Source organism: Ciconia boyciana, chromosome 10, assembly GCF_034638445.1.
Source record: "Ciconia boyciana chromosome 10, ASM3463844v1, whole genome shotgun sequence".
In the NCBI taxonomy this organism is placed as follows: domain Eukaryota; kingdom Metazoa; phylum Chordata; class Aves; order Ciconiiformes; family Ciconiidae; genus Ciconia; species Ciconia boyciana.
In genome coordinates, this window is record NC_132943.1 from 32,765,335 (window position 1) to 32,892,908 (window position 127,574).

Genomic DNA, 127,574 nt, shown 5'->3' on the forward strand with positions numbered 1-127,574 from the left:
CACTCAGTGATTTTTAAATTCTTCCAAAGTTAAGTAACTTTAAACTATAATGTGGATTTCAAAGAAGATATTGTCTGCAGACTTACCATTCCTGGTAAGCTACTTAAATAAAAGTTAGATCACTTTGCTTGTAGTAGAACAGGAAGAAATCCACAAATGGTTAATGCCTAACTTGCAGTGATTGATTGTAGAAAATGTGGGCATTTTTAAATAAGATTAATGTTTTTCAGTGAAAAAAAGTAAAAAGCTTTTGAAATCCAAATGTGCGGTTCCTTTAATCCAAAACGGTATTATGACTCCCTGATTTTTTTTCTAGATGACTCTTAATTTCTCTAGATGCAGTCTAAAAATAGAAGGGTAAATTTTTTAACTGCCCACCCTGGCAGTAACAGAGTCTTAGAAAATCAGTCACTGTTCTTTTGTTTTCCCATGCATTATCATGGTCTGCATCAGGTGTAATACAGTTACAAGTGACTTGCAGTAGTAAATGTAAGAGTAATGAGAGCCCTTAAAATTATACTAAATTTTCAGGACTTAAAGGAAAATATACTTAGGAAACAGTGTTGAAAGTCTGTGGCTGTAGTGAGGTCAGCCTGACAGAGGAGAAGAGGATTTCAGTTGTTCAATACCCATTAAAAATGGGGAACAAAGTCTTGTAACTATATTCATATATAACACTGGAAAAGTCTTTCTGATTTGAAATGAGGAATATTTCAGTGTAATTTTTAAGTGTTTATCAAAACTAATTAAGTAAATTGATTCTAGCGATGTAGATTCTTACTGATTTTCTTGAAAAATTTCTCTACTACATATTTTTACATTATTACAATATATTACACTATGTTCATGGGTTTTTTTCCTCTGGAAGAAAGTTCCTGTGGAAAGGAAATAGGAACCAAACTTTGAAACCTAAAATAAGGACTAAACTGCTTTTAATTTACTTTTCTACCCTTTGAGATGCCAGAAGCAATTTCCTCTTGAAGCTGACTTCCTTTCTGGAAATGATTTTTGTCTCCAACCATGTTGAGGCTCTTTTCTCATTCTTTCATTCTGACTAACTTGCTTGTTTCCCTCTGACTTGCTACTGCAGTTGAGTAGAACTTCTGGACGTAAGTAATTACAGACAAGTTTCTCTCTAACTTTCTTTTTCAGTTCTTCTCCCCCCTGCTGCCCCCCCTTACCCAGTCAGTCTAGAAGGACAAACAAAGCACTCTTGGTGTCCTCTGCAAGAGAGCACTGATAGGGGGCTGGCTGTAAATTGACGTGGCATGGAAAATCTCTGCTAGTTTGTAGCAGCTCTAACATTGCTGCGAAATCAAGCCCACTCTTACCAAGTTTGTAGCTTGAAATTATCACGGGCTTACTGTTTCTATATAGAAGATGAATGGAAAGTACCTTCGCTTTTTGATTTGGGAACCGTACTTTTTCTGTATTTGGATTTACGGCTAATAGAAAACAAAATCTAAGGGAATTATTTGGTGTGTCCCGTCCCGTCCCCCCCCCCCCCGTAGTGAGAGCGACAGATCTTGCTGCTCCCCCCCACCTCTTCCTGCGATTTAATCATTTGCAGATCTTGCCATGGGGTGCGGACTGAGAAAGCTGGAAGACCCAGATGATAGCAGCCCTGGAAAAATCTTTTCTACATTGAAGAGACCACAAGTTGAAACAAAGACGGATTCTGCTTATGAATATGTATTGCTGGATTTTACTTTAGAAGGTATCTTTTTATATTATATCTTTACTATTCTGAGAAAGCAAGGAATAGGATTTAACTTAGTTCTGTGTTGTTTGACTTACAGTAAATCTTAGATACTTTTATCAAACCTAGCCAAAATGTAAGACTTTTATTTTGAAACACAAATCATGACGAAGGTCCTCACTTAGATAAAATTACAATGGAAACTACTGAAGTATTTTTAACAACCAAACCCTCCAAATTACACAACTGTCCTTGTTAAGGAAGCTGGCTAAAAACTGTTAGAGATTTTCCTAGTTTCCTGTGAGTCAGATACTGCCATCCGTACTCACTTTGAATACTGGTTGTCTGCATTCAGTGTGACGGTTCCGAAAATACACTGTGCCTGGGCATTAATTGAATAACAATTTTTTAAAATGTGCTCAGCTTCTGAAAACAGGCTGTCATTGTCCTTGTTACTTTATGCAGAAGTAAGTCTGTTTCTTAGTTGTATACCAGCAGTAGTTTCCCCTCTTATGCCCACCCCAGTCTCTTGGTAGATATTTTAGTAAACATCTTAGTTTCATCTTACTGTTTTTTTCCAAAGGCTTTACACGTAGTTGTTGAATAGCCTTTTGAAATCGTGACCGAAATGAAACAAAATTTGTATGCGTAGCTAGAGGCAGACAGTGCTCTGTGGGATACTTCCTTCCCGAGGGTGTCCCGTCTCTAACAGAGCAACTCCCTGTTCCACAAAGTTGAAAACATAAACAAGCCCAGATGGCTGCCCTCTGAGAACACACAGCTCAGTTTTGCAGTCACTTTGTAGTAACTTGCATTTTGTAACAACCCAGTCTACTGGAAATTCTTAATAACTAGGATTTGAAGTAAATGCAATTACTAGAAGGGTTTGATAAAGGGAGAAAGTGTAAGTGCATGTCTTGTTACATTTTCAGGAACTTTTTCATAAAAACTTGGCCTCTGCTTAGCTTTAACTCTAAATTAAAGGGCTGTAGTAATAGTTTTATTTAAAATGTATCTGTCCATTGAAAAACTGCAAGATACTAATAGAAGCCACATTCTATTAAGTTACAGTACTCGACATCCAGCTGTATTTGTTGTTCTGTTTATTTACACATATAGAGTTTCTCACTGGCTTGTTCACTTTGAAGAAATTAAACTTTGTGTTGAGTAAGTAGTAGCGGTGATGTACTGGAAATAAAGCTATTTATTTAGGCTGCGTAATGCATACATGAGTTACCTACCAATCTACTGATAATAGGAAGGATACTAAAACTTAATTTTTTTCTTTTTTTTGAGACTGAAGAGCATTTAATGTTCTTAAATAGTCTGTGTTCTGAATAGTTTTGCTATATTTTAAAATAACAAGTTTCTGGAAGTGCTGTGTAAAGGATTTGTTGTAAAGGTGGTTGTGACTTTTAAGAAAAAGCACATCAAATAAGTGCAAATAAAGGTGCATCTCTTATTTTAATGCCCTATCACTACAGCAGTAAAGATTCATATTCTCCTGTTTAGTCTGATATTCAACAGTGTTTAGCTTCAGTGATTTACTGTGGAATTATGAATGTTAAATAAGTGAGATCAGTTTTAGATAGTTACTTAACTTTTTTGGTTTCAAACTGTAAGCAAGTGGATTTGTAAACACAGATATCTTTCTGTTGAATCGTTCTAGCTGTGTGTGTGTTTGACCTTAAAATATTTTTTTGTTTGAGGTCTCTAATCTTTAGAGCTAAGATCATGAATACAGAAAAAAAACGGTGTATATACTGTCTTGGAGGCATTTCTGAATTCTGTTGTTTATGAAACATGGGATTGGCTAAAGTACTGTGGGGAACTGGGGAATATGTTGGGCTTTTTTTTAATTATTATTATTCACACACACACACCCCCGCCCCAGTCAACTCACTCATATACTTGTTGCTACTTGAATATCCTTTGGCTAAATAAAACCGAAGTGAGAGCCTTTTATCACTTTAGACCAAAGTTAGTTTTCACTCTGCTGTCAAGTTGTGTGTTAGGTCTTCATGGCACTCTGTATCTGCTGGTTTCCCAAGCAAGATCTTGCCCAACATCTGAGATTTCTGTTTGCCTGAGTGACTTGTTGCCACTGGATCTGGCACCAAGTAAAACAGAAAATCTACACTTAGTATCCTTTACAGTAAGCTATGTCCTGCGTTAAGATAAAAGCATAGCAAGCATAAATGCATTAGTGTAATATGCCTTATTCTCTGCTTCATCAGATGTATGCTATGTGAAGTTGAAATGAGCCTGCTGGGGAGACTTTCAGGAGTCCTGATCTTCTCCCAAGCCATGATGCATATCAGGTCAACCATGCTGTAGTCTAAATTCGCTGGCTGGAGTCCCTGCGCATCTTAACTAGTTATCAGCAGTGTATTGTACCTTGGCTTCTCCCCTCCTGGTCCCCAAAATACTCCCATCCCTACTGTAAAAATAAGCTTTGAGTTCCATGGAGGTGGTTCTGCATCAAGAGGATCCCAAACAAGAAATTACAGCCAGTCTTTTATTTTGGTGGGATTGAATAGTACAAAGGAAAGGGAGCAGTGGACTCTGAAGTGTAACTTTAAATGCCTGTCAAGGATTGTAAATTCTACAGTCTCAATCATGAGGCATATCTAAGTTACAAAAACAGCTTTTAATTTTTGAGGTCAGTTTAACCATAAAGTAGGGAGAGTTTAAATACTCCTACTCAAGCAGAATGCTTATGCCTTTTCCACAACTCTCCTATTAGGGAAAAGAAGGAATATTGATGCAAGGGTATTTCACGTCGGCTCACTAAGATGACATGCTGTGAAGTTCTTGTTACTCTGAATAACAGTATGAATATATACGAAGTAGCTGTTTTGTCATTATCTTCAACATCGTGCATCTGAAGTTTACTATAAAGCTAGCAAGTTAGCTGTAGTTCTGTTATTTGTAAAAGTATTTTGGCTACCTGTTGACAGCTCATCAGGAAGGAAATTTTCTTAATGAAAAATGGTTAAGACATTTGCAAAATCAGTAAAGTGATGATCACGTTGCGTACATTCCTGCTTTTTTGGCTTGTGGGCTGTAGAGCAGTTATTGCTTCAATATATTATTTAATGTGTCCTGGATTTACTATGAGTGGAATCATGGGATAGAGGCATTACTAAGGGCAAAATATCACCTGTCTATGAAAGGGAGGGCTGTGATGTACTGTCTGCTTAAAAAAAAAAAAAAAAGGCAAGGTAGCACAAGAAGGTGCAACAGCCCTGTGCCTATGACTGAGAATGGCAGAGTTTACATTAATAGGTTGAGTTTGCTAGTTATCAGCAATAAACTGTCAATATATATATTGGTGATACTTTTTGGTAGTGTGCATTTCCCATGGTACACATTATTCTGGTTTCTCTTGATAGGTTTTCTGAGCTGTTAAGGCTCTTACACTGACAAGCAAAGGAGGCCTCCATTCCTGTTTCCCTTTAGTAAAAGTTGGTATTTAAAAGCATTTGAGTGTTGTAGAACATTAGTTTCTGGTTGGGTTTTGGGGGGGGGGGGTTTGTTTGTTTTAAAAAGCCCTCTGTAATGTATATATATCAGTATTACTCCCATTTTATAGTGGGAAAGCAGTATAGAGATTCATGTTTTACAGAACACATCACCAATAAACTGAATTAGAATTCTGCTGGTTCATTAGAATAAAAGATTTAGGCAAACTAAAGATTCATGTATCTGGTTTATGATACTTTAAACCAGTAGGATAGGTAGACTTTGTGACTTGCTGTGTTTTTTATAAAGTCCTTAAATTCCTTGCTGTTGACCACCTACAATATAGGGCAGGTAGATAAGAGGATGTAAGAACATGAAATTAACTCTAAAGAATATATTTACAAAGTGGCAAGTGAGATTTATGTAATTGCATTTATCTGTTCTTTTTTCTATTATTTTTTTTAAATTACAGAATCAAAGGAGAAGTAGTGTATTTAATTGTTTTCATTTTACTGTATGGTTTGAAAGGGAATGTTTAAAGCAGCATGTCAAAATGTTTGTACCTCAAAGTGTCGTGAGGTCACTTAATTCCAATTGAGGCATCCTTTAATACAGTTGAACACTGGTCTTAATGCACTGAAAGTCTTGCAAAGAGAGGGACCCATCGGAACACAAAAAAGTATGTCACTTGCAGCAAGGGTCACTGATAAAGACCATCAAATTCGAAGCCAAGCTGTCTTGTCTTAAGAGTTCGTGCCTGCAAAGGATGAAAATTTTGATGACGGCAAATATATGCTGGCAAAATTACTCTCCAGTTACTGTCTGTATATGAGTATTGATTTCCTGCTTTGTGGAGGCTCTGAGAACATCTACAGTTCCAGTTGAGGTTGAGGGGAACAGGAAATAACTGACCATCCGACTTACTGTGGCAGAATATATAATCTGTTACCAGTGTGGAATCTTCCTTTTCTCTATGCAAAAGCTGTGGATAAGACCATTCAAAAAAGGTTCTCCAAAAAGTTTTCCATTTATCTATGTTTCCCCCAATAGCTATGTAGTACCTAGCTGTCGTCTATTGATTGGAAATGCTTGTACCCACTCAGAGAGATCCTCCTTAGAAATCAGTGACACCACATAGCTTACATTAGGTGGCATGTACTTAAGTCTACTGGAAAAAGGAATTGGGACTATGTTAAAATTTCAACCTACAATCCACAGATCACTTCTAAGGGATCCAAAAAAAGTATTTAAGACAAACAAACCAATTGTTCTAGGCTTAAATTCATTGTACAGGAATTTACCTCACAACTAGGGTTGAAGGATACTGCTTCAGTATGTTTAAGGCTTTGGCTAGACATAATAGTTGCTTTGTTAAGTTCAGACCTATTGTGTGTTTAGATGTTGACGCAGCTCTTAAATTAGCTTGGCAAAGCTAGATCCAACAAAGTGTTGCCAAATAGATTAAAAATAGATCATATTAACTTGTAAAAATATGTACTTCAACTAGTTGAATACTGTTGAATCAGCTGTGAATCTGCTTTTTCTTGTATAAATAGAACTGTAGTTTTTTAGTAAATGCCTTGGGATAGATTTTGTGCGGTTTATATAAATGGAACTTACCCCAAAAATATATGGACATACACAGTATAATGTGCTTCTCTTCTGCTTTCAATGCTTTTAGCTTCCTCAAATCCAGAAGTTATCAAGATCAGTTCTGTGTTGGATATAGCATCTAAGGTGGAAGAATATTACAGCAAAGGATATGTTGTGGGAGCTGTTCATCCTATTATACTGCCAATTGGACGTAGAAGGAATTTCCCTGCAAGTCACATGTATCGAGTGGTACTTTCACGATTAAAATTAAGGTAACAGTGAAATAATTTTAATATATTGGTCCATTACTTAAGCCGTTTGTACTTGGATTGCTCAACATGCATAATTTGTTATCAACTTGAAATGAGCGCCTCAGAGAATCAAATAACTGTTCCTTATCTAGAAAGGTGAACAAATTAGTAACATTTTTTTTTAATTAACACGAAGCACACAATAGGCTAATGTTTACTTTGCCTTAATAAATGTCCAAACAAAAATCCAAAGTTTCTTATCATAATTTGTGGGAAGATAAATTGTTAGTTTACCCCTTTATTTTTAATACATCTTCATAATAAAGTATCATCTGTCTTAGAACCTGCAGCAAATCCAAGAGTAAACAAAACAGTAGGAGAGTAATAAGCTGCTTTAAATTCTTTCATGTCTGGTTTTTCTTCTTCATTTTCAAAACTTCTGTGTTTTCACTTTTCCCGTAAGATCATTACTCAGGGAAAATTACCTGTAAAGTGTGAATTACTTAGTTTGTCAGATAAATAGTTTATTTTTCCTTCTTAAGAAGGAAATAATCATTCTGTGATTGGGGGACATACAAAAGCTTGGTTGTGACACTGAGGGACAGTCAAGAGTTTGTGTTTATGTTCCAGCTCCACAGTCTTGTTTATTACTCTTGTTTTCATGGCATTGTATCCACCATGTGATCATAAAGAAAATATACAAAGAAATTTTACCATTAGTTCCTTTGAATGCAAAGAAGATAACCTTTTGTTCTTATTATGAATAACTAGAGAAGTGGATTTCTTATTGCATAAAGAGCTGTCATGCTTCCCCTTCTCTCCTGAGTCCTAGTGTGGTGCACAAAGGTTCTTTCATTTTCTTTTGGAAGACTGGAAGGGTGTGAGTTGGAAGATACCCCCTGCCACTCCAGTAATGCTTCTATAGAACATGGTTCATTTGAGGGAGCTTCTCAAACACTTTGCTTAAACAAGCATTGTCCATGGTATTTGCTGCTCATACAACTTACCTTTATAAATTCATCTGCAAACAAGGTAAATGTTGTCCATGTGGGCAAATGCTTGAGTAAGAAAAGCAGGATACTTGCTCTCTGGAGTTGAGGCTTCTAAGAGGTGACACTGCCAGCGCACAGCTCGCACAATTCACCTTATCCCTGTAGGTGTGGGATCCTTATGAAGTTGTGGTTTGAACTCTTAGGCTCTTGCCAAGGTGAAGGATGAGACCCTGCAGCCTACATTTGAAACTGTTGGGTGTAGGTTCCCAATTTCCTGTGCAGGTGCCATATGTACCTGTGTTGGTTTTCCTATAGGCAAATACACCTTCTCCAACTACTGTCTGGAAAGTTACCTTTTATATTTGAGTGTGTCTCGCTGATGTTTCATTCTAAAGCAAAAGATGGTGTGAAGGAAATGTCAAATAAAATCCCATTATATTATTGGTACACACCAAATATTGTTGTCTGAGTAATAATAACCTAATAACCTAGCTCACTTCAGATAAAACATGATGAATACTGTTCTTTAAATGGAAGTTAAAGCTTGTCGGATTCTCAAATCTGAGTGATTTAAACATTACCTAACCCAAAGTAATTGTTACTGCATTGTATTTTTAGTATTTGCCTACGCTGTATTTCATACAATAGCTGCAACTCTGCTTTAGTTACAGAAACGGAACAGCAGCATGTTAACAGTGGAAAAGTACCATTTCTATTCATAGTGTGTTTTCTACAAAACTGAATCTGTTTTGTGCTTGCTAAATGTATAGCTTAAATTTGTATTTTTTGCATTATCAGAGATTTTGGGGTTTATTTATTACAAAAGCAGGGCTGTTTGTCAATAAAGCTCAGTTTCCAAAAGATGCCTGTTAAGTCTTTAGATGAAATTCCTGTTAAATATTTATCTTCTTACCCTGACATTATAATACACAGTACCTGCCACTTTGTGTAAGAAACAGAACAAAATACCAAAACCCGCTGAGTTCTAAATAGAAGTATGAAGAAGCATTGCCAGGATTTCCTTCATAACTATTCCAAAAGAAAAGAATTCTATATGCAAGCATTTGCCCAAGTTAGCAGCAGACTACTGACAAAGACTGCTTTCTTTCTGTGTTCTAGCCAGAGGCATGCAGCACCCAGAGGACAAAGGCACCCCAGGCTGGTGATTGAGGAATGTCCTTTAATGTATGAAACACTGACAAATGAGGTAGTGAAAGAACTGTTAGAAAAGGTAATGGAGGGTTTTTTCAAACTTCTCTTGAGATTTTTATTTCTACTATACATGTAAGTTATTAGTGATTGATTTTTTTTTTCTAGTTTTGAGTTTTAACCTTAGTTTATTTTATAGAAGCTACAAAGTCTTTTCTTGATGCGAAAGGAGTTATTTTTCTTCACTAGTTGCTTTTTCTAATTTAGGACTTAGTACTGAGCCCTGTAAAGCTTTGGGAGACTGGCAATTTACACCACTGAAAGCAGAATCAAGTCCAAACTCTCAGCCAGTCTTTATAAAGTGTTTGTATGATAGCTTTTTCTGGAATTAATATTAAAAAAAAAATCTGTAGTTTTATGTTGTTCTGGGTTAAGTAAGGTATTCCTAATGAACATTAATATATCCAGTTTCTAAGAAAGATTTTTTTTTTTCCCATTCTTTAACTGAAATACAAAATGCACAGTAATTGTATTAAATCTTTACTTGGCACAGCTTTTGAAAATATTGTATAGTTAGAGAAAACTGAACTTCCACTGGAATGCAAGCTCTAGTTCTAGTTCTTTTTGTCTTTCACTTCCTCTGCAAAATTGAAGACTTACCGAAACAGGAAACCATTGTTATTACAAGAGTTAGAGGGATATCTTTTACATTAGTTGCCAAGGAAAGAAGTAGAGGAAAAAGCCTACTGGAGATCTTTAATGATCTTTGAAATTATCACAGAGTTGTTTTTAAAATTTCTAAATGGCTTGTTTTGAAATTTTCAGGTGTTTCAAATTTAAAATGGAATTCCATTACACATTTATACTGTATGTGTATTGCCAGGTTGGTTGTATAGCGTACCAGACAAACATTTAAAGGAAAAATACACTTGAAATTAGCAGTGCTTCAGTCTTGAAAGCAAATCTGGAACAGAAGTAGTAAGTGAAAATAATTTGATTTTTAAATGCTCCCAGTGTTTTAAAAAGACTGAGCCAGTACTACACTATAAAATTACCTTAAAAAAAAAAAAAAAAGATCTGAACCCATAAGAGTTTGTGGCATTTCAGAAAAAAGATTGTCCTATCACCTCTTTTCGTGCATGTTGCTTGTCACATTTGAAATTGTTTTGGTTGTCTTAGAAGCAGCAGCTCTGTATAATCACAGTGATTGGCATATCATATAATTGCTGTACATACATAATAGTGGTATAGATAGTAACACTTCAGTCTATCATGGTACATAAAAAGGGATTGTAGTACCGTCAGCTATGTGAATGTTATTCACTCTCTTGATTAATAGTTTATGAGAGTTAACTGGGTAGAGATCCCTCTCTCTGTGCCCTTGCTAATCCAGTACTTCCCAGGTGATTTCTTCTTTCTGGGCTGGGATTTCTGTATTTTCCTGGAAGGACAGGAGAGCTGGCACAAGGGAGCTTTTTAGCACAAGATGGCAGTGGAATCACCTTCCTAAATGGCAGCACTCCTTATCCCAGCAAACCTCCCCCCCAAGAACAGACACATCCCACAGGTGGCACATATTCTACAGTTGTATTTTGAGACTTCAGTGCAGCGAAAAAGACCCACCACTGGCTGAAAGCAGAGTTAAGAGGATTTTAATTTGCTTTGAGCTCCCTCCTTTCTCTCCGTCTTTACTATTCTCGGTAATAGTGAAGCTGAGTAGCCTCTAAGGGAACCAGGGGATAATGAATCATGTCACATGACAAATAGATATTTCTATAGTATTAATGGTCAGTAATTTTAGTATGACTGATATCACATGTTTAGAGAAGCAGTACTATTTATTGCAGCAGTATACTGCTTATCATTCAACACAGCAGGTAAAATACTTTGGATTTGTTCTAAATGAAGGATTTTGTGTACACTCAAGGCAGTACCAGTGTTGGCCACCTTATTTGGCCTGAGTCCAAAGACATGCTGGAAGACTTCCATTTACTTTGAAACATGGGCAGCGTACAAAGACAAGCCACCCCTACATATAGTACACTGTTGTGTCTTTATGTCCTTGAAAATCAGCAGTTTAGTTAAACAGAACATATATATAGAAGTTTTCAAAAAGTTACAAGCAAAATCACTTTGCAGATAAATTTCTGTTGTAAATACAGGTTAACGAAGCTGCTAAAAGAGGAAAGAAGTTTGTGGGATTTGTAATGCAACATTTTCCTCAAACTAAAGCCTGTAATGGAACAAGCACCGATGGAAGTGCAGAGCTGGAATCAACGCTGGGCAGAAGAAATAGGGAACACAGAAGAAAAAATTCTGATGAAACCTATAAAAACTGGAATGAAGGGACATTGAGTGGTCACTCATCTGAGAGTGGGATAGAGGAGGAAATGCAAGGAGAAAGCGGTCTGTTACAGGATACAGATTTCCAGTTTGGAAAAGAAGACAGCCCTGTTAAATCACAAAAAGGAGATGGTAATAAATGCTACTTGTTTATTGCAGAAATAAGGTATTTTATTGAGCTGTTGTTTTAAAAAGGTGTTGGAAAAAAGTAACACAACAGCATGTTCTATTGTATCAAATACTGGGTTTGGAAGATGCATCTTCCTTAAATGCATACGTATTTCTAAAAAAGTTGCCAGTTGAGGAAACAGAGGAAATATTTACTTTCTGCTCTATGTATGTGTGAACTGTGGTAATATATTAAAATGATATTTCAGTTCTCATATAGAATATTGTAAATGTACTGTCAAAATTCTAGTTTGTAGTTTAGAGAAAAAGGAAGAAACCCCTAAAAAAACCCCCAAAATTGCCCATAGTGTAATTCTCATTTTAAATGTGGTGCAAACAGGTAGCTTTTTTGCTTGATATGTGTGTAACAAATATGTGGCAGTAAAAATCTTTTATTTTAGAAGGATGCAATTGTTTTAAAACCTTTTCGTGAATGCGTATAGTTTTCACTTACTCTTAACATTAAATCATAAACATGTAATGGATTTCCAATAATATGTTATGTTTCCAGTTCTCCTGCCTGACTCAAAACTGACAACAAAGAGATGCCCTTCCAGCTAGAGCTGTAATTTGACGTGCTTCTGGCCAACTCACATAATGTACAGCAAACAAATCCGTTCATAATGGATTATTTCTGGTTAACATGCCTTCAAGAAGCGTCCTGAAAGAGATCACTTAAATTAATGCATTGACCATGAAATGAAAGAGGATAATTGTTACAAAATGAATTTACACTAGAGAAAAGTAAGCATTAAGAAGTTGTATAGGAAGGAAAAGTATCACTGAAAACTGTTGGTGCTGTGGTAGAAAATTTAGTTGTAGAAGAATCAGAGGTACTTAGTGTAGTCTGTGTGAGAGATTGCCTGAAACAGTGACTTCTGATACTGAAGCACTAATGCCTCCTGCTTTGCTAGGAAGAAAAGGTGAAAAGCAAGAAGTAATCTAAAGCATGAGAACTAATGCAAGATAGTACTGTGTAGAAAGCAGGCAGCGTGAAGCTTTCATGTCAAGATTGCATTTTGACATAATAGGTTCTTCCCTGATGGGCCAGACATGTTTTAATTGCTCTCAAAAGCAACTTTTTCACTTTCCTGTTAAGAGTTAGTCTACAAACTGGAGAGGGTGCTTGTCAGGATAATGACTCTAAGCACTGAGATAATCAATGTCCCTCTTATTTTTAACACTGGAATTAAAGTAGTTCTTGTACAACATGCTGAGCCCTTTATACCATGATCTATTAAAGCTTAACTCTTTCCTTACAGCTTGACATAGTGGGTTTGCTATATATAGCAGAATAGAAATCCTGTAAGCAAAAAGCGGAAAACTCTTGGTTCTGTTAAGGAGCTTTGTTTGTGGTGTGACTGGTGTGACCAGGTAGATTAGCAACCAGTGCATCCCCAGCATGCTGTGTTCTCAGGAAATTCTTCAAGAAGCTTTGGGCAAGAATATGCCAGGCTTCTCTACTACTAGTCAAATACTCAGTAAAGCTTTTGGAGTTCCTAAGACAAAGTTTATGAGAACTTAACCACCTTTCTTTGTAACTGTTGTATGTAGCCATAATTTTAAAAAATACCGATATGTATTTTCCAAGAAAGTCGTGCATGCATGTAGGTATGTACTGCCACTTCAGTATGCCATTTCTATTTAGGTCTGCTCAAAAGGTGCAAAACTGTGTCTGAGTTCTAGATGTGGGGGTCATAACTTAACAAATTTTGACTATTTATGCATATACCACTTGCAGAAGCAAATTTCTGATACACATGAGCAATTGAATAGTTGTATTGGGAAACTTGGTTCTTTTTTTCTGAAGAACAAATATATAAGTGATCTCACTTTAGTATATGGGAAAGGAAATGAAGGTTTGTCAGGTAAACACATTTATGCTAATACAACCACCTGTGGAGGTGGTAAAATAAAACTGTCTAGAAAGGAGAGTCATCTCTTACTGATAGAGTTCAAAATTTTGTCCTGAATTTACTCTACCTTACTCCAGGCACCTGATGTCACTTGCAGTGGGTGTGGTAACACTTCTCAAAACAAAGCAGGGTTCTACCAGTGATTGATTCAGACTGCTTTCAGTCCAAATCCTACTTTAGACATCTCCCTCTATTTCTGGAGCCCAGACACACTAGCATATTAAGTGGGGTCATCTAAACCAAATTCCTTTGTTTTGGCAATGTGAATACTTCCGCTTTCTAGAGGTTTGTTCGCATTGATTTAGGCTGCTCAAATGTCAAAGTATTAGACAATCTGAGAGCATTTTTTGGCAACTGCTTTGTGTTATTTCTGTGACATACATGTGGATCTATTTGTAGAATACATTTATATATCTAGGACTTCATAACTTGTCACCAGTGGTTTCCTAAGATGGTATGGATTTGTGAATTTTAATTTTTGATGAATGCTTGTTTATGACTCTGGTTTTGTAACAGCACTGTATTAATGCCTAGATATAAAAAGCATTTGAGGATATGCAGGTTTTGTGTGCTTAACTTGCACAGTCATCAGTTATTATGTGGGAAACCCCAGTAGGCAACTAATTATACCGGTACTTCAGTAATCTTCAGAAAATAATGGGTAAAAATCAATACTGTACAAGGCATTCCTAATATTTAAAAGTTTAGAAAATTGTCTTTAATCTTCAGTTATAGTAATTTCAAATACTTGTAGTCAGAAGTTCCATGAGTAGCAGAAATGAAGCCTGTTTGCACTGGGTTTTTCTTAGCTCTGTAGTATATTTTCTCTATGCAAAACCCACCTGCCTAAAAGGTCCAGTGACAACCCAACTGTAATGTGCAAATTTTTTCTCATATCCCAGAGTGTACCCACTGTCACACCTTGTCCTGAGTGTGTTTAGGGCTCAAGCGGAGTACAGTCACATCAGGAAACAATTCTTAGAACTGTTGCTTAGAATTAGAAAACCACATTGAAATAAGAGATTAATAATATTTTTATTTTGGAGCACTGTCTTGCAGAGGTTCATTCTTCTTCCGTTTTCTTCTCTTAGACAAGCTATATACAGTCTTCAATGTTTTTGATGATGATTCTACCTGTTGGACCTATCATGAAGGTGTTTTGTCTATGAAAGTAACAAGAAAGGGACCAGTTATTAGTACACTGGAAGCAGACTGGCTAGAATTAACCACATTTTATTATAAACAAGGATTGTCATTAATTGATTCTTTTGTACACTGGGAAACTTCTAAAGGTGAGTACTGTCCCAGAATATCATGAAGCTTTTACTTGTTTATGTAGAACTACATAATTTGCAAAAAGTAGATCATATTTTGCTTCTTGGTGTGGAGGGAAATATGTAAACATGTTCAGATAGTCATTGTAAATTTATAGAATCTGATACCTGAAAAGGGAATAACTTGTTTTCTGGGCGGTTATAGCTCTGAATAATTGAAATTTCTGCTTTGTTTTATCAAATTGAGGCTATCCAAAGCAGGAAAGTAGTGTAGTGTTATAATGACATAAATCCTTTGTGCTAGTTCTTTTGTCTTTGGGTTTTTTTGGTTGTTTTTTTTTTTTTTTAAGGAAAAGATAATGGGGAAAAAAATCATTAGATACATGTGTCACTGGTGTTCATATTCTGCTGCTCACTGTAGATACTGTGCTGCACTCTGTTTAATATTTCTAATGAGTCAAAAGAGCACCTTGAGTTCTCATTGTGCTTACTGTGCTGTTAGATCGAAGTCAGACTTTTGGTGCTTCCTGCTTTCTCCAGCTCTTTGCTGGGCTTAAAAATTCTTTCCAAAACACCAAACTGCATTAAAATTCGACTGTTGATCCTGAAGTTTCAGGATGTTGCTGCAGGTTGTTTTGGTCAGATGCAGACATATGCAGAGAGTAGAGAAATCTGGTTTTGTCCTTGCCCTCAACTGTAGGCAGATCCTCCAGGACTTTTTCACACAGCTGGGAGAGAGGTCTTCCCTGGTCCCTCCTGCTTCTTGCGCTCTTCTGCAGGAATCTACCAGCTCAGTTAACACTCAAATTGTTACGATGATAGAGTTTCAGGCCACAGGATTTTCAAATTTTCATCTTTATTCTGCCAGTTTCAGTTCAATCTCAGTTTTTATTCTGGAGGGATCCTCCTAGCTCTTTCAGAGTTCCTAGCCTTCATCCTCCTGATGAACAGACACAAGCCCAATGTCAGCAGTGCTGCTGCTGGCCCAGGCCCATCGCTGCACACCCTGCTGAGCCCAAAATCCTGGGCTTTGGCAGATCTGTGAGACAGTGCTGTACCACTGCTGACAACAGGAGAAGTTCTTTATTGGCTGAAGTATTTTGAACTCTAAAACTGTTGTTGGTAAAATATGTAATTAAGAGATTCATTTCCATTTGAACTGAATTTGTCTGAAAGCCAGAAATTAGAAGTGTTGCAAAAAATAGTATGTAGCTACTGTTGTGCAATTACTTGAAAATAATGTGAAGAAAATGGTAGTACCCTAGAGTTAGGGGAACAGTCCAAGAGAGTCTGACATAGTTAATCGTTTCAGAATTTGTTCATTATTGTGATAAGTGTTGTTTGATAGCAAACTTGGAATTTTTACTTCGCTAGTGTGATACTTTATCTTTGGTTGGATTTGTTCATGTCTTCCTTGTACAAAGTTCGAAGTTGTTGGTGTTCCTTTAGAATTGCTTATGGCAGTTCAGTGTAAGCAACCAAAACGCAGGGCTGCAGTGGAGAAAAGTCTTGTAAAAAGTTTGTTGAAAAGGTTTCAGAGACCTTAAACAATTTTTGCAATACTCAGGCTGATTATCAAGTGCAGTAGTTTACTTAATAGTGTATTAAAGTGGCTTTCGTAAGTCATTTTACATCTGCTTCTTACATGAATTATACAAGGAGGGTAGAATTACTGGGGTTTTGAGTAGTTTTTATATTTACTATATGTCTTATTTCATGGTGTTTTTCTGATATTCTGATTTAAAATAATATGTTTTGAGCATCCCTTTTGTAAGGCTTGGATTAGTGAAGGGCTTAAATTAAAAGTTTAAAACATAAAAGCTTTGGAAGTTAGATGATGTGGGTTTGTCAAAAATCAAACCCTGAAAATAATGAGAACTCTTCAGTTTTTGTTGTTCTCAGTAGTTTAGTTTTGAGTGTGAATCATTGCATTTCTGTAGCTCTGCAATAATGTAAATTTAGTGATTGTCAGAGGAACGCAAGCGCATCAACATCGCTATACTTACCTCAGATTGAATTTGGCAGTTAGTCCCTCTCAAACTCCATATTTTGTGCATATAAACAGTCTAATGGTGCAGTTTGTATTGGTCATCTTTTTTTCCTATTTAAATTATAATTCCCATCTATTGAAGTCAGTGGAAGAACAAAGTTTCCTTTGGGGAGGAGAGGTGAGAAATCAGACTCCTAGTTTTCAATACAAATTTTTTAGAGCTGGAAAATAACTCTCTGGAGATATGTTACAATTCACTGAGGGGTGTTTTTGGCAGCTGTTGAAATTAATCTTTGCAGCTGTTGTCCAACAACAGTTTTACAGTCTTCCCATTCCCCTATAGCTGTCTGCTCTTCTCTATGTGAATAACTATCCCATCTTTAATACCCAGGTTATGACTTATTTAGGGATTTCATGCTGCCTCTTTGCAGCAGTTGGTGCTTCTTCAGCCCCACTTGACTGGTATGTGTTTCAGTTAGACTCACGAGTGGGACGCTGCTGAATTAAACTGGATGTATTCAAAGGCACAGCTCACTATGGGGATGGAATTCTGCAGCTGACCAAGTGTCTGTAACCACAGTAAGAAATTAATTTAGCTACTGAGTTCTTAAGCTAAAATGTTTGTTCTTGAGGTGAACATCAAAGAGTTTTATAACCAGATGAAAGTTTGGCATCCACAGAGGGAAACCTAAAATGCTTTTTAGGGGAGAAAAAGTATTCAAGCACTTGCACTTACTACTAGAATTACTTCTTGTATTTCTGCATGTGCATCTAATTGTCATCTTCATCTCACTTCTGTTTGTTTGCTTTTAGACTGTGAGGTGTCTTTAGCCATAGTTGTCCTTTTATACAACTTCAGTGAAATGAGCAAATTTTAGCTATTGTTTTAATAAAAGTAAAAACACTGGATACAAGTCAGGCAGCTGCAGAAATCCTCCTCTGGTTTGGACTCTACAGATGTTCTGCAGAGTCAGCAGAATTCTGTTGCTACCAGGATCAAAATGCAATACCCAATTTAAGTTAGGAGGAAGTTTTAACATAAAAATAATTTTTTTTAAAAAAAGGTCAGTTCTTAATAATTACCAACTTCTGTGTTCTGCTGCTAAAAGAGGATGCAGTCATAAAAACAATCCAGGTAAGTTCTCTTTTAGGCAGCCATTTGGATCATTGTAGCATTTCCTCCATTGGTAGCTGCCTTTGAGGCTCTCATTGTCATAGAAGTACCTAAGATTAGTAGAAGTGCTGTGGCAGTATTTTTGCTTTTTCTGGTTTGTGTTATCTCTCATGCAGCACTTTTTTTTTTTTAACTTTTTTTTTTTCGTACTGATACTAACAGAGATAAACTATTATAATTGACAGAATGGGGAGGTGAACCAGTTAGCCACACATGCAGCTTTTTCAACAGAGGTGATTTTTGACATGGTACATTTAATGAATTATCGGTTTGTCTCAAAATACCACTGAGTGGAGGTTTCTTGTGTCAATAACTGTTTAAAATTGAGTTATTCTGTCGTGTTTGAAAAGTGATAGAAAAAGAAACATTCTAACATGCTGTAGGTGGACTGCCCATTTTAAGTATCTCCCTGAACACTGAAGAAAGGTCGAAGTCCATGAATTTATAAGATTCAGTATTTATGAATTATTAGGAGCTGTGCAGATATTCACGTGTTTCTGCCTGAAGCCATATATTAAGTTCCATGTACAATCACATTCATAGAATCATGGAATGGTTTGAGTTGGAAGGGTTCTTAAAGATCATCTAGTTCCAATGCTGCTGCTGTGGGTAGGGACACCTTCCACTAGACCAGGTTGCTCAAAGCCCCATCCAACCTGGCCTTGAACATTTCCAGGGGTGGGGCATCCACAAATTCTCTGGGCAATCTGTTCCAGTGCCTCACCACCCTCATATTTATGTATAATCTAAAAATAAAATAACATGTCCAATATCTCTACAAATGCGTGGAAGAGATATATATGCATGCAAGTATCTAAATAATCATAACTCAAACTACATAAATTTGCTACATGCAATCTAGTAAAAAATAGTATGAATAAATAGTTGGTATTTTATGGTACATTAACAAGCATGCTCAAAAAAACGGGAATTCCTGGTTTACGTAGCACAACTTCTGTGCCAGTCTGGTCAATTTTTAAAACCAGACCAGTTGTGTTCCGTAAGTTTTCTTTGTTTGCTAGGTGTTTTTTTTTTCTTCAAGTTTATCTGCCTTCCCTGAAGCTGTGGCAAAAACAATCATCTCTTTCCAATATCACACAAAGAGATGCAGAGGATTTAAATCTGATATTCTGAGGATTACTTAATTTTACTGTTCGAATTTAGTTTAAGTTTAAGATAGTCAGCTGTTAAGGTACATCTGCACAAAAGGCTTCCCGATGGCTCTTAGGAGAAGCAAAACCAGAAAATGAACCAATATTAGATGCACAGCCAACCGGATACTGTCAGGCTTCAACAAGTGAGTCAGGGAGTTGTGCTCTGAAACTTCCTTCCCATCAGGAATCTTCCTACAATTACTTCTGTTTCAGGCTCTTCCTGTGGCCATTTATGTATTTATTTCAGTAACAGTAGCTAGGCTTTACACTTCATGCTTCATTTATCTCTATGCTCTCTTCCACCACACCAAAAGCCACATTTATTGTCAGGCATACAATATTGAAGTTGAATAAAGAGTTTGTGCCCATCTGCTGCGGGGTATACGTTGAATACAGGAAACTGGAATTCAGATTCGAGCATGGAAGTGGCTAATGCTTTTGAGAAAATGAAATGGTTCATAGTTCAATTTGTGTAGAAAAAGGGTTTTGAATAATAAGTTGACTGGCATACTTCATCAAGTTGTAACTAGATGCAGAAATAACCACAAATTTGAGTTATTTGCTGTCTCAGTTCATTTTATTTTAGAGGACTGCTCAATGAGAAAAAACAAGCCTATGTGTACATCTCAGTAAGGGATCACCCTAAAACTTTGTAGTTCAGTTTATATTTGTTTTTATGTTCACAGGGGACTATTTGCCCAAATCTTTAGAAGGATTATTTATCTACGAAGAAGAAGGTGCTGGGGTTCCAGGTTCTAACAGGAAAGGAAATGATGCAATAGTTGTTGAACAATGGACAGTCATTGAGGTAAATTGGTGATTATTTAGCAACGCGATTTCCTACTTCTAGTTTTCTTTGTTTTTTCCTTAGAATGCTGTACCAGTGTTTGATAAACTTTCAGGATGGTTTCTTGAAGCCACCTGCATAAGCTAAACTAAAGCTTTGAGTCATAAAAATGAAGTCAGGCCTGTGGTTATTGGTCAATGTGCATAAAAGAAATATGCCGCAGGGATTCTGGCCTGACATTTACAAATGTTCATACCAACAAACATGACTACCAAATAAAGTGTTGTTTCAAAATGTATGTATTTCAGACTAATTTAGACATAATTTCAGCAAGTGCAGTTCTACTGACAATGTGCTGAAGTATTTTTAAATAAAAAGGGTAAGAAAATAGCAAAAACTAGAAACAGAACGGGGAAAAAATTGGTAGAGAATGAATTGAGTATGGTTTTCAGATATATATTCTTAGTAAAATTTTACTGCTAAATATGAAATACTTCAATTTTTTTCTAATAAATTTACATGTACTACTGTAGCATGGTTACACAATAAAATTATTTGGTTTTTAATATTATAAGATTATAAGATTATTGGTATGAATTAATGACATCTGAAAGTAATCGTTGTTGGAGGATACTAAGGGCTTACTTTTGAAATATTCAATGATAAATACATTTACTGATGTGAAAAGAAACAGCATAAAACTAAGACCTTGTATATTTAAAAAAACAAACAACAACAAACAAACAAAAAAAACCAACCACCAAACCCCAAAAACCAAAGTATATAGCTAGGTGAGATGCTTGTTATTCAGATATGAAGTAAAAACCTAAATATATCAAGACACCTATTCTGGTGTTTAAGAAGTTTTAGGCATTAATTTAGCAACATGACAAGTTTAACAAGCGAGATGTGCTTTGAATGTCTTGCTGAATCAGGGCTCATACCTAAAGTTAATACGCTCTGTTTTCCTAGTCTTCTGTAGTCTTGAACTTTTCAAGTTGTTTTCAGTTTGACATAGTGAATCTCCACCAAACAACACAGTTCAATATCGTCTCAAAGGATTATCTCATTATAAATAAGAGAGTCATTGTAATTTGTGTAGAAATGCCAATAAAACCTGTACAGAGTCTCTTTACCACTTTTTATAATTATTAATGTAGGGGTGTGAAATTAAAACAGATTATGGACCTTTATTGCACACGCTGGCTGAGTTTGGATGGCTCCTGACCTGTGTCCTGCCTACGCCTATTGTACGACATGACAGGTACCCAAACAATAGATTACAGCCCTTTGGCGTATAAGTCTCTGAGAATTATCAAGTGATTATTGTGTACTTAAATGTAATAGGAAGAAAAATGGTAATAATGTTAACAGCATATAAAACTTGAGATGTAAGTAGCATTATGGTGGAATCTTTTTTACCACTCTCCTTTAGGACTGCTAACTTCAGTGAGTTTCAAACTAGACCAATAATCCTAAATTTAAAATACATTGTTTATATCTAAACAGTAAAGATTTTATTTAAGAAACTTCTTATCACATACCTAGTCGGCAGCAATGGGCTTACTTATATGCTTCTAGTTTAAACAAGTGTTGAGTGTTTCACTAATTTAGAACCTTGGTGAATGACTGGTTTAGACTATGTAAGAAGTCATGTTGTCACAAGACAGTCAGGCAGTATTTATTGCAAATTAGGGAGGAGAATGTGCTAATCCAGCAAGTTATTGGGCTGTTTCTGTTCTTCTTTAATGTAGACATTATGTTTCATTTCAAATATAGTACCAAACTACTGGATTTCAGTTCTCTTATTGTATATTTATTTAGATGACTGAGGGGGATCTATATACTTAGAAGGAGCTAAATAGCAGACCTGGATCTCCCCTATAAGGTTCCAGGGGTTTTTTTCTTTCTTTTTTTTTTTTTCCCCTTAACCCAAAAAAAGTCCTGTGCTTTTCTTCACAGTATCAAGCTAAAAAATGGCAAATGAAACACTGGATTAAGCATACAACTCTTTTTTTTTTTTCTTTTTCTTTTTTTTTCCCCTTTTGGTTTTGTTTTGTTTAATTCTCCTCTCATTAGATTAAGATTGCCAGGGTTTGAAAACAAACAAATATACTGAGGCATGGCTTAGGGCTTATTAAGGACAATGGAAAGAGTGGGTGACTTTAGTAATCTTTGGATCCAGACCTCACTGTATTAAATCAAGACAGCATGAAAAAGGATGTGAATGAAAGGTTCTAAGAGAACTGGTCCAGGAAAGGGGAATTTTGTTCAAGCGATTTGACATAATTAAATCAACTCACCTATGTGAGAAGGTTTTTCTGGTCAGGAAATAGTTTGGAAATTTTTTTGTTTTGGCTGTGTTTTTTGTTCGTTTTTTTGTTTTGTTGTTTTGGTTTTTAATCGTTTATTTTAACCAACTGGTTAAAAGCAAAGACAGGATAAATTGTGGTAAAACATGTTCTGCTGTTTTTTTAAGGGTCTCTATATCTTGTGTTTTCTTCTGAAATTTACGGAATTCTGAACTTGTAAAGCTCCTGCTCCAGAGAGAAGCAGTTTTCACAACATGAAACAAAATGCTTATCCTTCAATTTCTTCAAACAAAATTTTGTAGTCTGAGTGTATTAGCTTTGAACATGGTGACGTGTTACGGGTATGTGAACCGCTGAGCCTTGTTTTCATAAGCAGCTGAAATTTTTGGCCAAATCTTAGAGCTTAAGAGTAAGCCTTCAGGATCCGGATCTACTTCTTGAAGGATGTGAGTGGACAATAGGAGAGAAGCATCTTAGTAGTCATGGTGCGCTGTGGGTCATGGAATGAAAGAGAGGTTTTAAGCTCAAACCTCTTCTATCCAAGCAGCGTAACTGTACCCATCCCTGTAGGGTTTGGACAGCAGGGACAAGATTGTCCTGTGCAGCTGCTGGTCAGCCACTCTGTGAGTATCAGTCTGTGCTTGCAGCAGGCAAAATGATGCTATTTTGTGCATCGTAAATTGCAGAGCAAGGGCAGGGCCATTTAAAAGAAGTTAAGTGCTATAAGAAAAAAAATAGGAAAAAGTGCTGTAGGAAGTGCTAAGAGATTCATTAGACTGAACCTGTTCCTTGAATTACTAAGAAGGTAATATACCAGCAAGATATTTAAGTTGCAGTAGATGTCTGAAGTGGCATTGCTTCCCAGATGTGAAACAACCGGTCCGTTAATAGCTGTGATCACGCACGAGGGGGTTGTAACCTGGCCAAATCTGAAGTTGGATTCATTTTATATCAACTGTAGAATAATTCAGACTAATAAAAAGCATTTGTTTTCTGGCCTAAAGGGTTGGGTAGGTGTCTGCATGAATTGTCTAATACCTGTTGTCCTGGTGTGGCTTGTGAGATACTTTTGGAGGAAATAGGATGGATGATGTTTTGTGTGCCTGTCATATCTAGTATACAGCTATTCAATTTTCAGTTTTAAAATAAATAAAGAAAGAAAAGAAAAAAAGCCCATGAACAAGAATTCCTAATTAGGAATTAAGAATTCTTAAGAGTCAAAAAAAGAATGTGTTTCTATCCTGATAGGCTAAGTAGTGACTGATAAATACTATTTTTAGGCATTGATGTTGGTATTGAAAGAGGAGAAGAAATTCCTGGATGGTTACTATGTGTCTGATATGAAAGACACCATTACTGTGGTGGTGGATTATCCTAGGAATGCAAGTTATATGTCTCGGTAAAGAAGGACACTTTATGCTGCCTAACAGCTGTTCTTTTCCCAGACTTGGAACTCTGACCTCAAAACCCAGCCTGAATATTAACAGGCTTCAGAAACACTGAACAAACAAAATGAGCAACATTTTGGGACTGTCTGGCAAACTACTGTTTTCATATTTATTTAAAAAAAGAATTTGGACAAAGTGTATGAAGAAAATTCTATTTAAGAATAAAATATGTTAGCAGGGCAGTCTGCTCCCCGTTTCTATTCACCTTTATATTTTGCTCTAGTCTCCGTTTTCCTCTTCTAATTTATTGCAAAACTTTCCCTCATCTCAGATCTTCTGTGATCTGTTCCTAGCCATTATGCCCACTGCTTGTCTGCAGACGACGCGTGTGACCAACAGGCCGACAGGTTCTGGGGTATGACAGGATTGTCACGCACTGATGTGTTCCTTTTTTGGTTTTTACATGGTTAGGATTTGAAACAGTTTAAAAACCACCAGCTGTAATGTCTGTTCCTGAGTGGTTTTGTTGTTGTTTGAAGTTTTTCTTTTTTACAGATGTTCCTCTCCATAAAATAAAATGTCCTGTTGCATGGAGTGTCATGCCACATGGTAGCTGAATGTCATGGACCACTGTCCTGTTTCAGGCAGGGGCAGCAGTCTGTAGGCCTATTTAGTCCTTTAACTCCTACCACAAGGGCTAAATTATGTTGGATACAGGAAACATTTCCTTGAGAAATGTTATCTTTGCTGTTACAGATAAAGCAATGGTAGATGTCATATTCTTGAAACATACAGAGTTGCTTTGTTGCGCAATGTTGTTTGAAAAACAAGCACTGTGGGGTTTTGGGGGTTTTTTTTGGTCAGCACACTATAAAACCCACAGAAGTTCCCCTCTTCTGTCACTGATTCTCTTTTTTCAGAGATATGAGAAAACAGAGCATGAAAAAAAAGTGCATATGATGCAATGTTTGTTGTATCCATCCATATCTTTGGTATTTAAATTTTGTCAGCAGTCATTAAAGATTTTTTTTTTGACCAAAAAAGCAGACCAAAAGAGAATATAAGAAAGACCTACAAATAATATTAGTGACCCAAAGAGCCTCCTGCATTATATACAACTCTTACTTACTGGGTGAATGTTTGCAGGACAAGAATTTGACAGTAATTATGCCAAGTTCAGAAAGTATATAGCAAGGATAAAATTAGTAGTACTTTTAGGAGTTAAATCTAGTGATTGGGGGGGGAAGTTAGAAAATCTTTGCTGGTAACTTAGTGCTACTGCAGTTACTAATATGATATTATCATGAGTTTATAGAATTTCATACATGTTTGTGGTCTAAAATTAAAATTATGTCTAAGGGGGTTTTTTAATTTTTTCATTAAACGGATCCTTTAAGCCAGGCGACTTATCCCAAGCTGGTGTGTGTGTCATAACTGAAAGTCTAGATCCTGTGCAATTCCAAAGGAGGGCAAAACTTTATTTTGGGAAATGCAAAAAAAAGGGGGGGGGGGTTTAAAAGAATTTATTATCTTGCTCCTTTTGTTCATTTTTCAGGAAACTTCGTCTAACCTTAAGTGCTTTGTATACAAGATGTTCATGCATAAAAAATAGTCCTGTAAAAATCAGAGCCATTGGCAGTACTATTTAGCTTCTAGCTTGATGATTGTTTTGTGGGACTTATTAAATATATACATACAATAAGAGGACAAATTTATTGCCCATACAGCATAAGCAGACAAGCAAATTGCTGGTGTTTTAACAAAAGAGTCTCTGTTGCTCTTCATCCCTCTTAAAAGAAGAGACAGGAAAAAGGCTTCAGCAGCCTTACTCTGCAGTGACCTTTATTTCCCCTCACTGATTACTGCAGTCCCTGAAAATGGGCAAGGCAGACTGTGTACAAGTGCCAGAAAGCAAGCAGGCAAATACAGTGCAAAAACACTGACTTTGTGGTTATTAATTTATCATGACAAACTACTTAATCTAAGTTTTCAAAATGCCCTGACTTATGAGGCAAAGATGGAATGTGGAAATGTGAGGGAAGCTCTGGAGTGGCTTGCTCTAAGCACTTTTTCTCATTTAAATTCTGTGGAAATCCCACTGTCATTGAGTTCTTTGTGAATTAAGCTCATAGCCACTTTGTCGTGTGTGGCATTTTAATAAGGTCAGACTTAGAAAATTGTTAATTTACTTATTGTCTACTCACCATCGTGTCCTTTCTCTGTTCTAGTAGAACTTGTACAAGTTGTAGCTTAATGTTTGGGTTTTTTCTTTTCTCTGGAGGAATGCAGACACTGTTACAAAATAAGCCATAGACTCTTCCCCATGCCAGGGACTGTGCTCAGCCTTCTTGCTTGAGAGATATCCTAATTGATGTTATCAAAACAGACATAACTGAGGCAGGGAGAGATACCTAGCCAAGTGGAATAAGGTTGCAGGATTGCTGATTTCCTTGTCATAACATAAAATTGTAACATGTTTTCATGTAATGAATGCAAATAGTGAGGTAAGGACTCTTAGAGCAGGAAACTGTGTTAACTTAAGGAAACTAATCAGTTTGTTCTCCTGCCTCCTTGTTCTCCCCACAAGCTGGAGTTTAAGATAGTTCTCTATTCTTGTCCAAGGAAGACATGCAAAGATATGCCATGACCTGAGTTCAGCTGGACTGAAAGGAAGATTGTGAGGGGCCAAACACCATCCCAAAACCATCATCACTGACTGTTGATCAGATGTAGCTGAGTGGCTGGGAATAGTGCTGTTTTGTGTATTTTCTCAGAGCTTACTTCCAGGAACTCTACTGGGGCAGGCTGTTAACAAGCTCTTCCTGATCTCATAGGAATGGTTTTAATCCCTGATTTTTCTTGGAGCAAGTCCCTAATGTTAAATATAAAATAATTCTATCTGTCGTAGCCCTGACATAAAAGTTGAATCCATTATCTCAACTTTGTGTGTGGTTAAGATTGTGACGTACCCATACTGAAATACAAACTTACATTATTTTAGTAGTTCTTTCCTTAATGTTGTGCATCATAATATTGTTTTATGATTGATAGAATAGATGGAATCATGGATACTTCAAGTGAACTTGCTACGTCTCTTGTGTTTCTATTTTGCTACTTTTCTTTAGTGCACTTGTAAATCTGTAGTCACTTTTCTGCCAAAGTATTTCAGTGTCTTTCCTTTATATGCATACGGATCTCATTGAATACTGCCCAGAAGTAAGAGTTGGGGGGAAACAAAGAGTTTATTAATATTTAGTATCTGATATTTAGAAGAGCACAGGAATTTTTTAAACCCTCCCATCCTAGAGCTCTGGTCTTGCAATTCTTGCACTCTTTCAGTGCCACAGAGTCAGGCTTTGTAGTACATATGCAATCAATGTGCTGACCTGTATTTCTGATGCAACAGTGATGAAAATGAATACATAAAAACTTCAAGAGGCTATATCACCAGTACTACAAGAGTTTAACACTTTTGAAACATTGTATCAGTAACATCTGATTTGGTTTTGAAGAAGAACTTCGCCTTTTCACTTTCACAAAGTATTTCCTTTTGAAAAAAAAAATTAATAGTACTTTAAATTATATCTACCACAACAGCATCAACATTTGTAAAAGTTCCAGGACTAAAACCTGAAGTTCCTCCCTTTTTTTTTCTCCTTTATTTATCTTACTACTTTATTCTCTTGTCCTTCCTATGCATGTACCTCCCATGTACAAAACAGCCGGTGTCATTTATCTCATTGTGGATGTAGAGCTTATAAAAACTGAGCTGAGTCCTTTTATCCATAGGTGGTGAGACAGCACTTATCCCGCTGTGCCAGTTAGATGTCATGTTACAACAAGAAAACACCTTTTAGTTAGCAGTAAAGAATGTTACTTCCCAAGTTTCATACCACAAAGTATCGACATATTTGTTGAAGCTGTGGACCTATTGAGATTGGGCCTATTTGTTGTGGTGTTAGTAGGTAGTAATATGTTGCTGTATATTTGGCAGTGAAGATTAGATGAAAGAAAGACTTTGAGGTTCATTTCAAACATAAAGGTACAGACTTTGACTAAAAGTAGGAGCTCTGGTACTTAAACTTTCAAGAGAAGACATGTTTTTGTTCTTCTCCAGGCTTCTGCTTATTTCCAGCCTAACTTCCTTCTCAATGTGTCCCCTGATAATTACTACTTCCATGCCTGGAAGAATCTATCTAATCATAGTAATGCAAATTTTTGTTCTATTTTGTTTCATGTGCAACACCTTAACCCAGCTCTGTGCTTCTACTTTTTTTTTAAATGTGATTACAGAACTGTTTAGGAATTAATAAACCAGTTAATGCTTGGTAGTCTATCCTCTTCTCACTCATGGACTTACGTACACACAATTTACAGTTGACTCTGAAGGTATGAATGTGTTACAGTGACTATTATTGCCTTTAAAATACTGAAACAATTTTCTTTAAATTTTAGTGAAGGAAATCTGGCCACAAAGCAAGTTGTTTTTCTTCAGAGACCTGTTATGTGGAATTCTGCTGTCCAGACACCAGAGGTGAGTTAACATGTTTATGGTATTAATATAAACAAATTAGTACTTCACATAATGGTTAGGTACAGAAACAAACTAGACTTCAAAGTCATTGGGGAAAATGTGGCAGAAGAGGGTTTCACTTGAAACAAGTTCAAGTTTGTGGAGGGCTTTTGCAGCTGAACTCCTATGTTACTTTTTTCTCAGATGTACACCTCTAAAATTAAGCCATAGAGAAAAATATAAGCATGCTAAAAACCTGTTTTGCACGAAGAAATTACTGTGTCTCAGGTGGATGAGGTTGGCTATGCTGTAAGTATTTCTTTAGAAGTCTTCAGGAAGTCTTAAATGTTCTGATTCAAATCCTGGATCTGTTGCATATGAAAAATAAAACATTTTATTTTGACCTCCAAAATGTCTGCTTTCACACTTGTAGAAGAATACAAGTGTCAAGCTGTGCAAGGGATACTGTAATCTGGAGGTTAACAGGGTGGGGGGCTGTTAGCTGTTGCTTCATGAAAATGTGTGACAGAAATAGAGGATTTAAAATTTCTGCAGCTGGACCTCAACAGCTCCTTGGCCTTGTTGAGTGAGGCTCCCATAATAGTGGTTGTATAAAAGAGCTTTGAGGATTAAGTAACTGGCAGTCACCACATTCTGCCCAGAGTCAAGGTCACAGCAGTTACTGCACCTGTATAGTGCTATAGTAAATCCTGCTGCGGACAGAGAAGGATGAACCGGTGGGCTCTTCTTTACCAAGTCTTTCAACATCCTGTGATGGATTTTTAATTTTTGTTATTTTTGTGTTTCAATGGCCATTCAACCTTTTTCTAATCAACACCGCTTTCCTCTGATAGTCTTAAACAGCTATGAAAACTATGGATGTTTTCACTCGTGTCCAGCACCAAAGTAGTAACTTTACAAACTCTGTCATTCGTGGTATTATATACTACTATAAGGCGATGACACCTAGTCTCTTCTTTCTCCATCTGTATAAATAGTTCCATGAGTCTCTAAATTTCTTGCATTCATATTTGATCTTTCTCAGTCCTTTTTACGTTATATCGAGACTGTCACCATCATCTGTATTTTCCTCTGCCTAGTGTTTCTAAAATATACTCTTCCTTTTTTTTGTTCTTCTCCAGGCTTCTGCTTATCTCCAGCCTAACTTCCTTCTCACTGTGTCCCCTGGTAATTGCTACTTCCATGCCTGGAAGAACTGCATTCAACATGCACAATTAAAATCGTGTTTTATTTTTCATCTTTACTGCCATCTCAATTCCCAGCTAGTTCTTGCACACTATATAATTTATTTCTTCATTTACAAAATTTGAGCTCCTTCTTTTTTTCTCTTCAGTGTTCTCTGTAGTCTCCCTTGCCAGTGTCCTAATCTCCTCTTCCATTCATGCCCTCTTCTAAATTCTTCCAGTTCCTCATACAATTTTTCCTTTGATTTCCTGCTGTGTACCAAGCATCTTCAGCTTTTAGCTTCCAAAGCTTCTGACCCCATGGCTGACTTTGTAGTCTTTACATTTTTTCCTAATGCATATCCTAATATATTTCTGAAAGTACGTTTTGGAACATAATTTTGATATCAGTATTGTAAATATATAAAACCTTATTATGTCAGTCATTATCAAATAAAGTCATACTTTTCCTGGTGCTTCCCTGCTTTTAATACTCTGTGTAATAAGGGCAGGGACTCCTGATACAAATACTCTTTCCTTGGTGAGGCATGTTATTTCTAACTATAAGCATCTCCTAAAAGGCAGCATAACTACATGACACAAGTTAGAACAGTTAAGACTGGATTCTGCCAAGAGATGTAATACAAACCAGTTCTGTAAAAACATTCAGTCTGAGGAACTAATGAATTTTGAGATGTGGTTTAAATTAACAATAGGAAGCATTATGCTCACAGTTTAAATTCTGTCACCCAGTTGTGAGGTGATCAGCAGCTGAATGACCTTTACATTCTTTGGTTTATACAAATAAAATGCGTGTTTTGCAGTCGTTGTTTTACTTTGTTGTAATAGGAAACCTTTGACTTAAGCATTAACATACTGGAAGTAAACAAGAAATAGCTGATTTGTAGCTGTTTACACCAGGATTACCATGTTTAAAATCTGAACAAACGTAGTATCTAAATGTGCTCCTTCAGTACCAGTGAATGTTTTACTTCTCCACCAGGAAATGTCAGTATGCTGAGGTCATTTTAGCATGGGATAAATAGGTAGTTCAGGCTGAAGCTGAAACGTTTAGCAGAAGTAACATTTCCCTTCTGTTTTTCCAATTAGGTTGTTTTTTTCCCTAAACTTTAATCTTTTTACTTCATTGCTTTTTTACCAAAATGTCTGAATTGGCAAACAGCATATTACCTTAATTACAATTTAAATTCATAGATTTGTTAGTAATACCTAACTGCTACAGAATGTCATGCTAGCTTTGCATTGAGTAGCTAGATTTCAGGTGCAAGACAAGCTACTGAAATTTGAAAGCATTAACTTTTGCTCTAGAAACTTTAACAAATATGTTTATTTAAAATGTCCCCTGGATGTTGACAATAGAGCTGTACAATTTTATCAAACCCTTGCAAACATTTTAGTAAAAACATTTAATGCCTGTGATTCTGTATTGTTGGGCATAACATCTTCATTTTCATTTGTACTGCATATCTTTTCATTGCTGTTCAAATTACATTAAAGCTGTTGTTCAAAAAATTTTCATGTCCACAACTTAAGATGTTTTTGAAACACAGAAATACTTAAGATATCTAAAACATTTTAAGTTAAAAAAAAAAAAAAATTGCATCACAATTTATGTTTATTTAAGCATATCCTTAGCATGTTTGCAACTCAGGTACCTCCAGAAGAATGCTACCTATGAGGGAGTCAAAATAGGAAACCAACAAGGCTCTTTCATTAACTGAAACTTAATATGAAAGTGGCCTCATACAGGCCTTCTCAAACACTTAACTATCAAGCCCCCAGCGCCCTGATCACATTACTTTCCAGCTCTCCACAACGTGGCAGGGTCTGGCCATGGCAGGAGCTTTGCCCCACAGGCAGCTCCAGCTGTTGGACCTCGTGACTTGCGTTCTGGAGAATGGCAGCACAGAGTACGGGTTGCTTTGTGTACTCAGGAATTGTTTTTATTATTTTTTTTTTTAATTGTTGGGTCGAAGTTAGCATTGCCATTTCTAAAGGAAGCTTTGCTCAAGTAAGAATTGAGGGGAAAAGCCCTATTACCTGGTCTCTTATTCCCACAGGGTGTCTTTTCTGAGGAGGGTCATCACAGGTCATCTCTCTGCCTTCTTGTATATTCATGGATGAGTGCATTATGACCTGGCTTATGATTTATGTAACGGTTCAAAGGCTTCTTGGATTAGAAGGGCTATACTGTCTCAGTGGGTTCTTTATCACATACCATTTGATTTTCTAAGAAAATAGTTCAGAGGAGATCCAAGATTGAACCACACAGCGCTTGAGGGTTTTCTGGTTTTTTTTCTTTTCTTTATTCCCCTTTTATTTCCCTTAGGCAGACTTCATCCTCTTACCATGGCATCCAGGCAAAGCTTATTTCCTTCTGTTTCTCCTGAGGCAACACTATTTCCCCTTAGTCTAATTTCCCAATGTCTCCTGTAACAGCTTCCCTAAATACATTTCCTTTAGCCACAGGGGCCATTGTTTTTACTGTTTCAAAAGGGTTGGAGAAAAACTTAGCAATGTATAGAAGGAGGGCACAGAACTTGCCAGAGCATAGCAAAAACAGTTGTGGGGCGTTCTTGTTTTTAGGTTAGCATTTGTGCAAATCTCCCTGCAAGAGTGCACATGTCCTTTACCCAGCGAAACGCGGCTCTGTGCTGAGGCTGGATCCCTTCTTGGCTAGATGTCCTCCTTCTGTGGACAGGGCCATGTCCCCTGGCAAAGCATCTCCTGGCTTAGCAGTGCATGTGCTGACAGCAAGGCTCCAGGCAGAGAGCCAGGGCACTTCTGCCTTCCTGACCATGCTCCTGTGTTGTGACTCAGGGCACTGACACTGCCTCTGGAGGTGCTGCATCATCACAGATCCAAGTACCTCAGGTAGCTCCTGATGCTAAAATAAAATAAACCTTTTAATTATTTGTAATGCCTGAGAGGACCCTTAGCATAGTTTGATAGGTCTATTGTTTGCATAAATCACAATCTGCTTGCTTCTCTTTTTGACATTGGCAGTCATCCCTTCAACAAGAAGCATGCCAGGAGATCCCAGTACTGTCAGACTGTATTTATACTGAGTTCTTCCTGTGCAAGGTCTCTTTAGAGCCCCTCTCAAATTGCCGTACAGGACAGCCGCTGACTTCCATCTGCGTAGATTCACCATGTGGATTGAATGCAATTCTCAAGAAACTTGCCATTATCTGAGGAGGCCTCTGAAGGTCTTTATGGGCAGAATTGGAAAGATGGGAAAGCATAGCAGTCTTGCCATGAGGTGGATCAGTGGGAAATCTTCAGTCCTGTGAAGTGGTCAGATCACACTCTTAAAGAGTTTAATGTCAATGGAGTTTAATTCACGTCTTTATTAAATACTGCACTCTTGTTTAAGCTTCTAGACAGAACTGTGTGTGGGGAAGTGACCAACATCCACTGACTTTCAGAGCAGCTTGCAGATGAGGGCACTAGCCAGGCATTGTACAAGGTGGCATGTAGATACATGAGTGAAGGAGAGTGACCGTATGCCTGCAGTGGTAGCTGGAGATGGTGGAGCTGTGTCAGCTGCACGCCTGCCACTGCCCGGCCCTCCCACCCCTCTGGGCAGGAGGGACCTCTGCAGCTGAGAGGAAGCTGATGGCTGGAGCTGTGCCACCCTTGAGCATTCATCCCTGCAGAGCACAAGAAAGGGCAGCGTGTGCCTTATGGCAGAAAGCGTCAGAGTCAGGGTACGTTAGACGTGTATGTTAGGCACGGAAATCGTGCTTTCCTCAAACAGCTGATTTTGGCATGGGTTAAGACTTGTAAATCATGCTGGATCTGTCAAGTACTACTTAAGAATCAAGCATTGTTGGAGTACTTTTTCTTAGCATTCATTTGTGCTTTCTTGAATCTTGACTATGTCTTGTATCTTGTCTCTTTTGAAATTTATTTATAGAGAACAAAAATGTATCTGTTGGAGGTTTTTTTTCTCCAGAGGAGTTCATAGTTTAAACCAGTGTTAAATGCTGCCTTATGTTAAAATGCAGTTCACATAAAATCCATGCATGACTCATTGCAAAGTGTTTGGCTTTTTTTTTTCCCCCTAAATAAGCTAACATTTAAACATCCTCTTGTATTTCAGAAGAAATCCTTAAGACAAGTTATTGGGGAAGAAAAAGGCAAAGTCTCCAGCAGAAGTGTTGGATTAGACACAGCTACTTCTCGCCCTGTAGAAGCTGGACAACCACCTGATGAGTTTCACCTATCCCCTTCTAAACAATGTTGGATCAAGGAGGGATCCTCCCAGTATGGAGGCTTTCCAGGATTCAGTAGCAGTGATGGAGTATTAAGGGAACTGGATGATGGACAATTTGACCAGGAAGATGGAGTCACTCAGGTCACGTGTATGTGATAAAGTAAGTAACTGCATCAGATGGACATGTACATAATTCACACAAATGTTTGTTGTTTTTTTTTTTTAAATCATACTACTTTAAATGCATTGGTATAATCCTATGACTTTCCCCAGACTCATTTTGTATTTTTGTCTGTTTCTTTGTTGTGTTAATCCTACTGTAGTAATAATACTACTGCAAAATAATTTGGTTTTCTGTCTCTCTTTAATAGAATAACTACATGACTGGGTGCTCTGCTAACTTCTTAATGCTTTTGACAAGCAAGGAAGTAAATGCTGCAAAACAGTGACAGTTTGAGTTGTGTAAGAGGGAGAGGAATGAGGATGTTTAGTATTTTCCACAAGCTGGAGGAGTATGGGGTTTGTTTTGTTTTTAAAGGGTGTTGTAAATATTGGTGGGAAAAAAAAAGAAAAATTAATTATCTGGCTGTTGTTAAGTTTTAATGTAATTTTCACTTTACTTGCCTTGCATAAATTGAAAAGCCTAGAGAAATGTAAGTCTTATCCTAGAGTGTTAATAATTTAAGCTACGTTCAGGCTTGGTATGTACAGAAAACCTCTGGAGGCTGTAGGCAGACACTTGCTCCTGTGATATCATTTCACCTATGCAGGTTTTACCAGGGTTCCTTGTACATCTAAGCCAAAAGCGATCCGAGCATAGAGCTTGTATAATGATGTATTCATAATTTACTCATGAGTGGAAGTTAAAAACCACTCGCCCTCTGAAAGATAACTTGCAGTCTATGAAAAAGTAGTTTGAGAAACTCACTAAGAAGCATTGACAGCGAGGTGCACAATGATGCTGATAATATATAGGAGGAAGAAGTAGGCTAAACTTAATAGGTGATATTAAATGATAGACTGTATACGAATATGCTGATGTATATATAAAAAAATTCTCAGCTAAATGTATCTCACGCTGGGTAAAGTGTATTCAACTGCATGAAATGCCAGAAGGAATGTTCAGAGGAAAGGATGAAAGCTGCTGTGCTTCCATCCTCACCGTGGGGAGGAGCTGCTTGTGTTAAGGGAGGTTAACACTGGCAGGGCTCTGTGGGGAAAGGCACGAACAGGAATTATTTTTATGCTGCTGTCTTGAAATTACATTTTCCAGAGGAGGAGCTGAATAAAAATGCATCTCCAAAAGATAAATGTGATTATCTGAAAAATGCAATTTTTAGTTACAGTTTTAGAAGCAAAAACTATAAATGCTCATCACACTTAAGCTAATGGAAAATAATTTGGTCAAAATGAGAAATCAGAACTGAGCAAATGTATTCACAACACTTCTCACAATGTTTGCAGTACAGCACACATCACCCAGGGATTTTGATACCTGTTTGTGTGTGTTGTACTGCAAACACTGGGAAGAACGTTGTGAATACATTTAACCACCCCACTCCCCTGGGGTAGTATCCCACCAGCTGCCGTGGGAGTCTCCCTGTCCACAGTGGTAGATCCTGCCACTAAATGCAGTGGGCAAATTAGTGCAGTGACAGGAACACCAATAATTGACTCCAGATGAGCACCCTAGGAGATGACCAGGATGGTGGAAGTCAGACTGCGATCTCTCTGGCGGGGAGCTGTGCAGAAAGAACACTGGCAGAAGCTGCTTATTTCAATAAGCAAAAAATAACTCATGAAAGAAAAAAGTTACGCTTGCTATGATAAGCAAAAAGTAGTACAAAGCACTAGTGCTATTTCTGTTTATTTGAAATATAATAAATAGGGAAATATAAGAAAGGGGAAACCCTTTCTGCTTGCATGATTGTCATCACAGGAGCTTGAACTGATTATTGCTTTGGAGCTGCTTCCCAATTTCATTATGAAATTGTTGTAGGCAGGCTTGTTTATTTTTGACTTTGGAAGAGCAACTCTAACAACTGTTTGTAGCAGGTTTGGGAGGGGGTTTAAAAAAAAAATCCACAGCCCTGCAGCTGGAGACATTCCTTCAACTTCTTTTTCCTATTGCACATTGTTGAAAAGGGCAGCTTCTGTTTTCTCACTTGAATTTCTTAAGAAAAATGCTGGCAGCCTGGCAAAATAGTTCTGAATTGTAACTGTTTTAAGAGCCAAATACATGCCAGCAGGGCAGCAGGAGGACTGTGCACACCGCGGGGAGCGATGGGAGCACAGGAGTGCCTGAGACAGTAGGCATGGTAAGAAATCCATTCTTGCCAAGGCTTCTCTCCCTGCTTTCCCCCCAGCATCTCAAGGTCACAGATGTGGGGCACACACCTCACGTTCATTCCCTGTCTGGGGGCATCACGTGGAGGAGGATCGCTCCGCTAATGGGAAGAGTGCTGGGCTGGGTGTTCCCCCCAGAGCCTGACCCAAATGCTGCTTTCTCATGCAGCCTGCTACTCTGTGAGCAGTGGCCGTGGTCACACAGTAGCAGGCATCTCCTCCGTGGTACATGGAGGTGGAGAAAATTATGAAAATACATATTACATCTGCCTCTGGCAGAAAGCCAGGTAACTCTAGCATATTAAAAATGGGGTAACAGCTGGTCTTGTGCAACTCAGAATATGTTGCTCTACTTCTAAAAGTATTTTTCACGAGTTGTCCAAAACTCTTGTGTGTGTGTGTGTAATTTTAACTGCTGGTGGTTCTTTATCTAAGTCAAACCTTAAAAGCAGCAAAAATTGGTCAAAAAACTTAGGAATTCTGAATATTCCAAGTTAAAGCTTTTTTAAAGTCTATCAAAGAAATTACTGACCTTTTATAAAGCAGTATCTCTGCTTAAGATGGTTAACAATAGTGAATCCTAAAACAACACTGAACTACAACCATATAACAAGTTACAATGTATAAAGTACTAGATTGAATGCAGTTAATCTTTCTAGAGTATGTTTATTGGATAAAAAGAATCATTTAACTTTTAACTGAGATCTTTTCATATCAGCTGTTGAGAATGCAGAAAATTCAAATGAATTAGTATCTTTTAAAAAGAACTTTTCCCCTTACAGTTAATGGGATGTACACAAGGCAGATTCTGTTTTGGAACAAGAGTAGAAATTGCGTATCCTGTGGATGTCCACAGGTACACTCTAGAACATCCCCACTTTTAGCAAGAAAGGCTTTTCTTTTTAAAATGAAATGAAGCCATATTTCTTTTCAGTAGCTCACAGTTTTACCTGTGCTTTAGTCCTTGCTCTTGAATCTCACAGGTTTTGACTGTGCTGCAAACCTCTGTTAATGTCTTTCTAGCCTTTTTAATTCAGTGTAAATATGCTAAATTGCTTCCTCTGAACCCACTCAGCAATTCCTGTATAGTTAAGGGCAGCTGTCTTTATTTTAATGCCATTTGTCTCACAGTATATGAAGTTGCCCCTGCTGTAGAAACATTAATCTAGATTGTTTTCCTAGCTCTCTATTGTCTTTCAGCTCACAGGGCTACATTTAGGCTCTGTATTGGAAAAAAAAATAAACAAAATACAATTCTTCACCTGGGAAAAAAAAAAAGTCAACCTACCAGGAGCCAAGATAGAGATCTGTAAAGTGAGTGGCATGGAGAGGGTACCAAAGGCATAAATTCTTCAGCATTCTTTTTTTGACACAAGAACTCAAGGGAATCATGGAAGTGGTGAGTAGCAGGTTTGTGTAGCAAGGTATCTGTTCAGCTAACTGTAGAACTCCTTGCTGCAGCATGCTGTGTATAAAACTACATGGATTTAAAAGGTGACTAAAAAATTCCTGAAAGGAAAAAAAATTGCCCTATTCTCTCTGAAAGTCACGGAACCAGAAACTCTAGGAGACTGTGAAAGCTGGTCTGACTGACTGCATGCTTATCACGTTCTTTAGGTTACTGTAAGCACCAGTGCTTCACCCCTGGTGGGCAAGTAGCTGAGAGCATTCTCCTGCGGCAAGGCTTTCTTTCAAAAATCAGGGAGAGTAAGTTGCTTGCTCAGCCTGTGTGAAGACTGTGCAAGAATCATCTGACTTCGTGCACTAGTTGAAGAACACAGAATAAACCACCCATCTCCCTAGGGTGTGGATGCTGAAACAGAAATAACTGAAAATGCTTCTAAAACAGATGATGGAAAAAATTCTGAAAGCCAACTGTATCTTACTTGGAAAAGTGAAGAGGGGAGGGTGCATTTTGGGTATAGGGGAGTCTAATTAAAGCTACTTGGTTCATCACCTGGTCTTACCCAAACTAGAGCATTAAGGTATGCCTTTGTTAGTGTTGTGACCAGCACTGTCCATTAATTAAACTAAGTTTGTAAATCAGAAGAGCTGTCAGTAACTCTAGCAAGATTTTTTTTGTATGCTCCTATTTTTTATATATGCACACACACACGCTGTTCAGTTTTCATTTTACCAGAATGTATTTTACATACTCATATTTTTATTGAAAGAATTACAAATCAAACTTAAAGCATGGATGCATTCTCTGACAAAAAAAGTAAGTACACTTATTTATTCAATAACAGGGCTTCAGTTAGGAGCCTGTGTGTCTGAACTGTAATAGGTAAGTCCCTTACCTGTATGTGGCAACAGAAATGCCCTGTAGCTATTAAAAAGAACAGAGAGAGAAGGCAACCTATGCTGTTCATGAACCTCTGCAAAAGCCTGCTTATACTTTCTGATTCTTAAATTGTTTGGAGAGGAAATACTTTTCTAGTGTTTACAAGGAGGGAGAAACTATCCACTGTAAAAATAATTTTGTGCTCATAATTGTCAGAACAGTTAATTTACGTACCTGGTCAACCACAATAAACTGCTGCTTAACTTCTGTGTGCCTGGTCTGTAAAATACTATTTTATTTTTGTAAAGCTAAGGTCTTTTCTGTAGTTCTGAGAGGAAGCTTCTAACCATTAAAAGCCCTTACCAAATCAGCTACCAGTTTCTCTATTATGTTTGCCTCAGACTGACATTAAATGGGTTAGATCAATGTGTACCTTTCCTCAGGCTAGAATTACTTTTTTGCAGTCTTGTCTGTACATCCATACAGCTCACAAGGCAAAGCTTGTTAGACTTACAGCCATCTATTAAAAGCTGATTAGGTTCTCCTTGTTCTTAGTATATTAATCTTCTGAAGGTAAAAAGCGCAGGTTGCTGTCTTGACAATTCCCTGTGGCTTAATTTAGAGAATGGTTGTTAGTTAGGATTTAGACTTTTCAAAGCCAAATGCCTGTATCAGAATTTTGACAACTGGTATGAATTAAAGAAGTGAACATTCCTGACTTCAGGTACGCAGGACTTGAAAGAGCCAAAGTGGTTTAGGGGAACTGGTCTGGTGACACGTTCTGATCTGTTTAAGCAGATGAACTTTGACAACATTTGAGAGAATTAAAATCTTAAATGGAAAGTAGCAAAATCACTGTGGTTGACTTGTTGCAAGATAGGCTAAGCCAAACATCAGGAAAAACCTCAGTGACTAAGGAAAAAGTCACTTGAAAGTTATCCTTTGCTTACAGTATGCCCTGGCATCTGTGACATGCTGTCATTGTGTGCTTATTTTGGTATCTGAAAGGACCTCCTCTAGATCTCCCTTACTTTTTAATTGTAGAACCATCATGTTCTGATTTGAGAGATGTATAGATTTAGCATTGTGAAGTCAGACCTCAATGAGTATTGTATTTTTCTACTTTTGAAAGAAGAAATACAACTTCATTTCAGCACACCTTGTAGCAGAGATGGGAGAGCACTGAACTTTCTCTTGGAAGCACTCAATTGCCTGCATTCTTGGACGAGATGAAAAATGAGAATCACTTACCAAACTGCAGCGGTATGGATAAAGAAAGAGTTTAATTTTATCCTTTTTTTTTTTTTTTACAATATAATTCAAAGACAGTCTTGATTTCCCTATTATGTGGAGTCTAAATTAAACCTGTTAATATTTATTAGACAAATCAATGCTTTGCTTAGGCTAACTGAAGTTTTATGGTACCATTCAGGCACATGTGTGTACACAGTACTCATGTAAACAATAGCAAGGGAAAATACAAGCAGTGTTTCACTTAGGCCTTACATAAAATCAGCTTAGTATAGCAAGTCAACTTTACAGTGCAAATCTGAATGAGAATAAACAGGATTAAAACTTCCCAAGTTTTGTTTTGAAGTGAAACTCTTAAAGCATAAGAGGAAGAAGAGAGGTTTAAAATTTTAATGCAGTCCTGAGCACCACATCCTTTTCTTCAGTTTTGTAGAGGAAATGTAGTTAGCAACCCCAGTTACACGTTTTTGCCTGTCTCAGTCACCGTGGCCAATATAAGCATGCAGAGTGACTGTAGAAAGAACCACACCGTGGATGGCCCAACAGCAGACTGTAACAAACTATAAATACATTTTACTACCTCCAGAATACAGTTGTCCTACCTGCAGTACAAACTTCAAGGTATCTATCAAAAATCAAGCAACCTGGTCTATACAAGGCAAGTTATAGCTAAGTGTATAGACAGGAACTAAAGCTACTTTCACTCAGACAACATCTCATGCAATTACCCTGCTGACAATTAAATACAATGATCAACATGAGACACACAGAGCTCCTGAAGAATACAGCTGTTGAAGTACCTAAGCTGAGTCTCTCTATTTTCTCATTGTTTAAATTCCCTTTACATCCAGGTGGTACAGTTACTTGAGGTGTGCTTGCTTCACATAAAGAAAAACAGAATTTAAGGCATGTGTAGTACATTATGAAAAAAGACTTATTAAATAGGTGGACTCCCTTCTTTCCAGGTAAGTACAACTTAGAAAACAAAGTGTAGATTACAGAAAGTAGCTGAATTAGCCCATCCTGACCTGCTTAAAGAAATAAAAAGAGGGCCCCAGCAACCTCAGAGGGAAACAACCAGCTAACTTCTTAAACAGCTAAGCAAAGTTCATTTAACGTAAGAACACTGCTAGTGCTTTTAGACCCTGCATTCATGTACGCTTAGCAGTATGTGTCCTATATTCATCTCTCAAACATTTAATTCTATCACTCTATACATAACATAATTAAGCAGCACTCATGGAAATTGTCAGTTATTGCAAATCTGCAAACACAACTTGAAATAAAGATCTGATAGGGAACAGAAGCATGAATCCAAATCTTTCTGTCAAAGACTATAATTCAGGTGAATAAAGAAAAACAAAGTATGTTGAAAATATGATTAGTTCTTGTGAAGAATCAGGTTCAATATTTCAAGTACTTAGAATGTTTTTGCTAGGAATACAAGCAAAGACTGTGCTAGTGTGTTATGTAGTGTAACATGAACATTTACGTGAGGTATCATCTGTAAGCAGTTGCCATAAATACGCACAGGTGTAAGCCATTGACTTTTCTGCCACGGTTACTCTTTAGAGAAGTTGTGGACTGGAGAACAGCAGAAGCCTGCCTTAACAGGACAGAACCTGTCCCCTGCTGTGCACGAACCTCCACTGTTAACAAAAAAACAAGTCCAGAAAGTATGTTAGATGTATATCAAGAATATATATCTTCAATAGCATAGTGAAATTATCCTTTTGGTATTACTAATACTATAGATCCTATTAGTATTTGGATATACACATACAGAAATATGCACATCCAAAAGTAAATCTTCAAAGCCATCTTAAAAAAATAAAAGCTAAATTAGGAATAAGCTGCATGGCAAGAAGCTTCCTGCAGAGTTATATATTTAAGGTGATAATCTTTGAACTAAGACTTAATATAGCTACTGCATTAAAAAATGGCTTGCTGTGAAATCTTAATCTCACTTTTTTCCCCACCCAATCAGACACATCTTCAGGATTGTGATTCAATGATTGTTTAGCAGCAATTTTAAGAGAACTGTAAATTCTTTTATTAACAGGCATTATAAACAGATACCACTACTTTTATTTAAAAACCATGAGTGCCACATTGATGAATATACAGCTCATGAATAACTTAAAAGTATTTCCCATATTAAAAGGCAATGCACACAGCATACAAAAAGTATACTAAACAAAGCTATGAGGATACGTGATTGAAGTGTCTAAAATGATATATATACAGTACATAATTAATGTTTTGTTTATATTCAGTACAGGCTTCTGTACTGCCATTCCCATCATGCCTCACTCTCCCCTGACACTGAATTCTGCACTTCTTCTTCCAAAATTGGTACAATCAGGTTATCCTTGGACATCAGATTATACTTCATCACAAATTTAGTGAACCGGTGACACAAGAACGTTTCATTCTGGAGATGAAAAAAGGGGAAAAAACAATGTATACAGAAGGAATATTTTAAACAATTGAGGAGGACATACTAAAAAAAAAAATCTGCTTATATGTAATTGCCTCATTAGATTTACAAGTCTTAGAAAGAAGTAGTAATGCTTAAATGGTAAATTTATATCACTTTTAAATCCTTCCTTTACTGCTTGCTTTTATAGTTACTGCAATTAACAAAAAAATCCTACTGAAGTTCAGGCATAAGTCACAGCTCAATTCAACAGCACTTAGACAAGAATATATTCCAATATCAGTGTAGTCCTGATCCACGCTCCACAAGAGAATTTTAAGGTATTGTGAAACTCCTCCTACATACACTACCCCCAAGAGAATGGGGCGCAACCATTCTATAGCTGTTCCAGCAACCTGAAGTGGGATTTGGCAAAGGTTTCCTTTTACATCCAGCTCTACCCCTTACCTCCTTTCTATCTATTAATTTCTACTTTTCCATTAAAAAAAAAAAACGTTGGAAGTTACTGGAGGTGCACAAGCTGCCACCAGTTACTGTTTCTTTGCAGTTTTACAATTATAATTCCTTAACTGTTGGGTAACATATACAAACAGGAAACATACACGTAAGCAGTACTAACTATAGCAAGTGCTTGAATACATTCAGGAATCTTTAGAACAAGTTGAGTTTGAGTTCTTTGTACAAAAACTCTCAAATTCTGACCTTTTATCCAAATGAAGGAAAACCATAACTGAGTAAACTAGTTATATAAATTAATTTTCATTTTTATAGATGTATGTGTAACATAGCATTTCAGTTCTTATAAAACTAATCTACTATAATCAATACTTCACTTGAATGCAGATCTGGTAGGATTAAAAGAAAACATGTAATACAATTATATCACAGCTATAACTTCAGTAAATGCCCTTCTTTCAAGATGTAATTTGAAACTACTTACTTCATATTCATCAAATATCTGCCGGTGATGAAAATAAGCATGTGAAAATATTCTGTAAATCCTTCGGCACACTGATCCTAATTTGGCTACAGAGGATTCCTTTATGCTAACCCTGTAAGCACCAGGAGAAAGGTTAAATCAGGTCTACCGAAATGACTACAGAGAGAAACGTTGACATGAATTCTGATTGTTAAACTATACTATATAATTGCATATGAAATTTAGACTTACGTGTTGCAGATACCTGTGTTTGCAATTGCTTATTTTTGCAAGGAAGATAAAAATGTTGGTGCATACTCCACATTTAAAAATTGTACTCTGACTACAAAAACAGTTTTGCCTGTAGTTAAACATCATCAGTTATTCTGGTACGGGCTGGATTTCTGGTTTCTAGCATTGATGGGCAAAGGGAAAAAGACTTCCAGTTGTACCTCCTTGCCAATACCGGATTCCTAGAGAAGCACAGTTTTGACTTCTCCAGTTAGGTTTCCATGATCCAGCATGTAGGCTACCCATTCCATACACTCAGTCTCTGTCTTCTGTGGTCACTGATGTCCCACAGTAGATTGGCATTGGCTTCTGGAGGCTTTCAGTGGCGTAGTGTTTAAGTCCTTTGAGTCACTGCATCTCTCTAAAGACCATCCTGATATTTAGGTTGGCACTACTCCAACGGAAGCCCCGTAACACCAACAGCTATTAGTAAACCAGTTTCCACCTAAAAAGTACCCATCAGCTCCAGTAAATGGCAAACTATTTGAATAGGCAGGAATTCTTCCTTGGCTTAAAAGTGACAATAGCTCTACCGACAAGTGACACATGCTGCAGCATTTCTGTTATTTTCAGTAGTAGTCCATGAAAAATGCATTATGCATTTCCACGTGCTTTGTAAGTGTTTAGGTGCTACCTACTCCCTCCCTCTCTCCCTCCTCCCAAAAGAAAGCATTTTTACCTGCTGGGGAAATATTTATTGCTATTCAGAAGACATGCAGCTCCATCAAGTGTGTGTCTGGTGTAGTCTATAGCAGGACACTACAAAAATAGACAGTGAGTGAGCACGTGTATGAGTGCTGGCATGAGATTGTCATATAATTTGTTTAAAGAAAAACATTTTGTTTCCTGATGCTTTTAACTTTACTCATCATTTTTATTCCCAGAAGTTTCATATAGCTTCTGTGAAGGTCTAACTACATTTCCTCCTTAAGTGAGCCCTTTCTTTTCTCTGTTTCACAACCCATGTAAATTATTTCAAGAAAAAAGTTACTACGGAAATGTGATGATGCACATGAGTAGTGAATTTTATGCATCTCCTTAAGTAAAACTGTATAATAAGAATACATGCTGGAAGTACACAGAAAGGAAAGACGATTGTTACCTCACAGTTCATTTGTTTCCCATATAGTCAAGTTGCCAGACTTTCTTTTACAGCCTAAATTAACACCTTATGAAAAAAAACTCAACTGAAAAAAAAAACCAAACCTGCACCTAAGTATATCAATGCTTTTTACCTTGGCAAAGAAAAACAAATCATTAGCGTAGCTAAGTGTCTAGCAAGCCAAGCCCTGGCTCTGCAATCAAGTACATGTAGAGGAGAAGGAGGAAAGTAAAGATGAACTGAGACCGGCTGAGAGCAGGAATGTCTGTCCATTTTGCCATTCCCCAGTTTCAGGAAGAAGACTCGGTAACACATTTTTGTCAGCAGCTCAAGGCTGCATCACCCGCTATCTGACCATTAGTTGATAGCTACTATCAACATAGAAAACGGTAGATGAATGATGCGTGTTCAGAGATAAAAAGCAGCCTCAAGTTCTCCAGTCTTGCTGATTAAAACAGACTTACTGCATGCCGATATACTGAGTGATGATGAGGGTTAAAGGAGGGAGTGGGAAAGAAGATGGCCTTCAGAGCTAAATCAAGGCATCTCAGGAAATAAAAAACAAAAAAAGCTTATAGGACAAAAAGGATAAGGTTAAGAAGAACCAATACCTTATTCTGGAAAGTGAAATACAAAGATAAATCTGACAGACTGCACTATCGCCATAACCAACAGCAACAGAGAAAGACCTTCTGAAGGCAAAAAAAAAAAGTATCAAGTGGTTCAATAGGAGACCTGAACAAAGTTTAAAGGAATTGGACACTCAGGTAGACAAGCTACTGCCATTCTGATAACCCACTTGACCTAAAGTATTTTTATGACTCCACTACCTTTTAGGAGTAACTTCCCTAAGAACATGCACATGCAGTCACTTTCAGAGTGTCAGGCTTATATGCCTAGTCCTATGGATCGAGGCCAAAGTTTGAAGAGGACAGCCTATTCCCAGCATGTACTCTTCTTTCAATTGAACAAAGACCTTTTTCCATTGAGTTTCAGGCTGTCTCAACACAAATTAAGAGAGAAAAGAGGGGAACGTGCAAAGTCTCTAATACTGTGGTAAAGCAGCTCCTTCCTACCTCATCCCGTTCTTTTGTAAACCACTACACAATTGGAAACAAGGAAACGCCAAGTGATATTCTTAACCCACATAAGCTCTCAGTTTGACTAAGAAGCCAGCTATAATGGTCTCCCCATGAACATATGAACTGTGAAAGAAAATCCTACATCAGTGGGGTCAGTTTTCCAATACATCCGTACCTCTTTGGGAGTTTTATGAGCTGCACAAAGAAAAATCCATTGTTCAGTTGCTGTCATCTGAGTACATGTGTCTGGGTGACATTCACTCTGTTAAAACAATTGTTCAGTTATGAAAACGACGCAACAGTAAAAATTAGCTGATCTTTTCAAATCACTTTCTTGCCCTATCCCCCACCAAAAAGGGTTATTTGCCAGAAGTCTTCAAAACCCTAAAAAACCCTTACCTCAAACCACTGTGTAAGTCTAAGTGTATACATTTAGAAGAAGCAAGCTCTGCAAACTCTGCATCTTAGAATACAAAAAAGTCTCCTCCCTGATACAATATAAAAATATCAAGAAAAGAATTACCTGAAGCTTGACAGCTAGTCCATTGAGCTCAAGGCAGAATTGTCTAAAAAAATTTGAACACAGCAGCATCAAAATCAACAATTGTTTTCCCACTAGAAACATCTAATACAAAACAAGGTTATACATTCTGATCTTCGCAGATCTCTTTAACGTTTTTGGAAATGATTCTTGTAAAGTGGAAAAAATACATCAGAACATGAAAAAAATCATACTTAAAGAATACCACCAAATAATGTCAGCTGATGTCACACCTAAAAGGCAACAGGCTAGGAATTAACACGCTATAAAAGAACTACAAGTTGAGAGAAACAGAATTCACACCAGCATATTTTTTTACTCAGCAAAACAATTATATTTTTTAATTCTTACCTGACAGTAGAGGCTGAGCTTAACAAATAATTGAGTGCAAGTGTTTAAGAGACCAACTTTGTTATGGACGAAAGTGCTATTTCAAAAATACAGATTAAAAAAAAAAAAAAAAAGGAACACTTCCAGAAAATTAATTTCTTAAGAGTGTAAGTTTTAAGTTCATATAGCTGGATCATTCCATCCTTCTAAGATATACTTCCTCCAGATCAATTAAGTGGCTAAAGTCCCACTGCAGATCATTAACAGAGTGGGACTTCTAGAAACATTGCTTTCACTAGAATGAACCTGAAAGTGCATTCTTTAACTTAAAGACAATTCACCCCTCCATCCTACAAGAAAAATCTGAATAAATTTTCCAAGAGTGACAAGTATTTAGTGACACGTCACTTCTATGAATCTACAATGATTTTTGGTGTATGTGAAAGGACAGAGGAAATTCTTAAAATGTGTCTTTTGCAATTGTGTATGTACACTTTTTCCTCTTTTGAAGATTCCCCGCATCTATTGGAACTATTCCAGACCAAACAAGAGAAAAAGAAAACGGGAGGCAAAAGGTCAGGATATATAAATCTAGGAGTAGCTTGGAACTATTCTTATTCCTGAAAGTATATTTGATAAAGTTAGAAAATACACTTACAAGAAAAAAAATCAGGACACAAGGATACTAAAGTAATGCCAGGAAAAAAGGATTAATACATATGTATTAAGAGGGTGTAAACCTACACTACAACTGAAAAATACTTTCAGGCACAAACTACCTAGGGTGAACATATTTTTTATACTGCATAAAGCAAACTGAGAGAAAGACAAGAAGTTTTGCGTTTCCTTACAACTAGAAAAAGAACTGTAAGATATAGGTACTCTTGCTTTCCCAGCTAAAGACTATTTTCCTGCAAGTTCCAGAAAAACCACTGGGAGCATCTGGAAATCACATTCCCAGTTAGTGGAGATGAAGAACTGATGATACTAGGAGAAAGCGCTATGCAAATTCATGACTGTATTTTCATATTCAAAACATGCTAGTACAACTTTTGAAGTGAGGTACAAACATTTTCTTCAAAAACATCAAAAACACTAGATCAGAGCACATCATAAATCTTTAGAAAGAACAAGGAATTCAGAAAATAATACCAAAGTATAAAAATATTTAGTAGTAGAAATATCAAGTTTCATTTAAGTTACTTTTGATCTGTCCTATTCAAAAAGACTCACTACCACTATTAATGAACAAAACTTAGAATTGGGACACTATGTCAACAGAAGATGGATTCTTACCTTAAATGTTCATACTTCCACACACCTTCATCCTGGCCTTCAGGAGGTTCAAGGATCTTATCAATGTTGGAACAGTCTGCCCTTATGTTTTGCTGAATATACTAGGAGAGGGGGGAAAAAATAAATCTAGATCTTGTTCTAATTATAGTAAGACAGTATATTTAGGACATTACATCTTTAAGGGACTTTTTCTCTTTACTTAAGAAGTGATTGATGGACTAAAAAGTTAAAGAGTAGATGGGCAGGGTAAGAAGATTGGCATAAAAGATGCCATATCGGAAAAACGCCTTTCCTCAATTAGAAAAGGTTAAAGAATGGGTAAATTTTACAGCTTTTTTACAACATCCTTCTCAAAAGAAAAGGACCCTGCAGGAAACCCCACCATTTTCTTAATTCTGATTTGTTTAAACCAGACATGGGAATTCTAGTTATTTCTGCATACACAATTAATAATTACATTTCTTTTAATATACATAGGGTGCTTATGAAATTCATTCCTGTGCAGCAACATTCTAAGCAGATAAATAGCATACCCTGTGCCCTGTTTTTTTACCAAAATACAAAACTTGGGAAAGTGAACTCATTAACAACATTTCACGTAAGTAAGAATACCTGCTGAACAGCTAATGTACTATCCATTTCTTCAAAGGATTCATCAGGCCAATTGTAGAAATCCTGTTAAAAAAAAAAAAGTTTAAACCAATTTAACAAAAATAGAAGGGGAGGAAGAAAAGCGCACAACCTACAGTAAGCTTGAACATGCAGGAAAATATATGTAGTATTAGTTTATACAATTACAGGAAGCTACATCTTAACAGATGCAGCACACAATCTTGGCAAGAACAGGGTGAAATGGGACTTGGGCTCCTAATGTCACAATAGTAGAACATCTTGAAATGAAAGTTCTGTGTGACTCTGCATACTATAAACATCGTCTCTCCCCCATATCTTGCTGTAACACCTATATAGCCTGTATTTTTTAAATTAAATATTTGCATACAGTGCCCATTTTACACGGTAGACCATGTAAGAATGGGGAAGAAAAGAGGTCTGTCGAGAGTAGCATTACACAATTATTATTAAACTAAAAATCCCAGTATATTCGAGTAATAAGACACCACTGAAAACATCTTCTCTAAACTGAGATAATATAATGCAGCGTTGGCCTAACTTGGTACTACATTCTCTCGGTATGGTCAGTATGCTGCATAACTGGATGGTTATCAGCTCTGCTAACCCACGGTGTTTCGTATTCTTAATGATAAAACCCTCCTGAGGTTTTACCTCAGATCCAGCTGTACTGCAGTGTTCTGCAGCAAGTCACATCTGGTGCAACTATGACAGTCCCAGACATATGCATTTTCTTACTTTACATTTTTCACACCTAAAATTTAGTGCTACTCCCTCTTCTTATCCAGAGACATTGCACATCAGCCTCCCATAGCCATCCTAGTAGACGCAATGACTCAATGAAAATGTTCCAACTGTAGAGCTCAGCAAGCTGTTCTTGAAAGAATACAGGCATCTCTAGGGAAAGGAGTGAATATCCAGTGTGGAAGTATCATTAAGTAATTGTATTTACATACTGAATAGCTATACCACAGTGTCATCCAAAATTAAAACTTAAATACAACCACAAAAAACCCCCATATGATTGCATCACTATACACAAAACTCTTCAACCTACATGAACTTTATAATATACTTTATAATGTTTGACCAAATCTAGGTCTATGTCCAGCTTACTGTTTTTCAGAATACCCCAAATTAATCAAAACAGAAGGCACACAACATTCCATTTCCTTCATAGATTAAACATGTATAGAATTAACTGATTTACAGGGTTGTGTAGTAATTTTACCTCTGTGCATTACGACAAAGAACAGGAGGAGAAAAGATGCATTTTCCTACAATGTTGTGCCACATACTGCTCCGTTTCTGACCATGAGCTCTCCTCACAAAAGCAGAGTGAAAAAGTCTGGCATAAAGGCCTCACAGAAGATTTTTCAATGTTTACCGAGATTCCTCACAGAATCTCTGCAATAATCTTAAAAAAAGGTGTCAAAGCTTGCATGTTTGAGATGCACCTTTTCAGGACGACCTTGAAAGCCCAGAAACAAATCAATTTAATTTTGATGAAGAGAAAGGATTTGACAACAGCCCAGGTTCACTGTGAGAGGAGCGCAGTTACGTAAGGGAAGGATGACTTATCTCTCCAGAGGAACAGGCCAGGTATCGCCTATCTGACGACACAGAACTCCCAGCCGACGTCTACTTGCATGATCACACAGTGATCTCACGCAGCTGATTGTGTATTTAGTATTTTAACAGCAACAGCAGCAATACATCGACACGTACCAGAAAAACAGCCCCGTGCCTGGAGAAAGCCTAAGCCCCAGGAAGCAGCACTCTGCCTCAGCTAACACCCGACCATTTCACAAGCGCTCGCCAACGCTATCGATATCCGCGGCGCCGGGAGCGCACCGCCGGTAACAGCCATCACGCCCCGGGACGCGGCTGGATCCCAGCAGCCAACCGGCCCTGGCACGACTTGCGCTCCCGAACCGGAGCCTGGAAACCCCAGGGAAGCACGGCGCTCGCCCCGCCGGAAAGCCGAAGGGCAGCCGGTGCCGCAGCGACCTTTTCTCCCGGGCCTGGCAGACAAGCGCCCCGTGGGGAAGGCAGCCGCCGCGGCCCCCCGGCCCGCGCCTCGCTCCCCCGCGGCCGGGTCTCGCCCAGGCCGCGGCCCGGCCGCGGGGAACAAAGCGATCCCGCGGAGCGGGGCCCGCCGCCGCAGCCTGCCCGCCCCGGCGGCCCGGCGGGCAGCGCTGGGCCCCGGTAGGCCCGGCGAGGCCCGCGGCGACGCCCCGACGGCCAGCCGGGCCCGGCGCCTGGGCGGCGGCGCTGCCCGTCCTCGCGCGCGATCCGGCCGCGGGCCGCGCGGCGGCGGCGCCTCACCTGGGCCTTGGTGCCCGGCCTGTTCCGCCTCAGCACTGCCGTCCCCTCCGCCATGACCATAGTGACAGCGGCGCCAGGACCCGGATGCGGCAGCGCCGGGCGGGGCGGCGGGCGAGGGGGAGGAACGGGCGCTGCGACTGCCGCTGCCGCGGCCGCCGGCGGAGGGAGGGAGGGAAGCGGGGGCGGAACAGCCACGGGCGCGCAACGGCCGCCGCGCGGCGGGGAGCGGGAACAGCGGCGGGCGGGGCTTCTCGCGAGAGGAGCCGGGAGGCGGCCCTGAGGGGCGGCGGGAGGCGAGGCCGGGCCCGGGCGCGGCCCCGGCCCCTTCCCTCCTCTCGTCTGCCCTCCTCCCCTCCCCTTTCCTCTCTTACCCGTCGGCGCTGCGGTACGTGCTGCTCCTTCTCCTGGCCGCGGGGGTGCGCGGAAGAGCCGTTCCCCGCGCGGCCCTGGGGGCCCGGGGAAGCCGCGGCCGCTTGCCTGGTGGCTCGGGCCTCTCTGTGGGTCAGTGCCGTGCGGGCACCCGCGGGTTGTCTGGGAAGCTTCTTCGAAAGCAGAGCTTTCCTGTGAGCCTTGTATGCGTGAGGGACAACACCCCCGCACACACACCCGGGAGGTGGGGACAGGTTTAATGGTGGTCCCTGCCACTTTCTGTCCAAGTCGCTCGGTGCCTGCCTGAGGAAGCGTGAGGTGCACGGTGAGGCCGGTTTAACGACGACAGGGCTGTAGCAGTGAGCAGAGTTGTTGGTTTTGTGAGACGAGGTCTCCAGAGATTAACGAGATGACTGGTTGTTGCAAAAATGCATTCTTCAGATTTCATCCCGTTTCATCAGTATCCCTCTGTCAGCATCTGACTGTGCATGCTCTCCCGCAGGGTCAGTCCTCACTTGCTCTATACAAGTCTCCGTACAACACAACTGAGTCTATGAAATTTTGTACAATGTAAACCACAAGGGTGTGAATTTTTTAAAGTATTTCAAGTCCTATATCAAAGATATATAGTTGTTAATGCTAAAAATAATGAATAAAAAAACCCCAACAACAGTGATTTAGGGCAAAATACTTCAAACGAAGTAGGTACGAAGCCTTTCTAGGTCTTCAAAGGCAGGATTGACAGACTTGTGAGTTTGGTGTGCAGCGGTGCACTGCTGTGCTAAGGGAAAACGGGGTTAGCTTGGGTTTCAAGGTTTACAAAGTCAGGTGTTACATGTGTTGACTGTATCTGGGAAGAAAACAGACAAAAGGCACTGTTAGCTTATAGTTGGCTGATAAATAGGTCCCTGTTACAAGCAAGTAGATGTTTTGGAAGACTGGAGTGGCTCATGTTATTTCTGTAGGATAAGCAAGAAGAAAATTATTTGGAAGCTGCTCTGTTTCTAGGGAATAGGTGGTAGGAAGGAGTACAGAATAGGTAAGTAAGGGTGAGTTGCTTCTGTCTGTGAGCAAGAATGATGGAACAACAAGGTAGAGATGAGATACCTCCCCTTATACAACCAACAAATAAATGGTTGCAGTTGTGTGTTGTTTCCTGAAAAGTGGAGAACGCTGGTACCTGGTGCTTCCCCTGCTTCCCCTGCATTACAGAGTGAATGCTAGGTGTGGTGTCCCCCCCGGCTCAGTTCATTCACCCTAAATAACACGTGCGTCCCCATGTTAAGACCTCTTCCTTCTACCCAATGAGAGTTAGAGTATGTGAAACATTTCTGGATTGAAAACATTGAAAAATCTCTAATTAGGTTTTCCCATCAGAAAGCAAAGTGCATTTTGAGTACTTATTTTGCTTGGGCAATGCCATGACCAGGATCCTGCTTCCTTCTGGAGGCCAGGTTAGAGCTGAAAGCTGGACAATGTGCGAGCGATGAGAAATAGGGAACAGGGTCATCTCCTGCCCGGGTGCATGCACCCGGCTAACCAGCAGTTTACATTGACAGCAATGGCAGCTCCGTTCATGTTACACTGTAACACAGAGGTGGCATTCCTAACTTTAGGCACCAGAGTTCGGTTTGCATTAGTTACTTTTTTACTCCTGGTCAGCATTCCTGCCCCAGAGGTGTTAGCTATTTGAGGCACACAGTGGAACTCAGCACTTCTGGCAATTTGTCTTAAGAAACCATGAGAAGGTTAAAGACGTTGGGAGAAATCAGTGCATTAGAATGAAGGGTACAAATGTCCTATACCTCATTAGATCAGCTGTAATCCAACATTAATTTTTAATGAGATTGACATTATAATTAGCCAGTCCCAAAATAAAAGCCATTCTCGCTGTTTAAATCCTGTTAAAAGTTCAGCAACTTCTTTGGTTTTGGTTTGGGGTTTTTTTCTATCATCATTTTCAAGGTTTAACTGATATCTAAAGCACAGAAGAGTTTGGTACTTGACATTTCCATTTGTCCCTGACTTTTATTTCATGGACATCTTGCTTCTAAAATGCAAATAAATCTGGCTGTGAAGAAATACCTCTCAGAGAGAAATACATATCTGTTAGTTCAATCTGCAACTGGCTTACAGTTTTGCAGAAAAAGGAAAGAAATCTGCAGTGTTTCTTAATGAGGATGTTAAAGTCTGTAGGTCTCTTGCGTTGCCCCTTGATAATTAACCCCGTATTCCTGGAAGCTGATCATTATTTTTGTTTTATTGGATTTCAAGTTGTTTTTAAACAAAATCTGATCAACTGTAATTTCACTTTTTGGTTCTCACCTGGTTCTCATTGCCTTATGACCTTCAAGAGTGAAAAATGGAATATTTGGCCAAAATCGTACTGACTATTCCTGTGCTGTTAGGGACCTGGCCTTCCTTTCTTCTCCACTAGTGTGTAAAAGTTTCATCCTTTTCTTACTATGGCAGGATAACATGACCAGGACGATAAATGTTTTCTGAAAACAGTATAGTTGCTGCTAATGGAAGCTGTGCTGAAATGTTAAGAAAGGAAAGTAGCAAAAGTAGATGGAGTCCACCTTGTTTTCTTATGATTCAGACAGCCTGAGGAAAGGCTGGGAAGGACGGTATCCCCCCAAAAAGCAAGTAGGGCAATATGTAACATTTTTGCCAAAATTGGAGCTTTGAAATAGTCTAGACTAAACAGTGGAAAAAAGAAGTCTAAATTCCTGGAGGAACAACACAGCAAAGAAAGAGTATTTGTGATTGATTCTGTCCTCCCCTATAGCACCTGGGGGTTATAGAATTTGGCATGCAGTCGTGGACTAAAAAGCAGTAACAGCAGATGGATCACCTTGGCTATGTAACAGTTACCTTGTCCTTGCTTGCAGTGATAGCCTCATGGTGCAAGAATAAAATGTTCTCCGTCTATTGATCCATTAGACACTCACGCGTGCCCTCCATTTGATTAGGCCTAGGAATGCTTTCTTCATTTTCCACATACATAAATTACTTATTCCCATGAAAGTTTTAATGAAACTGTGACTTTTGGTTTTAATCAGTTATGTAAACACTAGTAGATACAGCCATGCTAATTATTTTATTAAATAAGCATGACACCAAGCTGCTGAAAATCTGCTGGGGCTGAAAGCATGGATTGGAGGTAGGGTCAGGGGGAAGAGAGGCTTGTGTGGTGCGTGCTTGGCAGCACTGCAGTGTGAGTTCAGCGTAATGCTGCTGGGGAGTGAGCTGGTACGGTGGTGCTGCCTTGGCTGAGGAGTACAGCACTTGGGGCTGAAGGTAAGCAGCACAAGTAGTAAGGGGGTATGTACTACCTCTGGGTCACCTGCCCTCAGATTGCACCCCCCCAGACTGTAGTTGCTCCTTATAAACAAGAACTGTAAACATTGTGAAATTATTTGCTGTGAGTGGGGACCCTATGTGAAGTGTGTCTCTAAAAGACATTAGTGAAAGAAATGCTGAAACATTAGGCCTGAACATTTCTCTGTTGGGAGTTGCTTCCAACTGCATCTTTTTCTCATTGAGATGTCATCTAGTTTCCTTAAGGTAAGTAAGTAGTTTGTAAATATGTTAAATACCTTCCCCTCTTTGGTATGTGACTACACCAGAATACCTACCTTATCATGGCAGATAAAGGCGCGTTTGCTCTAGTGGAAGATAATGCTTCTCAATGAGTTTGTGGTTCATTAGTTTCAGCTGTAACGTGCACTTCTGTAACTTCTTAAGTAAAACTGCCATAGGGTAGATTTCAAGAAGTAGACCTTTTATACTAAAACATAATTTTTTTATTTAGCATCTTCCCTGTTGGCACATATTTCAGTTCAGTGGGAGTTTAACCACCTGAATGGTGTAACTTTTGCCTGGTTTGCCTACAGCTCTGAAGTAGGTAGGTGGTAACCAGCCAACAAGCAGCACCGCACCCAGCTACGGGGAGCAAAAGACATTATAGCCAAGATTGTCAAATGTAGCTCCTAATGGAATAGCTGAGGGATAATTGGCATCTAGGCGAAAAAGTGGCTCCAGCTCACCTCTGTACTGAAGTTTAGCTGTGGGGAAGAGGGCCCCAAAACTGCCCTGGCAGAAAATACATCATGTTTCAGCATATGTCAAAGCTGAAGTCCCCCACTACAGCTACTGAAGTTCTGAAAAGTATTTTTCATTAGTCCTTTCCTGTTATCTCCAGAAGAAAATAAGGCTTATAGTGTATCTAGCAATGTTTGAACAGCTTGAATGTAATGAGACTTAAGTACCATTCAACTACTGCTATTAAAGTTTCAGTAGCAACAATAGTCTGCATAGATTTATTACACCTGAGACTACATCAAAACATTTTAAGGCAGTGTACATTCTCAGACTGCACTGGGCCAACATATGCATACCAAGTCTGAAGGCATCATTAGGAACACACTGCATCAAGTGCAGATTTGTGTACTTCTGAAAGAACCTTGGATCCTTTTCCAAGGCAAGACAGGGTGGTTAAAATATGCAAATTTGTTGCTTCAGCATGACTTCAGTAAGTGTCTTGCTATTTAAGAATGTTGCACTAAGGATAAAGGAGATACAATTTATCAAATCAGCTCTTTACTAAGTTATGGGAAAGCTGGAGATCTGGCCTGAGATCATGCAGTAATCAGTAAAGAAATTTGCTTTAAGATCAGCAGCAGCCCCAGTTGTGCCCAATTTAACTTCTGGAGGAAAGTTACTTCTTTTCTGGGACAAAATTCAGTGGGCCATATGTAAGAAACATTGTAATTCTTATCTGCTTCATCTATGAACTGGATGATTTTGTTCTAGCGCAGGTATGACTAGTACCAAGCTCCTTTTAGCCTGCTCTGGGACAGGCTGGTTGTGGTATGGTGGTTTGTGTGCATTAGTCCTCCAGTGTACCAGTATCTAAGCTATTGCTAAGAAGTTCAAAAACCATGTTATCTTAAGATAAAGTTCACTGTGCAAGGGAGCTAGCGGAAAGTCCCCTTCATCACTGCAGCTGTGTGATAACCATTTTAAACTCATCTCCCAACTTCATGCAAGTTTAGGGAAAATAATGTGTTACTAGAATTGAATTGTTTCAGAGAGATTAGTTCATTACACAGTTCAGACTCAGTTCCACTGAGCAGCAGAAACTGAGACAGAAGCAGAATAGTTTTAGAAGTTTATTGTAAAGACCTTTACAATTTCAGTACAGAGATAAGGATATAAAATGATATTGTTTGGAATAATTAAGGCTGGTTGGTGGTCATCTGAATTTCACTGTTCAATGGAACTCAAGCAAGAACAACTGATTTCTGACTGTACATATTTTTATTTGTGTTCCATCATTACAGTGAGATCACAAATTATTTCAGAGTCTCAATGCCTGCTTATTATAAAATAAAGGACATTATTTACATGATGAAAGAAAAATTTCAGCATTTTAGTGGAATGGATGACTGGTAACAGCAACAAGTTTAGTCCACGTATTTCCCAAGAATGTCACCATCTCTAAACAAGTAGTAGTCCTGCAAAGAAAAGAAACATTAGTACCTGTCGTATCAGTTATTTTGCAAACTGTCTTGTTCTGAAGTCAGGGCTACCACAGTCATGAAGTACAAAATCAAAAGTGAGTTAACCAACACTAGCTCTACCTTTTGTCTTCTTGCAAATAATTTTTTTTTGTTCCTAAGATACTCTTTGGGAAAGCTACCAACTTCCTAATTTTAGTAGTAGGAAGTTCAAGAACTGTTAGAAGGCAATTCTGCAAGGACAAAATTCTGTCCCTGTCAAAAGCAAGGACAGTAATTTCAAAGCCTTTTAGGGCTCCCTCTACTATATACATGCCTGGCATACAGAGCCACTTTGTCCAGCCAGAGGTTTCTTTGGTTACTTCCTTTTAAGCAGTGTGGAAGTAGCAAGTGCTACAGGTACCAGAAGCTGGCTGGATTCAGCTGCTGCCACTAGAATACCAACAACTGCATTTCTTCAATGCTGCTAACCCTATGGAGTAACTGCAGTATTTATCACTGGCAGTATGATGTTTTGGGAGCCAGCTTAATTTGCATTCACAAAGTTGGGAAACCTACCTTATCTTCTAGTACAATCTTAGTACCACCATATTCTGGTAGCAAAACCTTTTCACCAACTTTTACGCTCACTGGCTGAATCTCACCATTCTGAAAGAAAAGAGAAATCCTCAGTTTTCCACAATATAGACAGATGTAATAGAATTTCTCCAAACTACAATGATCCATCCGCATATAAAACATTCAGGAAATCACAACTCTGTATTTTCGTTGTACAGTAAAACTAGAATATACAGGTTTACTAGGAAAAGCACACCAGCCAATTCTCAAGCATTGGAGTCCTGCAATACTTAGGCAGTAGAACTGCTGTCATTTTCTGAATATAATTAATTTTTATTTAGTTTTGAGTGTAAATACAACTGTGAGGTCTTCACTTGACATACTGAATTGGACTTCAATTAAAGAAAAAAACACCCAAGAAACATCAGAAATTAAGTGACAGATCATGAAACCCCCTTCTAAAATGAAGGGAGAAAGTCCCTTTCCATATTCTATAGCCGAGGCTAATTTCTCCAAGTGCCAGTTAAAAGTACCTTCCCATCTTTGTTACTTTGATCAACTTCTCACTGTTGCTGGCAAATCAGTTGTTTCGAAACACCTGATAAAGTTTAATTATGTTTTTGTATTATAAGTAAAATATCAGCACATTAGTTAAATATTAGCACCATTTCACAATACAAAGCTTTAGAAGTCCCATACCGACACAGAACAGCACGATATGTACAGAGGGACTCATGGTAAAGAAAAAGTCTCAGTCAACATCCCCGAGTTGAAATTTAACCTGTTTTCCACCATTGCTACTAACAGAACACTGCTTTGGTGGGGAAAAAACCCTTCTGATGCTGAAGCCCATAGCCATTGTCATTTTTGTGAAGACTGTCTTTTTTTATGATCCCAGATGCATAGTCAACATGCATAAATATTTAAATAGTTTTTTGTTAAACAGTTGTTTAACTATTTAACACTTGTTTCTTTTGATTCCTGATTTTCTTTTGGCCACTAAGCCTAATCCTTATGGACAATGATACTTTGCACAGCACAAGACAGTGAATGCCACATTCTGGGATTCCACCCTGCTCCCAAGTCACAGAAATTCGGGCATGTTATCATTTTAACAAAGAAGGCTGCTGGTCCTTCAAGGTTTTGGCTGAGAAGTGATGAAACAAGATATCCCCCAAAACGCTGTTTATGTATTTAAAATTTAAAGAAAAAAACAAAAAAACCCCACCAAAAAAACCACCCCAACCAAAATGCAAAAAAAAACCCCAAAAACCTACCAAAACCCACACCACTACTATTTAAAACTGCTTATAAGTATCAATAAATAATATTGATTTTTAAAAGGCAAGGCTTTTCCATTTTACAAATGATGAAAGGAATGGTGGAATTCAAGGTCAGAGCCAGCCAGGAGAACTTGAGATTTCTATCTCCTCTTTGAATCTGCACTTCCAACTTCAGTCATTGCCGCCATCCATTTTTCTGAGCTATCACTAAATTTACACTGCAACCATCCCTTTCTTATGATAACACTCCAGCCTCCACCACACCATTACTAATTCTACCCACGTGTAATGCCTCAGGATATTTACCTTTCCTCTGGCTCCCGATCCAACTGCTACTACTGTCGCTTGTAGCACTTTCCCTTGAGCTTTTTCTGGAATCATGATGCCTCCTTTGGTTACTGTCTCAGCCGCACATCGTTCAACCAGAACACGATCAAAGAGGGGAAGAAATTTCCTAAATGCTTTTCCTGCCTGTGGAAGTAATTGTACATTGTAACAACAGGAACACTACAGGGAAATTGCAATTTAAAAGAGTTAAAAAAAGTGATTTCTCTTTTGAGGGAAATTAATAGTTTAAGAAAACTGCTGAGCATTTATCTTTAATAGTAGCAAACACATGCCACCTTTGATTGCATCAGAAATTGCTAAAGACACAAGCAGATGCTGGGCAATCCCAACAGTCCGGCCATAGGATGATGTACTCCAGCTGGGGGAATAAACCACCCCCAGATGGAGCAGCCTCCTCCTCTGGCTGAAAAGCTCTGCAGGCTTTTAATCCCACTCCCTTAGTTACTATACTTTGGTGAGCATAATTATTGATCGTATGCAATATATTCATTCAGTTCACAGCCAGATTTAATGATGATTAAGGACCTCTTGGGACAGTTGCATTTTTATTCGTGTAGTGGGGTGTTTTATAGTAAAGCAGCAAAAGTCTAGCCAGGTACCTCCTATCAGTCTTTTTCAGGTACTTTCAAACCTTAGCATTTCATGTAATGATATACAGCCTCTAAAGTGGGAAGTCTGAAGCGAAAGTGCTGTTACTTGTATTGACTCCTACAAAGAGACTGCAACTTTACAAAGAAACTTTAGGTTTAAGCCCCTAAAAATAGGAAAGTAGGCATAATTCTACCTTGACTGCTTCAATATCTGCCTCTGCTTAAGCAGAGTTAGAGTGGCTTTTTTTGTTGGGTGGGGTTTTTTTTTTAGGTTTTGGGTGGTTTTTTTGCAACTACTTACTGCTACTTGGCTGCCTTTCAGAAGCAGCAGTCTAAATAAACGCCAAGCACCAAATCCCAACAAGCAGGGGTCAGGAAGAAGGAACTTGCTTTGATTTAGAAGGAAAGATATGGCGACTTGCCAAGTCACATGGAGATAGTGCTCCACTAGACAGGTACCCAGAGCCCACACTCATAGAAACTACTAGAAACAAGGGCCTGGCATCCACGCACCCTTTACTGACATTCATCAATAAACACACACACTTTAAAATTGGGAGAAAATAAAATTACAGGTGGAGCATGAACAAGAAATGGTACATGAAAGATGTGTGTTCCCCCAACTAACGTTAAAGCAACAAAGGGAAAAGGCTGCCAACCACGCTCATTTTTATTCTGTGAAGATAACACCTCTGATCCTCTTCTTTTAGAGTCGTTCTGCGTTTAACAGAAATGAGCAGCCAGACTTAGGACCACGAGTATTTTACACCAAGTTTTAAGAAATGCCGATTTCTCACGTTAGTAGGACCATAAGAAGAAAGTATCACTGCAAGAGCAAGGGCAGCTCCGCCCTTGCCCAATTCTCCTTCAAGGTACAATCTCTGTAAAAAAGTTTGTAGAATACAGAGAACGAGCGACCAAGAACGCCCCACAAAACGTCTCGGTTGCACCTGCAGGCTCCGCAGGAGCACCCCGCGGCGAGCGCAGCCCTGCCCAGCGCGCTGCCTGCTAACGGCGCACGCCCGGCGCCGCCGGCGGGGAAGAGCGTTTGGCTGAAGCGTCCGGGAAGCCCAAGGCAGACCCTACCAACGTCCCCGCCACGTCCTGGCCCGCAGCCTCCGCGCTTGCCGGTGTAACCGCTTCTCCCCAAGGACTGCGTGACCTTGCGGCGCTCCCAGGCTGCCGCGGACATCCCCCGCAGGTAGCGGCTGACTGCTAACGCCCGGCGGGGATGGCGAGCGCCGCGCCTCACGGAGTCGCTGCGCCCGCAGGCCAGGGCCCGCCACCTCCCTCCCTCCCTCCCACGGCTCAGCCCGGCCCCACGGCAGGGACGGTCGCTGCCGGCCTCCGGCAGGCTGAGGGAACACCCGTGCGCAGCGACGTGGCCGCGGGCTGCTCAAGAGCCCCCGGCGGCGACCCGCCCGCGGCGGGCAAGCGGGCCCGCCACCAGGCCCTGCGGCGACCTCCCCCCTTACACCACTAGGCGTGCTCAGCGGAGCCGGGCCCGAGGCCAGCGGCGAAGGGAGAGGCGGAGGCGGCGTGCCGGGCGCGGGCGGCGGGCACTCACCATGACGGCTCCTGCGCTCCCCGCCACCGAGTGACCGGGCCGCCCTGCGCACACGTGAGAAAGGTCGCGGCCTGCGCATGCGCGCCCGGCGCCCCGCCCCGGGGCGGAGCCCGACCTCCGGCCCCGGCCCCCCTCAGCTTTAATTCGGCCGCTTATTTTTCGCCCCCGGGACTACGGCCCATTTCTGGCGGCGACTGGCACCCCGGCGGCGCCGCGAACCGCGCTGCCCGGCGCCCGCCGGCTCCCGGGGTCGGACACCTGCCCGGAAGTGAGGTCAGCTCAACTTTGACCTGCGGCGAGCATGAGCGTTCCAGAAGGTTCTGGAATTGGCGGGCCCCGGAACCTGAGTGGTTCATGCCGGAGCTCGCCGCGCATGCGCGCAGCGCGGCCGGCGCCCCGGCCCTGCAGGAGGGCTGTCGGCGGGCGCGGCCGCCCTCCTCCCGCCAGGGGCGGGGCCGCGGCTGCTATGCTGGTTCCCGGGCCGGGCTGTGCGGAGCCCCACATGGGCCGGTGCCTGGCCGGGGGCGGGGCAGAGGCAGTGAGTGCCGAGCGCCTTCCCGCTGCTGCGCGCAGACCTGCCCGCTCAGCCCCGAGTCCGGACGGCGGAGGCGCCTCTGCTCCCCCCACGCTGCTCGCAGGTGAGCGCGGGAGCGCGGCGGCTGGCCCGGCCCGGCCTGGCCCGGGGAGGGGGTGCCAGCCAGCCAGCCAGCCAGCCAGCGGGCTGTTTCCCCCCGCCCGTTCCCCCTGCGCCGGCGGTTACCGTTGGGGGGGAGGGGTGCCTGCGCCGTTAACGGCCAGGCCCGTTCGGAGCGCGCGCGCCAACGGCCGCCCGCGCAGCGGGGGCAGAGGGCGGCTGGGAGCCCGCCCGGCGGGTGCGGCGGTTGGAGCGGGGCCCCCGCGCCCCCAGCCGCGTGGGGGCGATGCCGGCGCGGCGGGGCCCCGGCGGTGCAGCGTGGCCGGGCTGGCGGCAGGGGGCGAGCGGCTCTTGACCTTGCTGCGCGTGTCCCGACCGCCGGGGACATGTGGCCGAGGCCCTGTCCCGCCCGCCCTGCGGGCCCGGCGGGACCCCGCCGCCGCCGCCGCTCTGTGCCCCCCCTCGTCTGGCCGCGCGGCGCGGGCTGTCCTCGCCGGACGGAGTCGGGCGCGGGAGCCTCGCCCGGGCGCCCGTCGGAGCGGCACCGCCGCCGCTGGCGTGCGCGGCCCCCCGCGCTGAGCCGGGGCCGGGGGGAGCCGCCTGGCGAGCGGGGCTGCTGGCGTTCCGCGGTGCCCTCGCGGTCTCCCGTCCTCCTGCCGGGGAGGAGCTCGGGGTCTGTGGAGGCTGCTCAGCGAGGAGCTGCCGCGGCCCGGATCTTGCCGTGAGGATCTGGGCTCCCCAGCCCCGTTACTTGCAGTTGCTTGTGCGTTTCCGTTTCAACCAGTCGAAAAACTAAAACTTCACGGTCACTTGCTTTACTTCCTGAATCCTTTTTCCCTCTCTTATTCTAAGAGTAGCTGTGCAAATACATAATGCTTATATTTTCCTCTGGGTTTGTTTTAATCTTTTAGACATGCTCCGTTTATCTACAGTACTCCGTCAGATAAGGCCGGTGTCCAGAGCACTCGCTCCCCATCTAACACGAGCATATGCAAAAGATGTTAAGTTTGGAGCAGATGCTAGAGCTCTTATGCTTCAAGGAGTAGATCTTCTAGCCGATGCTGTAGCTGTCACCATGGGGCCAAAGGTAATGGAAGATTTTGCGTTTATTTTATGTTAACACTTTGATCTGGTTGAAAACAACACCACAGTGGAAAACAGTTGTTGGTTTACTCTCAGTAGAGCTGCATGATTACTTACCATCTGCAGGTCTGTAACACAAAGATGTGGGGGTATGGACAGATTACTGCAAGCAGCCATATTCTCATTTTTGTCACGTGAACCACGACGACAGTGCATGTGCTTTTCATAGTAGCAAAGTAAAATGAATTGGGTCACTGAAAGGTGCAGTGTATTTGTTTAAACAGGTTGAAGGTTAAGGGGATGTGCATGATAGGTTACCATGGCTCAGCTGATAGTCTGTAACAATGCAGTAGATAATTTAACTATTTAGATCTTAAGGTGCGTTAATTAGCCTGAGATTTTTTTAAAAAAAAAACAAATTATGGTGTTTGTAGGTAAAGTGATACAAGGTGAAAGAGACATTTAAAGCGTAACATTGAGTTTTCAGTTGACTGGTAAATGTTATCAGCTTAAGTGAAATTCCGTGGCAGCGACATTCATTTATGCTGCTTATAGGACAGAATATAGTGCATGATTCCCTGTAAGTTTTAGGCCTTCTGGAAAACTAGCTACTGTATTCTGCATAGTCATGCAACGTGCAGTAAGGCTTGAAATGAGATTCCTTTTTAAGGAAGAGACGCTGACTTTCTTTGGGCTTATAGGAATGTGTGTTTCCTATAATAACAGCATATGCACGGTCGTTCTTCTCAAGGGTGCTTGGCCTCTGTAAAATTCATTCATGTCTTTCTTGCGCATTTTGGGTGCTCTATTAGCTTTATTCAAAGTAAAAAATGCCAGAAGTGGAGCAGATGAAGGTTAAGGAACAGTGATGTCAGCAAGCTGTGGCTGTTTTCCATAAAGGAGCAAAGTTTAAGTGTAGTTAGTTAATTTAACTCTTGGGTTTTTGGGTCAGGCTACTTTGTGAATGCCTAAGCATAGTTTTAATGCACTGGTTAAAGGGCAGTTCCTGATGCAACTTACTGTAACCTTGTGGGGGTTTTGTTCCAGTGTTCTCACTTTATCTGCTGTTCTCCATGTATTTGTAGAGATTCAGGGTTTGTACTGTAATGCCTGATTCAGCTTTCAGCATTTTTAAGAAATATCATTCTGGTGAGGTCATTCCCTTTGGCACTGTTATATATTTAAAGAAATATGGTTTGCTCTCATGCAATCTTTTGATATTGCTGCCAACATGTTGAGTACTTTGTCAAAGCTTGTTTATGTGAGTGCTTGGATTCTTGATATGCAGGACCATTCAAAATGCATGTGTATTTACTGCTGGTGTTCCTTTTTTCTGAAACAGATAAAAAGTGTTTGTTGAATGTAAATCCTTTTATGTGATCGGATATAAGTAGATTTTGTTGTGGCACTCTCCTCATAGCTACCAAACAAACATTTGGAATAAGACCACATCAAAATGCAGGATAAAATTAAGGAAAACAAGGAGAGACTACATGAAGAACTTAACAGTAGCAGGATCAGTAGAGAGAGTTTTCTTACTCTTGAATCACTTTTAGATTTAGGAGAAGTGCAGGTCAAATGAAATAGCAGTAAGAAGTCAGATTATGCATTATTTTGGCATAATTGTTTTATAGCACAGAGTTAGAATCATGTAAACTCACAAGTTCAACCTTAGTAACTGAAGCTTAATGTTTCTTTTACAGCTTCTAGGGCCAGTTGTGCTTCAGAATCAGTATTGCCTCATGCATGGCAGGAATCCCAAGTTAGTTAAATCATTGAGACAGATGTGAGTGGGCCCTGTGCAAGCGAGGAATACAGTGCGCTGTAGCGGTAGCATGCAGTATGGGAGTCCTTAGCTAGCTTCTTGGCACGTGATCCAAACTCTGGTTGAAGCTGAAGCTGCACTGGTGTGTGATCAGCTACAGCAGTGTCTCGGCAGGAGCCAGTGTGGTCAGCTCTGAGCTGGACTTGTGCAGCGACAGTGGTGAGGAGGGGCAGTTGCTCTCCCTTCCCCTCTTCCAACAGCTCCAGCTGTCAGGATGGATAAAGAGTTCTGGGGCAGCAGTGGACCAGAGGTGGCTCCTTGCATTTCTGCTGCCTCCAGCTCAAACTGGAATGTTACTAATTGGGGCAGATGTTCAAGCTATTGAATTAGTCTGGGAACAAGCAATCCTTGTGCAGGTGCATCTGCCCTGTGTTCCCTATATGGTCCATAGTTTCCCATATTAACTGTGGCCGTATATGTTGTATAGGATAGTCCAGCTTTTTAGTTGAACGCAAGCGTGGGCTGAGAGAAGAAAGGCTTGTTAACTTGCAATGTTTGAGAAATTATTGCAACACATTAACACAAATTTGTTAACTATTCTCAGTTCTCTTTGCTAATCACTAAAAAAGTTTGCAAGTCTCTGCCTTTTTTTTTTTTCCCCAGAACGTGCAATGAATAGAGCTTTGTATTACTGTTTTTCAATCACATAGACTTTTTATTGTGATTTGATGGAAATGTTGCAAATTTAGTTCATTATGTTGCTGTATTTTAATTTATTTTATTTTTGCTTTGTTTTAATTTTAGGGGAAAATGTCTGTTAGAGGGAGTCTCTTCAATTATTTTTCTCTGTAAGGCCAGTCTTATTTTAGTTGCAGACTTCTGAATCTGTGGTATTAAGCATTATGGCTGGGGAATGAAGCCTCATTCTGTGAAAGTAGAAAACCTTTGAGCCATTTTCCCCGTTTTGCAGAACCTTGGTAATGTGTGTGCTTGAAAAAAGTCCTAGCTGAAAGCTCTGTGCAAGGTCATGTTTCTGTTCAGCAGTGGCTGTTCAAAAGGATCTTCATCTTCAGTTGAACTCTTGGAGTAACGTGCTGTGGATTGTGTGGCTTTGGTTTAATATTTGTTCTTTGTCATCCTAGGGAAGAACAGTTATTATTGAACAAAGCTGGGGAAGTCCCAAAGTGACAAAAGACGGCGTGACAGTAGCAAAGGCAATTGACTTAAAAGACAAATACAAAAATATTGGAGCCAGGTTAGTTCAAGATGTTGCCAACAATACAAATGAAGAAGCGGGAGATGGTACCACTACTGCAACGGTACTTGCACGTGCAATTGCCAAGGAAGGCTTTGAGAAGATCAGCAAAGGAGCTAATCCAGTAGAAATCAGGAGGGGTAATTTTTTTTCCCTTGTTTTTAACGTTTAATCACTGTCTTTCTACTTCTCATATCCCAAATTTGACTGGCTTCCTGAATAAGTTGCCTTCTTTTTGAAGAGCCACATAAAGTTTTATATGAAGAGTGATGCATAGAGAACCCACTTGTTTCTGTTACATTACTTACTCTGAACAATTTTTAATTTTTCTAATAATTTTACTATTTTATATGCAGCTAACTTGGTTAATTTGTCATAGGTAAACTCCATTTAAAGCCATTTCTGCATTTAATTAATTTCTGATAAGGGTATAAATTTACTGGTGCCATGTAAATAAATTTGCCATGAATTTCGATCATGATGGAAAGTATGTTGCACCAATTAAAAAAAAAAAAGATCACTAGGTATGCAAATGACAATATGGAACTAGAACTGCCAGTCAGTTGTTTTTGAACGTGCAAACTTGATGCATTTTTGCAATGTGGACTTTGGTTTGAAACTTAACCTGTTTGTAGGTTCTTTTTTGTTTGTTTTCTTTTGGTTTTTTCGTTTGTTTTTTCTCTGCTGTATACCTTGTTTTGCTCACTCACAAGTACTCTGTTCATCTTTAGGGGTGATGCTTGCAGTTGATGCTGTCATAGCTGAACTGAAGAAGCTGTCTAAACCTGTTACAACTCCAGAAGAAATTGCGCAGGTAAAAAAAAAAAAAAAAATTAAACCAACTTTAAGTAGCTATTCTTCATAAAAAGTTCTGTGACATCAGGTTTAATGGAGCTAGGTATATGACACCTGAGTATTTTTCTTTATGTATCAAGATTCAGAGTATGTTTCATTGAATGGTCTTCATGGTAACGCTTTCATTTTCTTGAGTTATTTAAAATTCCCAGTATTCTGCTTTCAACTGCACTGCTAGAAGTTAGTTCAGAAGCAGGTAGTTTTTTCTCATCAAGTTTCATTCCAAGACATGGTCTTAGAACATAAATTTGTGTACTTGGGAAGAATGGAGGAGAGCAAAGATGCGTTTGTGGATGGGAGGTGATGGCAGACTTCCGGGAGTGTTGTGGATCTGCTGCGGGAGTTTCAGGTTGAGGTGGGTGCCCAGCTGGGTCTCGGGCACCAGGTGTGTTTGCCTTCATGGCGTATTTCTCCTCATGGCCACAGATTCAGGTGGCCTGTGTGTGCTGCATGAGCCCAGAGCATGGGAGCTGGCCCTGTGCTTGAGTTGTCCAAGAGCTGTTAGCCCTTCTAACGGAGTTCTTGGGTCCTGGTATGAGTGTGCTACAGTCAGCTGCCCTGTCTTGTCAGGAAATGTGAGAATGAAAATGGTTACTCTGGTTTTCTTTATAGTGAGGAAACAAATCACTTGTATTGTGGGATGAGATTAAATGGCTTGCTGTTTCAGGTTGCTACGATATCAGCAAATGGAGATCAGGAAATTGGCAATATAATCTCTGATGCCATGAAGAAAGTTGGACGAAAGGGTGTAATCACTGTCAAGGTAAGAACTGACCAACATACAGACTAAGTGCAAAGTGACTGTCTCTTCTCCAGTTAGGGCTGGCTTTTGTGGCCTGTGATGTAGCTGCTGCTGCTCATGCACAGTATCCCACCATAATTCCTCCCACCCCAGCTCTTTTAGATCAGGGTTTGATTGCTGTTCCCTCTTACCGTGCTTTTATTTTGAAGGGGTAAGCACATAAAACTGACGTGTGGTGCAGAGCCTTTCATTCTGTTGTGCTTAGTATGCTAAAAATATACTTGTGCTTTTGGTAATAAATACAGGATCGTTAATGCAGACTTTCTTGCATCTAAACAGGATGGAAAAACTCTAAATGATGAATTGGAAATCATCGAGGGTATGAAATTTGACAGAGGCTACATCTCTCCATATTTTATTAATACAACCAAAGGTGAGTTAACAGGTCAAATACCTGACAATGGCTCTTGTAAGTTAGAAATAAAGGTACCTGTTACAAAGACTTCACAATCCGTTACACTACGTACCATGGCAATAGGGCAGTGAGGTCCTTCCCCATCAGAGGCTTTTAACCCTCGGTAAAAGCTTGTAGTCTGTGGGTTGTTTGTTTTTTTTTCTTCTCTGCTAAGTGTGGACAGTGTCCATGTTAACATCAAGCTGTCCCTGCAACACTCCAGAACAATGTAGAATTGAAAGTGGAATCTTGGAGAAAACAATTTGTGTCTCTTTCTAATGCCATTGAAAAGTGCAACAGTTGCTCCAAAGTAGCTCCTTAAGTTTAAGAGAATGCTTGGTATGTTTTTATAGTCGGATTGTTCAGATAATGCATATTGTTTCTGCAGGGCAGAAATGTGAATTCCAGGATGCTTATGTTTTAATCAGTGAAAAGAAAATTTCTAGTGTACAGTCCATAGTTCCAGCTCTTGAAATTGCCAATGCTCACCGCAAACCTTTGGTCATTATTGCTGAAGATGTTGATGGAGAAGCCCTCAGCACTCTAGTCTTGAACAGGTGAGGCTTAAAATCCATACTTTTAGACAAATACTGCTTTTTTTTGTGTTTTCAACCTTTTAAAGGAATACATACAAAACTGCGTATTTGAATTTGCTGCAGTGTAGTACTGTTGTCTGTTCTCTTATTGGTGCCAAAGAAACAGCAGCTTTTGTACATAGCCATACTTTGCATCGGTTCAGACAGAATTTCAGTTGTTTCCTAACTACCTTTTTGAGCAAAACCAGTTCGGTTCGTGAAGGTCTCTTTGTTTGCTTGCTTGTTAGAGCTGTACTGAAATAACTGGTTTTACTAATTAGACTCGTTCTCTGAACATAAGTGGAATGTTGCTCTCTGAATTCTTCCCTTCAGACTGAAGGTTGGTCTTCAGGTTGTTGCTGTAAAAGCACCAGGTTTTGGTGACAACAGGAAAAACCAGCTTAAGGATATGGCAATTGCTACTGGTGGGGCTGTAAGTAATGATCTTTTAATTGGCTTTTTGCTCTAAGAAATGCTAATGGTATTTAAGGAGGAAAATAATGTATACTCTTGGTCCATGGCTTGTATTTGCTGTGTTGCAGGCTGTGTCCTGTTCTTTCAAAAATGTAACAGTAACTCTAATGCTTGATTCCTTGTATATATATTTTTTTTAATGTGGATATTGATCATTGCTGTGTAGCACAGCCCTGACCAACCATGAGGAATACGTCCTTTTAACTGACTGAAGTTGCACACGTTTTCTTTGCAGCATTTAGGTTATTAAGGGGAAGGAGGAATATCAAGGAAATTTCTTAGAAATAGCAAATCTTTCTTGCCGCCTTATAAAACTGCCTTATAATTGCCCAGACTCAAGTACAGCAAATACAATTTTAAAATGTTTGGAATAGAGTGGGTAATTTTCTGTTGTACTCAACTGCTCAAGCAGCTGATGTGCTGATTAGTGTCCCTTTATGCTGCTTTTCTTAAACACTTCAAAATTATAGCATGATGCTGGGATCCAAAGGTGGTTCTTGAAATAAAACTTAGTGTTTAAGCTAACTGGAGCACAAAGTAACAAAATGAGCAAACTCTGTTCTAAAGTCATTTAGTGCCAATACTCGTAACTTCTTGAAATAGGAGGACGACTCTGTAACACACTACTTTCCAGGCACGTTGAATCAGTGAGTGACATTAGTCAGTCATGAATGAGAAGTTGGCAGCTCCCTATTCCACGAGGGCCAGTTTGTGAGGTACCTGCGTGCCTGGACTCTGTTAGGAGAAGGGAAGAGTTTTGTTCAGCTTAGCTGCAGTAGTGTGGTTACTTTGCAGTTAGCCTGCAGTTAGTATGTGTTTGTGTGTCTGTAAATAAAAAACTCGCATATGGAGAAGCTGTGAATTCCAACTTTTCACGTAATTTGTTTCAGGTGTTTGGAGAAGAGGGTCTGAGCCTAAATGTGGAAGATATTCAGCCTCATGACTTTGGTAAAGTTGGAGAGGTCATTGTGACAAAAGATGACACCATGCTTCTGAAGGGGAAGGGTGAAAAGGCGCAAATTGAAAAACGTATTCAAGAAATTATTGAACAGCTAGAAGTTACCACAAGTGACTATGAAAAAGAGAAACTGAATGAGCGATTGGCCAAACTCTCTGATGGAGTAGCAGTATTGAAGGTGAGAAGTTAAACTTCTTAGGAAAGGGGTGGTATCGGTCCTCGATTGCTAAGCTAAGTTACTACTGTGTGGTTGTCTCAGTCTTTGCAGTTGACTTAGATAAGGAATTTGGCTTATTACAGTGCTACACCTTGGTATTAAGAACTTGATGAAATATCACCTAAAACTGTGTGCTTGGGCTTCTTGAGTGCTGAGGTACGAAAGAACGCTGCCAGCATGGGAGAGCATGGGTTTGCTTTCTGGCACTTTTCAGTTAATGACTCAAGTTGGCTATTTAATTTTGTGGCAGCAGTTCTACAGCCAGCAGCGCTCTCCCACCCGGGCTCCTTGTGTGGACCTTGACATGTGGCTTGCTTGTTGTAGGTTGGTGGCACAAGTGATGTGGAAGTGAATGAGAAGAAAGACAGAGTTACTGATGCCCTGAACGCGACCCGTGCTGCTGTAGAGGAAGGCATCGTTCCAGGTGGTGGCTGTGCATTGCTTCGCTGCATTCCAGCATTAGATGCTTTAGCTCCAGCCAATGAAGATCAGAAAATTGGTAAGTAAATTACTTGAACGTGTGTGTGGAAGCGTTAAGAATAGACTTTCTTCTGTCCTGAGGCTTTGTAAGATTAAATACAGATCGCTTTCGGTGAGTTTTTAGTTACCTGATCTTTAGAACCTCACCCCCTTGGTCTGGCAGTCCCTCTTTACAGTGGGAAGGAGCTTTCACTGTGTCCCTGCCTTGGATGTGAAAGAACCAGTAACAATAAAGCAGCAGTACCCCCTGCAAAGAACTGCAAACCACTAAAGGAGAGTTGAGCTGCCTGTCGCAGCCGTTGCAGACAGACATAAAATCTAAGAATCCTTAAGAGACTGTGTGGCAAATGAAATGGAAAAAGGCTTTGTGCCTTGTTACAATAATAACGCTCCTTACTATCTTCTGCAGAAGTAAAACTAAAACACGTGTGAATATCCTGCAATGATTTCATTTGTTGACAGATGTCAAGTAGCAGAGAACTTTTTCCCCTGGAACTGATACAAATAGCTTATGTTCTTGCTCAGAGGGTTCTCTTTCTGTATCGACCTCCAGCACGTGAAGGTGTGCCTTGGCAATAGGAGCAGCATATGTAATACGTAATTCTAAACATCCTTTTCTTACAGGCATTGAAATAATAAAGAGAACGCTGAAAATCCCAGCAATGACTATTGCAAAGAATGCAGGCGTTGAAGGATCGTTAATAGTTGAAAAAATCCTGCAGAGTCCATCAGAAGTTGGCTATGATGCAATGCTTGGGGACTTTGTAAATATGGTAGAAAAAGGAATCATAGACCCCACAAAGGTAACCTAAAATAGCCTTAATTCTCAGCTTTCCTGCCTCCCAGCTCTCGTGACAGTCAGCAGGTATTAAGTTATTTCTTTCCTATTTTTAGGTTGTGAGAACTGCTCTGATGGACGCTGCGGGTGTTGCGTCTCTCTTATCAACAGCAGAAGCAGTGGTGACTGAAATTCCTAAAGAAGAAAAGGAGCCAGGGATGGGAGGAATGGGTGGGATGGGCGGAGGAATGGGAGGTGGCATGTTCTAATTCCTGGGATAGGGATGCATCATGAGCTGTGCTGTTGAAGGTTGACAGTTCTGACTTTAAAAACTTCAGATGTCAGTGTGAGAGGGTGGATAGTGACTGAAGTGAGGCTGGTGTTTAAAAGAATCACTGTAACCATCAGTTACTGGATTTCATTTAACACACGTGTAATTGTTTACAGTCATTGTCCATGCCTACAGATAATTTATTTTGTATTTTTTGAATAAAGACATTTGTACATTCCTGATAACTGGGTGCAAGATCCATCTACCAAGGTCCTGATTTAAACTTAATTAAGGCACTTGATATTCTGTTTCAGAATTTATTGGTGCTTGCCAGTACTAGGAAGAACTTGGAAGCCGCTGTGCGTGAGACTAGACAATTGTGTACAAAGTAGGCAAATATACAGTTATGTGACCTCTGTGTAATAAAACAAACTGCTCAAGAGTATGAAATGTATCACCTTATTCATCTGCACACAAAGTCATGGGAGAACCTTGACAGCCTGCTGCTTCTAAGATTTACTAGAAATCTGACACTTTTGCTTGGAGAGGACAGGCCCTTCCCCTCCAGGAAACATTCCTTTGTCTGGACTGTTTCTCAGAAATACAAGTGACTTTAATTCTGGTGAGAAATACCTAGGCTGAACTGACATGACAGTTCTTTGAAATATTAAACAATGCTATGAAAATAAGGCACGTGCATTGACTTTATTTTGCCCTGTCTGTACTGCTTGTTTCACGTGCTGGAACAGGCCCAGTGCATCTTTCACAGCTCTGGGGAGGGAAGGTGCCCCGAGGGTATGAAACAGGTAAGTCGTCTTTGCTAAGGAAGGGTTGTGGGGTTCTTCATACTTCTCTTCTTGCTCAGGTGTAGTGTGTGGTTACCTCCTTGCCTTGAGACTTCCACCCTCTCCTAGTGGGCTCCAAGATTTAGTTTGAATTGTTTTGCACTAAGTGCTTCTTTACCCTGAATAATGACAGCTTTGTTTGCTACCTACTGTGTTCTTTGACCTGACACAGCTAACAACACTGATGTGTAGTCTTTTCCGCTTTCCAAACTTGAAAACAAGGGTGTTCCCAAGCTTGTGTATGTTTATCTCTGATTGTCTCGACAAATGAAATTACAACTTCCTAGTGCTTTAAAAGTGACCTCTTAATCCAGCTGTCACTTTGCCAGCTTCCTACCTTTAGTAAGAACTGTCCTTCACAGACAGGAAGTGTGAAATTTCAGTTGCTCTTTCTGGAAAAGTATCTAAATGGTCTGAAACTACTTCAGGGCCGTCTTTTGCCCTGAAACATACCTTCCTATGTTATTTAATACACGGTTCTGTAGTAACCATGTGGGTTATGGACTCTGGAGAAAGGACCAGCTTCAGCACCTGACCTGAAGCTTCACCCAATTTCAGTAAGGAAATGTGGTAAGGCAAGGCAGCATAGAGAGGATTTTAAGTCTGTTCAAACCTATTCACTTACATCTCATCAGAGACTGGAAAGAGAATATTAATGTAAGGAATAGAACTACTGAAAATGAATTTGAGACAGCTGGTACCATCATAATGGACTTGTAGTTAAATTGTAGCATGATACTGAAAAAAACCCTTAAGAAGTAAGGCTTAGCCCTCTAGTGTATGTTTTTTAATGGCAGCTGGCCTTGGGTGTGCTCATCTGCAGTAAGTGGAGGGCATCTTGTTCCCTCCTTCCAGGGAGGACAGCACTGTGGTACAGAATATTGTGCACCTGTGCCCTAGTTCTCAAAGAGGTAATGTGTATTTACTTGGTTTAAAGTTGTGTTGGGACTGGGAACTGTGTGCATTAGATGAGATGCATTTGCCATAAGTGAAGTGCAATGTGTAACAGTGAAAGAGGGGCAGGTAGGCAGGTTCAGCCTGCCAGACATACTACGCATTCATCAGTGTCTAAAGCCCAGGCAGCTAAGAACCACTGGCTATAGCTGAAACTGCTGCACTCAAATTACAGTACTCCTTATGTTAAACTCACAAGTGTTCAGGCTGTGTTGTTTTTTCTGTTGCAGTTGCTGGTCAGACTTCAGCAGCAGCTGGTGACTCCTGACTTACCCTTCTCATTCATTGGGATTAAAAGCACCTGCTACTCAATGCCTGACGCACTGTTCCATACTCCCTGAAGCCAGAATGTCAGTTTCCCTTTGCTCGGCCAGACTTGGCGGAGTTGATGCTGTTAAGTTACCTTCACGCTCCTAATAACTTAAACTTGAGTTAATATGTTACAATGCTGGAAAAAAAAAAAACACATAAGCTTGGATAAGGCAGACCTTAGACTGTGACTACACAAACTGTTTGGCAGGTTAATAAACAGCAGCCGGAGATGTCTTGTGTTACAGTAGCTGCCAATTGTCTGTTGCTGGTAACACTTGAAGTTGCACTTGATTGCAGCTTGAACATTCTGTATACATCTGGCTGAACAGGTGTGTCTTGTACAGTATGAAATCACACACAAAGCTCAGGTATGAAATAGATGCCCCAAAGGAGGAGCATGGCACCTCTTGTACAAATGAAATGTACAAACTAGTTTATAACAGAGGTTGTTACAGTTTTCCCCTCTATGTGTGATGAACTTCATGAAGCATTAGCTCCCGAGGTATGCTTGTTTCTGGGCCATGGAGTTTGGATGCTCTTCTTTCAAAGGCAGCTACCATCTGCTTTACCACTTCATCAAAAAATAGAGTAGCGAGTTTTGAGTGTAGGAGTGAACGAAATTCAAAAGAAACCTGTTTAAGAAAATAGAGAAGAATTGTTTTTCCTGTATCTACTGTTGTGGTAAAATGCTGTTACAAATAGACAGCTTCGTTGAAGAATCTCCAGTTAGTCTGCAAGTAAGCTGTGGGAGAAAGAACAGTTAAAATCATCTAGGGGTGAGTGCGTCTGTGAAGAAAAACGTTATTCCTTGGTCAGAGTACTGTCTCCCTGGGCTTTTCAATTAGAAGAATCATTTTGTTCAGTTCTCTGAAGTAATCTTTCAATTTATCTAAGCTACCTGTATTTTATTTAATAAATGATGCATCACAAAATGTAAGTAAAAGATTTGGGATAATGAAAAGCTACTGACAAACAATAACTTAGTTACTTTGCGCACAGAATTCACTTGGGGACAAAAGTTGTCTGAAGCAAGTCCTGCATGGCAAGACAGCAGACTTACAGGTAAGCTGGGGCAAGCCCAAGAGGCATTTAAAAGCAGCTTGAAATACCAACATTTTAAATCAGTCTTTCCATCTTGATAGCTGTAGTTATGGTATGTTCAAAGAAGAGCAATTTACTGACTAAACCTACAAATTGGCTTTTGTGTGCCATATCTCCTACCTGAACACCTCCCGCTCTTGCTCCTTTGCTGCCCTGACATGGGCAGCCAATGTCAGAGTACAGACATACTGGTGAAGTCCTCTGTACCGAGCCCTCGGGCCTCCTGCTGCAGTGCTCAGAATGGAACTTCTACATTTTCTTTTAGCTACTGAATTTTACAGTTAAACTGAAGCTACTGTAGCAGTTAACAGTTATGGCAGGGGTACAGGGAGTCCACTTTCTCCATCCTCAAAAGAAACGGTTGCTTTTATGTTAAATAGTCTTCAATTATGCTTTTGTGCTATGCTGGCCTTCAGTCTAGTTAAATAACATCCCCCTAAGGCTGTCGAATCACGTTGTTTTGGAATACACAGCTTCCTGAAATGATTACAGAATTTTCAGGAAAAGAAGCGGGTTGCTCTTCTGTGGTTCTGTCACTCCTGCTGTAGCATGTCTTTTGGATTGAGATTTAAGTATTTTTGTCATTCTTGAGAAACTGGCAGATTAAATGCCAAATGGAGCAAATACAGCTTCTCTCAAGTTACTTATGCGTAATGCATATTAACTGTGGAACAGGAGCACAGAAGTAATTAAATGACTTGGACTGTAAGCCAGGTGTAGCTTAATTTACATTTGCTTGACCTCAAGCATCAGTAAAATTAACATGCCTTTTGAAAGTCTGAGAGCTGTCACGTAGAGCTCTGCGGAGCGGGGATAAAGAATTTTGCATCATGTTCAGTAACTATGTAAAAACTTGAGGTATGGTATACATTTACAAAGTTTGCAGATGGTAAAAATGGTGTTGTGCTTCAATCTATGTACCAAATCATTTAACAACTGAAACCAAACCAGAAAAGTTCCCTGCTGTATGTGTAAGTCTCCTGGCATCAGGCTGGCAAAACAGTGATGTTGTAGCTTGTGGGAACTAGCATAACCCAAACCTCAAATTACATTTTCTAAAGCAAATGAGCATTCTTGAAATCAAAGTTTTCTCTCATAAGTATTTGTAATTGCACAATATGTTTTGAGAAGTTTGTTGTGAAATGCTTATCATCCCTATCTGCACAGGCCCAGAGGCAAGTACTGCAGCAGGTCAGTAACTAGCAAGGGTTAGTGTCCTTAAGGACTCACCCTTGTGAGGCAGGCCCCTGCTCAGCTGGCTACATTTGCCTCTGCTACCTCAAAATGGGCTAAGCAGTAAGAAGTATCCATAGTGTTTCAAAAAAAAAGTGAAAGTGTCCATTTTAAGTCCAGTTTTGACGCCCTTTAACTGAAGTTCTTGACCTGAAATGTCGAGGTGGCTTGGGGGAGGGGGTGGGGGGGGAAGGAGTTTTCCTCACGAACTCAGTATTTAGATTATAGGGTTTAAACACTTGCTTAATTCAAGTTTTCTCAACTGATTTATGGCTTGAGTTAAGAGCTAGCTTAGGTACTGCAGGAACTGGCACTTATTTGCCTGGAGAAATTCAAATCCCATGAGCAAATAATATGCAAACATCACTGGCAAATCCTATGAGAAATGTATTTTTTTGAGTGCCTAGAGATTAATTTTTACTGTTGAACTGTATGAAGTGCAATACAGCAATAAGTCGAAAGTTATTAACCCAAGGAGATTAATGTGCTTGTTTACAAATACCCCAAAAGCTCTTTTTCCTATTTAGAGAAGATAATTTTTAAAGCAGAGTATCCCAGTAGATGGCAGCAGGATCAACCCATTTCTGTGTACTTTTGTAGCCTGTTCTGAACCCCAGCTCAGTTATGTGCTCAATGCAACACCTACTCTTAACACTATAAAATGTAAGAAAAAAATGTGATGACAGACTAAATAGACAAAATGGAAAAGCAGTAACTTGAGTGGAAACCAAACTGTCTGGGAGTAACAGGCTAAATAAGATACTGGATTTAAAGAGCAATAGTCTTGAGCTGCAGTGATATCCCACCACAGACAGAAAAAAATCTATTATACCTGTATTATAGAAGGAAGGAGTAAGACTTAAAATACATGAAAGAGTAAAATAGGAAGCCAGGAAATTAAATTGACCAAACTGCAGGCCAAACAGGACAGATGGGAGAATGCCTACTTTCTGGTACCAAGAACACTTAGGTTGTAGAGTAATTAAAGGAAATAGCAAAGTATGTTTAGTATTTCTCCCTCTGTATTTGACTGTCTAAAAACTTCAGCATGTTTAGAATTGTATGGTGAGAGATATGGTGAGAGACACCAGAGACTGTACCATGGCAGTCTCGACTGTATCGAGGCTGTTTCATGACAGGCGGACACCTCACAGAAGGCTGCTGACTCTAAAGGACACTGTAGCGGTTTCCATGTGGTAAAGCTTGCAAATTTTTATTTTAATAGTAGTGACTAAAACTAACTTGTTTTAAAAACAAATTAGTACCAGCCATAAAAAAAACCCAAAAACCACAACTTAAGATACTGTTTCTATACCCTGTTCCAAGCATGTGGTAGTATTAATTACAATACTTACTGAAAAATCCAATGTACATGTCCTTGGATAACCAGGGATACCTGGGCTGAAACGCCACACTGTTTCCAAGTGATTAAATAGTTTTCCGTCTGTGCAGGATGCCTAAAACAAAGTTTAAAAAGCCAAGCTACGATTAGGCTTTTATAGATGTGACAAACTGATATTACTGAAGTTTGCACTTGCATTTTGTTAAGACAGTGAAGGTCACGGCATAGTTAAAATTATTCTTATAGTGCAGCCAGCATAAAGTCCTATTTGCACAGTGTCATTTACGGCAAAGTAATTGAATCCCTTTTAAGGGAGAACAAAAATTTGAGAGTCATAAAACAGATCCCTAGCATGATGCATAGAACACCAAAATAATGCTAATGCTATATACCAGAATTTTGAACAGCACTGTTTTAAGCAAATGATATAGATATTTACTGGTTTTATTTCTTTTTTAATTACAGGTATAGAATGTTTTATATACTGATATATAGACTGGTAGTCTTGGGCTATAGGAATGCTTAGCATTAAAACAAACCTGATTGAAGACAAATTCCAAACATCTTCTGTCACAAGATACTATCGTCATCAAGAGCTACCATGAAGTTGGTAAGACTATACACTCAAGTTCATAATCAGCTTATACGTTGGCTTTTAGTTACCAGCAAGCCATATTTAACTAACATTTCAGGAGTGCTTGCATACAATCCTACTTTAAAACAATAAAGTATTTGCAGTAGTTGGCTCCATAGTTTTCACAACAATAAGGTCCTTATTTTCACTCACTTTGTTTTTAGCACATATAGCTAATTTTGTGTGGCTATATTTGTAACAGAAGAAGATTGAAAGACATACTTCAAAATCATCCAAATACATAATCTCAGTTGTCTTGGAATTTCTAGAGAGAATTTCTGTAACTGTTTAACTCTTTTTTTTTTTTTTTTTACAGGTCTTACTGTTACCACAAGCAGCTCTATGATAAGCTCAGTAATAAGGTAAGCCATCTCAAAGACTAATCAGCAGCACAAAAATACCTCCATTTTTCTGCCAAGGAATGAGATGCAGCGTCTTACTACTTCTACAACAGAAAGGGGAGGAGTAGAGGGAAGATTAAACACGAAGAGCTGGGCTTGCTTTTCCTGCTGCTGCCAAAAGGGCAGGAAAAATGGGAAAATTGCCAGTGTGTCCCCCTTGCTCCCAACCTTATAAGTAACAAACTCACTCCGTGCTTTCCTCTGCGGCAAGAGCTGCTGCTACCAGTCTGATTTTTCCATTGCTCAAGCACTGCTGCCGTAAGCAACAAATCCGTGCTTATTTTGTCGCCACCATGCTATGTCACCACCCGCTATGCTAGACCACCATGCAACCTGCCTTTGCCCAGAGTTATTTCTGAGGACAGTGAAGTAGACCAAACACACAGTCGCTTCTCTAGAAATGTTCCTACAGTTATATGAACATAATGTAAACTTCTAGGAAAAATAATCCCAGCAGAGAAAACACTAATGAGTCTAGGAGGAGAAAATCTAAAGAAACAGTTCTCATCACTACTTCCATGATCTTTTCTGAGACAAGAAATCCTCTTTTGAGTGAATTAGAGGTAAGAGAGTTGGTAAGCCAATCTGATAGCTATGTGAAAGGAAAAAGGCAGTCTTGTCAGGGAAGACACAAAAGGGAAAGCAGTCAGCATGTAAAATGCAGATTTTCCATTGTAGCCGTTTAACTTACTTAATAAAGGGAGAAAGATTTTTTTTTTCTTTGCAGAATCAGTAAGTACCTTGAATAAAGGCACTTTGCATATTCCCTTTCCAATTCATGTCTCCCCCTGTACTTAAGAAACCCAGTTTCTGTTTTGAGCAGTGTCTCTTAAAAGGAAGCCTAGAAAATAATAGTGAAATAGGATATCCAAACAATTATCCTGAACAGCAATCAACTGTTGTAATTCCACTAGTTATTCCAAAAAATAGTCAAGATCTGCCATGTGAAGGGAGAGGCAGTTTTGTTGTAAGGAATCTGTTCTGAGCTGTTCTTAACCAAAACAGAATTGAACATATAAGGCAAACTAGTTAGAAGATCCAGACATCATTTAAAATTTCTCCTTTGACATTTTTCTTTTAATTATTGCTCTTGAAAAGCTGAAAGGAGGAGAAATACAACTGCTTCTCTTCTGACCAAATTAATTCTAAAAGATTGACTTTAAATCCACTCTTCTATCTTCTCATCAATACACTAAATAACAAGCTCTTCAGCAGGTCCTACACTTAAGTTTAAGGCTTCTCATATTAGCTAGTTAAAATTGTCAGAAGAAAAGTAATGGCAGGTATCAATTTTGCTAAGGCATCAGAAGCTACAGTTGGCAAAGATAACTTTTAAGTCGGTATTAATTTTGCATTTAGAGAGGCTTGGACAAAATTATAACAAAAACAAAAAAAGGTATACCTTCATTAATGGCTGCTAGTTTCTCCAGCAAAAGGAAATTAAAAGGCAGTTCTCCCCCACCCCCCCAGCCATTTGGCAGCTTATGTTTTAAAAGCACATTCAAATTCTCTCCAGTTACCTAAGACTTTAAACAAAAGCCACACAAGCTTTGAGCCACACAAAGCACTTCCAGCATCAATTTTGTTTTGAAGCACCAGTGAATTATTTGAATTCAACAGACAAAAGTTACAGCTAAGAAAAAAAAAAGTTACCTTAACTAAATGTGGTCTCACTAGGGTAACAACCGATGTATACCTCTCTACTACAGGAGGGAATCCTATTTCTAGCTGTGCTTTGCAGTATCCAGAGCGCTTCGATAATATATCTGACTTTTTACACCAAGGAACAAATAGTTTGTAATTCTCCACAACAGCAACAACTTCATACATTTCCTGCATAGAATACCTGGAAACAGAAATATGAACATTAGTTACAAGGTATTTTAACTTCCAATTCAGTATTTTAAAGTTTCAATGATGGTATAAATGGCATAGGCAGTTTGGAAGGTGAACATACAGTCACCTGAAAACACTACCACTGTTTTTGGAAATGGAAAAGAGGAAAAAAAAGTAAAAGTGGTAGAAGTCTTTGCATAAAGATGCAAAACACCACACAACATCCAGCAGTAAAGTTAGTGAACAGTGAACCTGATGTCTCCTACTTTCTGCAATATCAGGTAAATATGCATACATTTCAAATGGAAAAATAATTTTTCCAGCACAGCTGTGTCTTTATTTAGGTAGATCTCAGATATTCATCATAAGGAATCCACACTTCATGGCTTCCAAGAAAAGGTGTATCAAAACTACAGTACTTTACTTCATAAGGTTTAAATAAAGGAACACTACTTTCCTTATTTTATCCCAAATAAAAAAGCTTAATTAAAAAATACATGCAATGGAAAAAACTCACAGCATCACAGAATGGCTGAGGGTGGAAGGGACCTCTGGAGGTCATCTTGTCCAACCCCCCTACTCCAGCAGGATATTGAAATCATATGAAAGAATATGATGGCAACATTTTAGTTGATTCTACTGTAATGTGGCAAAGTATTACATAGCTATGGTTTTTAATTTTTAGTTCTGACTCAGAAAAGAATTGAAGCACATGCTTAATTCCAGCTGTGTTTAAAGTGAAGCATATGTTCAACAGTACTCAACAGTGAGTACTATTGGACAAAGGCTCTTTTTAAGTGACTATGCAAAATGTGTTGCAGTTCAAGAACTATCACATAAATAAATGTTAAGCATAGTCAAAAAATAATGCTAATAAATAAATAGTTCATTCTATTGTGGACCAGAGACTGGGGTCAGATCCCAGTCTCATTAAATTAACTGGAATTTTCCCACTAGCTTTAAGGCAAACAGGATTTCAAAATCTTTTTCTATGTGCCTAAGTTTCTTCATCACACAACTAATTATTTTCCTTCTTTTAAAGAAAGAAGAAAATCTCGAGAAGTACACCATAATGTAAGTGCAAACATTGGCATGTATTTGGGACAGAAGGGAACAAACTGAGAGTTTTCACACCTGTTGGTTTATTCCCATTACCCCAGATGAAATTAATAATGTATTCTTCCTTTTCAGGGTTGTTTTTGTTTTGTCATGGACTAGAAGGGTTATTTCTGCTGTTTCTCTCTATGAGGCAAGGGTTTTGGGTTCCTACATTCTTTATACTCAATTTCAGACTGGAAAAGCCTGATCTTTACAAATTCTGAAAGTCAAAACTCCTTCCTAGTCTCCAATTGGGCAGAGTCATAGGGGCATGTGTCTGCAGGGATGCTCAGTCTTTGAACGTCTAGCGTTTCGGATTAATCACAGCAAACACAAAATCGATAAGCATATAAAGTCTCTTTCCACACTTCTATACAAACCCTATAATTCTTCTTTCAGAATATTCTTTTCTTTTATTTACTAGTGGAGCAGCAATGTTGAAGAAAGTTCTTGAAAAGGTATGGCTCATTACAGGTACTTGCAAAGGAGAAATTCTGGTCATCAGAATACCACAAGAAGCCAAGTGCCTGAAACAGTGAAAATGCTTTTAGATGTGTTTCGTATCAGCAAAATAAATAACACCACAATCAGGGAGACAAACAATCTCTTGTATAACATCCAGAAAATGTCAGATTCAGATGGAAAACCAAAGGCTCGTAACAGTATACAAACCATTAAAAACACAAGGAGGACTTTTTTTTTTCCTTAGGAGAAACTAAAAATAGCCCCCAGTCACGAGAAAAGTAACTGGCAGAGTAAAATACAAAGGCCCTCATTAAACATTGGCTTCATGGCAGCCCAAGTTCATGTACAAGCCTCATATGTACTTAATTTGCAGAACAGGCTTTCTTAATAGCAAAATCAAAGCATAGTCTGCAATACTTTACCCTTTTGGAATACGCAAAGAAGAGAAGGTTCCACTTGGAGATACAAAGTTGAACTCTGCTGTAATCCCTTTGCTGCCGTCCTTCTCTTAACAGGACAGTTTCATTTTGAAAGTCCTTTCAGAAAGTGCATTGCTTACCCAGCTTTCAAAATTTCCTTCAGAAAATATCATGCAAAGCCTTGGACACAGTGTTTTCATAAATTAAACTTAACAAATTACCTTTAAAAGTGCTAGTAATTTTAAGATTGCACCTCAGTGTTCTCTGTTTGTGAACATCTACACTAAAATCTAACAAATATTCATTGTGATTAATAGGTCTGTTCTGCTAAATTATCGATTTTGCCTAGATCAAGTCAGTTAAGACACAAAATGCTACCTCAAAAGCTCTGATTTTTGGCACCAGGAAGTTAAAAATGTCACTATTTGCTGTCAGTGATTCTACAAACACAAGCTAAAGAGCAACCTTGGTCTTTTACTGTCCTTTCTCTAAACAACCAACCAGGACTGTACTTCTGGATTCACATAGTCAAAAACGGAACCAACCTTCCCCACTTAGCATTAGGCTTGTTTGGTGGTTTGTTTGGTTGTTTTGGTGTTGTTTTTTTTAACACAATGAACAGATAGATGCATTTTTTTACTAACCACCAAAGTAGTCTAGCAAATTACAGTTACTGATTTTAAACAATTAAAATTATTGTTAACATGTTCTTTAAAAATCAACATAACTTTGAATTCTAAAGAAACACAGTAATAGTCTGGGACTGACCGCATTGGCTTATGTGGTCGCTGTATTAGGAGACAGGCAAATAATAAATTAATATTCAGTTTAGAGGAAAATCAGCAGCAGCAGCTGACTAGAAACAATCTGTACAGGCTTTTAAAAAAAGAAATAAGCAACTGTGATACAAAGTGAGATGACTGACAACACAGATTGTAATCACTGCAGTTGAAAAGGAATTACTTAAGATGGGACAGAAGTATGGTGTCGAAATTAAGAAATAATAGGTTGACTTTAAAAGTCTTTAGACAACAAGCTCTGCAAATGTTTGCAACTGTATCTCAAGGGATGGGGACATAGCCTGTTTTTTTCCACAGAGACTGGACAAGACTGTTATGGAAAAGCACTGCTTTGACAGAAATGCTGGAAGGGTGCCAGTAACACTGTAGCTGCCTTAACCAGATTCATAGAAAGTGTTCAAATGTTTGGGCCAGACCTCATTCTGGAGAGCTAATTTAAATTACTTTCCCCATCTGGGGCTACATAGAGTACACAGTCCGGACTAATTGCCGGGTTTCTTCTCTTGGTTTTTTACTGTAATGCTATGCCAGTATATTGTTTCGTACAGTTTTATCTAGACTTGTTTCAGCTACAAGGCTGAAAAACAATCTCTACAAGTAATCTTTTAGCTGCTGTAAGACAATGTCCTTTCCACAATTATATCGCCATTCAAGGAAGGCAAGGTTAAGAGAGGTTATAATGCTAACAAACATGGTGAGAATTCATCTCTCTCCCAACTTTATCTGAAGAAAAACAGATGCTATGAGAATGTGCTGGGCTCAGTCCCAGTTCAGGAAAGCATACCTCTTCAAGAAATCACAAAAGCACAGATTTCAATGGACTGTCACACACATTTTTGTGAACCTGATCAAGGCCACAGAAGAAAAGCCAAGTCCACACTAGAATTCAGACACACCTACCACCTCTGTATTTATCCTCTGATGGTAATAGAACCATGTCCACTCATACTGCTCTTACGGCATCCTTCAATTCCTGCCACTCGCTGTTTTCTCCCTAAACATTTGGGCACAGATCACTGTATCACCTGACTTCCATGACCTGAAAAGGAAGTATTTACTGGTGTATGGTATACATACATAAGTGATCTATATTCAGTGATTATTTTTAGTAGCTACAAAATTTTCTAAGCCTAAATTAACACATTTTTGAAAAAAGGGATCTTGAACTCCTGACTATAAAGGCTTAAGTTAGCAGTAAGAGCATGCCAGGCCAATTGTGCTGTTATCCCAACTGTTACTTCCATAAGGTTAGTGATACCTGATGGCCATTTTATGGTCCACGAGATATGAGTTGATCCCATTCAAATTCTTTGTCAACAGCTGTTCACATCCCAAAAAATGAGTGTTGCCAACAAGTGTCCTCATTAGCATCTCAGTCGGAATAAGCACAAGAGACTAATTTACCACCTGATTCCTTGAAGTCTGCTACTCAGCACAGTAAGGGGCCCGCCAAGTTGACAACAGGTACAGAATGTACACCAATAGCAACTGCAAGACGTGAAAGCATACCCAGCTTCAAGGCTACAAATAATACAGCACCCTTTTGGATGCAGCTTGCACTTGCTTAAAACCAGCTGCCAAGATTCTTGTAGCTTACACTAGAAACATTTTCAAACTTCAGTTGCAGCCGGTTACTTAATGAGTTTCCTTGTACTGCACACCCTTCCCGGTAACTGATTTTGCCCTCAATTCAGGACTCCAATACATTATTTAGAAAATAGCAATTTTGTTTAGCAGGATTGCACTATTTTAATATTGCAAACACATCCTAAAGATTAAAACACAAAGGATATACAGTAAGAAATGTGGTCCAAGTAACATGGCAGATTATAGCACTGCACAGTAACACTTATGTCAAATAACTGCTTGAAATTTGACATCATGAACCAATCTCTACTCCACTTTTTCACTGGTTTTATGAGGATGACAGTAAGATTTTTAATTTAACAAAGAAACATAGCAGCACTGCCATAACAGTAGTAACAGGTGAATCCTTTTTCCTCCTCTTTTAATATTTTTGAATTACATTCTCTCTTGTCTGCTTGTTCTTTTTCTTCCAGTTACAAGATCAGCTCTTCTCCCAAAGCATATTTTGTTTTTCCAGTTGTTCCAGCCAGCCTTACATGGGATCAGGGGATAAGGAACTTGTTGCATTATCTGAAGTGGAAAACATCTGGGCGTTTTACTCAGTTTTTCGCTTCTTTTAAGGATTGCTTAAAGTTATGCAACTGGCTCAAGCAAAGGGGTGGCAAGTTTATAGTCTGAAAATCGTTTGTTCTTCCACCCGCACTGGCCGCGTCGGAAGTAGCCAACAGCTACCGAAGCTGAGGGCAGCGCAGCCGCCCCCGGGGGACGCAGAGCCGGAGGGGCCCTGGGAGTACCTGCCCTCTCCCCTTCCCCAAAGCCGCCAGCTTCTCGCCGGGGCAGCACCGGGCAGCGCCACGCTCCCCCGGGCGCGGCGAGCCGGCCAGGGGCTCGCCCAGCACCGCCCCGCCGGCTGCAAGGCGCCCGGGCGCGTTCACTCTGGAGCACACCGAGGGACCGCGCGCCTCAGGCGGCCCCTCCCCGCCCGCGGGCCCGGCCCTGGCCGCCGCGCCGCGGGGCTACAGCGGGGCCGCTCGGCGGGCGGAGGGCAGCCGGGGCCGGCCGGGCGCGCCGAGGGGCGGTGCGGCGTCGGGGCCCCGGGACGGGACGGCACGCCACCCGCCGCGGCGGTGGGAGGAGCCGCCGCGGCGGCGGGGCCCCGGCTGCCACCCCCGCGGTCACTCCGCCTCGCCCCGCGTACCTGACAGCGGCCGGGCGCGGCGGCGGGGCGGCGGCGAGCCCGCCGGCCAGCGCCCTGCCGAGCGCCCGGCCGCTCCGCGCCATCTCGAGCCCCGCTCCTCGACGGCTGCCCCGCCCGCCCCCGCGCGCTGCCTAACGGCCGCCAGCGCAGAGCCGCGCCCCCGCGCGCGGCCCAACCGCCTATCGCCGCCGGCCGGCGCGGGCGGGGGGGCGCGCGCAGTCACGAGACAGCTCAGGCGCGCGCGGGGGGAGGGGGGAAGGCCCTTCGCCTGATTGGCCCGGCGGCGCGCGAGCCCCGCGCACGGCTATAATTGGGCTTGTGCGCGTGGGGCGCCCCCCCAGCGCTCCACGGGGCAGCGGCGGCAGCGGGGGCGGCCAGGCCCGGCCCCGCCCCGCCTCCCCCCTTCCCCGCCTCCCCCCGCCGTCCCGCAGCCCCGCAGCGCGCGTGACCCGCGAGGAAGGGGGCCGGGATCGCCGCCAGGCCGCCTCCGAGGGGCGGCCGCGCGGCCTCCGCGGCGGAAGGAGCTCGCCGGGAGGAGCCCTCCGTGGTGGGGCCGGCCTGGAAGGGCCCCTCGGCACCCGGGCGGGCGGGAGGCAGGGCCTCACCGCTTATCCCGCGCGTCCCCCTTCCCCTTCCCTCAGCAGAGGGCTGCTGACGCCAGTGTGTACCCATCTGGGGCTTAGCCTGCTTCTGCTCGGTGCAGGCTGAAGTTCAGAATAATCAACGTCATTAAAACTTGCCAGGGCCTCCGTAGCCCTGGCTATAATCACAGAGCATCGGTTTGCTAAAAATTGAAACAAAAAACTCGTACTGTTACTTATGCTGTCTCATAATTCACCTTCCGAATACAGCCTCCTTCAACAAAAGCGTGTTTTAACAACTATACTGCAACTGAAGAACATACATCATACATCTCATCATACATTTCATAGGTAATATGTGTTACACAGAAGCTGTTTAAAAGTAAGTCTGCAAAATCTATTTCCATAAAATAGTTTGGTTTGGGGTTTGGTGGGTTTTTTTGTAATTTAGTACCTGGTGGGCTATTCAACTCTTGACTGGGAATCTTGAACTGAGACAGTTCTTTCACTTCATCGCATTTGCACATTCTTACTTGAACATGGGTCTGGGCTGTATGAGACTAGAAAAACAGCTTGGATACATTGTCAACAACGTCTCTTCAACTATGGGATGAACCCATTCCCACTCAAATGCAACTAGAATTTTACATCCGATGTAAATGAAACTTTTAGGTAAAGCAGTTGAATGCTGAATGTATGGAAGGGGAGAAGATTTCTGGACAAAACAACAGTTCAACTACATAAGTCCACATATACATCCTCTTCAGAAAAGTCCTCCTTATAATTACCTTAGTGTCCTTGCCATTAGCAAAACCACTCATTATTAAACAAGAACAGCACCAGTTTGGATAACTGAAACTCACCGGAGCAGCTCTTACTTTATCACATCAGGGTATGCTGTTTTTCAGATAGGCTGTCCTGTAGCGAGTTCTTCATATTGAACTTGATGAAAAACAGAAACATGTACAAACCCGTGTTCTCCAATGCAGGAGAAAAACAGCAAAGCCAGAAATGCAAAAAAAGCCCAAATCCTTATTACTAATCTCATCTGCGTGTTTTGCCACTTCCATTAGAGCCGCTCTTCCTTGCTGGCTTCTGTGTTTGCCGTGGGAGTGTGGTCTGTACCTGTTGTTCCACCTTGCTTCTGTGGGTCAGGAATTACCTTTTTGAGAGTTGATATCTTTTAACATTGGGAATAACTGGAGGATCAAGTGTTGAGAAGCACAAGATGATGGATGTCTGAGGGAACTCTGAGTTTTTTTGCTTTATTTGGTTTCCTTAGTAGGCTCAGAAATACAGACATAACAGTCCTTACACCTTGCTTGGTATCTGCCGTTGGAAAAGAGATTTGCATTTACTAACTTTGACAGGAAGAGTGGCCCAAATTAATATTTAACACCAGAGACATGCAAGATGTTTCTGATACACCAGAAAGAACCATGCTGTATGACCAAAAAGAAATTTTGTTGTCTTTTTTTCTAAATGCCATTTTTGTAATCCTACCACCATGAGAAAAGGTTCAGCTTAAATGTAATTATGAGGTTTATACTGTTTTAAAAACATTTAAGAATTTTAAGGACCATTTTAAGTGGGCAGAGAGACAGAGTCAGTCTTAGATGAGGCAAGAATATCCCTGTTTAAAAGTAGGCTATCTTTTACACAATACCTTCTGCTGTGTTCCTACAGATGACTGAATAGGGCAGCTAGTTTAGTATGCTCCTTTGGCAGCTGAGTAAAGCAAAAATAAAACAGTTGTATTCCTATTTATAAATGAGTTTTGAATAACACTTGCCATTGAAGTATCTCCAAATGGGTGAAGTCTCACACCCATACGTTTAGGCTGAGAGAGATGACCTACGAGCATAGGTGATGATTAAGTTGCTAGTTACATGAACTGCAAATGATGCAGCTAGGAATTAAGGGCAGATTTACTATTTCACACTTAAGTGGATTTATCAGGAGCTACAATATAAAATCAAGAGAATTTTATGATGTTTCATATAGCACCAGTGAACTGGGTGTGCTGGCATAGCAATAATTAAAGGATTTGGCTGTAAACCTGTGTGCAAAGCCTTAGACTTGTTACACCTTCATAAGATTTTGGTGGGCTTGTAAATCCAAAAGAGGTTAAAACCTCAGTTCTTACTCACTCACAGCCAGTTCTGAAATCCAGCTGCTCTGTTCGTACCCTATCCCACTTCCAAAACAATACAGGATGCATTGATTTAACTGCTCCAGAAGAACACGATCCGCACTAAACCACCTGGACGCCACCCTCAGCTTCTGGAAGGCTGGGGGAGGATGGCTCCTCCAGGAAGGCTGTGTCTTTTGCTTCTCCTCGGGGCTGGCGCAGCCCTTACCCAACCACCCTTCCCCTGACAGCCCCGTGGTGCTGCGCCAGCTGTGGCACAGGCCCCCTGCGGGCCTGAAGCCTGGTTCCTCTTGAGATAAAATCCGCAAAAGGATCCTCAGACTCCCCCAGGGGAGCCCGCAGTGCTGCAGGAGCACGGATGACTGCCCCATCCCCTCTGTCATTTAGGTTGGTCAGCCTGTCCTCACCAGCAGTGACAGACAAAGCTGGTTTGTGTTCAGTTTACACACACATCTATGGTGCTGCAAAACACAAAGCAGCTCTCATTCAAACCCCTCCAAAAATGTTTATCATCCAAAGCGTGGGTTTTTAACTCATTGGCTTTTCAGTGAGAAAAAGGATCCTTTCTACCTTACTACTTCTTGACATCAGAAGCAAAAATGGCACTGGAAGGGATTTTACTTCATGCTATTTTTTTCTTGCTCATATTGTGTGAGAAACTTTAATTAAGTTTCTACGGAGCTGAAACATAGCTGCTGTTGTTAAATATTTCCTCTCTTTGAGTTAAGAATTTTTGCCCTTACCTTTAATAGACACATAAATGTCAGTAAACTGTCCCTGGCACATGAAGCTAAGCACAGACCTGGGGTAAATCAAAGGATCGGGAGTTTAGACCAGGTTTGTGGCTTTTTGCATAATGTCAGCTCATTGTGCAGTTCTTTATAGCACTGGGTGTGGGGAAAAAAAGAATACAAATAAAAAGTTCTTTTTGGAAGAATCAGTGGAAGGGTGTAGTCAGAAGTTCTTTGAGTGAACCAGTGCCAGAAACTTCTACTGGCACAATAGACGGGGTCAATCAAGGACAGGCAAAGTGGCTGGATAGTTCTTTCAGCAGCAGTGCCAGCAGTAATAGCTTAATCTGGCCATGAAATTGGACCTGAATCAGTTACGTAAAGCAGGACCTCACAGGTCTGTAACTTAGGTATGATTCCAGATCCGCAAAGCTTATGGGCTCTTAAATCCAATCTGTTTCCAATCCATACAGGAATCTCGGTGAAGTGTATGTACATGTGTATGTGGGGGAACGGGATGGGAACTTGGGTAGGCAAAACGGGACCGGTAAACCACTAAGTTACTACCCTCTCTGTATCCTGTGGAAGCTATGCGATAGAGGTACTGGTAAGGAGCCAAAAGTACATATTTGAGGCTTTGACAGGCAGACACAAAGAACCTGGGGCAGCATACAAAATTTGGCAGTGTGGGGGGAGAGACACAAGCAGAAAGCAGTTTTCTCATTGCTTCATCACAGCACAATTCCTGCTTGCTCTCACAACACAGAACTCCCTTTTATGTGGGAAATGGCATAGTCCAAAACTACTGTTTAAAAGTGTTCCTTGGGATCGCAACCTCTGAGCTCAGTTCTGTTTAATAACAGAGGAAATGCAATATTGCAACTGTTCTGCCTAACATAATTTGGAAGTCAGGCTGAAGAAACAAGAGAAAGTTACTGCAAATTGATCTTCATAGTGAACCCGAGCATGTGACATTTACTTAAAATAGTTACATGCATTAAATTCTTGCAGTAGGGAATTAGTCTGCCTCGACCTTACCCTCACATGTCCCTGGGCAGCTCAGTAAATATCTCCTTTTGTAGCCTATGAGTATGTGCAAGTGCATCTTTCTAGAAATGCAGAACGTGAGTTTAATAACACTAAGAGAAGGACCAGAAGACCCTCTTGCACCTTCAAAATGACAGTTGCTCTTAGGAACATTTGAATACACGTAGGTATGTAAAATATTACAAGCAGAACTGTTTGGTGTTTTACTTAGGTTTGTGCTTACTACTACTAAAAGTTGAGAGAATAAAAAATTAGCTCATTCACAATGCTTGACTATGAGCGAGAGTTTCCAGGGCTTTGCATGTGGACAGAATCACTCCCATTCAGCTATGATGTGTACTGTAGACAGTGATGTTGAAATATGACATCAACAGAACTGGGAAAAAATGTTCACAGTTTCCAAATGAAATGCAGAAGCTGCATAAGGATAGTGATTGCAGAACAGCTAAACAATTTCTGTTTACCTTCCCACCTAGGTCATGTTTCATAACCCTGTGAGGGTTTCCTGCTCTCTCCTGCTCTCTTCGAGACTATGTCGAGTTTATCCGTGTCTTTGTTGAACTTTAGAGTCCCAAAATGAACTCCATCATCATGTACTCCATCAGTGGCTTTGACTGGGCCAAGTAAAGTGAAACGATTGCTTTCCAGGTTTTATATGCAATGCCACTTTTAATGGCCTAGAATTAGATTTACTTCCTCTGCAGCAGCATGTTGCTACTGATAGACATTTAGCTTTGATTTGCTATCTGCATGTGACCACTTTCTGATTATTTTGGCTATTTCGAATTCATATACTTGATTTCAAATTCGAATATGTAGTATTTTTTGCTTTTTGTTATTAAATTTCACCTCCTTGATCTTAGATTATTTCTTATATGGATGAATATAAGATGATTCTGAATTCCTTCTTCCACCTGCTAGCAGTTTTGGCCAGTTTGGTGTCATCTGCCAGTTTTAGAAGCATAGCTTCCATTCCCTCTTTCAAGCCCTTACTAGAATATTGAATAGACTTGATCTGCCTGAAGTGCTGTCATCCAGTTATGCCCCCATCTTGTGGCAAGTATACATATATATGCTTTATCCTAATATCTAGCAGTTCATCTGTTGGTACTGGGCCAGTTACTGTGACAAGATGAAACAAAGGTCAAGCAATTTGGCAAACATAGCAGAGCATCCAGATTCCAGTGGGACCAGCCCTCAGGAAGAGACCAGTATCTGTGAGAAGCAAGTTTTCAGGAAACAGCAACATGTTTGATGATTGCATTTTGATTGTCCACACAGTATACTGGAAGTGCCATCATCTTTTGTTGTCTCAAATGGGAAGAAGACAGCTTGTAGCCAGGTACTGGAAGAGTGCCGTTAATTCTCTTCTCTAGCCTGAAGGTAACAGAGAAACACTGAAGTGCTTGTACCTTCATATACATAATAGCTTCTTAGTCTTGTGTGAAGGCCACTGGAAGACATTGTCCCTTATGAACCGGCCTGAAAAGCACGGAGGGAGGGAACCACTACGTTTACACAGATAAACCCAGATGGCGTGAAAAGATGTGCATCACCACGGGGACTGCTGGCAAGATGCTCCGGGGGAGCGGAGCCGGCTGCACCCCACCCAGCTCATCTGGCCCGGCACCACAAATGGCTCAGCCCCCTTCCGAGCCCTGTCCTGCTCTCCCGGCACCCGGCGGTCGCTTCTCCTGAGGCCAGCGCCGTGAGCAGCGCCAGCCGCCCCTTCTCCTGCGGCAGCGGGAGATGCTCTGTCAGCCGTCCACCGGGCTGTCAGGACCGCTCCAGGGCCATTCCGGTCCTCTACCCGCAGTCTGACCTCCCCTCAACCCACAGCGCATCCCGAGCCGCGCCCGCCGCCGCCTCACCCTGCCCAGGACGGACCGTTACCGGTCACCTCAGCACCCGCCCCCCCAGCGCCCGCCTCCGTGCCGCTCAGCCGCGCTGTCATTCGCTGGCCGAGCCATCCATCACGAGGTGGACGGGGCTTGAGCCCGGGCCCGAGTGACGGCAAAACCGACGGAGTGGCGTCTGTTCGCCGTCGGTACTGCGCTTGCGCAAGGCGCCAGCGCCTCGCTGGACGCGGCGAGGCGCACAGCCGCGCTTGCGCACTGAGTTCTCGGCCTTCCTCCTTGTAGCGGAAGTGGCGGGGCCGCGCCAGTTCCGCCTCGGCGTTGTTCGCTGTGGACAAAATGGCGAAGATCGCCAAGACCCACGAAGGTAAAAGGCCCGAAAAGCACTCGCAGCGGCGCCCCTGTAGCTGCGCGTTCGACCCTTGTCTTTTGGTTGTATTTCTTCCCGACTCTGGGCAGCGTCAGGCTCGGCTCCTCGGGCGGGGGCCGGGCGGGCTCGCCCCGCGGCGGGCGGGCCGGGCCTGTTTGTAATGGCGTCTCCGCTTGTGTCACCGCCATGCCCGGGCCGCCTCCTCGCGCTCGGGGGCTGAGGGGGTGGGGCTGCGGGGGCGGGCGGGGGTACCCGGCTTGAGGGGGGCTCTCGCTGTGCACGCGTGGGGGGAGCGGGTGGCGGTTGCCAGGCCCGCGCGGGGGAGGAGGTGAGCGGGAGCGGTGTCGGTTAGCTCCGGTTTTGCTGACGGGGCCGGCGGCGCCGCTGGGGCACGGGTCCCGGCCGGGCTCCCGCCTGCCAGCAGGAAGCCGAGACTGAGCGGCGCTTCCACGAAAGGTCGCCCGTGGGCAACTCGTCGCCTCCGCTCCCGATCACTGCGCGCACCTCTCGGCCCCCGCCGCCCCGGCCCCTTCCTGGCGCTCGCGTCGAGCGCTCAGTAAAAATCTGTACGCCTCCGCAGTTTCGCATCCTAAATGTCAATAACACACATTTATTCTCTTGACTGAGCCCTCCGCCCTGGGTCCGCAGTAAACAGGAGGCCAGAGAGGGAGTTGCCCGCTGAAAGCCAGCATGGCCTGAGCTGTTACTAAGCGTCGTGTCGACGTGGTGCCTACTGAGAAAAATGCCCCGAAGGAGGGGAAAAAGACAATGTGAGGTCTCAAGCGTTTCAGCTGCCGTTTTAGCACAGAGGCTTCCTGCCGGCTGGGTGTTTACGTAGGAAAACTGGTCTCTGAGCGGTTTAATGAGTGAGGGCTTTCATAGGCAGTATGTTATTCTCGGAGGTGCTATGTGGCTGTGTTCACCACTGCTTCCAGCTCTGTATAGCATGAATCAAAGCATTCTTCTTGGACAATGTCTGTGGCTTGCCCTGCTCTTAAATATCTTCAGGCAAGGAAGAATAATTTTTAGAATTGTACTGCTTCTGTGTTTTTGCTTTTGTTTTTTTACTCATGTTTCTGCGTATGATCGGTGATCTGTTGTGTACTATGTTAATTTTACATCCGTAATTCACTAATCAAAAACTACCTCTGGACAGTGGTTGTACACTGTGAGGTAGGCAGGGCGCCCAGGTGTTCATTACCTTTGGGGGCAGTAAGTTTGGCACTGAAAAAACTTTTCAAATGGAGAGGCATCATCTCCCGTGAAAGTGAAGTTAATGTAGTCTTTAACACTGCAGCCCTAATTTGAGTTTATGGATGAAGAAAAGCTTAAACTGTTGTCCTCACTTTTTTTTAAAACTTAATTTGATTTTAATTTTTAGCAGTTTAGAATTTTTTAGAATTACAGAAATTGTTTTGTTTATATGCTGTGACATGGGTAGGACTTGTGTGAGATACTACCCAAGTATTACCCACCAAAGTGCTCTGCCTCTCATACTACCTAAAGAGCTTTTAATAATAAAATGGTAGAGTTGTTGGGGTTTTTTTGTTGTTTTTTTTAACTTAAATTGCTTATTTATTGAAAATGGTGGTCTGTTGAATTTAATGGAAACATTGACATACTTCCAGTTGTGTGTGTTTTGATTAGTGTTGTATCAGAACAGGTTTTAAGGGGGGGGTGCAGGTAGTTAAAAAATTATGTATAACTGGGTATGATCATGTAATACTGTCTTTCCCAACATGGAGGTATTAGCTGAACAGCTTGATTATTTTTCTTCTAAGTTCTATCCTATTTTACTTTTTTCAGTTCCTGACTGATTTTCCAAATTGAGTTGTTTGTTACTAAATTGTCTTAGAAGATTTTTCACATCTTTGTACTGTTTGTTAAATACTTGTTGATTGATGTGTTCAAGACACAACTTGAAAGAGGTCTCAAAACAGTTTGAGATTGTTTCAGTCACATAGTTTAGGGGGGAACTCTTTGTTTTAGGCTGAAAAGTAAAGTTTTAAATGGCAGCTTATAAAGCCTCAATAAATGCTTGAATTTTGAATGCTGTCGAAGGTAGCTTTTAATTTGCATCATTTTTTTTGTTTCTTAGAAAAGAAAGAAGAGATCTCCAAACATAATAGACCTAACATGTACGAGAGTGCTAAAGTAGCTAGAAATAAAGCTGCACAGGGCAAGCTAAATGTGCATAAATATGATAAGGCATGAAAACATAGAAACTATTTACGCTGTAAAATACTACTTCAGTACAGGGTCTGATTAATCTTTCTTTTTTCATGATGAATAATGTCTTACACTCCAAAGATTGCAAGTAGAACTACATGGTATGGTAATGGAGTATATATTTTGAGAAAGGCTATTGTGATCTGGCTGTGAGCTAGATTTTCAGTGACTTCGAATTCAAATATGTTGACTTTAATAATAGTCAACATTTATGGTATGTTTCAAATCAATTGTGCATGTTAAAGTTACTTCTTTTAAAATACCAAAATATATTAAATAGAGTAAAATACAGAAAAAGGAATGATCAGTAGGATATTATTCCCCCCCCCCCCCCTTTTTTTTTAATCCCAGTCCCTTTACTGTTTCTCTTTGACTGGAGTTTCTGTTTATGTCCTGATTGACTAAATAATCAAACAAGTACTTTGCTTTACACAATGTATTTTTGAGCTTTGTGATTACTCTTTCTTGATTTGATTTGTATTTAAGTGCTTTGTTAAATAGGCTGTGAGCTTTTTCAAGAATGTGCCAGTTAGCTCAAGGAAGGTAAACACATCTTTAATATCAAAATAGTCTTTTCCAGCTAAATGTGTGATGCTTTCTAAACTGGCAATCAGGCTACCTCTGGCTGCATACCTTTTAGACCTTCTGGTTAAAGGGGTTTTGTGGCATGTCAAATGGGTGTTCTCTTCAGAGTGCTTCGTTTAAACTAGCACTTAGAGACTGCATGGCATTAGTTGAAAATTATGGTGGCCATAAGTGGTGGTTTGTTAACCCTATAGACCCTATGCAGGCTTTCCTTTATGGTATAGAGAGCCCAGCAGGTTTTGCTGTAAGAAAATGAGAATGCTCCTTAGTCTGCAAACAGTTGTAGTCATTGTGATTTAAAAGTGAAGGCCAATAATAAATGAGATCTGTACTCTCTTCAGTAAATATAGCTATTTTAAAAATAAAATTAGAACAAGGCTTTAGTATGTAAAGTCTTGGTTAGAACTATTAATAGGAAAATATTTTTGTATTAATGCTTTTGCTGCAGAAATCCCACAATTGTTTTAATAGACTCTGTTGATGGTGGTAGTGGTGGGAGCCCACGCGCCAGCAAATCTCTGTGGCCCATCCTGCATGGCAGGGTACTTACTGGTGCTTTATTTGGCTGAGCTATATGGTCAGGTTGATTCAGTGGACAGATGAGGGAAAGGCTTTTGCATTGTAGGCAAGATCTGTAGGCTTTTTTGTGTTGAAGTTGGTTACAGCTATGGATGCGCAATCAGGACTTAATATGCTACTAAAGAGGCAGTGTGTTGTTCTAGTAACTGCTCTTTAGAAATAAGAAACAATGTCATTGTACTTTAAAAGCACTCAGTGCTAGTAGTGTTGTCCTTGGTAGCAACGGAAGCTTCAGGTATTCCCTTTCACCCCAGTGCTGCGTTGCACCAGGCTGCAAAAGGAATCGGGGAACTTTATCTGCTCTTTGGAAGAAACAGAAATGACTAAAAAAATCTGTGAGAAAAGTATTTGAGTTGTATCAGTTCCATAACCATGCCATAGGACGCCTTCACAAAAATGGAATACCTTAAGATGACACTGGTAAACAGGATACGTGTGGTGTGCCTCTGAAGACGATCAGAGACCTCTGTGGGCAAGACAGGGGTCCCTAATTCGGCAGTAGTTTCTGCTGCTTCTCCAGGAAGTAACATATTGGGGAGCAACGTGTCTCAAGTTCTGGACTCGCTGGAATCCCCTATGCTGTGCAGGATTTTAGGGGGAGCTGGATGTACCTGGGGGCAGGATTCAGCAGGTGATTGTGGCCAACAGTATAAGGCTTTTTTCAGGTTTCAGCTTCTCATGAGTTCAAGGCAGATACCGTGAGTTTCTGTAATGCAGAGGTGACTGTCCAAGTTACCCTGTTCTAGATCTCTGCAAAAGTTTGATGGAAACCCTTAACTGTCTGGAGCAAGATTCTCCTTATCCGCTACTACGATGTATCTTCTGTGCATGGGACTCCTGATGAGTTTAGAAACGTAGTTCTGCTGTTTCTTTCGTTCCCCACTAGACCACTACAGGAATTGCAGATTTGCTGTCAGGTTTACTGTGCTTAAAGTGAAGTCAGTGTTTCTAACTGCCAGTCCTGCAGGCTGTGCATGAACATTTAATCCTGCTATTCTCGCTCGTAGCTGTATAGCAAAGATTTGTCAGGTAAAACTCCATGTTCAGTTACCTCTATAGAAAACATGCCTTTGTACAGGAGGTATAATTTGGCTTGCAGTGTGGTGGGGATTTTTGTGTGGGTTTTTTTTTCTGTTGTTGTTGTTTTTATTAGTGGCAGTTTGTGATGAGAAAAGGACCCAGCCTTGACTTTAAGTCTTGGAGTTTACAGGGCTGACAGTTTAAACTTTTAAACTAAGCAATTCTGATCTGCAGGCTTTCAAACATTTAAAAAAAAAAAAAAAAAAAATTGCCAAAACCACCCCCCCTTTTATGTCTCAGGTCCAATAATTTGGATTAGCAATAATAATCTTACCTTTAAAAAAAAAAGTATCCTAATTTAATTTTTGCCGGGTTTGTTGGCAAATGTTGTAGCATAGTGTCTTTTGCAAGATATCTCGGTGGGAAAACCTCGTGAAATGTATTCGTCCTGAAAAAGAGAAATGAGCAACAACAGTAAAAAACTAGTAAATAGTCAAGATTTAAGATTATTTGTGAATAGACTTTCCTGTAGCTTTTGTAAATTGGCAAACTTCCCTCAAGTTAATGTAGCAGGCAGTACCACTTTAGATGGGAAAGGGTGAATCACAGAATCGTTGAGGTTGGAAGGGACTTTTGAGACCATATAGTCCAACCCTTGTGCTCAAGCATGATCCTTGGTATTCCTTCAGCCATGAAATGCAGCTCTTGGGTATTTTTTTGTCCAGTAAAATAATTGTTTGACCTACTGAAATTCACATTGTATGGATAATTGTCTTTACATATCTATTGAATCAAATAAAATTCAGATGGAAACAGTAATAATTTTTATGGAGTTAGCTGTGCCTTAATATACCTACATCACAGTTACATTTGTTGAAGACAGTTGGATTACTGTAACTTATTTTCTTGTTGCATTACAACAGGTAGGAGGAAAGCATGGTTTAATTTGGTTCCTTGTTTTCTGGGTTAACAAGTTAATGTTCTTTCTGAAACTATTAAATTTCTAAGGTCAACGATGGCCACCAGAGTTGATTGGAGTCAGACCCTGATAAGTTAAAAGAATTACAAAGCTCCCATTTGTCCTGCTTGAAGAGTAAGCTTTTTGTTATCCAGAAGAATAGTAGACTCTTCAAAGATGGTGGCGCAGGCAGGAATAGTCATGAGGAAATAACATTTGAGCTGCCAGAGTGAAAAGAAAGTGTTAACTTGGTATCCAGTGGCATATTAGAGTTCTTTTTTTTAAATTTTTTCTTCAAAGATAATACAGCTTTGCAGTATGTTAGATAACACAATGCAGTGTTGTTTTACTAAATGTTCTCAGATTTGACAACTCATGCAGTAGCTCTTTTGAACTGATTTGTTTTAAATTAGCAAAATTGTTTTTTTTAATTCATTATAACATTTTGAAAGGCTTTTTTAATGAGCTGATTACATTCGTTGAGAAAGTGTTGTGTTAGTGTAGTGTTGAGAAATATTACTGTGGTGTGAATTACCTTCTCTGCTATCTCTGTTGGAAGATGAGATACATTAACAGTGGGTTTGAATAGTTTGCTTTAGACCATATAGTTGAAGTAGTCTGTGCTGGATAATGTTATAACTTAAGGAAAAGCTGCTCATAAACATTGTGATTTTTTTAGTTTTGTGTGTCATATTTGTTTATTTCTTTAGAGATAATCTTTGAAATTGGGTGAAAAACTTAGTTTGCTGTACATAGTAACGAGTATTAAATTTTGTGTGTATGTGTGAAAAGACTTGATTTTTTTTTTTTGTTGGTGTCTTTACCCTAGATATTGAAGCACAAATTCGAGAAATTCAAGGAAAAAAGCCTGCTCTTGATGAAGCACAAGGAGTAGGCCTTGATTCCACAGGATACTATGATCAAGAAATCTATGGTGGTAGTGACAGCAGGTTTGCTGGATATGTCACTTCTATTGCAGCAACTGAATTGGAAGATGTAAGTGATTTTATGTATTTTTTTGTTTAGGGCATGCATTCTAAGTATTTTGGAATTAATTTTGAGTAATTTTTAATAGAATTTGCTGAAGTAAAAGCAGTTATTGTCATTAAAGCCATACTGGACCAAATATGTCTTATCCGGGAAGCTCGTAAGTTCTAACTCTGGCTTGTACTTCATGAATTGTGCTTTGAAAGTCAATGTAGGCCCAAGCAGAAGGCAAAAAGTTGTGGCCTGGTACTTAATCATTGTTTGCCTTGACTGGAATAATTAACTGTGTTCTGTTGTTGCTGACAAGATGAAAAATTATGGTGAAAAAAAAATCTAATAAACAACAAACTAAGTGACTATTTTAAGTTTTCTATTTCTACTTCATTTCAAATTTCAGACCAATTTTTGAGAATTGGCTTTCTCACTGTATTATGTTCTTCTTACGTATCCTGCGTGTAAGATTACTTTATGTTAATTTCTTATGTTAAACATTTGACCACATTTTCAGCTGCAGGAGCAGTCAGAAACTACAGTTCTGACCATAAATACATAGGCAACTACATATTACACTGAGTGAATTATATTTTTAAGAGGAAAGAAGATTGTTATGTTCACTTTAGTACTAGTTGATATAGCTTTTTAGTGATGTACTATGTGTCATTTGTAGACTTCTAATAATTCCTTCATTAAAAATTTCCATTACAGAGTCTCACTGAAATCAGGTCACAGTTTTAAGAACAGTTTTTCTTTTGTGTTGCTTTAAATTATTGCACAGAAAAAGTGGCTACTAGTATGAGGAAATAGATAGCAAAAGCATCTTATGCATTCTGAGTACTTGTTATTGCCATTGTGATTGAGAAGGTATACCTAAATTAACATTAATATATTTCTGAATTTTTCACTGTTTCTGAATCTTTTTTTACAGGGTTATTTACTGAAGTTTTGTTCTATATCTAGCTGGCTTTTAAGAAAAAAATGGTTTGAATTTCTGTTCACCAGTTTTCATGTGCCAGCTAGGGAACTATATCAATAGTGCTAATGCGAAATACAGGCTTTTTGTATAACTAGTGTAGACAGCATACTTGATTAAATGTAGCATATTGCAGAATACTTGAGTCTTGTAGAGAAAAGGTTACCTTTTTAGTGATGTGGGTAGGTTATCTGATACAGCAATTTGGGAGTAATAAAACAAGCTATATGAAAAAGCTTGCTAAAATTTGGAATTAACTATTCTAGTCATGCATTTTCATCTTTTCTGTGACCACAGTATGTTAATTTGACATTATTTTAAATATAATAATCAACATGACAATAATCTAAATATAATATCAACATGACAAATTTGCCATGTCTTTTTACCAACAGGATGATGATGACTACCCTTCTACAAGTTTGCTTGGCCAGAAGAAGCCAGGCTACCATGCTCCAGTGGCACTGCTTAATGACATACCACAGTCTACCGAACAGGTACATCTTAATTGAAGGCACAATAAAATACTGTTGTAGGTATTAGGGGAAAGAAGTGTTAAAGTTTTTTGAGGCCAGGTCTGGTCTTCTGGAAATACAAGCTGTGTGTAAAGGGCTATGGTATTTTAATCTTGCTGTAAGCTTGTTGCTGCTTTAGTTTAGAATTCCACAGGGTGATAAAATTTGGCACTTCTGCATGTAAGGGCAATGTGGGCATATACAATAAACTATTAAATTTTTTTTTTTCATAGGTCAGATGCTTCAAAAATGAAAATAACTGGAAAACTTAATGTTCTTTATACTTCTGTTTTTGTAAAGAAAATGTAATCGCTTAGGTTTTATATTCCTGGAGTATTTTTCTGTGAAATTTAAAAGTGTATGAAGTAGCATTAGGTCCCCATGCAAAAAGAAGGGGAAAGGTTGACAGCATGAAAGGCTTTGGTAACAAGTGAATAAACTTCTTAAAATAGCAAATTTTTGTCAGAAGTTATTTCATAAGAAATTCTGTGTTTAAAAAAGAAATAAAATTCCAGTTACAGAAGTAAAATTTATATTAGCATAGTGTTTTGACATTCCTGCATAGTTGAGATTAAAAATAAAGTAGGCCTTTTTAGTAATACTGAAAATTAATACGGGCTTATGGTCACCAGACACTTTTCATATTGTTCTTCATACATATGTGACTAACAAGCTTTTTTTGGTTTTTAGTATGATCCTTTTGCAGAACACCGTCCTCAAAAGATTGCAGATCGGGAAGATGAGTACAAAAAGCACAGGCGGATGATGATAATTTCCCCTGAGCGTCTTGATCCTTTTGCAGATGGTAATTTATTTTGACTTTTCTATACCCTGTATGAAATTTGTTGTCTTTAATTGTCTTTAGCCCTTTGATTTCTGTTGGCATGCTTATAAACTTAGTTTTGTTTTAAACATCCCCTTTTCATAGAGATTTGGTTGAAAACCTAGATGCCATATTCTTCATCTTTATAATACAAGTTTTCTTTCCAGGTAGAAGGACAAGAAAATAATGAGCCATTGCCATAGAAACACAAAGGGTTAAAGGTTTCTCTTTTCATTTTGTTTTGGGTTGTGCATTATACTTTGAACAACTTGTGTATTGAGTGCTCAAATTCTTTCAGTACCTTGAAAGTTTTCATTCCAAGTCATAGATTTACAGGGTTACTGCTTTTGAAATGCTAGTTCTCAAAATAGAGCACCTAATTCTTACCATCCTATGTAAACTTAGGTGGTATAGCTAAAAGAAACAAAAGCATATATAAGACTTTGATACTATTAATAGTTCAAGTCTCTTCTGATAATTTTAGAATGCAAGTCAGGAAAAGGGGTACTAGTGGGTCTGACAGAAACTTTCTTCAGGTGAGTGAGTTTCACGTGTGGCAATAAGGTGCCTGTTGGCTTAAAATTAGTAGCTAATTTGCAGGTTTTACAAATGAGAATTTCAGCCTGCATGAATTAATAGGGATATTAATTATTTTACTTGCTTAATTGTAATTGATATAAACATGTATTGTCAGAATTCACAGGCCCATACTAACTGTCCTTAATTTCTTTCCTACAGCAGTACTGCTATATGCCAGTCCTGTCTGCATTCTTAAGGGTGCAGTTCAACACATCCTGTGTAGATTATGGTGAAAAAGTATTCCAAAGGAAAGTCCTATCAAAGCTAGTGTCAGAATGACACAGCCAATTGGGCAATGATCTTCAGCATAGAAATGTTTAAGAAGTCTATTTTTTTCCCTAAATTATAATGCTATACCACTTGTACAGCAAATCTCCACATTTTTCTTAAAGAAAAGTGTTTTTCTTGACAAGTCTCATTTTTATAAAGTTGGGCTTCTTGTAAAGTATTTAAAAGTTTAATTAACGCAAGATACACAGCGTAAAACAACATATGGTATACAAAACCCATTACCTGTGAGTATCATTGTGGTGGTATATGTACTGTATTGCATTCAGCTCCCAATCACAATTGTACCTTGAGAAGAGAAGAGGGGGAAAGTGTCATCAAACAGTTTTTTGGGGTTTTTTGTTTGTCTTTTTTTTTTTTTTTAAATGAAGCCCTTTTACAATATGTGACACTAGAAGATCTGGGAGACATGTCCAGATTTGTCAAACTTATAAATGGGTCTTTATGATAAAACATTTTAAACTTTACTTAGGTATGCAATAGTTATTTATAGTCAGATAACAACTAGGATTTAACAGCTTACACAAGGTAATGTTTTGAATATAAATATATTTCCAAAGTGTTACTAATGGTAAAGAGATAATTTTCTAGGCTTCTATTCTGCTGCTTGAAGTCAGAACTGCTGATGGAGACAAAGGCACGAAAGTGTACGTATTCCGGATTAGCAACCCAGGAACCCATCACTTCTGAAGACTCTTAACTCTGTTGTCATTTTACCATTTATATCGGCTTTAAAATATTTGTTTGAAACTGCAGTAGTTATGTTTGTGTTCAAACAGGTTAAATTGATCAGCAAACTGAATAAACGTAAGATACATGTAATTTTTAAAATTTTCAATCAAAAAGTAAAATTAACTGATCATGGAATAATATAATACTAGAGCAGGACAATAGAAAAAGTCAGTAGTTTCTGCTTATCCTGTACTCATTGTGCTCCATTCCTGTTGCTGTTCTCTTCCGCAGGAGGGAAGACACCAGATCCTAAAATGAATGCCAGAACATACATGGATGTTATGCGTGAACAGCATTTAACAAAAGAAGAGGTGTGTGGAGGGGAGGATTTTCCACTTGAACTTAGTTTCATTTTATGGCCTTTGAAAGCATGTTAAGAGAGTGGGAATGGAAATCCTGTTAACTTTTTGTTTTGACTTAAAAGTCCTTTTCTTTGGAAAACCCTGTTCTTCACGTGTTGAATGTCAGTAGAATTTAAAGATGAAAGTTTTGAAAAACATTTGTTCTATATAATACCTAAACAATGAAGGGAGAAATAGTCTCAAAATATTTTAATCTGTGTTTTTTTATAGCACTTGGACTTTCTGTTGTTTATTTTCTTTCAGAGGTTGAGAGACAAAAAGTAACAGTCACTGAGGGGTATTCAGTGTCAGAGATGTTTGTTTTTGTGAGCTCTGTCTAAAGGGAATCCAGGGAGGTTTTAAAAGGCTTTTGTTGAAGCACTTATAACAGATGTTGCAGTACTAAGAAGTGGTGTAAGGTTGACATTTGGTTTTAAATATTAAAAAAGAAAAAAAAAGTAAAAGTGCATGCTTTATTCATGGCTATTAAAAATTCATTTTAATAGGTAAGAAGATATTGGTAATATAATCAAATTTCTTGCGTAATACCTAGAGTGACATCTTGTTAATTGGAGCAAGATCTTGTAGTTCCAGTGACCTCTGTAGATTTACATTGATTTACCCTACTTGACTTACCTTAATTGAGAAATTAGTTCATCATTTTCACAGTCTTATCGTTTATGGATCCATTGATAAGTGAAAAACAGTCTGGGTTAGTGTGCTGTTTTAACAATGTCATCTCAGAATTTTAAATAAGAATTTCAGGGCTTTTTTGTGTCGTGGGATATAACTCACACGAACACATTTTCTGACTCATCCACCTTTAATTTACTGAAGTGGAACTTGTTTGAAACAGACGTGTAATGATTTTAAGGCATACATATAGGTGACAGAAACGGATAATGCTCGAAATTCTCCATGCGTTTACACTGGTTGTAATAATGGCTTTTTTAAGAAATCAATTTAAAAACAGCCCCTCCAAACATGGAGCTGCTCTGTTAGTATAGAAGAATTTGAAAAGAGAATGAACTTGAAATTAAAACAGTAGCTAATTGCATGTTATTTGAGCAAAACCTCAAAAAATAGTATAAAAAGATATAATACAGCTGGAAAATCTCTTTTAAAGGTATAATCTGAAGAGGCCTTCTTAAGAAATCTATTTCTTCTGTTTGTCTTCTTGTGCCCTTGAATAGAGGGAAATTAGGCAACAACTAGCTGAAAAAGCTAAAGCTGGAGAGCTTAAAGTCGTCAATGGAGCTGCATCTCAGCCACCTTCAAAACGCAAACGGCGTTGGGATCAGACAGCTGATCAGACTCCTGGTGCTACACCTAAAAAATTATCCAGTTGGGATCAAGCAGAGGTAACAATCCTAGTGTTCATCAGCTTATCTACAGAATACATTATTAATGCTAATCCTCTTGAATTTCAGAAGTTTCTTACTCTACTAAAAAAGAGTAACTAGCAGTCTTTTACTGTATAGTATGAGAGATATTAATACGTTTGGTTTTGTCTTGTATAGACTCCTGGACATACACCATCTCTGCGATGGGATGAAACTCCAGGCCGTGCAAAGGGTAGCGAAACTCCTGGTGCCACCCCAGGCTCAAAAATATGGGATCCAACTCCCAGTCATACACCAGCAGGAGCTGCAACCCCCGGACGGGACACGCCTGGTCATGCAACACCAGGCCATGGAGGTGCCACTTCCAGTGCACGTAAAAATCGATGGGATGAAACACCTAAAACAGAAAGAGGTATTTATGGCGAACTGGAAAACGCATAACAAGTTTTGAATGGTTAATTGTGTAGGAGTTTTTCACCTTAAGTAAACAGTAGATTCAGGCAAGAAGTAATTATATTCTGACATCTAGTGGTTGATGTGAAGTGATGTTTTTGTCTGAGTTTGTAGCATTAAGTTCTGCCCGTTAGCTTAACTCACATCTGTGAAAGCACCTCGTCTCGAAAATTGAATCAAAGTTTTGTGGTGTATCTAGTGACTGCTGCACATGGGGTTTCTGATGTGTAAAGGACAGAGTAAAGGAGCTCACGTTGAATTGCTCTTTGTGATACATTTGTGTGTGTTGTTTTTGAACTGTTTAATTTTTTTGAAGAGGTTAGCATTAAAACAAGTTGTGGAAGCATTCTCTCACCTGCCTAATTTGAATTAGGCTCGTGTGTCAGAGAACAGTGAAACACCATTGTTCCTTAATGCTTTTATCAAGGGCGTACATGGAGTACTTTGTCCAATTTCTAGAATATCTGAATTCTTTTGTATTTTTTAGAATTTTATCTGTTTATGGTAAGATTCAGCAAGAAGATGACATGCTTTTTTCATAAAATGCAGTTCTCTGTTGGATGTTTTTAGTGTAATGCCTGTGTTTTTTCAATATTCACCAAAGTAGTCTTTACTTTTTATCTAGTATATTTGTTTATTTAATACTTTTTGATTTGTGTAGACATGAGGACAAGATATTGAAAATGGGTTTGGATATTGATACTATAGTTGGAGTATATACTGTTCACCTTTCTGCAAAAATTGTTTTGTTTTCCCTTAGATACTCCGGGACATGGCAGTGGATGGGCTGAGACGCCTCGTACAGATAGAGGTGGTGACTCCATTGGTGAGACACCAACCCCAGGAGCGAGTAAAAGAAAGTCACGATGGGATGAAACACCTGCTAGCCAGATGGGTGGCAGCACTCCGGTTCTGACACCTGGCAAAACACCCATTGGTACACCAGCTATGAACATGGCAACTCCTACACCAGGTAAGCCCAGTCCATTCTCTGAGGCTTCACTTGCTTTTGTGGAAATGAAGCATTTACCTTTATATTGTATTTTGAAATAGACTTCTGTCTAACATGTTCTCCTGCCTGTATGAAAGCAGTCAGTATATGCTCAGTTTACCATTTTTAATACTCACAGCAACTGAGTTCTGGAGGGGAATCGAGAATAAGGTTATATGTCTGTTCTGTTCAATTTAGTTGGTAAAAAATTGATAAAAGGCTCTCTAAAAGTTTGATATCCTACTGGCTACAGATTTCAAGTGCTGTGGAAACTTTGGCTCAAGAGAGCACTTAAAGGTTAAGTGAACAAGTCATCTCCTGCATACAGAAGATTTTATTTAATTATTTATTTTAAAATTTGAATATAGGTCATATTATGAGCATGACTCCTGAACAGCTGCAGGCTTGGCGTTGGGAAAGGGAAATCGATGAGAGAAACAGACCACTTTCTGATGAAGAATTGGATGCTATGTTTCCCGAAGGATATAAGGTAATTCATCTGGATTAAAATACAGCAGACCATGATGGGTTTTTTTTCTGCCAGAGGATATTGATTTTTTTTTTTTTAAACCAAGTTGTCCCAGAAGTAGAATGTTTCACTATAAGTATTGATTATTGATTTTAGACGTTTGTTCAGTTTGGTTACTATTTATTGTAAATCCATTAGAAACAGAGAACTAAAGGTGATCTCAAAGGCCAGTTGTTACTCTGCTTCTCAATGTCGTGAAGGCCTGTCAAGGCCAGAAATGAGCTCTGAAGGGACTGATAAAAATATGAAGTCCAGGTGTAGAAAAATATAGAAGAGAGTCACAAATTCTAAGTCAGCAAGTACGCTGTGTTGATACAGATATTGAAGTGCTTCTTTAATGCTTTGTAGAGAGACTTCAAAGTTTATTATCCAAGCTCTTAGCAGTGGAAGTGAGCTTTCTTCTGAAATACCATGAATACAGGATAAGCACAAATACGAACTGTCATGGTGAATTTGTTTGTATTGCTATGAACATGGGATCTAATGTATGCAATAACACTTGCACAAATCCCCAAACAAATAAAATGGAAGATTTAAGTTTAGTAATGTTTTGTATTTGATGCCTTCCTCTTTTTATATCTGTTGTGATAAGATAAATTTTGTTCTTTCTTCTGTAGGTTCTTCCCCCACCAGCTGGTTATGTACCTATTCGCACTCCAGCTCGTAAGCTTACAGCAACTCCAACGCCTTTGGGTGGTATGACTGGATTCCACATGCAGACAGAAGACCGGACTATGAAGAGTGTTAATGACCAGCCATCTGGCAATCTTCCGTTCCTAAAACCAGATGATATCCAATACTTTGATAAACTGCTGGTAAATGAGATTTCACTCATGCTGATTAAAGTTTCCTGATTTCTTTTGAATATGTAGCAATGCCTATTTATTTGTCTGGAATTATTTGTAGGTTGATGTTGATGAATCAACTTTGAGTCCTGAAGAACAGAAGGAGAGAAAAATAATGAAATTACTTCTGAAAATAAAGAATGGCACACCTCCCATGAGAAAGGTAAGATGAATTGTCAGATGCATTTATGTAATTTCATTTTTTAAAAATCTGCATTTGTTTTCAGGTTTAGTTTCAGTTGTCCGTGGGATTATCTTTAAGATAATCTCCTAAACTTTGATATCTATTTAAGCGCTCTCTTCCTCTTCTACACCTCTGCGGCTTTTTGTTTGGCATTCAATGTAGTTTGGTATTGCTGTTCTTTGTACAGTAATGTCAGTCACTAAATAGTATATGGCTTATATAATATTTTTTTTTACAGTTCTGAGGAACTAGATTTATAGTGCTTTTTGCTTACAGGGCTTTGTAATTTTCTGGATTTTGCTTCTTACACTTAAATTAGCAGTGTAGCTCTTAGTTAAGTTTCAGCCTTGCACATTATGCAATACATTAGCAGTCTTTTCTGCACAATTTTGCTCTAAATTGACCATAGCACCAAGCTGCCTAGATGCAAGTAAGTGCTGTATAAGCTGCTTTTCAGATGGAGCCATTCTTAATATTAGAGCAGGAGCATGCTTTTCTTGAAAATTGAACATCTGGGAGCTAACATGAGGGTGTTTCTCTTCACACATTCATTTTTAAACAGGTCAGCATAAAATTGTTTGAAGTAGAGTTTTGCAGTGGTAGGAGCAGGTATTTTGAAGCCTGTGGTTACAGTGAATTACATTTTAACTTGGTTAATATCTCCCTGTTTTGTAATTGTTCAGTGTTGTTTCCTTAGTTTAACTGAGAGGCTGTTTGGTTTTGTTTAGGCTGCGTTGCGACAAATTACTGATAAAGCTCGGGAATTTGGAGCAGGACCATTGTTTAATCAGATTCTGCCTCTGCTGATGTCGCCAACGCTTGAAGATCAGGAGCGTCACTTGCTTGTCAAAGTCATCGACAGAATTCTTTACAAACTGGATGACTTGGTCCGACCATATGTACACAAGGTCTGTTGCAGTTTAATATTTCATCTTTGATTTGCTTTTTCTGATCATTGCTGGGAGAAGTATGTATTTTATTTGCATATCAGAAGAGGATGATACCATGTGTTTTTTAACATAATTGGCTTCCATGTTTCTTCTTAAGCCAAACTTTGAGTTCTTGTAGTGAGATCAAAGTGTGGGCTTTATAGTATTAAGGCATGATGTAAAAATGATATATGCACACTTGGGGGTGGGAAGGGGATCTTACCTGACCTAGGTAGTATCTCTTTAGAGACAGAGAGCTGTAAAAAGAGCATAATACACTTACATTTTTTCTGGTCGTCGTAAAGCTTTAAGCTTGGATCCATGGAATCATCTCTGTTTTATGGAATCTAGTATGAAAGGAAATATTAATTTGTTCATCTTTTTCAGATTCTTGTCGTCATTGAACCACTGCTGATTGATGAAGACTACTATGCTAGAGTGGAAGGCAGAGAAATTATTTCAAACTTGGCTAAGGTAAAGTTCCATCCTTCATTAAGGCACCGACTTAGCTTACATATAGCTGCATGTTTATAAGCATAGCAGAAGAATTAACTGTGCTGTTCATAAATCCAATTGGTATGTTTTGTATGTTTTTTCTTCAGGCTGCTGGTTTGGCAACAATGATCTCCACAATGCGACCTGATATTGATAACATGGATGAATATGTCCGAAATACAACAGCTCGAGCCTTTGCTGTCGTTGCCTCTGCGTTGGGCATTCCTTCTCTGTTACCCTTCTTGAAAGCTGTGTGTAAAAGCAAAAAGTCCTGGCAGGCTAGGCATACTGGCATCAAGATTGTACAGCAGATTGCTATTCTTATGGGTTGTGCTATCTTGCCTCATCTCAGGAGCTTGGTTGAAATTATTGAACATGGTAAGTTCTGCTTTTCCAGGTAAAGATTCTTTTGTTCACTTTATATTTGGAAAATGTTTCATACCTCAGTGAGGCACAGTGATAATAAGGTCCTTGTTTTGTGTGTTCTTTTGACACTGAGAAACAGTTCAGCTGACTCTGAAAGAGGAATAGTGGTTCAGTTTTCCTGAAAATAAGTTAATCCCTTTTATACTGCCCCTCTGTTTTTGCTATTTTGAACTTAAGTCCCAAGAAGTACAAGAAGTGGTACTAAACACTGCTCTCTTGCAGGTCTGGTGGATGAGCAGCAGAAAGTTCGCACCATCAGTGCTTTGGCTATTGCTGCTTTGGCTGAGGCAGCTACTCCCTATGGTATTGAGTCATTTGATTCTGTTCTGAAGCCTTTATGGAAGGGTATACGTCAACACAGAGGAAAGGTATATCTAAAATACTTTCTTTAGTTTGAACTGAAATGAATGTATATCTTCTGTAACTCATTAGAGACATATTTCTACATTTAAATAGGGTTTGGCTGCCTTTTTGAAGGCTATTGGTTACCTGATTCCACTCATGGATGCTGAGTATGCAAACTATTATACCAGAGAAGTCATGCTAATCCTTATCAGAGAGTTCCAGTCTCCTGATGAAGAGATGAAAAAAATTGTGTTGAAGGTATGTCAGAATGATTGTTTAGCATTAATATCAAATACATATGTTTTTTCCTTTTCTTAAAAAAACAGAAAAAACCAAAGCAAAACAAGAAAAAAACCCCACCCAAAACCCCAAACCCTACACAATTAAAATTGTTGGATTTTTATTTCCTATCAGGTGGTAAAGCAGTGTTGTGGTACGGATGGTGTTGAAGCAAACTACATTAAAACAGAAATCTTGCCACCTTTTTTCAAACACTTCTGGCAGCACAGAATGGCATTGGACAGAAGAAATTACAGACAGGTATTTTGGTTTTTTTAGTTGGAAAATTATTTACAGTAGAACAAAATTCAGACTAGAATGTTCATTCAGACTAGATGCTTAATTTTGTCTTGTATGTCCTGAAACTGAATTTTGTTTGGACTAGAGATTTAGAAGTTGCAAAGCTATAAGATTCACAGGTTCTTAGGAGGCTATAAAGACATTTCTCATCTGTGAATATAAGTCTACATCAGTTGTAAGGTGGTGTAGTTCACCCCATTTGTGTTGTTTAAAACATTGGATGATTTCTAAAGGTAAAAACAGTTGTTTGTAGTGGGCTTAACATGTATGAAGCTGTTTCTCCTCTTCAGACGAGGGAAATTTATTTTCAAGATGTAGCAAGTAGATTTGAACAATGCTTGCTTACTTAACATTTGTGTATTTCAGTTGGTTGATACAACTGTGGAGCTGGCAAATAAAGTTGGAGCAGCAGAAATTATTTCCAGAATTGTGGATGATCTGAAAGATGAGGCTGAGCAGTACAGAAAAATGGTCATGGAAACAATCGAGAAGATAATGGGAAATCTGGGGGCAGCAGACATTGATCATAAACTGGAAGAACAACTTATTGATGGTATCTTGTACGCCTTTCAGGAACAGACCACAGAGGTATGGCCAAGGGTATTTGGTATTTGGTTCACTTTAATTGTAAGCTAGCTCACTGTAAGTTATACAGAAACGTATGCTTCTAAGTTAGATTTTTAGAATCCCTTTTTAGATGTCAGTGCTCTAATCAATGAAATCCAGAAACAAGCTCTGGAATGTTAGCATTTTAATAGCAATTTTAGATGATGTCAAGTTTAATTCAAATGTAGTGTTGCTGTTGGTCTGATTTTCCTTTGTTGTTTTTACACTCAGGATTCTGTGATGCTGAATGGTTTTGGCACAGTGGTTAATGCTCTAGGCAAGAGAGTTAAACCCTACTTGCCACAGATCTGTGGTACAGTTTTGTGGCGTTTGAACAACAAATCAGCTAAAGTTAGGCAGCAGGCTGCTGACCTGATCTCTCGTACTGCAGTTGTCATGAAGACTTGTCAAGAGGTATTGTATTAACTTCTACCAAATTTGCTGTAGCATGTCATAGTAATGAGAAGGAACAAAAAAATTAACTACTAAATCTTCTACTTGGTTATAGGAAAAACTGATGGGACATTTGGGTGTTGTGTTGTATGAGTACCTGGGTGAAGAATATCCTGAAGTACTGGGCAGCATACTGGGAGCACTTAAGGCTATCGTGAATGTTATAGGTACGTTTGTGTATTGATTACATGCCTGTTCAAGAGCAAAATGAAAAGGCATTATAAAACTAAATATGCCTCTGAATTCAATAGGTATGCACAAGATGACGCCACCAATCAAAGATCTGCTGCCACGGCTTACACCTATTTTGAAGAACAGACATGAGAAAGTACAGGAAAATTGTATTGATCTTGTTGGGCGCATTGCAGACCGGTAAGCTGACTAACAATAAAATATTTGACCCTCTGTGTGGGCAATTATTGTAGCAAAAGCTAAAGCTGAGTATCAGGTTTGGCATCTGGGTATTTATTGTCATGTTGCTTGATATTTCTTAAGTTGTGCATAAAGCTTAAGATGAGCTATTTAGCAGATGGTCTGTTGAATGTATTGTAATTATATTACTTTGCCAACACTTTGTAAGAAGTATGTTGTCCATTTATGCAAACTTAGAATGCACACAATATAATAGAGTACACTGTTAACCAGTGAAGGTCTAGTGTTAACAGATACCTAATTAAGGAAATTGTTTAAGCAGTATCCCTCTGTTGATAGCAAATTAATAAGTGCTGCAATTTATGTAGTTGTATTTTAAAACTTCTAACATCACTGAAGAGGTAACTCACTTTGTTCTCTTTCAGAGGTGCAGAATATGTTTCTGCAAGAGAGTGGATGAGGATCTGCTTTGAACTGCTTGAATTACTAAAAGCTCACAAGAAAGCTATCCGAAGAGCCACAGTGAACACTTTTGGTTATATTGCAAAAGCTATTGGGTAAGTTGGTTTAATGCTTATCCACTTCTGCACACACTTACCTAACATAGTGATGATTGTGAGTTTTCTGGTGAGAAATATTCAAACTTCTCTGCATTTAACATGTTAAATGTGTAGACTTGATTTCACTTATTTTGTAGAAGGAGACTAGTCACCTATTCTCATTAACATAGAGTGCTGCACTTTTGAACTGAACTTGTAGACTAGCAAGGTTCGAGTTTAATTTGGTAGTAAGAGCTGTTTGTGTCATGAATTTTTGATACTGTGATGTGCATTCAGACCCTCTCTGTATTCTTTCCTGAACGCTCCTTTAATTAATCACTCTCTGCTCCTATTTTTCCCCAAATCAATACTTTGATTGACTTGCAAAGGATTTTTTTACCGCTAAGGTGATCCTGCAAGTCAGCAAATTGTAGAATGAAGCACAATTCCCATCTTTATGCATATTCTTAAATAAGTGACCGATTACTGACTTAATACAAATACAGCAAGCAACCAAGGAATGCTGTAACTGCACGTATCTATACAGGACACTGCCTATCTCTGTGAATGTGTATGGTTTTATACAAGTTTGTAATTACCTGTGGGATCAGAGTAATAGTGGGGAGGCTACTGCTATCCTCCAGAGTTTACAAGAGGCAGAACAGAAGGCAGGGAAAAAGCTAAGTCTAGAGAAAGTAAAAAATGTTGGTTATTAAAATAAGATCATGCAGTTGCTTGAGTTGTTTTATGGTTTCGTGGTTTATGTTGTTTCCCAGTTGTCTAAACTTTTTTTAAGGGCTAAGCCATGCTTTTCTGCCACTTGCTGTTTGAAACTCAACTAATTTTATCCAAATCCTCACTGAATCTGTTGACATGGACACGCATGTTATCTCTTCCAGGCCTCACGATGTATTGGCTACACTGCTAAATAACTTGAAAGTACAGGAAAGGCAGAACAGAGTATGTACTACAGTAGCAATTGCTATTGTAGCTGAAACGTGCTCACCTTTCACAGTGCTGCCTGCACTCATGAATGAATACAGAGTTCCAGAACTGAATGTCCAGAATGGTGTGTTAAAATCTCTTTCTTTCCTGTTCGAATACATTGGAGAGATGGGAAAAGATTACATTTATGCTGTCACACCATTGCTTGAAGATGCTTTAATGGACAGGTGAGTGCACTTCTTTCTATCTGTGGTACAGTTAACCATAGTCATATATTTTAAGTATATAGCTGGGTCTTAATGATAGCAAATATGCATATTGTTCTTGTTTGCTGAAGATGTTAAATGACCAGCATAATTTGGAAGCTATTATCTGCAAATAATTCGGATTATATACTCCTATTTTACTAATAATTTTGAAGATTAAAATGATGCAAGCATCTTAAGTGAGTCAAGACTTCTTACATTCAAACTGCTTTTTATGATTTCTGTTGTTAGTACTTTCGCCGCAGAATTAGAGCGGAGTAATTTGTCAGAAAACTCCGTCGTTTTAATTTACTGATTTTTGTTACTCTGCCTCTTGCTGTCAGTAAATATGGGTTAAAAGTGTGTATTAGTGCTTTCAAAAAAAGTGTTATTGAAAAGAGATAAAATACTATGCTTGTCCAATCCTGTTGCTTTTAAGTATAATTTCTTAACAGACCGTTGTTCTCTTTGCAGGGATCTTGTACACAGACAAACAGCCAGTGCCGTGGTGCAACATATGTCTCTTGGTGTTTATGGGTTTGGCTGTGAAGATTCTCTTAATCATTTGTTAAATTATGTATGGCCTAATGTGTTTGAAACCTCTCCTCACGTCATTCAGGCAGTTATGGGGGCTCTGGAAGGCCTCAGAGTTGCTATTGGTCCTTGCAGAATGTTGCAGTATTGTTTACAGGTATGTCCTCGTGTATGCTGGGATAGCAGAGATGGCAATTATCAGGCAGGACTTCTTTCCAAGAGACAAAAAAGTCAACTGAAGATTATTTCCAGCAAAGGAAAACAGCATGGCTTTTAGTCTCTTTAAAATAGTCTTTAAACATGGCATTCTGTGCCAAGGACTTCAATAATTGAAATACACAACAAACAGATTTTGGTATAGTAAGATAGCTGAATACATTGAGAAACTTGTGTAGAAGTAGCAGGTAATGTAGAATATCAGTTGGCTAAAATGGCCTGGCACTCTAACTTGTAAAATGGAAGCATCTCACAAATTTTGAGGACACTAACTAATGACTGGGGAATAAATTAATAGTGCAAGGGGTTATGAGAACAAGTAACAGGTGAGATAAGTAAACGAGAGGATAGGCTTAATATTGAATCTACGTTATTTGTCATTAGGCAAGAAAAACAGTAAGACATTTAAAACTGTGCAAGAGTGAAGCACTAGAAAACAGTGCATTGATCAGAATTTATACCATTACATCAACACTAGTCAGTTCAGCTTCTGTAAATGTGTATGTGGCGGTAAAATCTGAAGGCTCCTCCTTTTCTGTGTAATTGCATGTAAACAGTTCTTGCTGCGTTGGCTATAGAATCTAAACTCACATAACAGGTGGGAAGCAAGGATTAATGTAATGCAGATCAATGTAGAGAAGATGTGAGAGCATTTTATTAATTATTTGCAGATACGGGATTTGACTGTGTGGTTTTTTTATGTGGGGGGCTTCAGCACAAAGATACTGACATCAGTAGGAAGGTGAAAGAAGTCTCTTGCACAGTGGTGTGGGGTTTTTTTGTTTGTGGGGTGTTTTTTTTTTTTTCCAAATACTGCTTGTATCTTCTTATTATGTAGAACTGTTTTTTCTAGAGCTTTCATATTCTGCTCATTTTTTTAGGTTTAATAATAGTTTATCTCATGTATTCCTATCTAGCTCTGTCTGCACAAATCACAATTAGCAGAGCCAAAGATAAGACTTGGTTCCAACCAAATATACTGCAGCAGGTTTTAATTTTTATTTTAAAAGAAGAATACAAAACTAGAAACACATTCAGTGGAATTTCTCCCTGCAAAAAAAGATAAGAAAATCTGTCTCTAAATAATACTTTTTTTACTACTTGCTAGTTTAGATAGTCACAAAAATTGGGAATGACACACTTAGTGTACCTTTGTTATAAGAGGTGTTAGTTACTATAATTGCTCTTTAAAATGCTTATTGTGCAAAACTTAAGTTCAATAACAGACATTTAGACCTTAAGCTTTTAATAAATTTTGTTCCATTCTATTTTCTAGGGTTTGTTTCACCCTGCCAGGAAAGTCAGAGATGTTTATTGGAAGATTTATAATTCCATCTACATCGGATCACAGGATGCTCTGATAGCACATTATCCAAGAATCTATAACGATGAAAAGAACACCTATATTCGTTATGAACTTGATTACATCTTATAATCTTCTTGTTCAGTTGTTCGTGTTTAATGCACAGCTGTTCTTCAATTAAATGCTTCAGATTTGATGATGTAAAATTTTAAAATATTGGAGATCAGCATAGAGCTGGTCAGAGGCAGAGCTAGGAATCCAGTAGCATGATTTTTTAAATATGTCCTTGTTTTTTGATGTTAAACAGTTAAAGCCAGTAGTGACCAAGAAAACAGTGATTACAATGTACTGGAGGGATTTCATTTTGGATTCATCTTTATGAAGATTTAGATTTCATTCCTTGTGTTTAAAGGGGAAGTTTATTTGAGAAATAAACATTTGTGTATAAAAACTAATTTGTGTGTGATTTTTGGACAGAGGGGCTTGTAAAATGAGTCCCTTTGGATTCAGTATTTGTTCATGTAATAAATAGGTGGCATTTTAACATTTTAACCCTTTTTGTCATCCCCTAGCTTTTGAATAAATAAGAAAAACATACAAACCGTAGTTAATGTGTGTATCTTTGTCATGCAATAATGTAGCTGTAGTCTGGCTGTGGTTGTAGTAGTGGCAGTTTATTTTCATGGAAAAAGTAGTGTTTAATTGCTTGTTATTGCTTCATCTGCAGTATCCTGGTTGTGGGGATGGATTAGCTTGTTAAGTTTTCAGAAGTTAAGTAGTTTGTCATAAATGGTATGTGTAAAATCAGCTGTGCAAATCATGCATATTGATCACATTTAGCATGTCTCTTAGCATGTATGGCTGTATAAAAAAACAAATAATATTTATAGGCTGTGCTATAATTCCTATAAAGAGCTAGTAATGTCCCCAGCACCTGAGTTGAGGCAATTTCTAAGTGTTTGTGTGACATAGGAAATTCTTCAGCTTGAGATAAGAAAAGCATTTTATTTCCTCATTTGCTCTTTTCCTTCTGTATGTGTCCTAAAAAGAAGGTCTTGTTATCTGACAGTAAAGCACATAAACACAAGGTTAAATCATTCTGGTAGTATTGTACATTATCATGTGTTTATAAGATAACGAAAAGTAGTAGTTGACTATCAGGCATGTTGTTCTGAGTCCTTGATTTAAGTTAAGTGATTAAGTTCATCTTACCAAGTTCAATGCAATGTTGTTAGCTGACTTCTCTCTGCTGTTATACATAAATGTGCGATTCTTCAGCTGTTCAGCATATAAGAAAATTCCACCCTACCTTTCAAGGCCTAAGTTTTTGTTAGGGGCTTGGGGTGGCGCAACAGCAACTTGGGACCCTTTTGTTTATGAAGGTACTAATTTGTTAGGGACTGAAAGAAGTGACATTTTTCAGCAGTGTGCGTCATTCTAAAATTCTTTAGATGAAAACAGTTGGAACTTCTTGAAGTCTTTATTGCTGAACTGTTCCCTTGCAGAGTAACGTGCATTCTAGTCTATTTCTAGTGCTTTCTCATTTAATAATGTTTGTATTACAGATGGCCTGCCATCTTCATTTCTTCAGTAGTTCTGCAAGATAGGACCAAGCAAGTGCCCATAGAGAGGGTGGAGGGCTGAAAAAAAACCACTGAGTTTTGAGAGACTAGCCAAAAAAGAGAGCTCTGAAACAGGTAGGCATGGGTGATGGCTCATGGCTTCTAGATGTGTCTTAGCAAAGTAGTTATTTTTTAAACAAGTCAAATTGTAAAAATTTTCTAGTAAGATGGAGGGGAGCAACTTCAGCATGTTCTTGTTTTTATGTCTTTCAAGCTCATAACTTTAATTCTCAAAAGTCTTTTCATAAATATTTTTGAGGAAGATACAAACCATTTTTCTTCTTTCCTGAGAAAAGAGGGAAAGGGGAAGGAGATCTGTTTGAAACAGAATTGTACGTAAAATTGTGGTGTTCATTGTTGGGTTTTTTGCTATCCTGAGTATCTGGTATGAAATCTGGTTTGAAACAGCAGTATTGAAGCTCAATTCTTTATATGCAGTGTCATCAGTAGGCCTTTTTTTCCTTTCAGAGTCTTTTGTGCATCTGTGGAACTCTTACCTAAAAAGGCCATCTCTGGGTCATACACTGTTTGATGTGACTTTCTAGGAGCCTACAGCAGCTCTTAAGGAATTTTGCCTATGTTCTTTAGCAATCATACCAAGTTTTATTTAGCACAGGCAGATTAAGGGGACTGTACCTAAGAATACTGACTTCCATTTTTGTTCTGCCCAAGGGCAAAAAGTTTTGGGGAAGGAAGTAGAGTAACTATCTATAGATATGCTAGTATGACATCTGTCCATCTGTAGATAAACATGTTTCTTTCCCAGTACAAATTAAAATAAATAATGAATGGGAAAATTTTGCTCTGAGGCTGTGGCTGATGCTTACCTGCAGATTTCTGATTTTGGACAACAAAGGGCAAAGTGTTACAATGAATGGAAAGGTTGGGTCACTGCTATTTAAATGCCATTAATGAATAATTGTGCTATTAATACAGAAAAATAGACTAGGCTAAGTGAAGAAAAGATCTACTTCTGCTGTTTTGCTGCTTGTTTATAAAATGGGAGACATGCCATGGCTTGCCAACTGAGAAGTTTACCTTGCTACAGAGTTACTGTGTGGTGTTTGGTAAATACAGGTACAAGCATAAAATCTGAATGTCCAGAGAGTCTCTCATATTCCTTATTTAGGTTGCTTTGTAAAGGGAACCAAGTACTCCTTCCCAACTTCCCTCCTGCCTGCTCCCCCCTTCTGGATTTACATACAGCTCCTAACTTGATCAGTGAATTGCAAAAGAAACTCTACGGACAAAAGCCTCACTAACAGCCCCGATTCTTCTGAACAGGCTCATCCAGTATGCAGAATGAGGTGGAGGGACCTATAGGAAAAAAAAAAAGGTATGTGAGTTTTGTTTTTTTTTTTTTAAATCAATTACAATGATGCATTTGGAAAGGGGTACTGAATTAAGAGAGCATAAGCCATACTGCAGTAAGCAATACTGCCTTGGGCTTTTCCTAGTTTAGAATATTTGGTTTTAAAACTTAATGTGGTTCTTGATTGTAACTGATTTTTTTCTTTGTTGTTTTTAATGGAAAAAAGGATGCAACAGTTGTATATACTGACATTTCCTTACAGTCTAAACTTCTCCATCAAAGCATTCCCCTTTACAGCCTGAGCTGATGGGGCTAAAATTAGCCAGGGCTAGCAGTTATCCTTAAGGTATGCAAATCTTAAAAGATTGGGAGAAATCTTTTTGTGTGTTTTGTCTGAGCTACTTTCTGAGAGCAGCAGAAGATAATGATCTAATGTTTCCTCGATTTTATGTTCACTTGTAGTTGGATTCTCTTACTTCTATATCTCTGTCTCTTCTGATACAATTTCACACACATATACCCCCTTCACTCCTACTGTTCTGATTCAGTTGTACCCACTTCGCTTATACCTCATCTTTCCATGGCATCTTATCTAATCTGCGTGTCTCCCATCTCATTCTCTGCACCGAAACCTGTATACTTCCCCCTGTGTCTGTATCGGACTTCTTTGCCCCCCTGCATGTCTTGGCACAGTGGTGGCAATGAGGGCACTGGAAAGATTCTCCCTGCTTCTGTTTGTTGCACTTGCAACTGCAGCAGTTCCTGGATGCGTGAATAATCAGTCACTGCTGGAAAATTCTGACTCTGCTTCTGCTGCTCAGGCTGCAGTGTACCAGGTACAGGGTAGGGGTCTTGAAGAATATAGCTGCCAAACTCTAAATTGTTTTGGAAAAGACTAGGGAGTACAGTGTGCATGTATATCTGTATCAGCAAGGTTGATACCAGTCTTCCTTGCCCAGCCTGAGCTACGTGGGCTGCTCCTCTGCCAAGTAAAGTGGAGATGGAGCCTGTTCAGTGGCTTTTTACATTCAAGTTCTTGATCCTATAGTAGAGTCATTGTAGGAGTCAGATGGAGCTTGTCAAGGTGTTCCTGTCAAGACAAGGAAACAGGATGCCAGAAGGTTACTGAAATGCTAGATTTTCTGTAATGCTGTTTTGTGTGTACCTCCAGAGGGAACATTGTAAAGCTTATTCCAAAGCACAGCAGAACTTCAAGCCCAAGTTCCTGCTCGAGGCAGAGTTGAGGAATTTTAAGTTAGTAAATAAAGGTTTGCAAATAACCCTGAAATGCATTGGCAATTGTCATTACAAACATAAAGTAGATTTTAATTTACCTTTTTTCAGAGACCCTGAGATTGCTTAATGAGTGGCAGTTTTTTCACAAGAACAGAAGTTTGATGCCCAATATAAGGTTTTGGGTTTTTTGACAGAATTTCAAAGAATTACGCAGCAAAGTATGGATGTGATGATTTTTAAGTAAAATTGCATGTAAAAGTCCTTAAAAATTAGCAAAAGAGACTTCCAACATTTTGTTCTTGTCAATGAAGGAATTCTGCTCTCTGGAAAATGGTTCATTATGAAGTAGCTTCTAACATGTTAAGAAAGGTTGGACCTTCGTATGGCTGTAATAAACAGAACAATCTTAACAATAAATGCTAGGAAACCTTAAGAATGTTTGTTATCACTGTGGCATACATTCTGTTTGCTAGCTTTACAGACAAGCCAAACCAAAGTGTTTTCCTTATCAATTTTACATCCATGTGACTCCCAGAGATTACATGGTACAAGTTTTTCCTTGGTTACTTTTCACAAGTTTGTCTCTTCAGGCCACTTTCTTAAACCTGTTGGTGCAATGGCTGTTGTGAAATAAAATTTCAGACAGCATTGCATCACACTGATTACTCTCCTACACATTTTTCTCCAAGCTAAGCAACATATTTTCCCTCTATTTAAGCTGCTGTAATGAATACCCTCGTTACTAATAGACTGGGGTGGGATGGGAAACAGCTTTCAAATTTGTGGTTCTTCACTAAATGTGGGAAGTGTTGATGTGTGAATAAAGTGATTGCCTGTTATTTAATGTACATCTGTGAACCAACTGCAGAATCTCGCTCTTTGCCAGTTGATTAAAAAAGAAAGAGGTAAATGTGACTCTCTCTGATCCAAAGTATAAATCTGTGCATCAATGTGATGCTGCATGCTGGAGAGCCTTGAGTCTCACCAGTAGTGGCTGAAAGAGATTTCTGCTGCCCCTGGCCTCCAGTGCTAGCTTTCCCTCTGGCCCATGTGGTTTAAACTGCAGCCTTCCCTGTGCTCCCCTCCCAGTTGTACCCCTTGAAACTGTTGCGGGCTGATCTGGGGCTTGTTAAGGCCTCCCAGAAGCCTGGTTAAGAGATCCAGTACATCACTGAGAGAGGAGTGCCTTTTCCTTATCCAGTTACGCGCAGTCACACCTAATGCAAGCCCCTGGCCAAATGTTCTAGAAGTTGTAAGTTGTTTTATTTGCAAGCAAAACAGCAACAAATGTTTTATGAATTGTGAATAAATGAGTGAGTAAATGAATAGGCTTGATCTGCTTATCCCAAGACTGTATCTGATGGGTCTCAAGTCAGTTACTGTGTCCCCTCTTGATAGTGATCATAATTGGATCACTATCACATAATTACACATAACTAATTTCAGGTTTTCTGAAAGCTTGCTTTCTTGATGAAATGAGATTGTTTGTTTGTTTGCTTGTTTTTAAGATCTTCTCCATGGTCTACATCCATTTGTTTATTCACTCTGAATCTCCTGTTCCTTTCACAATTAGGAGACAGTTTGGTCACCTTAATATCCAAATGTTCCTTTCCATTGATAGATAAATATTTCTTTGCTTTATTAGCAATCATCTTCTGTGCTGAGCTGGCTAATAAACTGGTTCAATGAGCTGCACAAGTCATTTCCCCCCTGCCCCATTTCCTCTGACAGCTTTCATTTCTCACTGAAGAATGCCATCTTTCACTGGTGCTAATGCTCTGTACCAGTTTTTTGTGTTAAAACTATACATGATACAAGCCTTTGAATAGGCTAGCTGTTGTTCATTACTGGCTTTTGATTGAGACCAGATGTGATGGCTGTTAACCACTGTAGGGTGACAGGGATTTGAGGTGACTTATTTCCAGCCTTTCCTTAGGTAACTTTAGAAATAGTGACCTTCAATCCCTGCCTGTCATCCAAAAGAGCAGAACAGAACTGTGGTCAAATACAGTGATTTTTGCTTTGAAAGCCATACATTTTTGTCTCTGTCAAAGTCTAAGTCTCCAAGGATCTGTGGATCTTGAGCCCAGCTGATAAAAGGAATGGAACTGGCCATTTATTATTTTAGCTAATAAAAGAGGATATTGTGTATTAGCTTTTTCACATTCCAAGGCACTAGCAACAGAACGAAGGTTAAAGGCGTCTGATATTCACAATTAAAGAATGGAGCCTTTGTTTTTAGCACAGTACGCAGCTGAGACAGAAGGAATAGGCCAGGAAATGAAAACCAGGTGGCTTGGGTTTTGAATTTTTAAGACCAAAGAAATGACCTTCAAAAAAGGCTATTTCCTCATTTAATAAAAATAAGTTAAATACATACAAAATCATTTAATTATTCTCTACATTGGTTTGCAGATGTTTCTGTACATGTATTTCCATAGAACAAACATGATGATGAACAGATTTGCCTTAAAAACCCTGCTGAGATACAGCTAAAGGTTTCTGTAACACTAGATTTAGTTAATTTTGACAAGATTAGAAGGTACGTAATATCCAGTGAGAGCAGGCAAGAAGTTTTTGTCTTAGTGCAATATATATTAGACACTCGGCTGCATACAGATATTACTGTTAATATTGCAGTAATAATACTACCAGTTACATGATACTACCAATCTTGTGTCAGTACCTTAAAAAAAACCCAACACCCTGACATTTAAAAAAAATATAAGCAAAATCAAGGGCATAATTGTTTCTTTTTCCCTCCTGTTTATTATGATATTTATTGTAAAAGATGTAACCATGGTAACTTAAACTTCACGTAAGGCATCTGTGAAACAAAATGACAAGTTATCATTTAACACCCTTACAATGTTTTTCAGGTACAGCTTTCATTTAAAGCTTAGAAAACTAGAGACAACACCCTCTGCAAATCAGCTTGGTTTTGTTCTCTTGAAAATGATGAACCTGACTTCATAGTGACAAGCTGTAGGGTCATTTTGTTACCCACACTGCAGTATAGTTGTAATTGCTGTTAGAGCTCCACACAACTCTGTATTGCAGGTGTTGTCTCCTGCAGTGGCAGGCTGTATCATAGGCGCTGCTGTTTGCCCAGGTGATGCTAGAGAAGTGTATTGGACCACAGATGTAAAGCTACTTCTCCAGCTGACTGGTGTCTGCAGCACAGGCCCTATTGCCACACGCTTTTTTGTGGCAAGAGGTTCATTCACACATTGTGACTTGAGAAGCACTCTCAGGTGGTTGCTGAGAAGCTCCTCTTGCAGCATTCTCCTCCTAGAAACTGGGCTTCCTGCTTAGTATCTAAATTAAGGCTAGAGGTGCTTCTTGATATGGGTGTGTTTGCCTGTGAACTAACACACCTTCTACAACTTGCTGGTGTCAAGGCAAAGTGTACTTTTGTTCAAGTAGTTGATTCAAAGCCTGGTTTATCTTAATTAGGTAGCATACTTCCAAGAACAGTTTTTATGTCTGTGCTTATACTGTGCCTCAGGATGTTGTTTGAAATTTTCTGCCACCTGCATACAGAGTATGAAAGGCCTAGGACAGCAGCTGACCAAGATCTGTACAAGAAACTCAACCTTACTTTTCCTAAGCTTTTTGCTGGCTCTGATCTTGTATTCTACTGAAGATGCAAATGGGCTTCTTGACTTGCTAAGTTTAATGAACAAGTCCATCTTTGTCCAAAATGCTTCCCTGCTAGTCATCACCACCCTATGGTTTTTTGATTTTGTTGTTTTGTGTGTAAGATTTCAGTGGAATAGTCCTGCAGAGTTGACAGGAACAAAGATGTTTAATTACTGAATGCTGTCGTATGCATATCATTTGCTCACTATTTGTAGGAAGTTACAATTAGTAATTGCATTAGCCTTCGCATGGCTTATATATTAAGATCTTTCTCTGAATCACTGTCTGAAGATGGGAGAGTAACTTTCCAGTATTAATATGCATTCACTTGCCCATGTGCAAGTAAAAAATGCATATATGCCCCTGGGTGCAGCTTGCTTTTTCTCTTATGTCCAGTTACAGTTTCTTTTTGTACTGCTTTGTGTTGAGGTAGCTCTTGGGCGTTTCAGTCATTGGAGACAGGCCTGCAGTACAAACTTTTTGGAGTTACTACATTTTCATATGTTGGTTATTCTCTTGGTGTTAGAAATGCAAGTCTGATGTTCATGACAGCTTGTCAGCTGCCAGCTCTACATCCTTCATGCTGATGTAATGCCACGTACCACAGTCGTCCACCCTTCAAAAATCTTATTTTTCATGTAGTATAGGATAGGGAGTGATTTAAAAAAAAAAACAAACCACAAAACCAAACCCAACAACAATGAAAAACCACCAAAACACCCCCCCCCCCGCCCCCCCCAACAAAATCCAACCACCACCACATTTGCATTTTAGTTTGTATCACTAGTTGCTTGGATTGCATCCATTTTGATTGGGTTTTTTTAATCACTTTCCAAGCAAGACTTATAAAGCTTTCTCCAGTGTCAGAGAGGAGGACTCCAGTAACGGTCTTTGCCGGCACTTCTGTGAGGGATGCCTATGTGATATAGATACTGCCATTTGGGAGATGTTTTGAGACTTCCTGTGCAGTTCAGCTATCAAAGAACTTCCTGACACATCTGTTAAAGTTTTTACCTCTGTTCTTGCTTCCTTTGGATTTCTTGGGGCCTCCTTGTTACCTACCTCTGGAGTTTTGCTGCTATGGATTGTAATCTTTCCCCCCAAAGGAATTAACATGCATCTGATTGTAATATTTCTGTTGCCATTGCTTGCAAATCATCTCTCTGTAAACACACGCGGTCCTTTTATTTATTCTCCCCTATTTCAGGAATGTGAGCTCTTTCCATTGATAAACAAAAGTTATAACTCTCGACCCCACTCAATTCTTCTTTTAACACCCCAACTGATGAGCAATTATTTTTAACTTTTTATTTCAAACATGTTTAATCTGTTTACTTTTTACATTGTTTTACTCATATGGTTTTCCTCTTTAACTGGATCATTTCGTGCTATATCACATTTATTATGTGGCTTAAAGCCAAAACAAAACTCCAGGTATCCTAATCAAGCTGGTAGTCCTGGACTTTGCCTAAAGTACCTGCTACCACTATGTTTAGTGCAAGCACTTGCTTGTTTAGCCCAGAATATATTTCCTGAGGATGGAGAGTTAAGGTCTGGGTCCTTGGTCCAGTGTTATCTAGAATAAGGGTCTTAACAAGCAAACAGCTTTGCTTAGCTGTTTTAATTTAGGGTTAAAATGTGGAACTGTCTAGCACACCTTGTGTGTTGGCTTGTCAAAAGTTTGATTTATGTGCTTGAAATTGCGCAAGTGTGGATGTAAAGAAGGAGCAGTGCATAGTGATTAAAGCATAGTAGTGGTTACAGGGACTTTCTGCTCTGCCAAAGGATTTGCTCAGGAACTCCATTGCTAAACTTTTCTGGAAAACAGAAATTGTGACACTTAGACTGGTTTCCAGGAACTGATACTAAGGGGAGTCAAAGCGATCTTACAATAAATTGGAGGACAGTTGTTCCCTTCTTCCAAGAGGTGTTGTCAGAATAGAAGAGACACTGGCTAAAGCATTGGTCCCAGAAAGAGGAGGAAAATGTATTTGGCATGCAAATTATTAATGTTATCTGCTGTTCTCTTGCACTTTATCTGTGTGTACATTGTATGTAGTTACTTTGTGAAGATCTCTGTTTCATTTTAACTACGGTATATCTCTGAAAGTTGTCACTTTCAGAGTGTAGAACCCCAGTTTCTACAAGGATGTGTCTGTGGGAAGAAGGCATTTATACTGGGGAAACAATGGGCTTAGTGCTAGTTTTAGGGCTTGCAGGAATGAGTGCCAGGGTCTGACCTCTGAGGAGACCAGGAGACGTGGGTCTGCAAGCCACGATTGAGCTGGTAAATCCACTCTAAATCCTGTGAGAGTCGCTTGAGGCCACCCAGCTGCCTGGGCTCAAGCACCTGGGTTCTGTGCAGTGGGGGAGTGCTGTGCCAGCGATGCTTGCAATCCCCTCCTCTTCCTTCTTCCAATGATATTGAAGTGGATCGATCTGTTTTATTCTCCCTCATATTCAAGCAGTCTAAGAAATATTGCAGTTTAGTAGCTGTTGAAAATTTAAACATTTATTTGCATCTGGGGTAAATTATTGCAAGGCACGTTTAGAATGTGGATTCTCCCCAGCAGTCTGCCCATAGGAAGACATCCGAGAGCCCAGCTGGTGCTATTTACTATGGCAGAACAATGCTTTCTACCCTTCAGGAGGCAGGTTCCCTTCCCTTTCCAAGACTTGGCTGTGTCTCATTGCTGTGATTAAGAATGCTTCTTAGTGTTTCTTTTTTCATATCAGCTAAACTGAGTTGCTGGAGTGAACTCGGGCCATCTGTCCTGATGCTGGAAAGGAAGAGTACAGCCTGCTGTTAGCTATCTTAAGCCACTAGCAAATCAGCAGTGTGACATAGGAGTCTCATGCTGAATTGCAGACCATCATGATTAAAACCAGTCTGCCCTACTTGGCATACTGGTTCAAGATGTTGCTGTTAGTGGGGAGCATTCTAGTAATACAGGCGTAGCTTTTCCTGCCTCTCCGCTTGTCCTGCCTCTCTGACCGTGTCCTCCTCCCCACTTCCACATAAGTGGGTTTGAATCCATAACATACTGTTTGGAAAATTACAGTTTCCTGCATAGTCAACACAGAATTGCTGAAATACTGTGCTGAAACATGTTGTTTCCTGCGCTAAAGGAACTGCAAAACCTGCCAGGAAGTGCTGCATGATAGGGGTGTGATTTGTAATGTTATTTATTCTAAATACTAATTACTTCTGCTGTGGCTGGACAGCAGAGTTAAGATGTTAATGCATTCTTAAATCATTAATACTAGTATATAAGCACAAATTTGTTTTTAATGTGAAATAAACAATCAAAAAAGTTATACATTCACTCAGTTTTGTTTTGAGAGATGAGCTCTCGCCTTGCCATTCCCCAAAGATGTAGGCTTGACATTTCTGAACTCCAACATTCATCTCCCATACCTGAAGCAGCAAGTGTTCATGGTTCTGTTTTGCTACTAGCAAGGTGTTTTTTCATTCTCACTGTGCTCTGGGATTTAGGGAATTAGAGGGGAGAAAGGCAGCTGTACCATAAGCTTAGAAGCTCATTTCTGACACGCTTTATTCTTGTAGCTCTATCTGTGATTATGTCTGGAGATGTTAATAGTGACATTATCTGGAGCACAGCCATTGACCCAATCTTCTGATCTTGCAAGAGGATCAGGGAAGACATCTGCACTCATGCAGAATCTTACAGATGTCCTTGAGGCATCATGCAAGTGGAGGGCCCATCTGTATGGGCTGAATCCATAGATTTTTATCTTGGGACCAGGCACGTGTGCTGAGCATTATTTATTCCATCCTTTGCTGAGTCAAAATATTGTGCAAACACATGTTTAAGAATATACAATGCCAAAAGAACTTTAACTGTTGTGTTCTGCATATGTAAAGGGTACTTCACATTATTTTTTAAAAAACATATAGCAGATACTCACATTGTATGAACTTTAAAAGGCTTCTGCAGTGAAGACAAATCCATTTAAAAGGGATTTGAACAGACTGCAACAGAGTTACTCAATCTTGGAGTCATGACTTTCCTTTCAGATACCTTGTTCCAACTTGCATAAATAGGGGGCGGGCTCCTCATTTCTTAGAGGGAAAGTAAGGTTTAGTTGGAAACGCTTCGTATTTTAGTCTGTTGGATCTCTTTCATTTGTTTATTGAAGACTCTCAGCAGTTCTTACCCACAGAGGCTGGGTTGTGGTAAATGTGCAAGATTAACTGATGTTGATGCTGTGTTTGTAAGTCAGAGCAAGGTCATGTGCTGTGCAGAAATCCAGTACAAAAAAACCCGATCAACCACAGGATCTTCCTATTCATAGCACTTTCTGCATGGGCTTCACCAGTATTAGTATGTCCTGTGAACCTTCCTAGGATGCATTGTGCAGGCTATCAGGCAGGTCATTATAATTTTACTATCTTCATTGTGGTTAAGGACGGATTCCTGCCTCTCTACCCTGTTTTTCTCTAGTCACTATAGGGCTTTAAGAGACATTCCTGATCTAAAGAAAATTTTTTTCCCTCCCAGGAACACAATAAGCCCCTGTCAAAACAATCAGTTGTTTATTCTGATGAATGTATGTAATTATTAAAAACAGAACAACCTCTTGGAGAAATGGAACTTCCATCAAAATTTTACAAAATTCTTCTTCCA

At 39.7% G+C, this 127,574-nt stretch overlaps 5 protein-coding genes across 16 annotated transcripts; 3 read left to right on the plus strand and 2 right to left on the minus strand.

Moving 5' to 3' along the window:
• The first annotated feature begins 981 nt into the window (after positions 1-981).
• On the plus strand, positions 982-38,491 carry RFTN2 (raftlin family member 2). Of its 4 annotated transcripts, none has more exons than XM_072873864.1 (10): positions 982-1,109; positions 1,571-1,717; positions 6,846-7,029; positions 9,120-9,231; positions 11,312-11,624; positions 14,668-14,868; positions 19,855-19,976; positions 21,116-21,219; positions 28,111-28,189; positions 33,479-33,938. In XM_072873864.1, exons 2-10 carry the CDS (start codon positions 1,579-1,581, stop codon positions 33,746-33,748), a joined length of 1,524 nt encoding a protein of 507 aa, XP_072729965.1. In that variant the 5' UTR covers positions 982-1,109; positions 1,571-1,578; the 3' UTR covers positions 33,749-33,938. The 4 variants fall into 4 exon arrangements, with proteins under 4 accessions (XP_072729965.1, XP_072729969.1, XP_072729966.1 ...); XM_072873865.1 differs by lacking the exon at positions 982-1,109 and adding an exon at positions 33,964-38,491 and having other exon boundaries at positions 1,244-1,717; positions 33,479-33,752; XM_072873866.1 differs by lacking the exon at positions 982-1,109 and adding an exon at positions 37,556-38,491 and having other exon boundaries at positions 1,244-1,717; positions 33,479-33,752.
• Positions 38,492-40,291: 1,800 nt separating this feature from the next.
• Positions 40,292-60,924, minus strand: LOC140657206 (MOB-like protein phocein). 4 transcript variants are annotated; one of them, XM_072873876.1, is made up of 9 exons: positions 60,673-60,924; positions 58,474-58,638; positions 48,087-48,149; positions 47,475-47,575; positions 45,831-45,873; positions 45,483-45,569; positions 43,803-43,882; positions 42,854-42,965; positions 40,292-41,907 (listed from the first exon to the last, which is right to left on the minus strand). In XM_072873876.1, exons 1-9 carry the CDS (start codon positions 60,673-60,675, stop codon positions 41,776-41,778), a joined length of 786 nt encoding a protein of 261 aa, XP_072729977.1. In that variant the 5' UTR covers positions 60,676-60,924; the 3' UTR covers positions 40,292-41,775. The 4 variants fall into 4 exon arrangements, with proteins under 4 accessions (XP_072729977.1, XP_072729975.1, XP_072729974.1 ...); XM_072873874.1 differs by lacking the exons at positions 58,474-58,638; positions 60,673-60,924 and adding an exon at positions 50,804-51,182; XM_072873873.1 differs by lacking the exons at positions 58,474-58,638; positions 60,673-60,924 and adding an exon at positions 50,433-50,677.
• Positions 60,925-61,150: 226 nt separating this feature from the next.
• HSPD1 (heat shock protein family D (Hsp60) member 1) lies at positions 61,151-71,655 on the plus strand. The gene is made up of 12 exons (XM_072873863.1): positions 61,151-61,310; positions 62,218-62,393; positions 65,297-65,549; positions 66,141-66,223; positions 66,932-67,027; positions 67,346-67,439; positions 67,849-68,017; positions 68,369-68,468; positions 69,400-69,645; positions 70,009-70,183; positions 70,789-70,967; positions 71,059-71,655. The coding sequence occupies exons 1-12, from the start codon at positions 61,175-61,177 to the stop codon at positions 71,209-71,211; spliced, it is 1,860 nt and encodes a 619-aa protein (XP_072729964.1). The 5' UTR covers positions 61,151-61,174; the 3' UTR covers positions 71,212-71,655.
• A 137-nt stretch (positions 71,656-71,792) lies between these two features.
• Positions 71,793-85,631, minus strand: COQ10B (coenzyme Q10B). Of its 4 annotated transcripts, XM_072873871.1 has the most exons (6): positions 85,439-85,595; positions 83,550-83,692; positions 81,350-81,496; positions 79,689-79,881; positions 77,014-77,115; positions 71,793-73,956 (listed from the first exon to the last, which is right to left on the minus strand). In XM_072873871.1, the coding sequence occupies exons 2-6, from the start codon at positions 83,588-83,590 to the stop codon at positions 73,789-73,791; spliced, it is 651 nt and encodes a 216-aa protein (XP_072729972.1). In that variant the 5' UTR covers positions 83,591-83,692; positions 85,439-85,595; the 3' UTR covers positions 71,793-73,788. The 4 variants fall into 4 exon arrangements, with proteins under 4 accessions (XP_072729972.1, XP_072729970.1, XP_072729971.1 ...); XM_072873869.1 differs by lacking the exon at positions 83,550-83,692 and having other exon boundaries at positions 85,439-85,631; XM_072873870.1 differs by lacking the exon at positions 85,439-85,595 and having other exon boundaries at positions 83,550-85,389.
• Positions 85,632-92,083: 6,452 nt separating this feature from the next.
• Positions 92,084-115,719, plus strand: SF3B1 (splicing factor 3b subunit 1). 3 transcript variants are annotated; one of them, XM_072874264.1, is made up of 25 exons: positions 92,084-92,172; positions 98,376-98,542; positions 99,899-100,000; positions 100,709-100,823; positions 102,672-102,751; positions 103,975-104,142; positions 104,302-104,536; positions 105,338-105,550; positions 105,937-106,058; positions 106,715-106,912; positions 107,004-107,105; positions 107,855-108,034; positions 108,443-108,529; positions 108,658-108,928; positions 109,199-109,344; positions 109,433-109,579; positions 109,736-109,861; positions 110,267-110,488; positions 110,738-110,920; positions 111,015-111,126; positions 111,211-111,331; positions 111,757-111,888; positions 112,770-113,042; positions 113,535-113,751; positions 115,087-115,719. In XM_072874264.1, exons 1-25 carry the CDS (start codon positions 92,145-92,147, stop codon positions 115,243-115,245), a joined length of 3,906 nt encoding a protein of 1,301 aa, XP_072730365.1. In that variant the 5' UTR covers positions 92,084-92,144; the 3' UTR covers positions 115,246-115,719. The 3 variants fall into 3 exon arrangements, 2 of the variants coding, with proteins under 2 accessions (XP_072730365.1, XP_072730366.1); XM_072874265.1 differs by lacking the exons at positions 92,084-92,172; positions 98,376-98,542; positions 99,899-100,000 and adding an exon at positions 102,300-102,355 and having other exon boundaries at positions 100,806-100,823; XR_012044293.1 differs by lacking the exons at positions 104,302-104,536; positions 105,338-105,550; positions 105,937-106,058; ... (14 more) ...; positions 113,535-113,751; positions 115,087-115,719 and adding an exon at positions 102,300-102,355 and having other exon boundaries at positions 103,975-104,036.
• The last annotated feature ends 11,855 nt before the right edge of the window (positions 115,720-127,574 follow it).

Bases quoted from the DNA above. Each gene is read 5' to 3' on its own strand.
- RFTN2 (XM_072873864.1), top strand. From the start codon at position 1,579: ATGGGGTGCGGACTGAGAAAGCTGGAAGACCCAGATGATAGCAGCCCT. The intron at 9,232-11,311 runs GTAATGGAGGGT...TTGTAAATACAG, and splicing joins TGAAAGAACTGTTAGAAAAG to GTTAACGAAGCTGCTAAAAG. The intron at 21,220-28,110 runs GTACCCAAACAA...TTTAAATTTTAG, and splicing joins CCTATTGTACGACATGACAG to TGAAGGAAATCTGGCCACAA.
- LOC140657206 (XM_072873876.1), bottom strand. The intron at 45,570-45,830 runs GTAATTCTTTTC...TTGTTTTAACAG, and splicing joins GACTAGCTGTCAAGCTTCAG to AGTGAATGTCACCCAGACAC. The intron at 43,883-45,482 runs GTACGGATGTAT...CTATTTTTGTAG, and splicing joins CTCATAAAACTCCCAAAGAG to TGTCCTGCTATAGACTACAC.
- HSPD1 (XM_072873863.1), top strand. From the start codon at position 61,175: ATGGGCCGGTGCCTGGCCGGGGGCGGGGCAGAGGCAGTGAGTGCCGAG. The intron at 62,394-65,296 runs GTAATGGAAGAT...TTGTCATCCTAG, and splicing joins CTGTCACCATGGGGCCAAAG to GGAAGAACAGTTATTATTGA. The intron at 70,968-71,058 runs GTAACCTAAAAT...TCCTATTTTTAG, and splicing joins GAATCATAGACCCCACAAAG to GTTGTGAGAACTGCTCTGAT.
- COQ10B (XM_072873869.1), bottom strand. From the start codon at position 85,521: ATGGCGCGGAGCGGCCGGGCGCTCGGCAGGGCGCTGGCCGGCGGGCTC. The intron at 81,497-85,438 runs GTACGCGGGGCG...TCACTGTTTCAG, and splicing joins CCGCGCCCGGCCGCTGTCAG to GCACTTGGCTTCTTGTGGTA. The intron at 77,116-79,688 runs GTAACTTTTTTT...ACTTTGTTTTAG, and splicing joins TGAGACCACATTTAGTTAAG to GCATCCTGCACAGACGGAAA.
- SF3B1 (XM_072874264.1), top strand. From the start codon at position 92,145: ATGGCGAAGATCGCCAAGACCCACGAAG. The intron at 102,752-103,974 runs GTGTGTGGAGGG...GCCCTTGAATAG, and splicing joins AGCATTTAACAAAAGAAGAG to AGGGAAATTAGGCAACAACT. The intron at 108,929-109,198 runs GTAAGTTCTGCT...GCTCTCTTGCAG, and splicing joins GGTTGAAATTATTGAACATG to GTCTGGTGGATGAGCAGCAG.